The following is a 144,179-nucleotide window of genomic DNA, read 5'->3' as shown; positions in this document are numbered from 1 at the left end:
GCTTAATTCAAGTTGGCAATCAAATAAATTTTATATGTAATTTTTAAAGCGAATTTTCTATTTCATTTTTAAGTTTTGAGAAATGAAGCGGCTCACCACTATAAATTCACGTATACAGTAGAAAGTTAAAAAAAAAAAAGTTGAGTGAGAGAGGTTTGGGTGTTGATAGACCTGGGCCACCTGGCAATTGGGTTGGGTGGGTCAGGTTAAGGTACTTCGGGTTGAATTTTGGGTTGGTTTGTTAAATGTTAGACCCTGACCTTAAATATTCAGGTAAAGGTTGACCCATGGATCAATTTGGGTCATCCCAAAAAATAATTGAAATTTAAAATAATAAAGAAAAATTATATAAAAATGTCAAAATTAAAAAAATTAACCTTAAAATTTTAAATATAAAATAAAAAACTTGAACATTTAAAAATTTAAAGAAAACAATAAAAAGTAGAGACTAAATAGAAAAAAATTAAAGAATAAAAACTTCTAACAATACATAAATAATCCCAATTAAACTTGACAATTGAATCATCAAATTGACCCATGACCCAACCCAACCCAACACAATTTCTTTCTGGTTGGGTTGGGTGAGGTCATTTTCACATTTAGGTAACTAAATATGAAACCCTAACTATGTTTTTTTTCAGATTGAGTTAGATCAAATCCGTGAATTCAATCAACTTTTTGCCAGATCTACGTATAGACCAGGGGCCGGTTTAGGATCCACCGCCTCAAAGGTGATTGGAGTCAGTGACTGAACACTGAAAAATGATTGATGAAAAAATGCCCAGCAAACTTACAAAACCGTATCGACATTGGAACATGGGGGAAACTAGACGCGTTGTCAGTGGTACTTCTATATAAAAATAAAGGTTGAAAAACTTGGAACCATGTCGATTGTCGGCACATTGGAATTTGGAACTCCAGAAGCCGAAATTCCTCCATCATTGAGCAAGGTATCCCATCGCTTGCATTTAAATGAAGAATGCAGCCCCGCCCCGCCCCGCCCCGCTAACGAGAATATGAGTAAATGACAAATCAAATTAGGAAAGCAAGGTCGTCGCGACTCGTTTGGGTTTGGATTTGGATTGTGTACTATTCCGGGTTGAAAAGACTTAAACCTCCCTAAAGATTTTGTCTAAATCCTAACTAGTGATGTTATTGGACCTTCTTCCTTTACTTTAAAAAGTCCACCACCAAAAATTTGTTTACACGTGACATCAATTGTGGATAAGTTGTTTGAAAAACCAATTTTACCCTTTTTACTATCCTTAAAAAATTTTCCCTCTGCGTCTGTGTTTTCCTCATTAAAAATAATACAGCCACTGTTATTCATGTCATCTTCAACACAGAAAGCAGAAATTGTCGGACAAATATGGAATAGCAAAGAGAACATATAAATTTGGAGAGATGCACGAGTCAAGAGGCCCAAATCCGTAATCAGACGATTCAGACCCTTGTTGGCCAATCAAAGTTAAGCGTTTTCCTGATGAAGAATTTCGACTTCATTGGCTGGCAGTTTGTTGGTGACAATTAGGACAACGGAATCAACTGGAGAGAGATTGAGTGAAACTCAATCATGAGAGAGATTTTCAGAGAGAAGTTGGAGTGGAGTGAGGTAAGACCAGTACCGTAATATTGGTCTCATTTTATAAATGGTTGCAAAGTGTGAAACAAACTCCCATTTGGAGTCTTGACTCTTGAGTACAGAAATGAGAAGTCACGATGTGGTATCTTTCTCTTGGTATGGTTTGTTTCAAAAAATGCAATTTGCAGAGTCAACTAGTAAAAGGAGAGAGATAATACGATTTCTCATCCATAGCCACTTTTAAACTTAAAAATTTTTATGGGTTGACATTAACAACATCCCCTGCTTCATCTCTGGGCTCGTTTGTGGTTCCCGCCATTTGACCTCTGCCCCTTTGGTAGCATGAAGTTGCACAAGGACTATGGTCTATGCTTTCTTGTTAACAAATAAATTAGATCATTAATGCAAAATGGAATGACAGAGTTATTTTCAGTTGCTTAGCCTTACTTGAAGGCAAATTGAATTTTCCTTTTATTGATCTATAGGCGAAACCGACGAAGAAAAGATGGTTTCTCTGCTTTGAAATTTTGAAAGATTAACAGAGGCGAAAAAGACTTTTTATTTTATTTTTTTATTGATTCCCTTCAACATACTCTTCACAAGGCGAAAAAGACTTTTTTAGTATTTAGAAGAAAACTCAGAGGAGATTTAAGTCTTTTACCCTGCTATTTTTCATTTTTAAGGCTGGACCCCCTACGATGGCAGTATTGAGGAACGGGGGAATCCTCTTCTCTGACTTCATACCATACCATGATAGTAGAAAACAACTGGACCAAGTTGGATGGAACCGGAGTTACTCCAAGTGGGTGAAAGCCACGGACATAACGTCTTGTATGATGATTGGTTTAAAAATTCTCACCATCAATTGAGCATGTTTCACGGCTTCACCCACTTCCTGATAAGGGTGGATTTGATTTGGTATATGTTTGTCATGATGCTGTAGTTGTATTATCGTTTTCTTATTTGTTTAAAATATATTTTCTGGAACAACGTCAATTTTGTCTGTTTGGTATTAATACTCCAAGAAATATTTTTTACATTAAATTTAACGTTACTCTAAGTTATATCTTCTCGAATTTAAAGATAACGCTTGAAGCACCAATTTCTATAAAAACATAGTTTCAAATAAATAATTACTTCCTAGAGCATTGTTTTTTGCTACATGACCCTGATTTGACACAATTTCTCCAGAAAACGGCAACGATGCCAAACAGCTGCTAAGATTTGAAGGCGGATTCGGTGGTTCATTGCTTTTGGATTGAGTGCTGATTGGGTCCCGCTTTCCTTTTATTGTAATTTTAACTTTGACTTTAGCCCTCCCAGACTCCCAGTCGTGAAATATTCTTACTTTAGCAGCGTCCAATATCCTAATTGATCGGATGGTAAATTGTAGCTGGGGGTCGAGTTGGATCAAGGCCCATTTGTTTTTTTGGAAGGCATTTATCTATGTTCTTGTGTTTCCTATTTAAGTGTTATTTTGATAATTTTATTCATAAAATGTAATTATTACAAGGGGGTAATCTTACCTCGTTATGTTTATGCAATTTTTCTCCTCAAATAACAAAAGTTAATTTATCGCAGGGTCCATACTTTATAAAAAAATAAATATAAGAAAATTGGTCAATAGATACTTTCCCTTTTATTTATTGAACAAAAAACAAATGGGATCATAGGTTGAAAACCATAAAGCATGAGCAAAATCCAAAGATAATTAAGATACAAGAAAATCAGGAACTATAGTACAGTCCACGTCTTTTGGCCAAGAAAAACCGCATGCATACTTTGCTATAGAACTAGGGCATTACCCCTCTTAAGTAGGGGCAACTACACCTATTTTGTTTTTTATTTGTTTTTTCTAATAATATTATTTTATTTGTGATTTAGTATTTATCCAGTAATTATAATTAATTTAAATAATTAAATTACGAAAAATAATATTGTCACGATAGAGGAGGAAATTGCCTATAGGGATGTAAACGGATTGGATCGGATTTGAATTAAGCTATATTTAAATCCAATCCAACATTGTTCATGATGGTGCGCAATCCGGCTGGTCCTATCTGTCAATGACCTTGCCTCTGAACGGAGCTACAGGGAGCCTGAAATAGAGAAGATGAGGAAGCTCCGGGGGAAACCTGGTATGAATGCTCCGAATCTCAAGTTAGAATTCTTTCAAAGACAAGATAAAATCAGATGGCGCAAAGTTCACATACCTTGTTCTTGGGGGGTAGGGAGCCTTTTATAACCACCTCGTGCACTCATTCCTAAGCTTCAGTTAGGTCGGGTATGATTACCTCTGGGCTCCTGCCAGTTCGGGTGTCATCCCCTTTGCTGGACAGAACCGCCACTGCTCCCTTTGTCGGAGCCGTCTCTACGACTGGTGATGACGGTGGCAGGAGGCAGTGGCAGGTGGCCGTTGAAGTGCAGCTGTCAAGCGTCAGATCCCAAGTCAGTGAGGTGCGCCACCCTTGGATACGGACCTCCTCGGTGTCAGGTATGGTACGTTTGTTCAGTTCGGCGTCCCGGAGGCGAAGTGCTGGAGTGGTGAGCGAGGTGAAGTCTTGAGTTCGGATAGGGGAGTGTCCCGAACTACCATGAGGCGGGCCGGTTCGGGTCATTGCCTTGTGTGGCTCGGGGCCTAAGGGAGAGTTCGGGCTCCTCGTAGGGAGTTCGGGCTCCTTGTAGGGAGTTCGGACTGCTGGTGGGGAGTTCGGGCTCCTTGTAGGGAGTTCGGACTGTAGGTTTCCTCCCTTTGGTGCTCGCGCACTGGGCGCGCTGTTGTGCCGAGCTGTTTTCCTTTGCCACGTGTTGAGTGATTACGAGGTCGGTCCAAATCTTCCTTCATCAATTGCCCCCCACTCCTCGTGCTAAGGGTCTTGCCTTGGCACGGGGAGTTCGCAAGGTGGTAGGTGGATTTGTCCCGTACTTCGAATCTCGGTTGACTGATAGCGCGAGGTGCGTTGTCAGGGTTCTTAGTTTCTTCGAGCGCTCAAAAGACGGAAAACGCGCCGACCTGCCTACAAATGCTGCCAGACGTGACAGCGTGCGCTTTATTTCAAAAATAAAAAAAGCGCGTCGTTGGGAGACGTGACAACAGGCGTCTTTTCAAATTTTGAAAACGTGCCGCTGACGCCTTTAATGTGAGGAGACATGCGCTGGCGTTCTGTCAGTTTTAGAAAGACGTGTGCCGACGCTCTATCAGTTTCAGAAAGACGTGCGTCGGCGCTCTGTTAGTTTCAGAAAGACGTGCGCCAATCATGTCTCGGTCTCGGGGGACGTGCGGTCAGCGCGACTGCGGGCCGTCGGATTGGCTTTGATCTGTGCTGTTGCTTCTCGGTCACTGTGGGTATAAATAGTGGGGGACCCCAGTTGCTTTGTCACTTCTGTGCTTTGCCTCTTGAGCTCGCGTCCAAGTTTCAGCTCGCGTCCAGGCTTTCAGTTCGCGTTCAAGGTTTTTGCTCGTTCAAGTTCCCGTAGTCTTGTTCAAGTTTTTTCCCGGGTGAGTACCTTCCTGGAATCCACCTTCTCTCCTCGATGTCTAGCTCGGATAGCTCAGACGGTTCTTCAAGTGGGTCAGATGCAGGTTCTACGAACCGAGTTGCATCCCCTGATAGTCCTAGCGAGCCTGAGGTAGAGCTTGTGGAAGAGTTCGAACCCGTAAGTCGAGTCGCCTCGGATAGTTTGGTGTCCACCTCTCGTCGGGGTCGGACGTTAGACAAGTTTGGCCCCTCGACCATGATGCCTGAGGGGCTCCAATCCCTTATTACCTATTACAATTTGCCTGGGGAGTACACTTATTTCATACCTTCGGGTAGCTTTCCTTGGGAACACGGTCCTAATGAGATCGTGATATTCCGAGAGCAGCTCGTTGCGGGGCTGCGATTGCCTTTTCATCCCCTCCTTGTCGAGGTCTTGAATCACTTCGGCGTTACGGTCGGCCAGCTTCACCTGAACTCCATTCATAATTTGGTGGGGACAATCTCCCTATTTTGCGAACAGGGCTTTCCTTTAGACTTGGAGATCTTCTCTTCCATCTTAATGCTTAAGAAGCAAGCGGGTCTCCTCCCCGGGTGTAGGCGGGCGTATTACCTGTCTCCTCACCCGGGTTTTAAGCTTTTACATGAACTTCCTAACAAGGTCCCGACGTGGAAGTGAGACTACTTCGGGGTGCGAAGTGTGCTGGGGTGGCCGTTTTAGACCGGGTGGGGGGTGGCCGCCCCTGACTCCGGTGTTACGCTTAACAAAGAGACGGTGAAGGGCCTCCGGCAATGGGCGCAGCTTGGGCTAAAGTGCCAACAGTATCTGACGGAGGCCAAGCTCATTGCAGTCAGCCTAAGTTCGGGTAGGTTCCTTACTTGGAGGTTCTATTTTGCTCTGTCTGGCTTTTTTCTGATGCCGAACTCTTTTTTGCAGGTGTGATGGACTCAGGAAGGACTCGTGGTGGGCACTTGTTTCAAGGCATGAAGAGGAGGAAGCGAGTTGCCAAGCGAACTCGCACCGAGCTGCCCTAAGATGCGGAGCCCGAGGTACCAAACTACCCGTCAGGGGATCCGCCCAGGGAGCCCGAGATGGCTCCTCCAATGCAAGAAGCAGCAGGGGGCCCGTATGCTGAGACTACTTACACGGGGGCTCCCACCTACTTTGGTGCTCCTGCTTACTCTGGGTCTGCTTATACGCGAGCTGGGCCCTCGGGCTCGGGGGCCCCAAGGGAATTCAGGAGTGTGCTATCGCCGACCTACGCTCTTCAGAAGAGTAAGGAGGCCATTTTCCCTGAGGAGGTCGCGGTGTGGACTGATCTCCCTCTGCACCAGGTGGCCTGCCGTGCTATTACTCATGCTATGGTGGTAAGTCAGACTTTTTATCGAGCTCTTTTGCTTTTATCCTTCTCGCTGTTGTTCTTTTGACCACTCGTTCTTTCTTTTTGGTAGGTGAACTCTTCTATCCACGCCTTGGCGGCCCAGGTGGAAAGGAGCTCGAGGCAGGCGCAAGCTGCTGAAGAGGCTCTTCATGCTGCCGAGACGACTTCCCGAGCTGCTGAGGCGGCTGCTCGTGCTACAGAGGCCAGGCAGGCGAGGTCTCAGAGAGATGCCGAGGCCATGGGAGTCGTAGTGAAGCACATGGCGGACTTGAGGCTGGATTTGCAGCATCAGGTCGAATACCTTCAGGAGGTCATTAGGGAGAGGACGCAGATCTTTTCTCAAGGTATTGAAGATGCCAAGAAAAAGGCTGTCGATGAGTACATCGCCTCGCCGAGCTTTGACGACCTAATGGTGGATTCGTACCGAAGGGGTTTCAAGCTAAGCCGGTGGATGATCCGGAATACGTACCCCGAGCTCGATATTAGTGTCATATCCACTTCGCGCATAACTCAGGAGATGGCCAATGCTGTTGATGGTGAGCCAGATTCCGAGGGCGAGGCAGGGCCTTCGGGTATCGTTGAAGTGCCTTCCGATAATGAAGAAGTAGCTCCGGGCCTGTAAATTTTTTTTTTCGAAATGTACTCCTTTATTTTGAAATGGGATGACTTTTCTTTTGGTTAAGTGTTGGTTGTTCTTTCTCCCGAATTGAACGTATTTGCCGAACTGACCATACGTCCAGTCTGTTTTCTGCCCGGGTTACCGCACTCGCGCGGCCTGTTTTGGTGTTAACTGTCTCTGAGATGCCGATGTCCCTATTAGTTCGTTGTCTCCGTTTCGCCTTTGGCTGACTTTTCTTTGCTTGCCTGTGCCGAGGTTCCTTCGTTAGGTCGGCATCCTAGCCCGTAGGCTTTGGTGGCGATTTTATCCACTTCGCTTGGTGGTATATAGGTAGTATCGCCTTAAGTTGACGATGTTCCATGCTCGGGGTACTTGCTTACCCTCTAAGGTTTCGAGCTCGTATGCCCCCCCGAGTGCTTTCTTTACTCTGTAGGGTCCTTCCCAATTTGGTCCGAGTTTGCCCACGCCGGGTTCGGGTACCATGATCTTACGGAGAACCAGGTCGCCGACGCGGAAGCTTCTCTTCTTTACTCTGGCGTTGTAGTACCGAGCTACTTTTTGCTGGTAGGCCGCTGTTCGGATGTGTGCGAGGTCACTTACCTCATCCAGTAGGTCGAGGTTGGTGCGTAACTCGTCTCCGTTTGTCTGATCGTCATATGCTTCTAGTCGCAGTGTAGGTATTTCGATTTCCGCCGGGATTACCGCTTCGGTGTCGTAGGTGAGGTTAAAGGGGGTCTCTCCCGTGGCGGTTTTTTCCGTAGTTCGGTGAGCCCATAGAACACTTGGTAGCTCGTCTGCCCACAACCCTTTAGCTCGGTCTAGTCGTGTTTTCAATCCGCAGATGATGGCTCTGTTCATTACTTCTGTCTGACCGTTTGCCTGCGGGTGTGCGACCGATGTGAAGTTCTGACGAATTCAAATTATCTTGGCACCATTTTTGGAACTTGATATCCTCGAACTGTTTGCCGTTGTCAGAGATCAATACCCGAGGTAGCCCAAGGCGACATATTGTTCTTCCAAAAGAAGTTCTGTATGTTTCGAGCTGTGACTGTTGCCAGAGGTTCAGCTTCTATCCACTTTGTGAAGTAATCTAATGCCACCACTAGAAACTTTCTCCCACCTGTTGTTGGCGGGAATGGCCCCAGGAGGTCGATGCCCCACTAGAAACTTTCTCCCACCTCTAGTGCTACCCGGCTATCAGTGCCTCGTACTCCGCCTCGTTGTTGGATGCCGCGAACTCAAAGCGTAGTGCGTATTCCAATTTCGTTCCACTCGGGCCGCGTAGCACTATTCCAGCCCTACTGCCCTGCTGGTTCGAGGAGCCATCTACGTGAAGGATCCAGGGCTCCTCATCCCAGTTCGCGTTTGGCCTAACTAGGAGAGATGCCACACTGGCTGCTACTTCACGGGGTTTAGACTCTATTGGCTTGAGAGCTCTGGGCTCGCCCGAACTGGGAATCTCGGGCTCGATCGGCCCATGGGCTTCGAGGCTAAACGTGCACTCGGCGATAAAATCTGCTAAGGCTTGGGCCTTAATAGCAGTTCGTGGCTTGTACTGGAGGTCGTACTCGCTAAGTTCGATGGCCCATTTCGTTAGTAGACCGGAAACCTCGGGCTTGAGTAAAACTTGCCTCAAAGGTTTGTCAGTCAAGACGATGACAGTGTGAGCTTGGAAGTATGGGCGGAGTTTCCGAGCTGCTATCACCAGTGTGTATGCTAGCTTTTCTATCTGCGGGTACCTTGTCTCTGCTCCCTGCAAAATTTTACTAACATAATAGATGGGTCGTTGGACCCGATCTACTTCTTTTATTAGTATCGAACTAACCACCTCGTCACTTGCCGAGAGGTACAATTCTAAGACCTCGCCCTCCTCGGGCCGGGCTAAGGTTGGCACACTAGCAAGGTAGCTTTTTAGCTCGTCGAACGCAAACTGGCAGTCTCGGGTCCACTCAAACTCTTTGCCTTTGATTGCTTTAAAGAAAGGCAGGCAGCGGTCTGCTGATTTGGACATGAAGCGGCTCAGAGCGGCTATGCGGCCGTTTAGCCTCTGAACTTCTTTTACTTTCCGGGGTGGTCTCATATCTAGGATGGCCTTTATCTTGTCCGGGTTGGCCTCAATACCGCGCCGGTTGACAGTGTTCCCTAGGAACTTGCCCGAAGTGACACCGAAGACACATTTGTTAGGGTTCAGTTTTATGCTAAATTGACGCAGGATTTGGAAGACAGAATCTAAGTGTTGTATTAATTCCTGTGAAAACTGTGTCTTGACGACCATGTCGTCTACATAACATTCTATTTTCGTGCCAATCAAGGGTTGAAACAGCCTATTTACAAGTCTTTGGAAGGTTACCCCGGCATTTTTTAATCCGAATGGCATGACCTTGTAGCAGTACAGGCCGAACTCGGTTATGAAGCTGGTTTTTTCCTCATCGGATTGGCCCTTCCTGATTTGGTTGTAGCCCGAGTAGGCGTCTAGGAAGCTTAGCAACTCATGTCCCAAGGTCGCGTCCACTAGGCGGTCAATTCTGGGGAGGGGGAAGCAATCTTTCGAGCAAACTCGGTTCAGGTCGGTGTAGTCGACGCACATGCGCCACTTGCCGTTTGCCTTTTTCACCAGCACTGGGTTGGCTACCCATCTCGGGTAATGAATTTCTCTTATGAAATCTGTTGCGAGGAGCTTTTCGACCTTGCCTTTGAACGACCTTGCCTTTGGACGGAGCAACAGGGAGCCAAGAATAGAGAAGATGAGGAAGCTCCGGGGGGAACCCGGTATGAATGCTCTGAAGCTCAAGTTAGAATTCTTTCAAAGGCAAGATAAAATCAGATGGCACAAAGTTCACATACCTTGTTCTTGGGGGGTAGGGAGCCTTTTATAACCACCTCGCGCACTCGCTCCTAAGCTTCTGTCAGGTTGGGTATGATTACCTCTAGGCTCCTGCCAGTTCGGGTGTCATCCCCTCTGCTGGACAGAACCGCCACTGCTCCCTTTGTCGGAGCCGTCTCTACGACTGGCGATGACGGTGGCAGGTGGCGGTGGCAGGTGGCCGTTGAAGTGCGACTGTCAAGCGTCAGATTCCAAGTCAGTCAGGTGCGCCACCCTTGGATACGGACCTCCTCGGTGTCAGGTATGGTACGTTTGTTCAGTTCGGCGTCCCGGAGGCGAAGTGCTGGAGTGGTGAGCGAGGTAAAGTCTTGAGTTCGAATAGGGGAGTGTCCCGAACTGCCATGAGGCGGGCCAGTTCGAGTCATTGCCTTGTGTGGCTCGGGGCCTAAGGGAGAGTTCGGGCTCCTCGTAGGGAGTTCGGGCTCCTCGTAGGGAGTTCGGGCTCCTTGTAGGGAGTTCGGACTGCTGGTGGGGAGTTCGGGCTCCTTGTAGGGAGTTCGGACTACTGGTTTCCTCCCTTTGGTGCTCGCACCCTGGGCGCGCTGTTGTGCCGAGCTGTTTGTCTTTGCCACGTGTTGATTGATTACGAGGTCAGGCCAAATCTTCCTTCATCAGTTCATGTTGGATCTGATCTGATCCGAAGATCCAATTGGATTTCATAGGACTCTGTTTGAATTCGAATCCTATTTGTAAGTCAGATCTTCGGATTTGATCCAATCCAACTTGTTTTCTTTAAAAATTAATAAATTATTAAAAGAAAAATAAAACATACTAATTTAAATAAAGTAAAAACAAAAAATATAAGTATTTTTTAATTATTTTCATCATATATATATACATATTTTTATAAAAAATAAATAATATAACAAATTTATAAATATATATATATCGGTTTAGATCTTCTCAGATCGGATAGAGGTGATCCGAATCCGATCGGATCTTATTATCCAATCCGATTTAAAGATCCTGATAGGGGTGATCTGAATTTGACCAAATAGGATCAGATCATGAATTTGACTAAATTTGATAGCCTGCCTTGCCCCATAAGCCCAACTTACAAAACTCTCTCTTACACACTCCCTACCCAAAAATCAAAATAGAAAAATGGACAAAGGCACAAAACAAACACAACTCAAAGTCATTGGATTTTGCATCACTAACCCATTTGGACTTTAAGTTGGGCTTATGATAATTTTTTATTCATGTATTCTAATAATTAACCTCATATTTGTTTAAATAAGTTGTTTTTTTTTCATTTTAGTAGAGGTAACTACGGGTGTCACGGTTTGGTTAGTTTTTTTTTAATCGAACCGATCTGATCGATGTTTTAAATATTGCAACTGATGCAACTGGTTAACCGGTTAGTTTTTCGGTTTTTCATGCACTTAAAATAAAAAAAAGGGGAAGAAACCATCTTGTTTCACTGGTTGATCTAACCCAATTAGGGTTTGGTCAAGCTAGACTCAAATAAAAACTAAAAAACATTATTGTTCTATTAAACCAATATTATTCTAAAAACATTATTTGAAATTTGAAGAAAGAGCGTACCTTTGTAAGAATTGTCGGATCCTATTGTACAAAAAGCTAATTTTGGATGAATGACCAATCACTTCAATTATTTTCATCACTCTTTGAAGAAATCCAACTGGATGCACCGTGCACGAAGTGAGAACCTGACTGCTTGAGATGTGGCGCTGGCGCCTGGCAGAGCCGCGGAGGCACAGAGATGAGAGATGAGAGGCCGTATTTTCATCACTTCAATACTTGATGATCCTGTACCCGAAGCGGAAGACCTCATCCAAAGAACTCTTAGAGGTCGTATGTTCCCCATAATCCAAGTAACGAAGGAAAATGTTAAATCCTTTGTTAAGAATGTATGGGCTCCAAAAAACCTTGTTTGGATGGGGCACGATCATAGCGGTGGATGGGAGTTCGTATTCAAAGACAAAGATGACAAGCAAAAAGTCATAGATGGTGGAAAGATGGTTCATACGTTCCAGTTGAATGCTGATAAATGAATAGAAAGATGCCAAACCAGGAGAGAAGATGAAGATATGGCACCAAAAACTCTGGGTGCAAATGCATGATATCCCACATAGGTTCATCTCGAATCAGCATTGTAAGCATTTTGCTTCAGCAGCAAGAAGAGTGCAACTCGAAAATGAGAGATTTCTACAAGCACTCCCACTAGAGGTAAAATAGTAAGACTGCGACTAGAAGTTGACCTTCGAATTTATCTTTTCAAGGGATTTGTTCTAAATAACAAAAATGAGCCTATTTGGGTTTGGTTCTCATATGAGGGGCTTACAAAGCTCTGCATCTATTGCGGTCTGGTTGGTCACTCGTGGAAGAAATGTAGACAGATACCTCCGAATACCTCACTCGACCAAGTCGTAAAGGAGATGGAAGATCGAAAGGTGGATGCCTCGGGTGAATGGTTGAAGGTCATGTTCAAACTAGAAAAACCTTTGAGCTACCTAGATCTCCGACGAGATTATTCTCCTTGCAAACAACTTCAGTTGATATATCGTGATTGGAGTTCGGATGAAGATTTGAAAGAAGAGAGCAATGTAGACAAGAAGCAAAGGTTATTGAGAAGCTCCAGCCAGCACATCACGCTTCCGTCCAAAGACAAGATGAAGAACCAGAACCAACAAAGTGAAGGTGGCGAGTTGGGTGAGTCTTCCTCTTCAAAACGCAAGCACATTGAGTCCAGTTATAGTGCAACTCATAAAAAAGTAAGAGTCGCCGCCCTATCTGAAAAACTGGACTCAAATGTGTCAGATAAGTCAGAGCCAAATAAGTCAGATAAGTCAAACTCACAAAATATGCATATCCACTCGACAATCTTAAGAGGTTTAAGTTTGATAGATTCAACAACATGAGTCAAAAGAAGAGGGTGTCCGTTTAAGTGTGAGACCTCCCTACAGGACCATCTTAAAGGAAAATAAAAAAAAAACAAATAAAAAAAATCTCTTCTTTGAAACCAATCAATCCAAATCATGTCATTCAATTTAAGATAGGGCCCATCACCTGCGAGGCAACTAGACCTACTTGTGAACTTCTAGAGCTGCCCCCGGATCCGATTCCTCTTCTCATTGGAATAGAAGCCACTCTGAAGCACCTAGATCCTCTTATAAACTGGATGACTCGGACTAGTGGAAATACTAAGAAGCTCTACCAAATTCTGATCAACAGCTTCCGGCGGTAGCTTCAATTCTCCTTCAAGTATTTGACATCCTATATACAATGTATTTCTCTCTTTTGGTTTCAATATATTGCACCTACTTTTACTTTTACTTTGACTTATTGTTCATACTATCAGTTGCTCTGCAAATGAGAAATGAGAATTTTATCGTGGAATATTAGAGGGTGTGGAGGGAAAAGAGACCCAACACTCTATTAAAAATCTTTCACTCTTACAACCTGGACTTCCTCTTTCTCTATGAAACAACTCTCTCTCATTAGGAGGCCTCAAAACTTTGCAAAAGACAAATTTTTTTCAACTTTGAAATAGTAGAAGCCTAAGGCTTACGAGGAGGTCTTATTTGTTGCTGGAAAGATGGACTAAAAGTTGAAATTACTAACCCATATAACCGATTCATTGAACTGAAAATTCTACAAGGCCCTCAAGGCAAAAACTGGCATCTTATTTTTCTTTATGGTCATCCTAGCAAAAGTGACAAAGCTCTATTCTGGTAGAACTTCTCTCAAAGTAAGCTTTATCTTTGAAATCATCCATGGATGATGATGGGTGATCTGAATGGCATTATTCATATTGAAGATTATGAAGGTCCAAGTCATTTTCACCATATCTCAAGTTCTCTATTGATGGTGCGCAATTCGGCCGGTCTTAGCTGTCAACGACCTTGCTTCTGAACTGAGCAGTAGGGAACCTGAAACGGGGAAGATGAGGAAGCTCCAGGGGGAACCCGGTGTAAAGGCTTCGAAGCTCAAGTTAGAATCCTTCAAAGGCGAGATAAACCCAGATAGCGCAAAGTTTGCATACCATGTTCTTGGGGGGTAGAGAGCCTTTTATAACCACCTCGCGCACTCACTCCTAGGCTTCTGCCAGGTCGGGTATGATTACTTCCGTGCTTCTGCCAGTTCGGGTGTCATCACCTCTGCTGGGGCAGAACCGCCACTGCTCTTTTTGTCGGAGCCGTCTCTGTAACTGGAGATGGCGGTGGCAGGTGACGGTGGCAGGTGGCCGTTGAAGTGCGGCTGTCAAGCGTCAGATCCCAAGTTAGTCAGGTGCGCCGCCCCTGGATACGGACTCCTTCGGTGTCAGGTACGGTGTTCTGGAGGCGAAGTGCTGGAGCGGTGTGCGAGGCGAAGTCTTGAGTTCGGATAAGGGAGTGTCACGAACTGTCATGAGGAGGGCCAATTCGGGTCACTGCTTTGTGTGGCTCGGGGTTAAAGGGAGAGTTCGGGCTCCTCGTAGGGAGTTCGAGCTCTTAGTAGGGAGGTCGGGCTCCTCGTAGAGAATTTGGGCTCCTCGAAGGGAGTTCGGTCTCCTCGAGGGGAGTTCGAACTGCTGGTTTCTTCCCTTTGGTGTTTGCACCCTGGGTACGTTGCTTTAAGTGCCGAGCTACTTGTTTTTTGCCACGTGGCATGATTGCGAGGTCGGGCCAAATCTTCCTTCATCAATTGCCCCCCACTCCTCGCGCTAAGGGTCTTGCCCTGGCGCGGGGAGTTCGCGAGGTGTCAGGTAGATTTGCCCTGACCTTTGGATCTTGGTTCTGATGGCGTAAGGTATGTTGTCAGGGTTCCTTGGGTTTCTTCGAGCGTCCAAAAGGCGGGAAGCGTGCCGGCCTGCCTAGGTGCCGATAGATGTGACGGCGTGCGCTTTATTTCAAAATTTCAAAAAAGAGCGCCACTTGGGAGGCGCGATAGCAGGCGTCTTTTCAAATTTGAAAAAACGTGCCACTGCCGCTTTTATTGAGGAGACGTGCGCTAGCGTTCCGTCAGTTTCGAAAAGACGTGCGTCGGCGCCCTGTCAGTTTCAGAAAGACGTGCGCCAATCACGTCTCGGTCTCAGGGGATGCGCGGTCGGTGCGGCTGTGGGCCGTCGGATTGGCTTTGATCTAAGCCGTTGCTTTTTCGATCACTGTGAGTATAAATAGGGGGGGAGACCCCAGTCGCTGTCACTTCTGTGTTTCTCTTGAGGTCGCGTCCGAGTTTCAGCTCGCATCCAGTTCCCATCCAGGTTTTTTCAGCTCGCGTTCAAGGTCTTCTGCTCGTCCGAGCTCATGTGGTCTACAGCCTTTTTCCGGGTGAGTACTTTCCTGGATCCCATCTCACTCCCCGATGTCTAGCTTGGATAGCTCAGATAGTCCTTCCAGCGGGTCTGATGCAGGTTCTACGAACCGAGTTGCATCCCCTGACAGCCCTAGCGAGCCGGAGGTAGAGCTCGAGGAAGAGTTCGAACTCGTAGGCCGAGGCGCTTCGGGCAGTTTGGCGTCCACCTCTCGTCGGGGTCGGATGTTTGACAAGTTTGGTCCTTCGACCATGATGCCCGAGGGGCTTCAATCCCTTATTACCTACTATAACTTGCCTGAGGAGTACGCCTATTTCATACCTTCGGGTAGCTTTCCTTGGGAACACGGTCCTGATGAGATCGTGATATTCCGGGAGCAGCTCGCCGCGGGGCTGCGGTTGCCTTTTCATCCCCTCCTTGTCGAAGTCTTGAACCACTTCGGCGTGACGGTCAGCTAGCTTCATCCGAACTCCATCGAAATTTGGTGGGGACAATCTCCTTATTTTGCGAAGAGAGCTTTCCTTTGGACTTGGAGATTTTTTCTTCAATCTTGATGCTTAAGAAGCAAGCGGGTCCCCTCCCCGGGCGTAGGCGGGCATACTACCTGTCTCCTCGCTCGGGCTTTAAGCTTTTACATGAACTCCCCAACAAGGTCCCAGCATGGAAGCGGGACTATTTCAGGGTGCGAAGTGTGCTGGGGTGGCCATTTCAAACCGGGTGGGGGATGGTCGCTTCTGACTCCGGGGTCACGCTTGACAAAGAAACGACGAAGGGCCTCCGGCAATGGGCGCGGCTTGGGCTGAAGTGTCAACAGTATCTGACGGAGGCCAAGCTCATTGCAGCTGGCCTGAGCTCGGGTAGGTTCTTTACTTAGAGATTCTGTCTTGCTGTTTTTCTTGCTTTTTACTGATGGTGAACTTCTTTTTGCAGGTGTGATGGATTCTCAAGGGACCCGGGGTGGGCACTTGTTTCAAGGCATGAAGAGGAGAAAGCGGGTTGCCAAGTGAACTCGTGCCAAGATGCCCCGGGATGCGGAGCCCGAGGTGCCGGACTATCCGCCAGAAGATCTGCCCAGGGAGCCCGAGATGGTTCCTCCAATGCAGGAGCCGGTAGAGGATCCTTATGCTGAGACTATTTACACAGGGGCTCCTACATACTCCGGGTCTGCTCATACGCGAGCTGGGCCTTCGGGCTCAGGGGCCCCAAGGGATTTCAGGAGTGTGATGTCGCCGACCCATGCTCTTCAAAAGAGTAAGGAGGCTATTTTCCCCGAGGAGGTCGCGGCGTGGACTGATCTCCCTTTGCATCAAGTGGCCTGTCGTGCTGTTACCCATGCCATGGTAGTAAGTGTTCTCCTTGTTTTAGAGCTGTTTGGCTTTCGTTTTGTTGGTTCTTTTGATCACTCGGTTTCTTTTGGTAGGTGAATTCTTCTATTCACGCCTTGGCGGCTCAGGTGGAGAGGAGCTCGAGGCAGGCGCGAGCTGCCGAAGAGGCTCGTCGTGCTGCCGAGGAGGCTGCTCGTGTTTCCCAGATCAGGCAGGCGAGGTCTCAGAGAGATGCCGAGGCCATGGGAGTGGTGGTGAAACACATGGCGGACTTGAGGTTGGATCTGTAGCATCAGGTCGAGTACCTTCAGAAGGACATCAGGGAGAGGACGCAGATATTTTCTCAAGGTATCAAAGATGCCAAGAAGAAGGCTGTCGATGAGTACATTGCTTCGCCGGGCTTTGATGATCTGATGGTGGATTCATACAGGAGGGGTTTTAAACTAAGCCGGTGGATGATCCGGAATACGTACCCCGAGCTCGATATTAGCGTCATATCCACTTTGTGCATAACTCAGGAGATGGCCAATGCTGTTGACGGTGAGCCAGACTCCAAGGGCGAGGCGGGGCCTACGGGTATTGTTGAAGTGCCTTTTGATAATGAAGAAATAGCTCCGGGCTTGTAAATTTTTTTTTTTAAATGTACTACCTTACTTTTGAAATGGAATGACTTTTGGTTAAGTGTTGGTTGTTCTTTCTCCCGAAGTGGACATATTTTGCCGAACTAATCATGCGTCCGATCTGTTTTCTGTCCGGGCTACCGCACTCGCGCAGCCTATTTTGGTGGTGATTTTATCCACTTTGCTTGGCGGTCTATAGGTAGTATCGCTTTAGGTTGACGATGTTCCATGCTCAGGGTACTTGCTTACCCTCTAAGGTTTCGAGCTCGTATGCCCCCCAGAGTGCTTTCTTTACTCTGTAGGGTCCTTCCCAATTTGGTACGAGTTTTCCCACGCCGGGTTCGGGTACCATGATCTTACGGAGAACCAGGTCGCCGATGCAGAAGCTCCTCTTCTTTACTCTGGCGTTATAGTACCGAGCTACCTTTTGCTGGTAGGCCGCAGTTCGGATGTGCGCGAGGTCTCTTACCTCATCTAGTAGGTCAAGGTTGGTGCGTAACTCGTCTTCGTTTGTCTGCTCATCGTATGCTTCTAGTCACAGTGTAGGTACTTTGATTTCCGCCGGAATTACCGCTTCGGTGCCATAGGTGAGGTTAAAGGGGGTCTCTCTCGTAGCGGTTTTTTCCGTGGTTCGATGAGCCCACAAGACACTTGGTAGCTCGTCCGCCCACAACCCTTTAGCTCGGTCTAGTCATGCTTTCAGTCCGCGGAGGATGGCTCTATTCATTACTTCTGTTTGACCGTTTGCCTACGGGTGTGCGACCGACGTGAAGTTCTGACGAATTCCCATACTTTGGCACCATTCTTGGAACTTGATATCCTCGAACTGTGTGCCGTTGTCGGAGATCAGTACCCGAGGTAGCCCGAAGCGACATACTATGTTCTTCCAAAAGAAGTTCTGTATGTTTCGGGCTGTAACTGTTGCTAGGGGTCCAACTTCTATCCACTTTGTGAAGTAATCTACTGCCACCACTAGGAACTTTCTCCCACCTGTTGCTGGCGGGAATGGCCCTAGAAGGTCGATGCCCCATTGTGCAAAAGGTCATGGACTGGTGAGGTACTTGAGGTCGGCAGAAGGCTGATGGTGGATATTGGCATGCTTTTAACACTTGTCGCATTTTCTGACGCGCTCGACGGCCTTTGCCTTCATCGTTGGCCAGTAGTATCCTTGTCGAAGTGCCTTTTGAGCGAGGGCTCTACCCCCCAGGTGTCCGCCGCACAAGCCTTCATGAGTGTCGCGGAGTACGAGCTCGGCTTCGGCAGGTCGCAAGCAACGCAGGTAGGATCGTCGGTACAACCGTTCGTCTATTATGACGTATTTGGCTGCCTGGCGCTGCACCCTCTTGGCTGCATTGCGGTCCGCGGGGAGGGTTCCATCTAGCAGGAACCTCGTGAATGGGTCGATCCAACTCGACTCTGCTTCAAGGACGGGAGCGACCTCTTCTGCCCCATCGAGAATGCTGGGCCGAGGTAAGTCCTCTATGTACACAATTCTCATGGCGTTGTGACTAGTGCTGGCTAGGCGGGACAGGGCATCGGCCTCAGTGTTCTCTGACCTCGGGATTTGCCTGATGAAGTGTGACTGGAAGTTGAGCAGAGCCTCCTTTACTTTTGCCAAGTGCAATCATAGTGAGCTCGCGTGCTTCGTACTCGCCTGTAACTTGGTTAACCACGAGCTGGGAATCACAGCAGATAACTACGTGCTTTGCTCCGACCTTGTGTGCTAGGTTCAGCCCGGCTATCAGTGCCTCGTACTCCGCCTCGTTGTTGGATGCCGCGAACTCAAAGCGTAGTGCGTGTTCCAATTTTGTTCCAGTCGGGCCGCGTAGCACTATTCCAGCCCCGCTACCCTGCTGGTTCGAGGAGCCATCTACGTGAAGGATATAGGGCTCCTCATCCCAGTTCGCGTTTGGCCTAACCAGGAGAGATGCTACACTGGCTGCTACTTCACGGGGTTCAGACTCTATTGGCTTGGGAGCTCCGAGCTCGCCCGAACTGGGGATCTCGGGCTCGACTAGCTCAGGGGCTTCGAGGCTAAACGTGCACTCGACGATAAAATCTGCCAAGGCTTGGGCCTTAATAGTAGTTCTTGGCTTGTATTGGAGGTCATACTCGTTGAGTTCGATGGCCCATTTCGTCAGTCGTCCGGAAACCTCGGGTTTGAGTAAAATTTGCCTCAGAGGTTTGTCAATCAGGACGATGACGGTGTGAGCCTGGAAGTACGGGCGGAGTTTCCGAGCTGCTATCACCAGTGCGTATGCTAGCTTTTCTATCTGTGGGTACCTTGTCTCTGCTCCCTGCAAAATTTTCCTAACATAATAGATGGGTCGTTGAACTCGGTCTGCTTCTTTTATTAGTACCGAACTGACCACCTCGTCGCTTGCTGAGAGGTACAGTTCTAAGACTTCGCCCTCCTTGGGCCGGGCTAAGGTTGGCACACAAGCGAGGTAACTTTTTAGCTCATCAAACGCGAGCTGGCAGTCTTGGGTCGATTCGAACCCTTTGCCTTTGATTGCTTTGAAGAAGGGTAGGCAGCGGTTTGCTGATTTGGACATGAAGCGGCTTAGAGCGGCTATGCGGCCGTTTAGCCTCTAAACTTCTTTTACTTTCCGGGGTGGTCTCATATCTAGGATGGCTTTTATCTTGTCCGGGTTGGCCTCAACACCGCGCCGATTGACAATGTACCCTAGGAATTTGCCCGAGGTGACACCGAAGACACATTTGTTAGGGTTCAGTTTCATGCTAAATTGACGCAGGATTTGGAAGACAGAATCTAAGTCTTGTATTAATTCTTGTGAAAACTGTGTCTTGACGACCATGTCGTCTACATAACATTCTATCTTCGTGCCAATTAAGGGCTGAAACAGCCTATTTACAAGTCTTTGGAAGGTTGCCCCGGCATTTTTTAATCCGAAGGGCATGACCTTGTAGCAGTACAGGCCGAACTCGGTTATGAAGTTGGTTTTTTCCTCATCGGACTGGTCCATCCTAATTTGGTTGTAGCCTAAGTAGGCGTCTTGGAAGTTTAGCAACTCATGTCCTGAGGTCGCGTCCATTAGGCGGTCAATCCTGGGGAGGGGGAAGCAATTTTTCGGGCAAGCTCGGTTCAAGTCGGTGTAGTCGACGCACATGCGCCATTGCCGTTTGCCTTTTTCACCAGCACTGGGTTGGCTACCCAGCTCGGGTAATGGACTTCCCTTATGAAGTCTACTGCGAGGAGCTTCTCGACCTCCTCATCGACCGCCCTCCAGCGCTCTGGGGCTAAGTTGCGTTTCTACTGTCTAACAGGTTTGACTACAGGGTCAGTATTAAGTTTGTGAGTTATCAGGCCGAGGCTAATACCGAGCATGTTGGCCGCGGAATAGACAAAAATATCTAAATTTTAAAATAAAAAACTCACCAATTTGATTCGTAGGAATTCCTCTACAATCATTAGAGGCTTAAGGGAAGTAGCTCTTTTGGGGATTTGTAAAGCAACTCTAATTTCTGATGCTAAAGACATTTTGATGTAGTTAAAAGGATCCACAAGAAACATTAGACGGAATGGCCATGCACTCCCGGATCATATCGACCATCTCCTCACTCTTTTTGACGATATAAATCTACTATATGTCCGTAGGGATGATATTACTAAGGCACATAATATAGCTAAGAAAGCGAATGCAAATAGAAATTACCTTTTTTTGTTCGAAACCACCCCCTTAAGATCATTCTCTCAATTCTGTAAAAGAGACTCTTTTGTATCCTTGCTATTTCTAGTGGATTCTTTTATTAAAAAAAAAATACAATTAGAACCCAAAGCTACCACCTACTAGCCTCTACGGATGTACATACAGCTACAATATATATCAGTAGGATTTCATCTATTTCTCTTTCCCACAATAAAAACCATTTATGACTGTCTACAACATGAATATATATATATATATATATATATATATATATATATATATATATATATTTGTGGAGAAACCATGGGATAGCTGGGTGAAGAATAAATGATGATGAGTAGTAAGAGTCGTAAAAGAACAAACACGTGAAGATTAATAATAATTTATTAACTGTATGTGCTTTTATATAATTACATGCACTGTATCCATGGCACATGCACTGCTTCAAATACGAATGACCGAATCTACTGCATCTCTACAGATTCACCTCTTCATTCGGATCTTGAATTGCGTACATCAAAGTTCAGAAACATGGGTTACAATTTCAGAAACATTATTGATCATAAGTTCATAACCATCTGGTTGATAGAATTTCCATTTGATCATAGCGTCCCATCATCATCTGATTTACACTTTGACAAGGTATGAAATTGAAACACGTCAGTCACCTAATCACAAAAAAAGGGCAATTTACAGATTTGAATGTCAAACCATCTCTGTCACAATATCGTCGTATCCATTTATTTTACGAGGAGAAATGTTACAGCTAGCTAACCTAGCACAAGTGCAGTGTATAAGTTGTAATACACAATAACACCGACATAGCTGGGACCGGGTCTCTCGCTACTCTATGGACTATTCTCCTTTGACTATAAAATAATCAGGTATGAACGGATTCTTCTTATCATGATAATGGTTTTTTTCTTTTTTAACTTGAAACCTGTGATTTGGCTGAATAACGAAAAAAAAAAACGCACCGGCGCACCGTCATTTATAACTTTGGTGCCCGTTTGGGAGGGCTGAAAGCGTAATGGTTTCTGGTTTTCAGATGTGGGTTTCACACGAACACTTTATGATTTGAGTTCATATCTGCCTTTCACAGAATGCTTCTCAGAAACGCCTCACATGCGCATTTTAGCGTGATAATTGTTATTGGGAGATATTTCCAAAACAAGATTGAGATGTACTGTGAAACACTGTAACGTTTTTTGGTGTATTCAGTGAGGGGCAGATTTGAACTCCTGTAATTTATGTTAGAATATTTGATTAAATTAAAAATCCTGAAATAAAGCTCAAATCGGCTGTCAATTGGTCAACTTGAAGGGCTGTCCGTTTCAGAATAGCATATCTAGAGCAGTTGAATCAGCATAACTGAAGCTTCAGCTCAACCACCCCAAACGGCCCTTGGTTTTGATTCCTTCAACTTCAAGGGTTCCATCTAATGACATAAGCCGCAAGCGTCGGTTTGTATGTAACATTGCATATTGATATAGGCGTGCAAGCTAGGTTTTAAGTATCATACGTCATACCGTATACACTGCGGAGCATGGATCAAATCTAGAAACTTAGAAAGTCGTTTTTGTGAATAAATTTCCCTGCTTTCCTTCTTCCAACAAATCTAAAATTTCGTATGATATGAATATTTTTATAAGTATATTATCATCCGGTTTAGGAGTGTTAATGGATAGGATTTGGGTTGGATCCATCTGAATCGAAACCAATTTGAATCGGTTGGACGGCTTAATAAGTCGTATTGAATTGGACTAGTCCATGGTGCTTATTGAATTGGATCGAACCTGATTTATCTAAATGGATTTATATTGAATTGGATTAGGTTGAATCAATATCCAATTCATTAATAGAAGATAAGAGTAGGAATGTCAAATGGACCATATTTAGACTGGATGCAGTCGGACTTGAAACCAATTTGTACAAGTTAGATGGTCCAATAAGACATTGAATTGGACCGATCCAATCCAAAATATTTATCAGATTAGCTTGAATCTGATCCATCCATGATGAACTCATATTAAACTGGTTCAGATTGGACATATAATAAATAATGTATAAATATGTTTTAGATATGTTATATATATTATTTTATATTTAATTTATATTTTTATATTTTTTATTTATAAAAATATTAAAAAGTGAATTGAGGCCAATAAAGGTTTTTTTTACAAAAATAGTGGGGCAAGGCACCTATGGCACCTTGGGATGCATAGATCTTGAAAAGTTACCCAAAATAAAAAAAAAATCCCAATTAGACATCAAAGTGCAAAGTTATGGCTTCTAAAAATTTTGCATGCATTGAATTTGTAACTTGCGACCCGATCACTGGATCGAACGAATCAATAGGAAAACTAAATAGGTTGAACAGTTTTTGACCAAATCAACAGTTTTTGGTCGTCTGATAGGTCTTACTGAATCATACATGAAATCCTGACCAGGTGATGATTCGAACAGCTGAATTAAGGACAGATTGAAAATATTGTGTTAGAGGGACCTCTCATGTGTATATGAACTTCAGTGGTTTGGGAGAATGCTATTTCCCCGATTTTATTAGGGCATATTCCTTTTAAAGGCATGGTGTGAAGCACACTATATTTTATGCTTAAGCTGTGGGTATACCGGTATAGGGGATGTTTGGAACCGTGACTGTTTTTCAAAAAAAAAAAAAAAAACGATGCCACATCGGATCCACATAGGCGTTTCAACAAATGCCCATGTATTGCATTGTTTGGTTCAGCTGATTATTAAAAAATCGAGCATGCCTTGAAAATCGGGACTCCACCAATGCATGTCAGTGAACCATTTTCCCCAACGGTTGACTGATATATATCCCATGGTACTTGTTAGTACATACATGAAAAACGGTGATGAAAATCACCTCATCAAACAGCATTATATTGTTCTTTACCTACGTGATAAAAGCGTTTTTTATGTGTTAAACGAGTCTTAAAAACATAAATGTTTTTTCTTAAAAATCGGTCCCAAAAAACACCCACACTTCCAAACACCATGATAGTCATTCAGATCGTGCTTAACACAAAATCGTCGATTCGTCTCCTTTTATATATCAAATGACAAAAATACTCTCCAACGAGGGTACGTATGTCTTCTAAATAAAATTTACAGTCCGTACATAGCATTTCTACTGATCTATCTTTGCATTATTTATTTTCTCATTCTCCCCTTCCATTTGAGTGACATACATCATCACCGCTTGGGAATTTGGGATGCACGCTGAATTTACATATGCACCCCACATAGGGCGCTCCACAAATGTCTACAACATATTCGAAAATGTTTTCAATACACGCTGAAATGTATATAAGGCGCAGATGTGATCTCCAGCATGTTTTGTGTATAATGGGCTATGCAATCAATCATCAGTGAATACACCCAACTGTTTCATACACACAAAATCCACACCTGACAAGTGACACCTACCTGTATAAAACACTTTTGTGCTGATTCAGACTCATGGTTGATTATGTAGTCCATTATACACAGCATAGAGAGCAGGAGCAGCAGATCTAATGCCCATTAGCACCACAGAATAGTCATTAGAATTTTTTTACAAGGCTTTATTGTGAATACCTTCAAAATTCAAGGAATGGAGGAAGAAATGGGTTTTAGGGTTAAAAAGCAGATTTGCTTGTGTCAGTATTACTATGATTTGCGCCGAATATTAAAAAAAAAAAGGTTATGTTTGGATATTTTTGCTTTGAGAATAGTTTTGGTAAAAAATTTTGGAAAATATGCTATATTTATTTGTGTTTCCGATGATGGTTTTCAGTGGTTTTGCAGTTTGAGACTAGCAACAGTGGTCCAGTTCTAATAGTGACTCAAGAATTTTATTGAAGGGTGGTGACCACCCATTTGCACCAAAACGAAACTACTATTTCACCAAAAGTACGAAGTATGAAAAATCGACCCCATGCTTTTAGAGTTTTTCATACATTTTAAATGTATGAAAAGAGAAGTATAAAACATATAATATAAATATTATATCATACTTTATAAAATCTATCCAAAGAAGGCCTAAAACTTTTAATTGCACTGAAAGTCTTTTTTTTTTTTTTCGCTTTATTCCTTCACGGTTTTTATATGGATAAGAGCATCAAGAGTTTTGCCATTCTGTAGTTCAGCAGCGGTCAATCATAAGGCTGCAATTTGGGCTGGGTTGGCCCGAACCCAAACCAAAAAAGTTGGGTTGGGTTAGGGTTAACCCCTTGGGCAATCCGACCCAATTCGACTCTATAATACATATCATATTATATATATGATATATGATATATTGATTTGTTTATATGCATGAAAATTGTATAACCCTCGTTACATACTATCATTTATTTCTTTTAAGATAATTATTTCACTTAATCATAATTAAAAAATATTAAAACGTTAATAATATATTTATTCTTTATCTCCTCTATGTTATTTTACCACCCATAGCTTGTTTGCCTATAAAAGATCTATTATAAGTCATAACTCATAATAAACTATAGTCATTTCAAATACTTTTTTTTTCTGAATTTTGTACTTAAAGACTCAGTTTGGAAGGAGTGTAAATGCAAATATGTACTGTACAAATACATATAAAATAATACAAAATACAAGGTTTTGCACTCTACAAATTTGTATTTGTACTCCTTCCAAACCGAGCCTAAATAACCAATAAAAACATCAACAAACAAATATTAATAAAGCATAGGATTAATATATATAGTGAAAGTTGAATTAAGATATAAGATTAAGAATTATACAAGATTATAAGAAATGGAAAGAAGGTTGTATTGGCTTTGTGTTGGGTTGGATTGAATTAGGGTTGAAAGAATTTAGTTGAGTTAGAATTAGAATTTGATGGATTGGGTTGAGTTAGAATTAGAATTGAGAGTTTAAAACTTAGGATTGAACTAGAATTGACCACAACCTGACTTAACCCGGCCCGACTTGCAGCCATGGCCAAAACCATCATAGGTCTTGCGAGAACAAATACAACCCCAACCAACAGGGGTGTCCTAATTTGTCTTTCTAACTTGGTGAGGGGTATCTTTTGTCACCTTGTAATTAACCGGCAACTCACAATCTCACATCCGTGGGCTGGTCCCATGGGAGGAAAATGTAATGAAATAGGCGGAACAGTGTGCACTATGACCTCAATTTCATTTCTTATTACGTGGAAAATAAAAAAAAAGAGAGAAAAAAAAACTTAAAAACCCAAGATTTTCCATGTTGTACAGGACTTATGAGTGAGTCCTGGGAAGTGAGAAGAGAACGGAGAACGGAGAACGCGTCTCGTTAACTCATAAATTTCTTCATCGTCGACTAACACAGTAACACTTCATTTTGATGCTTCTCTTCTTTTCCAAAGCTAGGCTTCTTCAGAGATTCAGAAACTCCTCTCATTCATCCAAGCGAGGTCGGTTTCTCTATTTGCTTCTTTGCATTCTTTCGAGCTTTTCTTCGCACGGAGTGAAGAGGCTCTCAATATTGAAATGAGGAGACTTAATTAATAGGCTGTCTTGAGATCTGCATATTGTTCTCCTTTCTCGTTCCGAGATTGGTAAGAGATCTGGATATTCGTAGCAGATATAACTTCTTCTCGATTGGTGATTGTTTGCTTGATCATTTCTTACTTGCGTTTCATTTTTTTCTCCTTTTCCACCCTCTCCCGATCTCTTTTGTGGGATTCGATTCAAATATGACATTTTTATTAAGGTTTAGGTGTCAATGACTTTGTTTCTGTTTTCCGACGTAAACCTGTTGTGAGTACACGGTGTTTTAGCTTAATTTTGACGGTCCCCTTAATTTTTGATTGCGTTCGTTGATCTTTGTCTTAATTGTTTTCACTTATGCTAGATTTTCTTTGCTGTGACGTGATCTTACAGGATAGATATATGTATAATGCCACCTTTTTTACCACTTACATGGCCATTTTTCAACTGTACTGATTGATATTACAAAAAAGAAACGAAAACTAATTTATACCGGGAGAAGTGTGAAACTTGATCTTGGGTTCTGTTGAATCAAGTAAGGTGTCTTTACTCTAGAAATCTATGATGTAAAAATTAGATCTGGAAGATATATGTAACGGGGCTCCAGCACAATTACCTTTGAGGTTCACTTATACGTTATTTGATCTGGACGTTAGCTTAACTGTATAAATCTGACTTCGGTGATCCCTTTTTTCATGACTATGGATGCCTAGACGTCCTACCTTCTAAAGCATCTTGAACTATCAGTTAGGGCGAAAATTTCAGAACGGTAGGATCAGGGGACTGGTCTGAGCTCAAATTTTGAAAGAAAATGTATTGGAGGGATAACATTTTTTCGCCTTTGTTTACATGGACTAATTTGACTAGGCCTATAGTGATTTGTTCGTGGTACTTCCGAGTTTTAATGATAATTTGTCTTCCTTTGCCATGTGCGTTAAGTCCTTTGAATTTTTACTTTATTTCTATTCAAATTCTACATAGCTATACTAAAATAGTCTGCAATTATTTCAGGTACATCATGGCTATGAAAATGAACTCTGCTGATAATAGGACACGGAGCTCTGTATCTATATTTATAGTAGTTGGTTTGTGCTGTTTCTTTTATATTTTGGGAGCATGGCAAAAAAGTGGTTTCGGGAAGGGTGACAGTATAGCTGTGGAGATAACCAAGCAAACAGATTGCAGTGTCCTTTCCAATTTGAATTTTGAGACCCACCACAGTGGTGAAGCTGGGGTGATTGATGATCCTGGCTCAAAAGTTGAAGTGTTCAAGCCATGTGATGCTCGTTACACTGATTATACTCCCTGCCAAGATCAAATGCGGGCTATGACCTTCCCTAGGGAAAATATGAACTACAGAGAAAGACATTGTCCCCCAGAGGAAGAGAAGCTGCATTGTCTTATTCCGGCACCAAAAGGATATGTTACTCCTTTCCCCTGGCCAAAGAGCCGTGATTATGTACCTTATGCCAATGCGCCATATAAGAGCTTGACAATTGAGAAGGCTGTTCAGAACTGGATTCAGTATGAGGGCAATGTTTTCAGATTTCCAGGTGGAGGAACACAGTTTCCTCAAGGAGCAGATGCATATATTGACCAACTTGCTTCTGTAATCCCAATTGAAAATGGGACAGTGAGAACTGCACTTGACACTGGTTGTGGGGTATGTTGAATTCTATTGAGTGCCTACTGAATTTGTTCTGAATCCATGTGCTTTGCATTTCTTAATATGAATGCCACTTCCTTTTTTCCTTTCCTTTAGGGCTGATATGTTCAGTGCTTCTATGTGATTGTTTCATTTTTTAGATATGTCACAAACCATATAATTTGTTTTTCAATACTTTTTATTTGTTTATTGATCATGCTATTTGGATGTTTTAGTTGATCCACTAACAATGGCATTATGCTCAGGTTGCAAGTTGGGGAGCATACCTTTTGAAAAGGAATGTAATAGCCATGTCATTTGCACCAAGGGATTCACATGAAGCACAAGTTCAATTTGCTCTGGAAAGAGGTGTGCCTGCTGTTATTGGTGTGCTTGGAACCATTAAACTGCCGTACCCATCTAGAGCCTTTGATATGGCTCATTGTTCTCGTTGCTTAATTCCATGGGGAGCAAATGGTAAGGATAATATTGTGGTTAACCCAACATAAATTAATAGTAGAAAAGCTCTAGTCACTTTATCACAGCAATCATTTCTTTTAGTTATATTTGGTGCGTGATTGTATCAGTTTTGTTGGCAAGTGACTATTTTGATAAAATCATATGGGCTTCTAACTTTGCAGATGGAATGTACATGATGGAAGTAGATCGAGTTCTTAGACCTGGAGGCTATTGGGTCCTTTCTGGTCCTCCCATTAATTGGAAAACTAACTATAAGTCATGGCAACGCACTAAGGAAGACCTTGAGGGGGAACAAAGCCACATTGAAGAGATTGCCAAACTTCTTTGTTGGGAAAAGAAGTATGAGAAGGGTGAAATTGCCATCTGGAGAAAGAGCTTAAATGCTGAATCATGTCGTGGGAGGCAAGATGATTCCCGTGCTAATATATGTGCATCCAAAAATCCAGATGATGTCTGGTAAGTACTATTTTTATACTCTCAACTCTATAAAAAATTAAAAATTGTTGGATGGTAGCTGCCCAAGAAAATTAGGTTCTTTAAAGAAAAATTTTATGATGTGGTCAACTTTATTTATTATTGAATCTAAGCATGAAGATATGATTAGTTGGAAATTTTATTTTTATTAGTTGCTTGAAGTATTAATAGTGTTTCTGTAGACTTTGCATGACAAGGACATAAAAATGGTAGACACCCAAATCCACCCACAAGATACAGAAAACACAAAGTGTCTTAAATATGTTTTATTTTGTAATTTTTTGTAAGTGATGTGCAGTGTTTTAAAAGGCGTGGGAGACGTACGCCTCACACTTCCAGGCGAGGCGCTCCCAAAACGCCCTGAGGCATATGCCAGAGGCGCTGACACCTCTGAGGCATACGCCTCAGGTGCAAGAGGCGTACGCCTCATGCACACCTCATATAAAAAGACTGAAAAAAAAAGGAACGAGGAAAAAAAAAGAGAAAAGGAGGCTTACGCCTCTTACGTTCTGAACTACGCCTCACACCTCTAGGTAGTGGAATGCCTCCGCATTTTAAAACATTGGTGATGTGTCAACCTGCATTGGCTGGGTTCCTGGTTGGGTTGCCAATTGCCATCTGCCTTGACCTTTGGCTTGTCTTTTAGTATGGTTCTGGGCCAAGTTCTGTAAGAAACATGGCCGATTTGGCTCTCCAGAGACTGTTGTTCATAATTCTATTTGTCTCTAAATTTTATTGAGAGCCCAAGAACATTTCTTATTCTACTTCACATTGTTCTTCTGAAGTTCTTTTACTAATTTGGTAATATCTTGTAAAGTAACTTTCCCCTCTTGCTAGGTTATTAACTTGGAGTAGTCTGAGTGAGTTGAATTTGAGGTCTAAGACCCTCCTAGAGCAGAACATATCAATGCAGGATCCACTTCTTATATAATTACCCTTTCTTGTTTCATATGGGTTATATGCCATCAGATTTGGTACCCCTACTTATGAAACAGAAACTGAATTTCTGGCAAATTTGACAAGAGTGTACACAGACTTGGAAAACTATGTAGACCTAGAAGTCCATGGCTCAATAAAAGTAATAAACTTGTTCCATTTGATTTAATTTGATATTTCATGCAGTTCGTTATCATAATGCCTTTGACCTGAGATCTTAGTACATGTTGTTTTTGTCTGATGCAAGCATATTAAAAGTGGAATACCCACTGTCACAACATAAGTAGTAACTTGCACCTGGAAATGCCAAGATTCAATGGGTGATTTATTCAGATAAAGGTTGTGGTTTTATTTCGTCTGGACAGTAAAGCTTGTTTCTTCAAATATTGAATAGTCAAAATAAGACAAACCATAAAAAAAAATACAAGGAAATGACTTTCTTTCTTTTTTTTTTTTTGATATTTAACACAACACACTAACTTTTCAACGTAGGTGGAAATATCAGGACTCGAATCCGCATCTCTTCTGGGACTACCCAGTTAACATGCCAACACAACACACTAACTTTCTGAGGTTATATTGACTGATGGCTAAAATTTTGTTGCCAATCTGGCTCCATCCAAATGCATGGGTACCCAGATTTTGCAGTTGGAAAAACTAAATATATAGAAAGCATAATTAATTGTGTTTGGAGGTGCATATAAATGCTCGTATTACTTCTTTTATTGTGATACTTTTACTTAAGGTCATTTTCATTAGTTTTTTTTATACCCCAGTGCCTAATTCTTGCATCTTGAGTTGTTATGCTGTACCTTAAAGTTTAAGCTTGTATTATAATAATCTATGGGCCAACACTGAAATGTTTTGAGCAGCTTTTATTTTGCTATTGAATAATGAATACTTTTTGTTAATTATTATTTGAACCTTCTTTCTATTAGGGTTTTTGACCTTTCCTGAAACTTATATCTTTTTGGGTCATTAATAGGTACAAGAAGATGGAGGCATGCTTAACTCCTTATCCTGACGTAAACAGTCCAGATGAAGTTGCTGGAGAGGAGTTGAAGCCATTTCCTCAGAGGCTTAATGCCGTCCCTCCCAGAGTAGCTAGTGGATCTGTTCCTGGGGTGTCTGTTGAAACATACTTGGATGACAACAAATTATGGAAGAAGCATGTGAAAGCTTATAAGAAAATCAATAAGATCCTTGATTCGGGGAGGTATCGCAACATGATGGATATGAATGCTGGATTGGGAAGTTTTGCAGCTGCAATTGAATCTCCCAAATTGTGGGTTATGAATGTTGTTCCCACTATTGCAGAAAAAAAGACTCTTGGTGTTATATATGAAAGAGGGTTGATTGGCATATATCATGACTGGTACAACTTTCTGAACTCTTGGCTCTTCATCCCAGTCACTAAACATGTTATACCTGGTGTATGAATGCAACTTTGATTTTGTCAGGAATGACTAAAACACTTGGTTTTATACATGAAAGATTTTTTTTTTCTTTTTTAAGAAAAGAAGGTTGATCGGAATATATCTTGTTTTTTTCCTCCTTTGATATAGTTCTTCCTTTTGGAGACAATAGTTTATCCATCTGTAGTTGTATTGATACAGGTTTGCTTCTGCATAAATTAAAAAAATGTCATGTTACTAGGGATAGCATTTTATTATTTATACCCATCTTCTCTGTTGGCTCTTGTGTGCTTGATGTAATAATATTTGTGCTTTACCATATTAAAATATTCTTGCCCTTTTAAATAAAGCTACTGATTTTCTAATCTTCTTAACCCTTAAGACCCTGCAATTCCACTTTTGATAACTGAAGAACAAAATGCTCCTTCTGTCTGTGATTTGAGCTTGTTGAGAGTACAAATTTTCTTTTTGACTTGAAAAGAAAAAAAGGTCATAGTTTTTCCTGTTGTGCCATGAAGTCAAGGTTTGGGCATTTTCTTTATTCTTCTTTCCTGATATTATTTTGTTTCTTTTATTCCCTTCTGCGGATATGGGGTGGGGATGTGTTGTTTTTGCTTACTACTGGTAGATGTGGTCCAAAAAATTTGTGCTTTTAAACCAACTTGGTTTTGGTTGCTTTTGTTTTACATGCTTGTTTTCTAACACCTTTTTCCCATGCTTCTGGTTCAGGTGTGAAGCCTTCTCTACATATCCAAGGACATATGACCTCATTCATGCAAATGGTGTTTTCAGCTTATACAAGGACAAGTAAGTTTTTAGATTAGTGAACTTAGGGCTCTCCCAGATATGGTTTTGGAGTTAGCTACTTGTCTATTTATTGCACTTCTGTGCCTTTTGGAAGACCTAATGGTTTTGCTTACCTGATTAAAAGATCCAACAGTTTTCTGCTTGTAATTCAAAGACCTCTCTATAATTCTATCATGATATGCCTCTTAACATGTGACACAAATAACCAGATGTAACGCTGAGGACATTCTTCTGGAGATGGATCGGATTCTGAGACCAGAAGGGGCGGTCATCTTTCGTGACGATGTTGATGTGCTGATCAAGGTAAAGAGGATCATTGCAGGGATGAAGTGGAATACAAAAATGGTAGATCATGAGGATGGCCCCCTTGTGCCTGAGAAAATATTGGTTGCTGTCAAACAGTACTGGACTGTCGGCGAAAACAACTCCACGTCCTCAGTGTAAAGGATGGAAAATGGAGGAATTTCAGCAGTCAATGCTCCCTAGATCCAGGTGGAAATGGTGCTTAAATTTATTATCCTGTGACTGCTTGGCAAGTGGCAGCAAGTCAGAGGGAGGATGGCTCTTACAATCACATTGGCCGTGATCTTTTATTGTAGTTATTATAGAAAAATTACATTAGTCTCCAGGCTTTATTTATGATTTGAGTGCTTTCCAATTTTTTCAGTATCTGATAGTCGATGCTCTTGCAAATATGAGCAATCGGTTAAAGGGCTTCCACTAGTTCAATCCACGTTTTGTAAACAGGATTTTAGGTCCTTCCAGAACTTTTGTTGTCATTTATGTTCATCTTTAATTTATAATATTAATAAAAGGTAGTAGTGTCCATGGATTTTGTTGCTTTTTGGTTAGTTCTATCTTTGACTGGTTATTCAGCTTAATTGCCCCCAAAACTCGGTCTACACCAACTTTGATCTTTTTTTAAGGCAAAACAGTTGAAGTATTATTCATCTATACTTTCAATATTTACAAAGCTGTGGCGTTAATATGCTATATCTTTGTCATTTTTACAAGCCGAATAAGCTAAGTTGTGGACCAAAACATTCAGATCCCTTTGAACATATTGAATATTTACAGGAAAGAATCAACTCCATAACTCCCATAATTGATCTATTCCTAACTGAAAGTGCCCAGGTTTGTCCAAGCTAAGGCTGTCAATGAACCAATTTTGGGTTGAACCCGTTTAAATCAAAATCAATTTGGATGGATCGGGTGGATCAGTAAGACATTGAATTGAACCAATCCAGATTGAATGGTCCAAAATATTTATTGGATTGGATTAGACCTGGTCCATCTGTAATGGATTTATATTAGATTAGATTTGATTGAACCAATATCTGATCCATTGATAAGATAAATGTACAAGTGTTAAAATCAATTTGAACAAATTGGATGGTCCAGACATTGAATTGAACTGGTCCAAATGGTCTAGAATATTCATTGGATTGGACCTGATCCATCTGTAATTGACTCACATCGGACCCGATTGAATTGGACCAAATCTGGTCCAATTGACACCCTTAGTCCAAGCGACGATCCTTAATTCTTTTGATTAAAACTTATGCCTCTAAAAATGTATACACCTTGAATACACCTAACCTTTTTAGCATGTTGAAGAGCTTGAATTAGAGCCCAAAGCTCTGCTGCTTCGGATCCAACTTCACTGCATTTTCTACCCATTGCTGCAATTGCCTGATGATCACGAGTTAAAATTACATACCAATGACTGCTCTACCACATATTGGCATGAACGAACCATCAATCACAAAGATATAGAGTGGTTAGTTAACCATGCCCCATTTGTATTTGGCTTTTGTGTTACTTGTTAATATGTGCCTAAACTATTATTTATATAATATAGAGAAATTTGGGACGAGATTTTCTGTGGATCAGGTTTGGCTCCACGATATATAATACTATTCCTTGTGTCCCAAATTAATCTCATCTTTTCTTAAAGGTGGCCCCATAGTGATTTTGCATTTCTTTCGAAATGCAAAAGAAATGCAGTTTCCATAATAAATAAGCCAAAAAAGAAAAACCGTCGACAGCAGGATTCGAACCTGCGCAGGCAAAGCCCAACAGATTTCGAGTCTGTCTCCTTAACCACTCGGACATATCGACATTGCGTGCTGGTCAGGCTTCTCAGTCAAGAAATATGACTTTATCCATGTCAGCGCCTGAGTTCCCCCCACCCCAACCAAAATCGCTCAGATCTGCATGATCATGATCTTGTTAAATTAAACTTGGAGCCCTGCAATTCCGAAATGGGTATGAAGAGAAGCAAAAGATATACAATTATGAAGTTGGGGTAAAATTTTCTGTGGTCCTTTGTGAAATCGGATTGAGCTAGCATCGAACCAGGTCTGTTTTGACCTTTGCGAGATGTAATATATCATTTTTCCACACAAAAAAGCTGTTGTTGGGGACTTCAGCTCGGTAAATTCATTAATTACCTTCTAAGTCATTTATATGTGATTATGATCAGAAACCGCATGTCCTTCCCCAAAATAATGACCATCAAGATTAACTGTAAGCTCGTAACCATGTGATGTTGTTCAGCAATTACACCAGTAGAATTATTTTCATCTTATTCCATGTGTATGACAGTAGCAAATGTGCTGCTAATAAATAAATATATATTGAAAGTGAGCTTGCAGAAAATTATGACCGCTCTAAAATTTTGCAAATTAATTTCTTATAATCACATGAGCAAAAGAGGGCTTATTTGTCTCATTGGACAACGGTTTGTTTTTTTTTTGTTTTTTTTTATGTTTTTGAAATGCCAACGGGGTTACATAAATAGTTAAGGCATCGTTTCGAGATAAAAATGAAGGCCATGTTTGGCGTGTCTTTCATTATGGTCTTTTGGCTGTTTACAAGTTGAGTAGACCACACTGTAGTCTTTTTCCATTTGATTCGTAATAGATTTAGCCGCCAATAGTCGGTGCGCTGAAAAGATGCAAGAAGCCCATTTTGGGCTGATTTCGAAAAGTTTCAAATGGAGTTTTTCGTATCTTTCTCACTTTATTCTCTCACGGAAAGACACGGAAAAATGTGCAATAGCCAAACTAGCTTCAGGTTGCTTAGTTCTTCATGCAAAAGTTCAATGCATGTTTTAACTGTCAGAACTACCTGAAGATCTTCCCAAAAAGATTTGCTAAACAGCCCTGAAATCTCATTGTGGACTGCCATAACTTATAAGGATCTATTTGATTTGTAGTCAGAATCAATTTTTTTTTTAAATCATAATCAGAATGATTTATTTCCATAGTCTATTTGGTTCAGACAAATGGGAGTGAAAATTAGAATAAACAGGGACGGGATTTCATTCCCAAAGAAGGGGGAGGGAATGACCATTCCCTCAAATGGGAGAATGCCATTTCACCGAGAATGAAAATCCAATTCCATCCAACCAAACTGCTCACTGTCTAGAAAAAAAAACAGCTTTATTTGGTAATATTGTGGTTTTTAATTCTTCTGTTCAGACTCACAACCATTCACTCTCTCACTTACCATTCCTTAGCCGGCTAACACAGCCATCAAATTCAGCTAATCTGAATCTATAAAATAAACCAGAAACAGCAATTGTTGTAGAACTGCATTCCATTGATCTAGAACCCGGGCCATTTTATAATGGCTGGATTGCCCGAAGGCCCTGAACTGAATTACCTTATTCAGTGGATAAAAAAACAGTCCCTCTTCCATCATTGAGCCATGTGTTCCATTGATTTAGAATCAAAGATTTAAATACATTTTTTTATCTATACTGATACTTAAAACACAGTTTCCACATCAATTTAATCCCATATTCACATTGCTTCCCAACCCTTTGAAATTTTGTGATTTTTTTTTTAATTTAAAGAATAAAAAAGCAAAACATGGGACTATTTAAATTCACGCTTAATGTGTTATTCCCTATAGAACATGTATGTATTGTTTTAACACTAATCCGTGCATGGAACTTGTCTCTTCTAGTTTTACCCTAAACTAATTAACTAATTAAGAGCAAATGAGCAATATCACAATAATGAAGTTAGTTAGTTACTTAAATATATCCTGCATTTTCTAAAATTATTTAATATACATTATTAAAGCATTTAATAACAGATTATACGAGATCAGTGTCTAACTTTGAGCTCCACTAGAGATCTGAGCATTACACGTGGCAACCTAGAACTCATTATCCTTCCGCATTCTCAGAGACATCAATACATCATAGCTGAAAGCGGATTTGATACTGACAAGACCGTGTTCACATCCGTCATCACAACCTCTTGTAGCCTTGCATCCGAAATATTTTCCAATGAAAAAATGCATACAAACATGGAGATATTCCTAGTGGCTGTAAAACACTGTGAGGACGGTGTAAGCATGTTCTTGTGAAGACTGAATTCGATCTCACCATAGCTATCCAAACATTCCTGTGAAGAAGAAATCAACTACTCCACTTGGAGTAGCACTGGACTGGACTTAGGGGTGTCAATGGCCCGGTTCTGGATTGAATCCCGTCAAGTCCAAAATCAATTTGGACGGATTGGATGGACTAACAAGACATATTGGATTGGATCAATCGGTCCAAAATATTTATTAGATTGGATTGAACCTGATTCGTCCATAATAAATTTATATTGGATTGGGTTGGATTAAGTCAATATCTGGTCCATTATTGATATAAGATAAGAATATAGGTGTCAATAGACTATGATTGGGTTGAAGCCAATCTAAATCAAAATGAATGTGAATAGATTGGATGGTCCAAAATATTCATTGGACTGGCCCATTTATAATGGATTCACATTGGACTGAATCGGATTAGACCAAATCCAGTCCAATTGACACCCCTAATTGGACTAAAACCATGTGAAATCGCTACCTTTTGCTTCTTTAGGTTTTTTGGACATATGGGGTACGACCTGTTTCATTAGGTTTTTTTGCGTGTATAAAAAAATAAAAATTTTCACTATAGTACCTTGAACTTTGGGGTAGTGTCAAGTTAGTATCCAGAATTTTAAACGTGTCACTACAGTGCCTAAACTTTTAAAAAGTGTCAAGTTGGTCTCTGCCGTTAACTGTCAATTATCTATTGAAAATGTCAAAACTACTCTTCAAAAGAAGACACTGTTCATTATCTTCTATGTTGAGATTGAACCGGTTGAGGTGTTTGAGATTTTAGACTAATGAAGTCATTGTCTTCTACCTTTAGATCCGAATCACATTCTTGTCTAGTTATTTCTTTGCTTTCAATTATTGTTTCTCTCTATCATATTGCATGTTTTTTTCTCTCTTTTTCTTTGAAAATAACCAGTTCAGTCTCAGGGTAGACGACAATGAACAATGTCTTCTTTTGAAGGATAGTTTTGACATTTTCAACAAATAACTGACGGTCGGTTAACGACAGAGACCAAGTTGATATTTTTTAAATTGTCAATACCCCAAAGTTTAGGATAGTAAGATAGACTTTTTCCAAAAAAAAGAGAGAAAAAGAAATCACAGCTTTTGCTGCATTGTTGTGGCTCCACGTACATTACTTCATCCAATTGCCACGTCAATACATCAAGGGTAGTGATTCACGGTTTTAACCACTGATTTTTGGGCATTCCCATGGGCCCTCACTCATAATTACCAATCATACCTTGAGCCACTACCACCACTACTGCTAGAACAGCACTAGTGTCTGAGTTTTCCATTCCTCCGCTTCACTTAGTTCTCACTTAAGAGTTAAGACAAGACAACCATACCCTTGTCAACCTTTCTCATACCAGGAAAGGCCCAACAGCTGGGAAGATCATGGGCATGACCACCAGTACCATGGTGCGCTTGGGAAGGTGATCACACCATTAGGTTCACAAGGTTTGCTCCACGGAAGCTTCACATGGTAATATGCTGAATCTGATAGCCTAGATGATGTCTGTGGGTACCCTCAAACTTAACGCCATCAACAGATGGATGAAACAATGGGCAATCAAGTCAGGGAAGTAGCCATTGAGAAACCCCTGATCTATGCCATCTGGGTTTTCATGGTCGATTGCCAACTCATGAAGCATGTTCTCGAACATCTTTATTGATGATTGAAGACAAAGAGATCAGTATGGAAAATGCGGGGTTGATGAAAACAGCAGACTCAGAGATAGGGGTGGATTCGAGCCAAGCCGAGTCGAATAGTATCAGGTTCGAGCTTGGCTTGAGACTATTTTACAAGGCTCGAGCTCGAACTCGAGTTCGGTTCGAGTCAAAACCTTGAGCTCGAGTCAAGAGTTCATAAGCTTGAGTTCGGTTCGTTTTATATTTTATAAAAATATTTTATTATAAAAAAATTTAGAAAAAATATTTTATAAAAATAAAAATTCTATATAAATTTTTTATTTTATATTTAAAAATTTAAGAATTATAATAATTAATAATATTATACTTTATGATATATATTCAAGCCGGCTTGTAAGCCTCACAAGCCGAGCTCGGTTCGTTTAATAATCGAGCCATTGAATTGGGCTCAAGCTCGAATGAAACCGAGCCGAACTAAGTTCGAGCAAATTGTGAAAAGATCAGCTCGTTGCCACCCCTATTCAGAGCACATTCGAACAGCTCCGGATTGTCAAAAGACAAAAAGCAATGAAAGAACCCTGAAAGGCACTTGTGTCACAGGTGAAGGTGGAGCTATTCTGTGCTTGCCTTTTTGGCCTGTTTTGATTGGTCATGTCATTTTTAAAATATCTATATTACCCCTATTTGAAATAATTGCCTTCTCACAAACTCTTCATTGACACTTATTAAAATAAGCACGATCAAATACCGTCAAAGTTTGAGTATTGTGGCCAACTTAGTGGTGGCTTGGTTGGCACATAAATTGGGTAGTCCCAAGGTGAGATGTGGTTTTGAGCGCACTATCTGCTCTTACTACCTTTGAGAAGAATTATTAATGTTACTAGAAAAAGTACTATACTATGCCATGGAAATACGGCCCCGATGAGGCAAAGGCAATTGATTCAATACCAAATAAAAGTTTGGGTATTGTATAGATATTTAGATTTTCTTGAATAGAGGTGCTAACTCAAATTTGGATTTCATATTTAAAGTCTTTTTTTTTTTTAATTCATGGGATTACACAAGAGTAGCCGCCGGCAGGCTAAGGGTGTCAATTGGACCAGATTTGGTCCAATATGAGTCTATTATAGATGGACCAGGTCCAATCCAATCCAATAAATACTTTGTACTACTCCAATTCAATGTTTGGATCGTTCAATCTGTTGAATTGGTTTTAATTTAGATTGCTCGTACTTGGTCCATTGACGCCTATATTCTTATCTTCTATCAATGGGCCAGACATCAGTTCAATATAACCCAATCTAATATAAATCCGTTACGCTCAACCAAAAAAAATATATAAATCCATTACGGATGGACCAAATCCATTCAATCCAATAAATACTATGAACCATTAAGTCTGGACCTATTCAATTCAATATCTCTAGAGGTGTAAAGTGGGTCGTGTCGTGCTGGCCCGCGGGCCGCCATAGGCCATGCCATCCTCCCCTGTGGAAATTTTGTGGGTCAACTCGGCATGGCCCACGGCCCAGGCCCAAACGGGCCCATGTTGTGTCGTGCTAGCACGCGGGCTTGGGCCGGGTCGGGCTGCAGGCCGTGCCGTGGGCTTGGACCGTGCCGGGCTAGGCCACAGGGCGGGCCTTGGGCCTAGAATGAACTGGGCTGCACTGTTTTTTTTTTTTTTGAAAATTTTGATTTTTTTTCTAAGTAAAATTGTAAAACTAAAATATTTAACTTTCCTATGAACTTTGGGAATTAGGAACTATTTAAAAAATTAAGAAATGAGAAATCTAAGTTATTTAATACATAAATGAAAAAAAATACTTAACCAAATTGAAATAAGAATGATGGAATAACAAATTAGAAGAAAAATAGGAATTTTATTTCATTTAAATTTGAATGGTACAAATTAGTGAATTATAAATACAATGATTGGATCATTGCATACTTGGATGAATGAAATATAAAAATGGACTAAATTAATAAAATATAAAAAATACAATATGGTTTCAAATTGAAAATACAAAATTACATTGTTAAAAAATTAAAAAATATATCAAATAAATTAAAAAAAATATATCAAATAATTTGAAAAAAATGAAAAATTCTACAAGTAGTCAAATTCATGACTTTCATCATCTGTTTCAGGTGAAATGTCCGGTGTTGTGTCATGCCCTCCCTTGTCTTGTAATCTATCTTCTGCATCTAGCCAATCCTTGAAGTAGATGCACATCTCTATACTCTCATCGTTCATGCAGCTTCTTTTGTCATCCAGCACCCTGGTACCCGTACTAAAATAAGACTTCGATGGAATTGTAGACACCGGAGGGGTTAATAGATCACGTACCATGGCGGCGAGAACCGGATAATTTTTTGAATGTTCACTCCACCAGGCTAAAATATTAAAATTATTTGATACTTCACCTAAATTAGAAAAATTTGCTTACAAATATAAATTAAGTTCAGTAAATGAACTTTTTGTAGAACTAGCAGATTTCTGACTTCTACTTATTAAATAAAAAAGCTTTTCTCTTCTACAACTGGGCTCAAAGTCAGAAGGAGAAGAAGAAAAAGATGAACAAGTTGTAGGAACTAGCAGATTTCCTACAATTTTAGATTCATACAAACTGTACTTTTCAAATAATAAATTATTAATTTCTTCTTTTTTATTTCCTAGCAGATTTCCTACAACTTCAGATTCATACAAACTGTACATTTCAAATAATAAATTATTAATTTTTTCTTTTTTATTTCCTATATCAATATTCATATTTTCATAATATGTTTCAAGTAAAATATCTAAACCATCTTTCCTAATCCTAGGGTCTAATATTGTAGCTAAACAATAAAGGGGAGAAATGTTCTTCCAATATTTTTAAAATTTATTTTCCATAATTTCAACAATACATTGAAATTGTGGATTATTTCTATGTTTGGCAAAACAATCACTAATTACCATTAATTGATACGATAAATTACAACAATTTGGATAATAAATTCCAAATAATTCATTTGTTGCATTATAAAAATGTTTAAAAAAAATCTCTTATACAGACTACCATTTCCCAGTCTTCCTAAAAAATCATATCATTAGGCATTTTTAAATTATAAAAATCAGAAAGAATTTGTTTATGAGATATACAACTTTCTAACATAGCATAGGTAGAATTCCACCTATGCTTTACATCTAATATAAAATGTTTATATTTTAAACCATAAATTTGATATAAATATTTAAATTATTGTTTTCTTGCCCCTGAACTTTTTATATATATAATACAATTTCTAATTTTTGAAAATATGATTTGAAATAATATTCAAGGCATCTTGAATGCATAAATTTAATATGTGACATGCACATCTAATATGAAATAATTTACCATTTAAGCATGACTTTAATTGAGATTTTAAAATATTTATTACAGAATTATTATTGCTAGCATTATCAAAACTACCATAAGCATGCAAAATATTTAAAATACTTGCAGCAATAGCTGGGCCACTATGTGGCCATTCAAGCCTAGTAAAACTTAAAATTCTTTTATTCAAAAACCAGTTTTCATCAATGAAATGGTCAGTAACACAAATATAACTAATATTAAATTTGAATGTCTAAACATCCGAAGTAATTGCAACTTTATAATTAAGATTTGCTAACAAAGAAATTAAATTTTGTTTATATGAATAATTTTTTTAAAGCATCAGTTCTTATAGTATTCCTAGAAACTTTTTTATATTGTGAGTTTATAGAACTACGCAACCATTTTTCTAGCTTTGGATCTTCAACTAACATAAATGGTTGTTTTGCATGTATTGTCTCGTTTTTTCTTGTGAATATCTAAAGGTACCAAAACTAGTCCCCCTCCCAATCTGTGTTTGGGTTGTTTCTCTCCGTTCATCTTCTTCTCGCTCATGTGTGAGTAGATGTCTGCTCAAATGACCAGTACCACCATTGCTACAATAACTAAAGTATTTCCTACATTTTTGGCAAACGACCCTTTTCCCCTTCCCTTCAATATCCTCTACTTTGAAAACTTTTCAAACCAGGCTACTCAGCTTAGAAGCCCTCATTTTTCCCCTAGTATCACTACTACCGGGGGTGAAAGTTCCACTTCCATCGACATCAAACACATTGGCATCAGTGCTAACACTAATACTATCGTGATGCGATTGAATGTCATCCATGGTGAACATGTTGGGGAATCAGTTTTGAGAAGAGCCAACAATTTTTTTTTAAATTCTAAAAAGATAAAAATTAATCTAATTTGACTTACTCAGATTGCCGGTTCAAAATCCCAACTTGATTTCAACGGTTGAAGCCTTTCAATGTCCAAGCCTCCCTAATTGAGATACTTGAGCTGGTTGAGCAAGCCTTCTTCTTGTTGAAAGTTGAAACTTCGATAAAGTTGAGACTTGAGAATTGGAGAATGCAGAATCAGACAATCAACTAATCAAAATTTCTCAGATTGTAGATAATTGAGAATGTATGAGTATGAGAGTGAGAGAGAGAGAGAGAGAGAATTGTTGAATTTGTGTGATGAGAATGGTGGAGGGTAGGGCTATTTATAGGAATTGAACATAATTCAATTGCCCAAAATACCCAAAAAAACTATTTGTTATTTAGTTGTTGGGAGGGGTATTTTGGTCATTGTAAAGTTACTTATAACTTTACCCAAAATGCCCCCCTAAACTAGTTGTGATATAGCTGTTGGGGGGGTATTTCTATAATCCCCCCCCAAAAGTTGAAACTAGCCGTTGGGCCCCTTTGGGAGGGGGGGCCCAACAGTTATATTCTTGGGCGGGCCGAGCGTAGCCCGTTATAGGACTGGTGGGCCGTGCTTCATGCCGTGCCACGGGCTGGGCCACGCCGACACACGAGCCGCAGGAGGCATGGCACGTGCTATCATGTCGTGCCGTGCCGGCCCATGGGCATCGAACCCCCAGTCCAGCACGACACAAACCTCCATGCTGTGCCTGGCACAACCCGTTAGCCATTGTGTCATGCCGGGCCATGGGCGGCCCGACCCGATTTACACCTCTAAATATCTCTTATTGGTTTGTCCAATCTATCCAAATTGATTTTGGTTTTGATGGATCCAACCCAAAATCGGTCCATTAACACTAATAGCCCATCCCTATTTAGGGTTGCAAATAGATTGGATACGGATTCAAATCAGGGTATATTTGAATCCGACCCGATATTGTTCATGTTGGACTCGATCCGACTAGATTTGTTAGGATTTGATTTGAATTTGATTTGAATTTGAATCCTATTGGTAAGTTGGATCTTGAGATTTGATCCGACACGACTTGTTTTCTTTAAAAATTAATAAATTATTAAAAGAAAATTAAAAATATGCTAATTTAAATAAAATAAAAAAATACAAGTACTTTTTAATTATTTTCATCATATATATACATGTTTTTTATAAAAAAATAAATAATATAACAAAGTTATAAAAATAAATAAATAACATATATATATATATTTATATATATATATATATACATCGGATTGGATCTTCTCGGATCGGATAGGGGGGTATTGATCCGAATCCGATCTGATTTCTGATAAACATCATATTATCCAATCAGATCCGAAGATTCAAACAGGGTGATCCAAATTCGATCAAATAGAATCCGATCGAATCCGATCCATTTGCACCACTACCCCAATCCCATTACCCCTCATCACAGGATATAATATTACTCTATCGAGTCCAGATCTGCTCCTCACGCAGCGCACCTCACTGACTTTACAACATATCATGATCATACATTGGGAGCATCTCCCCTATTTTTATTGATTATTCATCAGAGATATTCTTGTGTGAGATGTGACTGTGAAATCGGTGTGAGGCGCGCTATATGAGGAGAACATCCCATTAAATTCTAAATGCCCGTTTCAGAAGCACATCCACCGTGAATTGCGAATTTCTACCGTGAATAATAATTAATAAGTACGAGAGATGTTCGCAATGCATGGTGCGTGTAAAACGCCAGTGAGGCGCCAGGTGTGCGGAGCAGATCCGGTCTCATCTCAGACTCCCGGTATGTGACGAGTTTCGGAAACCCGTCCCGTATCAGGTTTTCATGGTCAAAGTTTTGAAATCCAAACGAGTGTTACGAGTCGCGGCCGAGTTGCAATTTTGGGATTTTGGGAGAATGGGAGCCAACAACCGACCGAAATCTAACTTCTAACCTTAGGGTTTTTTTTGGTGGGAAAACGTTGGCCTCTCTTTTTCCCTCTCTCTCTCTCTGAAGAAGGTAATAAGTTAGATTTTGTGATTTATCATCTGTTTGGATTTGCATTCCTTCGTTTTCTTTCAAGCGCTTCGATCTTTCAAGATATATTTATATTTTCATGGCTTGCATTTGAATTTAATGGCGAGAGGTCCTGCAACATCGCTTTTTCGAATTTATTCATCTAGAAGTAACGCCTTCAAGGTCCAAATTGTCCTATCGAATCGATTTTTCCATTCTCCAGGAGGATGTGGGTGTTTAAATTCCCAGAGAACTTCTTTTCTTTCATTTTTAGACTCACAAATTCGGGGAGTTTCGACAAGTTCGATGCAGCTGGATGCTGCACAACTTGGGTTTCAGATTAAACAACTTAGGGATTTTCATTTCGTTAGCTACAAACCCTTCTCGACGTCGACGACGACTGAAAAAAGAGACCCTGTCAATAAGGAGAGTTTTTACGATTCATCAGCAACTGAATGTGAAAGCACCGAGGATAATGGTTCTCGGAACGATGCCTGTTTTGTGCATGTGGCCTCTCGTGATCCCGTTGAATTATATCGGGAACTCTGCAACTCTGAGAAGGCTGCAAAGCAAACTAGGTCCGATTGGGAAATTTTAGTTGAAATTTTCAGGTCCTTTGCAAAATCGGGTTGGGCATCGAACCAGGCCCTTGCGATATACATTGGTGCCTCGTTTTTCCCTACTGCTGTCCACAAGTTTCGGTCTTTCTTCCTGAAGAAATGTCCAGATGATATTGCCAAGTACTTGGTATCACTTGGTCCGTGCGAAGAATCAGAGCGATTTCTTTTCCCCATTTTTGTCGAATTTTGTTTGGAAGAATTTCCTGATGAGATTAAACGTTTCCGGGATATAGTTGAATCTGCAGACCTTACAAAACCTCATACCTGGTTCCCTTTCGCTCGGGCGATGAAACGCAAGATTATCTACCATTGTGGCCCTACCAACAGTGGCAAAACATACAATGCACTCCAACGTTTTATGGAAGCCAAGAAAGGTATTTATTGTAGTCCTCTGAGGCTCTTAGCCATGGAAGTTTTTGACAAGGTGAATGCCCTTGGTGTATACTGTAGTCTCCACACGGGGCAAGAGAAGAAAAGTGTTCCATTCGCCAATCATATTGCTTGTACTGTGGAAATGGTTTCTACAGATGAATTGTATGATGTTGCTGTCATTGATGAAATACAGATGATGGCAGATCCTTGCAGAGGCTATGCATGGACTCGTGCTTTACTTGGATTGAAAGCTGATGAAATACATCTCTGTGGAGATCCAAGTGTTCTGAAAATTGTCCGAAAGATTTGTTTGGAAACTAGGGACGATTTGATTGAAAATCATTATGAAAGGTTCAAGCCACTTGTGGTAGAAGCAAAGACTCTGTTGGGAGATCTTCGAAATGTTCGGCCTGGAGACTGTATTGTTGCATTCTCAAGGAGAGAGATATTTGAGGTGAAATTGGCAATCGAGAAGTACACTAACCATCGTTGTTGTGTTATCTACGGTGCCTTGCCACCTGAGACTCGACGGCAGCAAGCAAGTTTATTTAATGATCAAGAGAATGAATTTGATGTCCTGGTTGCAAGTGATGCAGTAGGGATGGGTTTGAATCTAAATATTAGAAGGGTTGTATTTTATAGTCTTTCCAAGTATAACGGTGACAAGATTGTTCCAGTTCCTTCAACACAGGTGAAGCAGATTGCTGGAAGAGCTGGTCGCAGAGGAAGTCGCTATCCTGATGGCCTCACAACCACCTTGCATTTGGATGACTTAGACTACTTGATTGAGTGCTTGAAGCAACCTTTTGATGAGGTTAATAAGGTGGGTCTCTTCCCGTTCTTTGAGCAGGTCGAATTATTTGCTGGGCAGCTTCCAAATGTTACTTTTTGCCAGCTACTGGAGAAGTTTGGAGAGAACTGTCGTCTTGATGGCTCTTACTTCTTGTGTAAGCATGATCACATAAAGAAGGTTGCGCGGATGTTGGAGAAGGTACGGGGATTATCTCTGCAAGACCGTTTTAACTTTTGCTTTGCCCCAGTTAATATAAGAGACCCGAAAGCAATGTACCATCTTCTAAGGTTTGCTTCTTCATATAGCCAAAATCTTCCTGTTAGTATAGCAATGGGCATGCCGAAGGGTTCTGCTCGTAATGATTCAGAGCTTTTGGACCTTGAGACTAAACATCAAGTGTTGTCCATGTACCTATGGCTGTCACACCACTTTAAAGAAGAGACTTTCCCATATGCAGAGAAGGCTGCAACAATGGCCACAAATATTGCAGATCTACTGGGTGAATCTCTCACCAAAGCTTGCTGGAAACCTGAGCAAAGGCAGGCAGGCAAGCCAAAGTCTCAACAGAAGGAAGGTGGTTATAAGAGACCTCTGTCGCTCGTTAAAGTACAACAAAAGTAAGTTTTACTTGCTGTTTTTTTTTGATAAAAATAAGTTTTACTTACTGTATTCATTGTTTTCTTCTGGATTTATGCAAATTTTAGTGTTGCCAATTTTTATCTTTTACCATTTACTTTTGTGCTTTCATGGCTTCACGTTTTATTTCCTTATTGTATTCATATTTTTTATTATTTTCATTTAAATTGGAGATTTCAGCCCAAGAGGAAGGACTTCTTACATGGGTTCCTAGCTGATAGATCAATTAATTATCTATCTAGGGGGGGAGGACTGGAGGAGTAATGTTTTTCTTTTTTTCTTTATTTTTTGTGGGTGGGGCAGGATTATTTTTCTTTTTCTTTTTTTTTAATTTTAATTTATGATTTGCCTGCTCTGAGTTGTTTTTTGGGACTCTACTCTCCTATTTTGGTTAGGATAATTGCCATTATTTTTTAAGTCATTGATCCAGAAGAAAATTTGCTTGAACTTATTCACATACCACACCCAAATCTGAAACTGCAATTCCTTTGGCAGGAAAAGGCATGAAAAATCTTCTCAGTATTACTCCCCAGAGAAGGTCCTGGCATAATACCTTTTTCAGGTACATGTATTATTGTTGTACTCAATTTCATATTTCATCAAAGTTTTGTAGTGTTTTTCATCTCCCTCTCTCCCTCTCTCCCTCTCTCTTACACACACACAGAGCCACAGAGGCTGTATCTGTGTGTGAAGGTGCATGTCTGCACAAGTTGGAAAAGTGAATATTCTGTGTGTTCATCAAAGGAGTACCAGTTATGATGTCAAAAGAATAGAAAAATACCAGGGCTCCTACGTGAACATAAGACATGGCCCCTAGCTGGGTGGAATAGTGAACAGGATTTTTATACCCAACCTTAATATTGAGTTGGGTAAGACCTCCTTCCTACGTTATTCTGGTTGTGTTTTCTCCTGATTTCTGGACATTCCTAAGGTATGCATGGTCTCTTTGTTATCATCTAAGCCTTTTTCCAACTATATGGGGTTGGTTATATGAATCTTGTTTTACCTTTCTGTTCTGTTTAGTGTCATATCCATTGTTGAATTATGGGGTTTTTTTATTTGTTTTTGTTGTTAAATTATGGGGTTGGCTACATGAATCTTGTTCCGCCATTCCTTTCTGTTTAGTGTCATATCTATTGTTAAAAATCATGCATCTTCTCTTGTATTCCTAAATTATGTATTTCCTTTATTCTTTCATCCCATTTTTTAAGACACTTTTTATTAGTTTGCATACGTAACTCAAACTGTTTATCTTTTCTTTTTCCCTCCTTTGTGAGAAGGCCTGTGTTAGAATATCATTGCTCAGGGCATGGAGTTGGATTTCTCCTATATTTCAAGGGCTTCTTTCAACTAAATGCTCATCGAAATTCATTGACTTGGTCCTATGATCACTTTTTGGGTCCATTGTAATCCTTTCAACTAAATGCAAGCTCCATTCAGGAGGTAAAAGCAGTTGCAGAACCATCGGTGCTTTCCTCATGGGCTCATCATCAAGGATATCTTGGCTATGGTGGAAGGTTTCAGGGAAGTCGTCTTCAAGTTCACTCCTCGTCCTTACAACTTTAGCACACGGCTTAGTGTCCAAAGCTATTTATTTCCCTGGGAATTGGGTTTCATTTTTGTAAGGGTAGGGGAAGCCTGGTTCCAGGATTTGTTAATGAATGACTCAGCCGTGTAATGTTATCTCTTGGATGAATTACAGTTTTTAACCAAAAAAACAGAAAAGAAATTCGGGTAACCGGAGAATTATATTTATTAGCTGGATAAGAAACGAACGCGAAGGGCAATTTTTTGGTCATAAATCTTCCTATCTTGTTAATACCGGTGAGTTCTCTATGATTTGCAGGAGCGGACATGGCCAATCCAGACCGTCTATTTGATAGGGGATCTCTGGATTGGTAACATGGAATGTTCTCATTCGTGCCATTCTCATGCCTCGGTAACATATTAGATTGGATATTTTGGCAGATGAATACAGCCAACAAACTATTGGAACTAAAAAAAAAAAAGACTGAAAAAGAGGCTTCTGTTTGCCATGTGGAAAAGGTCCTTGCGCAGTAGCGCTGAAATTTTGCAAGTAATTGAAGGGTGAGACAGCATACGGTGTAGAAGCTCGTTTGGGAAGGTTTCAGCTTTGATTGAGCTCTTTTGAAGAAGTTAGGGGAGTTGAAATAATGTGAGCTTTGAGGCCTTGTGGGGTTTTTTTGCCAAACAAAGCATAGCGCCTAGGCTTCTAGTGTGGGGTCTACTTTGCAAAGCCAGAAACCAATGCTTGAAAGCCCTTCCAAACGGGCACTCCATTTGGTCTTTGAGTCCTTCCATCGTGTTTGTCTTGTGCATACTAATACGCTATAATACTATGGTTCAATGCATTAATGTGAAGACTATGTGTTTGGTTCCTTTACATTTTTTCGTTCAAGGTTTGTATTTTATTTGCTAAAGGTAATAATTATAATCGTTTGACAATTAGGTGCTACTAGGCACCACATTAGTGTAATGGTAAAAAATGTCCAACAGTTTATGGAAGCTTTAAAAAATACTTCTTCAAATGGTAGGTGTACACAAACCGAAGTCCACTTTTGTCATTCTCGATGCATATGGAAGAGCAAGAAAGAGGAACTGTAGAAGTGGCACCTATGTGGCAGTGTTTATTGAATAAACTCCTACAGAACCAAACACCCTTTAACTGTTAGGTTTCTTGTTTTCTACCAAGGAATTTGTGTAATTAATTGCCAATGCACAGGAACATGAGATAATAAGAAGCCTTTACCAACTGAGGGCTGGTTCATTGGTGTGTTAGCTGGTTTGTTCTAGTGTTGACGTGGAATCGAATCTCACAACCAGCACTTTGGGAGAAAAAAGGGGTCAAGGGGGAAGTTATAAATGGTGCATGGCACCAAATACCAAAAAAAAAAAAAAAGATAATAAGAACATTTTTGCTGCAAGGTCAATTCAAAAGCCAAATAATCAAACCATTTGAACTGTCATCCGACCATAATTTTGGATATGGATGATCTAAAACCTGGATTTTCACACACACACACACACACACACACAAATTGTCTTGGTAAAAAATTCTCCAACCCAAGTAGTTGAACCATTGATCCGTTCAACCTGATCATTAGGTCAAGGGTTACACACTAGAACTTCGGGAGGCTATAACTTTAACTCAATTGTCTGATTGGGTTAATTAATCATTATTTTGATTTGGGGTAACTTCTCGAATCTATGTCACAAGTGACTGAAGGTGCCTTACCCTGTTATTTTTGCCAAAAAAGCCCTTTTGTCACTTCAAATTGTAATTCTTAGCATATTTTCTAAAAATAAAACTTTAAAAATTATAATATAAAATATAAATTAAATATAAAATAATAGTTATATATATATTTATTGATAAAATACATATTTATACACACACATGCGCATTATAGGAAATATGCTGATGTATCATCTAACCCATTCAACCCAAATAGTCAAACAGGTGACTTGCGAACAAGAGGCAAAAACCGTTCAGCCCCCAAGTTGGTTTTTAAAACCTTGATAAGATATAGTGAGTCTTGTCCCAATTATATGGAGTTGTTTAAATGAATCTTGTTTTCCCATTCTATTCTTTAATTTTGAGTTCAAATTAAATATTCTTCATCCAATTTATCCAATTTAGATTAGACTTATATTGAATTTGGATATTTAATAGCATTGATAAATATACATAAATTAAAAATATCAGAATATTATGTCATTACTAAAATAAACTAAAAATTAGGAGTGCAATTTGGGCAGATTAGGGTTGAACATTTGTTAAAATTTGAAAATTCGATGCACTATAAATTCTTCAAATTCGGTACTTAATTTGCAACCCTACGTCCTCTATTAAAAATGATTTTGATATTGTATATCATAGATAAAGTGACTTGAAAATAATAATTTTATGAAGCAAACCCGACTAATTACTAATTTTTAAATATTACTAGATTGAATCATATCAGAAAAGATTAGGGTTTATCCATATTCCATCCAAATGGATGAAATTAGACCACATTAATTAGATTGAATATAGATTTGAATAAAGTACTATTTGCAGAATTAAACTTTTCAAATAGAGAATAATAGGTTATGCAAGTTAACGATTCCAAAACAAGAAACAGGGCCAACTTCTCCAACCCAGATTAAAGAAACATCAATGCTATGCATATTCATGTACAAGGGAAATATCTCAGACCGTGGTCTGTGGAGAACCCCCGGTTTTCACATGAGCATCGAATGTTTTGTTTCCTACCCACGCTCCCCTCCCTAGTCCAGAGTCCAGACCCAAAAAAACATAACAAAAGAAAAATGTAATTGCCTTATCCCATAGCATGCATCTCTGTTAAGAAATCCAGAGGGTATCAGGATCCAGCGGCCCCAAATGCAGAATCTGTGGAAGCTGAAGCTTTACTAATGGCCGAGATTGCCTCCACCCTTGAGGGCAGATGTTTTATTTCTGGGGATTGTCTGACAGTGATCGGCCTAATGAAAAACCCACTTGTTGAAGCTCCATGGTTAGATCATTCTGTCATTGAAAATGCTCGTGAATTAGTGCCAAACTTGCCTTAAGTATCATTTGGTTTCTTTCGTAGAAGTTTTAATGTCTTAGCGCATGCACTAGCATCATGTCGTTCAAACTCCTATAAACCTGGGGTGTGGGATATCTCTCTCTCCCCCGAGGTTCCTTTCTCAGTTTTTTTAATACAAATCCTAGTTTCCTTTGGCAGCAAAAAACATATATTCATGGTATAAAGCTCTGAATCAATAGGCTTATAAATTACACCGCACAACATTTTATACACTCGGCATGCCAGTTACCGGCAGTCATGCTACAAAATTGCCGGAGTTGTGATACCTTTATTTGTAGGCTGAAGCCCGATTTCCATGGTACCAAATCATCTCATCTCCACCTCAAAAGCGACCAAAATACATCTCTTCTTGAGATTAGCAAGAGAATGCAGAAGAAATAGTAAACAGGGGTTTCTACTTCTTCGCAGTTGAAACGTTAGATACTTTGGATATTTGATATTATCCAGGGGTATTACATGAAATCAGGTTGCCCAGTGGAAGTCAGACATCGATGCCACATCCGACTGTTGGGATCGACAGTCCTCGGAGACGCTATGACTTCGGGTATGGGGAGGTACACATAGTGGGTGTTACATATTCCAACCGTAATGCCACTGTACCCTGCAAATGCACCATGGACCTGCAAAGATTGTATGTGATTGTGGGTTATACATGCTTACAGGAGATATGGCAAATGTATGTCATAGAATGACAGAATGTTCACTGAGTAGCAAACAGTGTTCTGCCGTCACACAGAATTTCAAGTACTCAGAACATTTAAACATACAACTAAATATTAATCAAAATTTTTTATCAGCTGAAAAATAGAAAGAAACTTCAAAAAAAAAAGAGGTGTTTGGAAGTTGTCAGATTATCCCTACATAAATGTTCTTGTTACATTTGCAAAATAAAAGTTCAAAAAAGCTGGAGGTTAGGTCCACATCCAGTCCACCCACCTCAAGAACCCCAATGATAACGGGGAGTGGCATTGCGTAATGGCCATTTCTATTACATGTATATTTCCTAGACCAGTTTCAGTTGTGTAATCTGGATTCTAGATGGGCAACTATTAAAGCTAAGAATATTATTTTCTAGATATCATAGGACTGAACAAGGTGAACCGTGAAAAGCAAGGCAAATGTTGCTTAAGGTCGTAGGTGTAAAGTTCCAGATATGGCAAATATGGAATTCAAGGGGCCAATATACCAATGCATGGGCTTTCAAATGATTGCATTACACCCAAAACCATATAAAACGATGATATTATTAATGTAATAAAATCATAGATTAAACTATCACATGTACATAATTAACATGGTGTTACACCAATAAGTGTATATGTAATATCAAACTATGTCATTGCTATGCAAATACTCAAGAACTCAGAAATAGAAGGAAAAGCCATATCTTAGAGAGTTATAAGACCTAATGTCATGGAAGGAAATCCAAGGAATGATATAAATCTTACTGCATTTTGGCCAAGGACAGTGCAGAGTATAGCATCAGAAGCATTTGGACGACATGCTCGTATCATATAAGTAGGATCGATATATTTAACATCAGCTGGAACTCCTACCTCCTTGAAATGCCTTTTTATCTGTATAAAAATCGGTAAAGTTTCCCACATCAGCAAAGAATATGGATCGATAAGCTATCACCTACGAAAGAACCTTACCCGCTGTTGTATATGGACCCCAATATCTCCAAGTACCACATTTCCAGATGCATCTGTTGCATTTGACTTCTCTAGCATATCCTGCATGTTAGAAGTCAACATGCTATTAATGTAATTGATAAGTGACTCAGTTTAAGTTGCACTTCATATTTGAGCAATTTTTTAAGTGGGATCATGGTTTCAAAAGGCTTAGCCTTGAGACAAGATGCACAGATTTTGCCTCAAAGCTTAAGCCATATAACTTTGATACGAGGCTTAGGCATTTGTCAGAAAGAGGTGTAAGCCTTAAGCCTCGAGGCATGAGGCGTAGACAGGCATAAGCCTCAAGAAATAGTGACAATTAGAATATTTAACACAAAAAATGATTTCCTTTTTTTGTTTTAAAATTAGAATCATTTTTTATATGAGGCTTAGGCCTTTGTCAGAAAGAGGTGTAAGCCTTAAGCCTCAAGGCATGAGGTGTAGACAGGCGTAAGCCTCAAGAACTTGTGACAATTATATTATTTAACACAAAAAATGATTTTATTTTTTTAGTTTCAAAACATATGGGAGGGGCAATTTAGTAATTATGGGCCAAATAAAAGGAATAAAACCAATAGGGAAAATAGAGTTCTTAGTTTCTGTTAGCATTTTAGAAGAGTTCAACGGCTCAACGCAACAAGGGCAAAAGGAACCTTTATGATTCTCTCTTCATTCTTGGTCAAATCAAGTGGGATTTTTTCTTATTAATTTTAACTAGAAATCTAGCATCCTAGGTTTGCCATTTTTCTTTATTTTCTACACAGTAAAATAATATCTACCCTATTTGCCTCTCATTTCTCTTCCTAATGATTTCTTTAGTTTCTATTTTTGCACAGGTATAAACTAAGTTGTTTCCTTTCTTCTAAACTGTTGGGCAACTAGAAATCAAGTATTTATCATATGGATGATTCATCAGATGACAACCATTAGTAAAAGAAAATTTGATGATGGGGAAATTTTGATAATCTAAAACATTATGATTGATCATTTAAACAATTTTAGAATTTTGGATTTTGAAACTTGAAATATAAAAGGTTTATGGTTGTTAGTTGATTAGCTATTATTTTTTTGAATGTTAAAAAAAGTGATTGCATATATACTTCTATCTTATGGATGCTTGTAACTTCTATCATTTTATTTTGGTTTATTATTTGTTCTTTTCATCATTTTTAAACTTTAAGTAATCTTGTTTTCCTCTTTTTTAATTTTTTGAGGTTTATGCCTCACCCTTTTGGGCCATTAGGCCTCAACTACACCTTTACCATTTTAAAAACTTTGGTAGGATGTATCTCTAAAAGCAAACCCTTCACCTTAGATTTCTCATTTTTGTAAAATTAAGTTCTAACTAGAGTTGTTAGATTACCATTGTTAATCAAGAAAGGCACTAATTTATTTCAAACCAAAATATTATCTTAAACAACTAATACATGCAAAACCTATTCAAGTCCAGCAGGTGATGCATCTCCTAGGAAGAGTCATAAGAATCATAAGCATTAGGATCAGTCCTATAAAGGAGATCCATACAAAGCATATAAACTTTTACTGCAGTTTATTCAAAAGAATGGGTTGGAACTGGTAGGTAGAGAAAGTAGATATATGGCTGGGCTAAGCCTAGTCTTTGCAAATTCAATCTAACAACTAAAAAGCCAGCTATTGTGTCAAGCCCTTCACCAAATCTAACTTATCTACAAAAGTAACTCAACTGAGTCATAATCACTATGAGTTTACCCATAAAAGAGATCTATACAAATTGGTTATTGATCCCAAAAAATAATTGTTTCGAAGCAGAGTTGTAGAATCTGGAAGACAGAAGATAGATATATATGACTAGGTCCAGCCTAATCTTGGAAATTTTGAAGATTGAGCTATAATTTTCACTCCTAAAAATCCAGCCAAGAATGTTTCAATTTCTGAACCTTTCACCAAATCTAATTTATCTACTTGAAAATGTTAAAAATGCCATATGGAAATGTTATAAAAATTATAGATTGGCAAAAACATTGTGAAATATGCAAAAGTATACAATGCTATTTTATGTAATGACAAAAGACACATAGTTAGACCCATTGAAATGATTATCTTGTTCCAAATCACCAAACAAAGGTAACTGATAAAAAAACACTACAATGCTGTCCTGTAAACTTTAAGAGTCAAAACTACATAATAGATGAGAGAGAAGATTTTTTTTGGAAAAGTGGTAAAGATGATTGTAATTAAATTGCCATAAGAGGGCAAGGAACCCTAAACAAAATAATTTAGTATAAAATAAATACTAAATTTAAACTCAGAGAAGGTGCAAATGGTTCTAATAGATCAACCAAACAATTTAGTATACAATAACTACTAAGAATCCGCACCCCTGTCATCTAGCCTCACCTCGGATGCCTTGAAAAGTATGCTTCTAAGGTCCACTCCTTTACTTTGATAATCAAGAAATACAAAGATAGATTAACATGTGGAGCAATATATTCACATGGTCACAACACTTTCTTTTGACCCTCCAATAAAATACAACATGCTATCAACCAAATGAAAAACTGAATCACCCAGTGAATGCTTGCCCAGGTGATTTGGTTTCGATGTGTTCACATGGTCACAACATTTGCAACCCTTTAGTGAAACACAGATATGCTATTAATCAAACGAAAATCCCAATTATCCAATGAGTGAATCCTGCTATAGCTACTCCAAATGACACACTAACAACCTAACATATAAAAAAATAGGGATTGCCTCTAGGGTCTATGACTTACTATGACAATTTAGAAAATACTATGGTAGCCTAACATGTTGAACAGTGAGTTCACATGACCACATGCTTTCACGCAACCCTCCAATGAAAACACAAGCATGCTATCAATCAAATGAAAAACCAAATCACCCAATGAGTACATGCTTGGGTGATTTGGTTTCGATGAATTCACATGGTTATAACACTTTCTTGCAACCCTACAATAAAACAGAGGCATGATAACAATCAAATCACACAATGTGTGCATGCCTTTTTCCTACCTCAAATGATACAAAAAAAAAAACCCACTAACATATGAAAAAATAGAAAGTACCTCTAAGGTCTACTACCTTACTATGACAACCAAGAAATTCCAAGGTAGCTTAACATGTGTTGTGATGTGTTCACATGGTTGTAATACTTTCTTGTGACCTTCAATAAAATACTAACATTCTATCAATAAAAAGAAAAACCAAATCACCCAATGAACACATGCTTGTGTCATTTAATTTCATTCACATGATCACAACACTTTCTTGTGATCCTCCAATAAGTCACGAACATGCTAATGATCAAATTTAAAACCAAAACACCTTGCAAGTGCATGCCTAGGTGATTTGGTTTCAATTAGTCCATATGGTCAACAACATTCTATTAATCAAATGAAAGACAAAATTACCTAGTGAGTTCATGCTTGTTGTTGCTACCCCAAGTGGTAATATGAACACTAACTTACTAAGAATATCAAGAAATATGAAGGTGGCCAAACATGTGGAGCAATGAGTTCACATAATCATAACACTTTCTTTTGGCCTCTAAGAAAACCCAGGCATGCTACAAGTCAAAGGACAATCCAAATCACCTAGTGAGTGCATGCTTGGGTGATTTGGTTTTCAAGAGTTTACATGGTCACAACAATTTATTGCAAACATCCAATCAAACATGATGTTGTCAATCAAATGAAAAACCAAATAACCCATTGAAGGCATGCTTAATATTGGTACACCAAATGATACAAGAACAACACACTACAATATAAAATAGAGACTCAATCGCCAAGATATTTTTTACACAATGCTCTTCCATACTTTTAAATTCTTAACTTTGAGATTATAATAATAAAATAAACATTAACAAAATAAATATATTCAGTTTGAGTTAAAATACTAGTTTCTTTTTATTATTTTACCTATTTGTTAGGGTTCAATCAAGATGTATACTGAACACATTGACTTTCATCCTTTGTTTTCTTCTCTTCTTTTCTAGGACAAAAATAGAGCCTCAAACCCTCTATTTTCTAAAATTTCTTTTCTTTCTTCCATTTTTTTTTCATGCATATGTTGATTTTCTATGTTTTATGTGAATTTTATACATTTCTTTATGAATATTATAGACAATTAATAGTGAAAATTTCTGGTTGCTATGGAACCGAGGGAGTTACCCTAGGATTCGAGGTTTTTATTCAGAAAAAATCCTGTTATGATTTGGCCTGCCTTGGAGTTCTATTTGTCTGAGATCGGTTATGTAGAAAGAGGTAGAAAGGTGGAAGAAAGAGAGAAAGAGAAAAGGAGAAAGTCTAGTTCGAACAGGAAGTCTCAAGAACATAACTCCCATTCGGCCAGACAGTGCTTTTTATTATTAAAATAATTGAAAAGACATATGTGCCCTTATTTAAGGAAGGAGCACTGGTTCTAACACAACATTACTAATCAACAACCTTAATCTAGGTATAAGGACAGAAATACCCCTACGCTAACACTCCCCCTCAAGCTGGTGAGTCTATATCATATACTCCCAGCTTGTTACATATGTAGTCCACTCTTCCCCAACTCAAGCCTTTTGTAAATAAGTCAGCCCACTAGTTTCCTGTATTAACATATGTAGTGTCTAGCTCTCCATTCAGCACCTTCTCCCTCACAAAGTGATAGTCAACTTCAATGTGCTTGGTTCTTTCATGAAACACCGGATTAGAGGAAATATGAACTGCAGCCTGATTGTCACAATAGAGTTTCATTGGAGTATTGATGTTGTACCCTACTTCCTGTAGAAGGTTCCTTAGCCACACTAATTCACAAGCAGTGTGCACCATAGCCCTATATTCTGCTTCTGCACTACTTCTTGCCATGACCGTCTGTTTCTTATTTTTCCATGTCACCAGGTTACCTCTCAGGAAAGTGCAACAGCCTGTGGTAGACCGCCTATCAGACATAGAACCGGCCCAATCAGACCGCGACCCGGAGCCCCTTTTAAATATCAGCCTGTGGTAGACCTTCTATTTCAAGTTTTCCGCCACTCTTGTATATCAGACCGCGACCCGGAGCCCCTTTTAAATACCTCACAATTCTCAGAACTGCATTCCAATGAGGAATCAGAGGTTTCTGCATGAACTAGCTTACCACACTAACCGCAAATGAGATGTCTAGTCTAGTAATGGTTAGGTAGTTCAGTTTACCCACAAGTCGTCGGTATCTGCCAGGGTCTTCAAACACCTCACCCATATCACTACTTAGCCTGATATTTGTGTCCATAGGTGTTTCAGTTGGTTTAGCACCCAACAAGCCAGTTTCTTCCAACAAATCAAGCACATATTTCCTCTGGCACAGATTAATACCATACTTGGATCTTGCTACCTCTATCCCCAAGAAATATTTCAGTTTACCAAGATCCTTTGTCTGAAAATGATCCTGTAGATAAGTCTTCAGCCTGTCAATACCCATGTTATCATTCCCAGTAATAACAATATCATCTACATACACCACCAACAGTATTTTTCCTCCCGAAGAGTCATGACTAAATACAGAATGATCAACTTTGCACTGTTTCATACCAAACTTCTTTACTACCTCACTGAACCTATCAAACCATGCTCGAGGAGACTGTTTAAGCCCATATATAGCCTTCCTTAGTCTGTACACCTTACCATCCTCCCCTTTGCAACAAACCCTGGAGGTTGCTCCATGTAGACCTCATTGAGTAAGTCACCATGCAAAAAGACATTCTTGATATCAAGTTGATATAGCGACCAATCATACATGGCTGCAAGAGAGATCACAACACGAATTGACCCTATCTTAGCAACCGGTGAGAAGGTCTCTATGTAGTCAATACCATAGGTTTGGGAATACCCTTTTGCAACAAATCGCACTTTCAGGCGTTCAACACTACCATCAGGCAAATACTTAACCGTATAAACCCATTTACAACCAACAACTTGCTTCCCAGGAGGAAGAGCGGTGAGGTCCCAAGTATGATTATGATGAAGGGCAGAGAGTTCTTCTTCCATCGCTCGGCACCACCCTGGAGAGGCAAGGGCTTCCTGGACATCCTTAGGGACAACAACTGATGATAACAAGGTGACAAATTGGCGATGGGAGGCAGAAATGTGAGTAAGTGAAACATAATTAGAAATAGGATGAAGGGTGCAAGTACGTTTACCTTTCCGCAAGGCAATGGGGAGATCAAGCTCAGATGCTGAGTGTGGGTCTGGTGCCGGATCTGTCGACGGAGATGTAGCCGGAGTAGTAGCTGGTACGCGTGGGTGATGTGTATACACATGACGGATAGGTGGGCGTTCAACAGGTGGTGGCACCGGAGGCAAGGGTTTGGTCACGGCCGGAACAAGGGGAAGAGGGTCGGCAACGGGAAGTGGAAGAGGAGAAAGAAGCATCACCGGACCCCAAAAAGAATGGAGTAGACTCAAAAAAGGTGACATCAGCACACACAAAGAACCGTCGAGAACTAGGATGGTAATATCTATACCCTTTCTGGGTCCGAGAATAGACAAGGAAGATGCACTTGAGAGAACGGGCATCGAGCTTGTCATTCCCGGGACCCAGATTATGGACGAAGCAGACACACCCAAATACCCTAGGAGTAAGAGGAAACAAAGACAGCGGGAAACAAGGCCATAAACGGAGAATGACCATCAAGGATGAACGTGGGCATCCGATTAATTAGAAAGCAAGAGGTAAGCACTGCATCACTCCAAAAGGGTTTGGGAACATTCATGTGATGCATTAGGGATCGTGCTGTTTCCAAGAGATGGCGATTCTTTCTCTCAGCCACCCCGTTTTGTTGTGGGGTGTAGGTACATGAGATCTGATGTATAATGCCGTGTTGGTCCAAGTATTCTTGAAATGATGAGGATAAATATTCACGGCCATTATCAGAACGGAAAACTTTAATGTGGGTACCAAATTGATTATGAATCTCAGCATAAAATTTCTGAAAAATGGTAAACAATTCACTTCTTTCTTTCATTAGATAGAGCCACGTCATCCTTGAAAAACCATCTACAAAAATGACAAAATATCTATATCCATTATATGATATCACTTTATAAGGACCCCAAAAATCGGAATGAATTAAAGAAAAAGGACTTGACACACGGTTATCACCCTAGAAGTAAAGGGAACACAATGGTGTTTCCCAAACTGACACGACTCACAATCCAAAACAGAAAGTTGACTCAAAGACGGAACCAAAGACTTCAAAACTTTTAGCGACGGATGACCAAATCGGCAATGCCACTAGAGAGGAGAAAGGGATGACTAGAGAGCTGTTGAAGTTCTGCCACCACCGTCAAGATAATATAGTCCACCAGCTTCATGCCCTCCACCAATCTTCATCCCCGTCTTGAGGTCTTGAAAAACACACATAGAAGGATAAAAAGTAATGGAGCAGTTAAGTGATTTGGTTAGCTTACTAACAGACATAAGATTAAAAGGCAATTTAGGAACATACAAAACTGAGGAGAGGGATACAGGGTCTAGGTCAACATTACCAACACCACAAATTGAGGATGTGGAACCATTAGCAAGGGTGACAGATTGTGATGTTGAGCAATGAGATAAGGAAGAAAACACACCTGGAGTTCCAGTCATGTGATCGGAGGCTCCAGAGTCAATGATCCAGGGATTGGGTGTGGATGCCAGACAAGCCATACCTGAGTGAGCGAAAGTCGCCATGTTCTGCTGTGATTGGATAAACCTCTCGTATTCATCACAGGGAACACTCACCATCTCCTTCACGGGACCATCTGTGGATGTAGGAGGTATCTGATCAGATGAATGATTCTCCTGTCTAAAGCTGCAACTGGAGTCACTAGTCGCAGCATGATTGGCCCAGGTTGAGGGTGGACCATGTAGATCATAACAATAGTTAATGGTATGTCCATCCATACCACAATGAGTGCACTTCCTCGGGCCTGAGCCACGTCCTCTACCATGGGCTCCCCTTGAATCTCTGCCCCCAGTACGACCATCACCATGATTATAAGTAGGCCCACCATTGCCACTTCGGCCATACATAGGACCACTACTACCACCACGGCCAGACTGAGCTCCCTGAGCTCCACCTCTAGCACCACGGCCTCCCGATACAGCAAAGGCAAATCTATCGGAGATATTAGAGTTCTCAGTAGATCCGATAGAAATCCTCCAGAGTCGAGCAAATACCTCTTCTAAAGAGGGGAGAGTTGATCCTCCTAATATCTGAGCCCGTACTGGTTCATATTCAGACTTCAGTCCCACCAAAAATCTAGTCACATCAAGTTGTTCTCTCTGTTGTTGTTGAATCTTGACATTAGAAGTGAGAGGGTGATAGACATTCGACTCATTACGTATGTTTCTCATGCTGGCACAGTACTCCTCAAGACTCTGATTGCCCTGTTGCAGATTAAAGTACTCTTGATACAACTGATACACTCTGGTTGTATTGTCCTGTCCCGAATACAATTTCTTCGCATGGTCCCACACATCTTTGGCAGTGTCAAGAAACATGAAGTTTACACTAATCCTGGGTTCCATACTATTCCACAACCATGTGATGATCTGAGCATCCTCTTGCTCCCAGTCTTCATACTCGTGAGAGTCAGTGGAGGGTTTCTCTTCTCTTATGTGTTTTACCTTCTTCTTTGCCTTCAGAAAGACTTTGACAGATTTAGCCCAAGGCACATAATTCTCTCCATTTAGTTTAATGGAGATCATCTGAACATTCAGGTAGTCTGTAGGCACCATCACATTAGGTTTACAATCACTGTTATCTCCCATTCTGTTATCACCGATTCTGCACACTTGCTGAATTCTATTACCACTGAATTCTGCACACTGCACACGACTAGATCACACTCGTCACACTGATTTCAGCACTTGTTGTTGCTGAAAAGTGTGCTCTTTACACCACAAACCCTACTCCTACAGCTATCTGAAATCTCACCACTATATGATCACAACTCTTCCTTCGAAATACACAAAAACAGCATAAACCCTAGCACGCTACTGTCTGAAACCCCAACATATGATCTGAAACACACTTCCTATTTGATCCATAACAGATATCATGCACATAAATCTCTTACCTTATCACTGAAGGAACAACCACACGAGCAGGAAGTTAGTCCACACAAGACAGCCACTGCACCACACAGATCGTCTATCTATTCTTCATCGATTAGGGGAGGGCGGTCTTAGAAACCACAGCAATCGACCACACAAGACCCGACTGGAGGCATAGAAACCTCCAAGGGAAGAGGGCGATCACTCCTTTTCAGCCCTTTCCCTTATCTCCAGTTGAGTGCAGAAAAATCAAGAGAAACCCTAGATAGGGTGCGCAGAGAATAGAAATCTAGGCAGATTCAAATGGCTCTAATACCATGTTATGATTCGACCTACCTTGGAATTCTATTTGTCTGAGATCGGTTATGTAGAAAGAGGTAGAAAGGTGGAAGAAAGAGAGAAAGAGAAAAGGAGAAAGTCTAGTTCGAACTGGAAGTCTCTAGAACATTACTCCCATTCGGCCAGACAATGCTTTTTATTATTAAAATAATTGAAAAGACATATGTGCCCTTATTTAAGGAAGGAACACTGGTTCTAACACAACATTACAGATCAGTAACCTTAATCTGGGTATAAGGACAAAAATACCCCTACGCTAACAAATCCCATTGCCTAGGTTGTGTCTAGGTGCCCACCTAGGTAACTAGGCAAAAAGGTGCCCCCTATCAGCTAGCCTTGGCTTGGCATCTTGAGAACTATGTTATTGTTGCCAGTCAAAATGGGCCAAGGGCAACGCTATCAATTCAGTCCTAAGCCGAGGTGTGGACGAGTAGTCCAAGGCTTGAAGTGGCCGAGGGCTGGTAGGTATGTCCTGCGAGAAGTGAAGAAAGGAGAACGTCAGAGGCCCCAGGTTGGAAACCGAGGCGGAGACTTCAACAGTCAAGCTAATACGAGTGCGGTGCAAGGTGGACGAGGCCTGAGGTGTGAACACTTAGATGAGGCCACAAAGGAGACTAAGAGTTCTCAAGTTCTTGTTCTTGATTCTGTAGGGACCTTCCTAGTTGGGGCCGAGCTTGCCTACATCGGGCTCGGTCACCAGCAGAGGGTGCTCGCTACTATAACTCAAGGGTGAAAGAGAGAAGATGTGATTTAGACCAATAAAATTAGCAGAAATATTTAGATTAGAGAAGAAAGATGGAAGGAAGAAGAGGAAGACACCAAGAAGAAGAAAGAAAAATGGAGAAGAAAAGAGAAAGAAAGGAGGTGTTTGATTATCTCCTCTTTCCCCTACTCTAATCTTTTTATTAAACTTACTTAAGTTACATAGTTTACAAGGAGGCCCTTAAGTAGGTGTCCACATCAGCAAAAACACTTATAAAACAAAACAGAAGCTAAAGGCCCATAAAGAAAGAAGGCCCAATAAGAAAACATAACAAGAAGAAACTAATAAGAATGACACTAAAGGACTAGGGTCCATTCGGCCCAGCTTCTCTAAACTCCCCCTCAAGCTGAGCAGAGATATCAATCATACCCAGCTTGCTTATATAGTGAATCAGCTTTCCTTTAGGAACACCTTTTGTCAAAACACCACCCAACTATTCTTCAGAAGCAACAAATGGTAAGCAAGCTTCTCCTGAGGCAACTCTCTCTTGTATAAAATGCTTGTCAATTTCAATGTGCTTAGTTCTGTCATGTTGAACAGGATTATGTGCAATGTTGATAGCAGCCTGGTTGTCACAATATAACATCATTGGCTTCTCACAATCTATACCCAGTTCTTCTAAAAGTGATCTCAACCACAGAAGCTCAGAAACTCCAAGTGCCATTGCCTTGTACTCCTCTTCAGCTGAGGATCTTGCCACTACAGACTGTTTCTTACTCCTCCATGATACAATGTTCCCTGCTACCGTAGCACAATAACCTGAAGTGGACCTCCTATCATCAATACATCCGGCCCAGTTAGCATCAGTGTATGCTTCCAGCTTTATGTGTCTATGCTTAGCAAACGATATACCTTTTTCCTGGAGTCCCTTTTAGGTAGCACAGAACCCTCTTAGCAGCTGCTAAATGTGTATATCTAGGAGAATGCATAAACTGGCTAATTACACTAACTACATAGGAAATATCTGGCCAAGTCATACAAAGGTATAATAACTTCCCAGCCAGTCTCTGGAACACTCCCTTATCAGGCTAATAGTTCACCCTCAGTAACTAACAACCAATGATTTAGGTTTATAGGAGTAGAAGCAGGTCAAGCACCCAGTTTCTCAGTATCTGCAAGAAGATCAAGAACATACTTTCATTGAGAAATGAAGAGACCATCCTTAGACCTGGCAACTTCAATTCCCAAGAAATATCTGAGTTCCCCCAAGTCTTTAATTTCAAACTCAGTGTTAAGAAAACTTTTGAGATGAACAACTCCCTAGGTATCATTACTAGTAACCACAATATTATCAACATATACAATCAGAAGGGTCACTAAGGAATCTCTCCTCTTAACAAACAAGGTATGATCCGATTGAGTCTGTGTGTACCCAAAAGCAACAAGAGCAGCCCGAAATCTATCAAACCAAGCTCAAGGAGATTGTTTAAGGCCATAAAGGGACTTCTTCAGTTTACAGACATTTCCTTGCATCTCCTTCCCATACACTCCTGGAGGTAAAGACATATAGACCTCTTCATGTAGGTCCCCATTCAAGAAAGCATTCTTTACATCAAACTGATGAAGAGGCCAATCAAAAGCAATAGCTAAAGATAGCAAAACTCGAACTGAAGTCATCTTGGCTATTGGGGCAAAAGTTTCCAGGTTGTCAATACCATACATCTGAGTATGCCCTTTAGCAACCAAACAGACCCTTATATCCAAGGTTCAAAATATCGATACGCTCGATGCGCCGGTATGGGCGTATCAGGCGAATCGATACTATTTTTTTATTTTTTTTTCTGAAACCGATTCAAGGGGGCGGTTTAGGTCTCCTCCATCCCCTGAACCGGTCAGACCCCCGATACACCCACTATAGGGGCGTATCGGTGGGGTCCTGGAACGATACGTATCGGCCGATAAGGGCCAATACGTATCAATACTTTGAACCTTGCTTATATCTCTCAACAGTACCATCAGAATGATAATTAATAGTGAATACCCACTTACAGCCAACCGGTTCCTTTTCGTCAAGCAAATCCACAATTTCTCAGGTATTGTTCTTATGCAAAGCATCTAGTTCAGTCATCATAACATCCCTCCATTCTGGTTTGGACAAGGCTTCTAGGACAGATCTGGGAGTCACATGTGTGGAAATAGAGGCAAGGAAGGAATAGTAGGAAGGGGAAAGAAGGTTGTAGGACAGGTGTTTGGAAATGCAATAAGCTATACATTTCCGTTTGCCTTTGCAAAGGGCAATAGGGAGATCAAGGTTAGGAAAGGCATCCAAAGTGGTAGAAGAGGGCTGGCCTGTTACCTCAGTAGTGATGGGAGGAGCAAGAGGCACACTTGAAGGCGTGGAAACAACTTGCATGTCTCTGAGTCTGTCTCTGGTACCACCTTTGGATAATAGGATGGGAAGGAAATGTGAGAGGATGGGCAGGAGGAGGGGGAGCGGGAACATGAGAAGAAGAGCCAATAGGACTCGATTGGAGGAGAAGATTCAATGGGAAATAGAAGAGGAACATATGGTGACAATGCAAACAACTCCTTTGAATGCTCCCCCTCAGGAGAAGTGCCAAAGAAAGGAATAGACTGCAAATGTGACATCTCTGGAAACAAAGCGAGTGCCACGAACCGGATCAAAACAACAGTATCCCTTTTGTGTGGAGGCATATCCCAAAAAGACACACTTGTGTGCTTCAAGCTCAAACTTATGTCTTTGATGACTGTGAACATGAACATAGCAAGTGCACCCAAACACTCTAAAAGGAAAAGAGAAGAGATCCTCATTTGGAAAAAGCAAACTAAAGGGAGTTTTAAACCCCAGAACCCGGGAAGGCATTCGATTTATCAAGTATGTAGCTGTAAGGACAGCATCCCCCCAAAACTTTATAGGAACATGGAAAGCAAAAAGGAGGCTCCTTGCAACCTCAACCACATGTTTGTTCTTCATTTCCGCCACTCTATTTTGTTGAGGAGTGTAGGAATAGGAACTGATGAATAACTCCAAAGGTATCAAAGTAGGAGGAAAGGCTCTTCTCAAAATATTCCTTTGCATGATCAGAACGAAATATTTGGATCCGAGTGTTAAATTGGGTAAGTATAAGTTCATGAAATTTTTGTACAATATTTGGTACTTTATCTCGGGATTTCATGAGATAAATCCAAGTGTAACGAGAAAAATCATCAATGAAAAGATGAAATATTTGTAACCCCCCATAGCAGGTAAATGATATGGCCCCCACACATCAGAGTGCACAATAAGGAAATGAGAAATAGATCTTTTATTACTCACTGAAAAAGATTGTCTACAATGTTTTTCAAGTTCACATGACTCACAATGAAGACTCGATAGGGATATTCCCTTAAACATTTCTGGAAACAAATGACTCAAAGCTGAAAAAGACAAATAACCAAATCTGAAATGACATATCATGACTCTATCAACTGACTCTGATAAAACAGACTCCAAAGCTACCCCACTAGGTAATCCAAAACTTTGATCAGAGACATCCAGCAAGTATATACCATTCGCCTCATGGCTACTCCCAATCGTTCGTTGAGACTTCAGGTCCTGAAAAACACAATAAGTAGGAAAGAAGGTTATGCTGCAGTTCATTGATTTTGTTAAACTACTAACAAATAAAAGGTTAGTGCTAAGTTTGGAAACATAAAGGACAGAATAATACAACTGAGTTAGAGGCTCTAACATCCCCCTTGCCAGAGATGGGAGCAAGAGACCCATCAGCAAGAGAAATCTTCTCTCTACCTGAGAGGAGCTGGTATGAACAAAAAAGGTTGGGTAAGCTAGTCATATGGTCCGATGCACCGGAATCTATGATCCAAGGAATTCTACAATTACCTGAGGTTGTAGCATGATTTGCAGAAGTACGAATACCTGAATGGGCAAAGGTGGATGTAGAGGGGGTGCCTGAGGAGGAAGATGCAACAGTAGACTCCAAGTGATGTATCAACTTCCCATATCTCTCAAATTCTGTCTTCACAACTGCCAGCTATTCCACAGTAGATTTTTCTTCACTTTCAGATACTGTAGCAACATTTGCATTTTTGGGCTTTCCAGACTGACCACCCTTCTTAAAATTGTTGTTGTTCCGAAACCTTTCTGGAAGAAGATTTGGATGAAGTTTCCAACAAGAATCCTTCGTATGTTTCGGTTTCTTGCAACATTTGCATTCTGTAGTTGTACCTGTCTCCTGCTCTCTTCACTACTCACCATAGAGTATGCCTAAGCAAGTGACACATCATCCTTGGCCAGAATATTTTGCCTTGTAATATCAAATTCAGGATTGAGTCCTATAAGGAATTCAAACACTCTGTTTCTTTCCACAAATTTTCTAAAAGTTTATGCATCTTTGGTGCTTTCCCATACAAATGCTTCCATAACATCTATCTCCTGCCATAGTGACTTCAACATCAAATAGTAGACAGCCACACTCTTCTCCCCCTGTTTTAAAATTTTCACATCATTCTTTAGTTTGTAGGCCCTTGCAACATTTAATTTCTAAGAGTATGTTTCTCTAACACTATCCCAAATCTCCTTGGCTGAAGTCATCCATAGATAGTGTTGACTTATGTGGGGCTGCATAGAATTTACCAACCACCCAATAACTGTGTAGTTATCCTGCATCTATTTCTCATATGTAGGATCAGTCTCTTTCGGCATCACCTTACTACCCGTGAGAAACCCTAGTTTACTTCTATTATAGACATGGATCTTAATAGATTGTGCCCAAGCAAGGTAATTTGTTCCGTCAAGTTTAATTGTAGTCACTCCTGTCAGAATGGAATCTACGGGACCAACCCCCGACACCGGGATCTGCTTCATCTCACTTCCAGATTGCTCCATCAATCAAACAAAAATAAAAAAACAATGTTTTCAACCTTTATAGACCTAACTAAGGTCAGTCAAACACTCAAAAGTCCCAAAACTAGGGTTTCACCGTACCTGTTCTCCGGGGAGAAAGAGAGAAGAGGTAGTCGCTCAAGCCAGAGCAATCCAAACCACTTCCAACTTCAGCCACCCACTTTTGGAGATAAAAAGGAACCCCCCAAGCCTTGAGCGCCACACCCAAACAGCCTCTTCAACCCGTAAATGGAAACTCTCTAGTTGGCTAGGGTTTTGGGAAAAATTCTGCAGTCCCACTTTCTTGGCAATCTTCGGCCAGCTTCTAACTCTCCAAACCCTCTACCAACTAGGCAAACAAGATCTTTGATTGATCAGAAATTTATCTCTCCATACACCTTTCGATTAAAAAAAAAGTGTATGGGAAAAAAAGGAAAAAAAGGAGAAAACGAAGGAAGACCTGCTCTGATACCAAGATGTGATTTAGACCAATAAAATTAGGAGAAATATTTAAATTAGAGTAGACAGATGGAAGGAAGAAGAGGAAGACAGCAAGAAGAAGAAGGAAAAATGGAGAAGAAAGGAGTTCGATTATCTCCTCTTTCCCCTACTCTAATCTTTTTATTAAACTTACTTAAGTTACATAATTTACAAGGAGGCCCTTAAGTAGGCGTCCACATAAGCAAAAACAGTTAAAAAACAAAACAGAAGATAAAAGCCCATAAAGAAAGAAGGCCCAATAAGAAAACATAACAAGAAGAAACTAATAAGAATGACACTAAAGGACTAGGGCCCATTCAGCCTAGTCTCTCTACAAGAGACACTACAAAGAAGGAGACCTCATCCTCAAAAAAGTCACGGTGCCCGAGCCTGGTTTAGGCAAGCTCGGCCCCAACTAGGAAGGTCCATACAGAATTAAGAACAAGAACTTGAGAACTCTTAGTCTCCTTTGTGGCCTCGTCTGAGTGTTCACACCTCAGGCCTCTCCACCTTGCACCACACTCGTATAAACTTGACCGTCGGAGTCTTCGCCTCGGGTACCAACCCAGGGCCTCTGACATTCTCCTTTCTTCACTCCTCGAAGGACAGTACCAACCCTCAACCACTTCAGGCCTCGGACTACTCGACCACACCTCGGCTTAGGAGCGAATTGACAGTGTTGCCCTCAGCCCATTTTGATCGACGACAATTGGCGCCGTTTGTGGGAACATCACTAAGACTTCCCATAACTTAACATACTCTAAGAAACTTAAGTAGTACTCCTAAGCTTCAGCCGACATGGCAAGAAACACTAGGAACACTCAGAACTTGGTCACCATGGACCAACTCCAGGCGGTCCTTGACCAGCTGGACAACCTCGCCCAACGGATTGACAAGGTGCACCCCCTGGCAGGAGGCCGCCCCGCCAGAAGCTCGAGGCACCATGGCGAACGCGCGTCTGCGGAACCGTTAACCATTTTCCCGATCTACTCCCACCGAGCCGACCCCTCACAGGGGAAGAATCAGCACAGTCTTGTGACCACTGCCAAAACCAAGAGCATCACCACCACCTAAGAGAGAACTCCCGGGACGAAGGTGGGCGATCAGGCCATCACAGCCCCCTTTCAAGGGCCGAGGGCCGACGCCGTGCCTCTCCCTCTCACATCCTGGACCTCCAAGACCTCTTGAATGACAGACGAGCCAGAAGGAATGGACACGGGCCCGCATCAAAGTATTCGGGGAATCGGGCCGACCCCTACCAAGTCCGAGACGACCAGGACGGGACCCAAGCTCCCCTCGACCAAAGAATTATTGACCTGCAAGCGCAACTTGGAGCCATCAAGGACAAGCTCCGTCAAGTCATAGAAAGCCAAGTCGAAGCCTCGGCCAGCCAAAACCCTCTGTCCGGGAGAATGGATGCCTTCACCCCAGACATCATCTTTGAACCTCTCCTGCCACACTTTAAAACGCCCACGCTCGAGATGTACGACAGGACAACAAACCCAGACAACCTGGAAAGTTTCAAGGCGCTCATGCTCCTTTACGGATATTCCGACGCCCTAACGTACCGGACTTTCTAGGCGACCTTTAAGGGGGCAGCCCGCCGATGGTTCTCCGAGCTCCCCCCTCAGTCCATCAGCTCATGGGAAAAGTTCGCCAACCTCTTCCTCGCCCACTTCATCAGTAGCAAGCGGTGCCAGAAGAGTGTCGTCTCTCTCATGGCCGTCCAACAGAAGCGCAGTGAGAGTCTACGGTCCTATATTGACCGCTTCAAGAAGGAAGAGCTCGAGGTTCGAGATCTTGACCCCATGGTCTCCATGCGCGCAGCTATCAATGGTCTACTGTTGGGCTCGACCCTCAAGTGCTCAGTGGCCAAGACGCCGTCGAAGTCTAAGGCAGAATTCCTAAAGAAGGCCCAAAAGTGCATCACCGCCGAGGAAGCCTCGACTAATGATCGCCAAGAGGTAGAGGCCAACCGCCACCACGGAGGCCCGGAGATGGAGACAACCGCAACAACAACAGAGACAACAAGAAGCCACCGGCCCCAGCCATGGCTTACAGCAAGTATACGCCACTCACCACCCGGACGCAAATCCTCATGCAAGTGGGGAAGGAATACATGAAGTGGCCTGAGAATATGAAGAAAAACCCCAAGAGGGGAAATCCAAAGAAATACTACAAGTACCACCGTGGCACCGACCACGACACCGAGGACTTCTATGAGTTGAAAATCGAAATAGTCCCTCATCCGCCGCAGCCACCTGAAGTAGTACGTGGGAGGCGAGGCTGGGGCCTCGACCTCACAGCAGCAGATAGCCGGCGTCATAGACATCATTGCCAGGGGGCACGGCCTTGGGTGGAGCCTCGGCCTCAGCCTACAAGGCCTACACCAGGCAAATGAACATCCAGGGATCGGCTCCCAAAAAGCTGGAGCAAGAAGAAGCCCTCACATTCACAAACGAGGACTTGAAGGGGATCTTAGTCCCCCATGACGACTCGCTCGTAGTATTCGCCGTCGTCGCAAATTTCAAGGTGAAGAGGATTTTGGTGGACAGTGACTCCTCGGCTGACATCCTCTTCTATGATGCATTCGAAAGAATGAAACTGGCGCCCGAGCGCCTTCAGCCCTCCAACGTACCACTCATCGGCTTCTCCGACAATGTGGTCAGGCCGGAGGGAAGAATCACCCTACCAGTCACGGTAAGGACAGAGCCTCAACAGGTGACGAGGATGAACGAGTTCTTGGTCGTGAGGATCGGCTCCCCCTACAATGCCATCATCGGGAGGCTGACCCTCTACGCACTCAAGGCAGCCATCTCCTCCTATCACCTCGCCCTCAAATTCCCCACCGAGCACAACGTCGGAGTCGTTCAGGGGGATCAGCAAGTTGCTTGCCAATTCTACGTGGCGGCACTGAAGGGTAAGAACAAGGAAGCCCTGCCACTTGAGGGCTTCGACCTCAGGGAGGAACCAGCAAGCCGAGGCCAACCGACCGAGGACCTCGACTCGGTTCCCCTAGACTAGGCCGAGCCCGAGAAAGCAGTCCGTGCCGGGTCCAACCTTCCCCCAGAAAGCCTATCCGAACTAGTAAGTTTCCTCAGAACTAATGCCAACGTCTTTGTTTGGTCTACCGCTGACATGCCCGGAATTGACCATTTGGTCATTACTCACAGGCTGAGCGTGGACCCAAGCTCTATACCAATTCAACAAAGAAAGAGGAACTTTGCTATTTAACAGACTACTGCAAAAGATGGAGAGAACTTGAAGCGCGGGAGGGTTCCAGAAGGTAAACCGGTGGAAAAAGGAGCTGAAAGTTGAGTCGAAGAGATTCTTGTTCGATCTTGGAAGGGCTGGAGGCAGGAACCTATTGAAAATCAGAGAAGAAAAGAGGGCGGCAGTTCTCCTAACAGACGAAGTGGTGTTGTGGTTGAAAGGCTTTATTGATGGAGTGACTTACTCTATCAGAAAAGAAGGATAGAGGAACTCCATAGGAGTGCACAGGAAAAGATTTGTAGTTGAGCTGAGCAGAAATGAGAGAGGATGGTTCATTGCTGTCATAGAATTTTTTGACAATAGGAGACAGATGGTTTGTTTTCCGGAAGGGAAGGAGGCACAGGAGTGGCTGGCTGTTGCAGATAAATTACAAGATTATCTAGACGAGACACAAGACGTGAGTACAAAGGAGCCCAGAGGGCACAAACTTTCGATCCAAGAAGGTGACAGAGATGATGAGGAGCAAGGAAACACATAGAAGAGTCCTTCCAATTGCGGAGAAGCTTTTGCTAGTTCGATAGGGGTGAAAAGGCTTTTGATGGAGGCAGAGAAGAATACCTGGGTGAGGAGAATGGTGGCAACAGCTAATAAGGAAGTGAAGGATTGGAGAAAAGTGTTGGATACAGTGGTGTGCAACGTAGGGACTCAATCCAATGTTGCGTTGAAGCCCTTTTCTGAAAGGAAGGCAATCCTTGACGTAGGTGATGAGCAGTGGGATCTCACTACGTTGGATTCTGAAGAGGGTCTGCTCCAGCTCTAGAATTGGAAGCCACTCTGTAATGAAATGGAACTCAACCCTGGAAGTTTCATACTCAAGTTGTGAGGTCTTCCGTTCCATCTATGGAACGTGTCGAACCTGGAGAAAATAGTGAAGTTGTTGGGAGGAGCCATGGAGGAGTTTAACTTTCAGGTAATTGCAGGGGTGAAACCGGAGTTGCTGCCCAGATCAGTTGATGTGTTAGCTGATGGATACTGGTATCGTGTTTGGCTGATTTCGGAAGTAGAAGCGACTCTTTGGGGAAGAAGAACAAAGGTTGAAGATGCTGAGGTGGCAGGTTGGTATACACGTGGCATGCAACCGGTGGTGAGAGTTATTGGCGAGCAAGGAGATTTATTTGGGGAAGCTGTAAAGTCAGCCAAGGAAAACCAAGGCACAAGTAAGCTAATTAAAGGAAAAAATTCAAAAAATTTTGAATTAGGAGCAAAAGAGGGCCGGGTTTCCTATGCTGATGTGGCCAAGAGGGGGAGTGGGTCGAGTAATTACAATATGAGAACCGCCTGCTCTGAACCAACCGGGGGTAGATGCGGTTTAACCAGTGGTGTGAAGACCGACCCACGTGATGTTTAAGTGATCACGTGGGTCAGGGGAAGCAACTCGCGACTATAGACAGCAACTTCTGTCTATCTTCTTCTCCAACGAAGATAGTTCGGGTTGGACAGTCACGAAGGACTGAACAGGGTTCAAGGGGTTTCCTACAATGGGTACCTCGCACAGACGTGGCTTCGGACTTTGATGGTCACTCTTATTCAGACCGCCCAAACCCTAGGTATGCACAAGCAAATGTGGCGGAGAGGGACTCAGTGGATGAAGGTTGGGTAGCTTGCAATTTGGAGGAGGTTGAAGGGGAAGATTGTTGGATTTTAACCTCATAAGAGATTAAATCCAATGGGTTTGATTGGTCAATTACATGAGAAATTGCACCTACACACTTGATTGAAAAATCAGTTTTTCTCTTACAAAACCCAGTTTTGAATTTGTCCCACATTGGAAAATTATAAGTTTTGTTTTCAGTATTTCATTAAGAGCTAATTTACTCCTTGGAATTAGTAGAGGAGAGTATGGGGATTTGATACCGCGCAACGTGTGCGCGCGTGTGTGTGGCGCAATGAGGCGCTTTAGATGCACACTTTGCTGATCGTTGGGTGGCTTTGGTTTTGGTGCGTTGCTGACCGTTGATGAGATCAATGGTCATGATTCGATCGGGTGTGATAAAGAGGCACAATTCAAAGTTAACCGTTAACTACTTTTTAAACAGTCACAATGTTTGAAATTGTGACTGTTCAAGGTGCCTTCTCTAAACCAACACCTACCTTTTCTTCATACCTCTTCACAAATTATTTAAGGAGCATGAATCAGACTCCAAAACACACAATTTCGAAATTCACTATCTCTCTCTCTCTCTCAGTCCGGTCTGCTACAGTCTCACAGAAGGTTTTTGGAGACTCTTCAACTTTGCTGGTTGCAGATTCTCGCCCAAGGCTCTGTTGTATCCTGGGAACGAATTTGCCTGTAACCCAACAGCAAACTTAGTAAAACTGAGTGGGGGCAAATAACGTTCTAAAGACAGTGTCTTCAGATGCACCTCAAAGCTTCTCCTCCAAAGTTACAGTGACCCCGTTTTCACCAACAAAGATGACTCTGAAGTTTCCTCCAGTCTTGGTAGTGTAGCGGAAAGGGAGTTGCAGATGGAAGAGATTGTAGCCAATCTAGACCTGGAACAATTTTTTACAGAAGTAGAAAACGACATTATTGATGGTGTAACAACTCGACCTGATAGAGAAGAGGAGGCTGACGCAACTGAGCACAGAAAAATCTTTGGGGGTGGAAACCTTTGCTCTCAACCAGAAGAACCATTGCCAAACCAGATTCCAAGGCAGGCTATATGTAAGGAAGTTTCTGATGCTTCCCAGCAATATGTCAGTAAGGGGTAAACAACAGGGTGTGGGAAGTATTACTTGTGTTATACAAGAGAAAGGAAAGCTGTCCATTCAGAATCAAGCCGAGGAAATAGATAACATTCACACTCCAAAACAGGGAATAACAGACATTATTACCAGTCACTGCAGTTCCCCCTATAACCAACAAAACTCAGGTATCTGTGTCAATTCGATTTTTGTTACTAATGACTGCTCTCTGTCTGTTGTGCCAGATTCCCTTCCCATTCCAGAGGACAGAGCCCGTGTTGGAGAAGAAGGAAGAAAAGAGAGTGGTAGAAGTGGAGATGACATTGAAAAAGGTGAAAGGGAGGAGGAGGCAATAGAGAGAAATATAAGAATTTGGGAAATGTTAAAGAGGCTAGTGGATGAATTTGAGGAAAATAACTTACAGAAGGAGATGGCAGATGGGCTAGGTGTAGAAAATGAGAACAAGGGTGTAGGAAGTGGTGAGGGAATAAGTAGGAAAGGAAATCCCAATAAGTTAAGTGTGAGGGAGGGGAATAGTGAAGATTCAATGGCAGCTTTTGTGAGGAACCTGGGGTGTAGCTTGAAAAACCCAAATAATCTGAAGATTTTCTTTCAAAAGGAGGAAGGTAAGGTGAGGAAGAGGAAACTGAGTGAGGCCGAAAGACTAATAAGGGATGCTGGAGGGGACAAGCTTTTGGGTGTCAAAGGGAAAGAAGGGTTAAGTGATGACCTATTGGGTTTGGGGGAGGAAAACAAGAGAGCAGAATGAAAATTGTCAGTTGGAATGTTAGAGGGTTGGGAAGTGCTAGGAAAAGAGCAGTAATTAAAGAGGTGATTAAAAAGATAAACCCAGATATAGTTATGTTACAGGAGTCTAAGAGAGCAGAATTTGATGCTAGATGGGCCAGGAGTATTTGGAGAGCTAGGGGTATCAATTGGGTTACTGCTCCTTCTTGGGGGTCTGCAGGGGGTATAATTACATTTTGGAAGAATGAGGTCTGCATAGGATTGGAAGAATTGATAGGCCAATTTTCAGTATCTTTGAAGTTTAGGCAATATGTTACAGGAGTCTAAGAGAGCAGAATTTGATGCTAGATGGGCCAGGAGTATTTGGAGAGCTAGGGGTATCAATTGGGTTACTGCTCCTTCTTGGGGGTCTGCAGGGGGTATAATTACATTTTGGAAGAATGAGGTCTGCATAGGATTGGAAGAATTGATAGGCCAATTTTCAGTATCTTTGAAGTTTAGGCAAGTGGAGGATGGATTTGAATGGGTTTTAACAAATGTTTATGGGCCTAATGATTATAGAGAGAGGGTTCTGTGGGAAGAATTGGGGGATATAAGGGGTTTGTGAGAAGGACCTTGGTGTACAGGAGGTGATTTTAATGTAGTCAGGTTTTCAGAAGAAACAAATAATCCTAGGCAGAGGGTGACTACAAGCATGAGGAAGTTTAACCAGTTTGTGGAGGTGTTTGAACTTAAAGAGATTCCTATGGTGCATAGTAACTTCACATGGTCCAATCTACAAGTTAATCCCATTTGTTCTAGGCTGGATAGATTTCTCTTCTCAGTAGATTGGGAGAAACCTTGGGGTAATTTGACCTCGAGGATACTTCCAAGGGTAACCTCAGATCATTGGCCTATTATGATTGGAGAGGAAGAACTGGGAAATACAGGGCCTGCCCCGTTCAGATTTGAAAATATGTGGTTACACTACCCAGGTTTCATTAATAAAATCAAGGAATGGTGGTTAGAAAGTGACCCCTCAGTAGAATGGTATGGGATGAGGTTCCATAGGAAGTTACAATTTTTGAAGGGAAAAATTAAGGAATGGAATAAGCTTGAATTTGGGAGGCTAGAAGAAAGGAAGCAAGCTGTGATTGCACAACTAGAAGATCTAGATGTGAAGGAAGGGAGGGGTTGTATTACACAGGAGGACAAAGAACAAAGGTGGAAATTGCCAAAACAATTGGAGGATGAATTGCTCAAGGAGGAAATTAGTTGGAAGCAAAAGTCAAGGTGTAAATGGTTAAAGGAAAGGGATAGGAATACCAAATTTTTTCATGCTATGGCAAGTGGGAGAAGAAGAAAAAATCTCATCTCAAGCTTGGAAGTGGAAGGGACAATCATTTCTAATCATGGTGAGATTGTTGGGGCCTTTGCAAACCATTTTAAATCTATCTATAGGAAGCCTTTAAGTAATAGGGTGTGGATTGAGGGGATGGAGTGGCCAAATCTAAGTAGAAGGGATAGGGAGTGGTTGGAGAGAAAGTTTGAAATGGAGGAAGTCAAAGAGGCAATATTCTCTATGGATAGATCAAAAGCACCAGGCCCAGATGGTTTTACGATGGCATTCTATCAAGACTGTTGGGAGATTTTGAAAGAGGAGCTAATGATGGTCTTTGATGAGTTTCACAGAAGAGGAGAGATCAATCCGGGGTTGAATTCTACTTTCATTGCTTTGGTTCTCAAGAAGAGAGAAGCAACCACCCAAGGGACTACAAACCAATCAGTTTAGTTAATAGCTTGTATAAGATCATTGCGAAGGTCTTGTCTATTAGAATTAGACAGGTACTCACTACCATTGTGTCAAATAACCAAGAAGCTTTTGTGAGAGGTAGGCAGATAACTGATCAAATACTTATAGCAAATGAGAGTGTGGAGGACTTCAAGAAATCAAGGAAAAATGGTGTGGTTTGTAAGTTAGATTTGGAAAAAGCCTATGACTTGGTAGATTGGTCCTTTTTACTAGAGGTGATGATCAATTTTGGGTTTAGGGATAGATGGTGCAAGTGGGTGTTAGGGTGTATTAGGACTTGCCATTACTCTATTTTGGTGAATGGAACGGTGGTGGACTTCTTCCCGACATTGAGGGGAATAAGACAAGGAGACCCCCTTTCTCCTTTCTTGTTCACCTTGGTTGCTAAAGTCTTGGGGAGATTGATCTCTAGGGCAGACTCTAGGAGCTTAATCAAAGGGTGGAGGGTAGGCAGAGAGAACATACCACTCACACACTTGCAGTTCGCAGATGATACAATTCTTTTCTGTGAGGAAGGGGACATGACTTGGATTAGGAATTTGAAACACACTTACAACATATTGAGCAAATGTCAAATCTAAAAGTTAACTTTGATAAAAGTTGTGTGGTGGGTGTGAGTATGGGGGAAAGTGAGATCTTTGCACGTGCAAACATTTTGGAATGTGAAGTGTCAGATTGACCTCTAACTTACCTCGGTCTTCCTCTTGGAGATAATCCTCAGAAAGGAAGTTTTTGGACTTCAGTTGTGGAGAGGTTTGAAAAGAGACTTGCATCTTGGAAGAAGAATTATTTATCTCTAGGAGGAAGAATCACCCCAATTAGGGCTACCTTAGCTAACCTGCCTGTTTATTACCTTTCTGTTTTTAAGGTGCTTGCAGGGGTGGCTAACAAGTTGGAAAAGTTGATGAGAGATTTCTTGTGGGAGCCTGGGGAGGAGAAAAAGGATCATAGGGTTAGGTGGGAGGTGGTGTGTAGAAGTAAGCAGGAGGGAGGCTTAGGGGTTGAGAATATTAGGAAGAGGAACTTGGCACTACTAGGGAAATGGCTGTGGAGATTCTCATTGGAAAAGGAAAATTTGTGGGCTAAGATAATTGGCAGTATTCACGGGCTTGCAGTGAATGGATGGGACTCTGGGATTATGGCTATGGCAACAAGAGCATCACCATGGAAATCAATCCATGTTATTTTGCCTCTATTCTCTCCTTGGATCAGGTATGATTTGCACTTAGGTAACTCAATTAAGTTTGGGGAACATGTGTGGATTGGGGATCTTTCGTTGAAAGACCAATTTTCGGCCCTTTTTGCAAACTCCACCTTCAAAAATGAACCAATTGCCACTTTCCTTGTTCCCTCAAATTCAAATTCTGGGTTTGGGTGGAACTTGGGTTTGAGAAGAGCCCTTAGGGACACAACTGAATTGTACCTCTAACCTCCTGTCCATTCTTGATGGGGTCTTCTCGGAGCCGACAAAAACAGATAGTAGGATCTGGACCTTGTCTCTTTCTGGATCCTTTACTTGTGCCTCCTTCTTTAAAGCCCTATTGCATCTAGAAAGTCCTATTGGCTTGTCATTCCCTGTCAAGGATGTGTGGTGTTGACCTATACCTCCGAGGGTTGGGAGTTTCTGTTGGGAAGCTTTTCTGGAAAAAATTAACACAGGTGACTTACTTCAAAGAAAAAGGCCCAATAGTTGTTTCTCTCCACACTGGTGTATTCTCTGTAGAGCTGTTAGGAATGGTTTGCTTCTTTGTTTGGGTGCAGGTGGACTCCCCCAACGAATGTGCAAAGCTTGTTTACCTCTTCCTCTATTAACTGCCCAACAAAAAGATCAAGGATCATGTGGAGGTGTGTGAGAGCTACTGCTTGCTGGACAATATGGGAAGAAATGAATTCAAGGATTTTCTCAGAAAAGGAGAAAGGGTTGGAAAATATGTTGGAAGTGATCCATATAAGGGTAATACACTGGTTGAAGACAATGGATGAGTTCACATATTTTTCAACAGATGATATGTTAAGGAAATTGAAAGAAATTGCAAATTCAGTCTCGGCTAAGAATACCCTGAATATTACATGGAATCCTCCTCTTCCTGGATTTATCAAATTAATTTTGATGGTAGTAGCATGGGGAATCCAAGGCCTTCGGGTATTGGGGGGGTTTTACGAGATGAGAATGGTAATATAACAACTATGTTCTCTAGCTCAATTGGAGTGGGGGATTCATTGAGGGTTGAGGTGTTAGCAGCCTTGGAAGGGGTACAAAGGGCTAAAGAACTAAAGGTCAAGAAGCTGATTGTAGAGGGAGATTCTGTGGTGGTAGTGAACTGGTTGAAAGAAGACAATTCTAAGCTCTGGAGTTTCAGTAATGAGAAAGGAAATTCAAATGGTTGTCTAAGAATATGGAAGTTTAGTGTAATTGGGTTAAGAGAAGTGCAAACTTGTTTACTGATGGTCTGGCTAGGCAAGGAGTGAATAGGATTTCTGGGTTCTAGGCTCAGTTGTAATTGTTTTATTCAATTTCAGCTTGGGATTTATCCTTTCCTTGGGGAGTTAAGATTCTTTAGCTCCCCTTTTTTTGTAACCTTATTTTATTTAATGAAATATGTTGTTATTGATAAAAAAAAAAGAAAGAGGAACTTTGCACCGGAGCAATGGAAGGCTATAGGAGAGGAAGTTGACAAGCTACTCGATGTCACTTCATTCAAAAGGTACATTACCCTAATTGGTTGTCAAATGTGGTTATGGTAAAGAAAGCTAATGGGAAATAGCGGATCTGTATTGACTTCACAGACCTCAACTGAGCTTACCCCAAAGACAGTTTTCCTTTGTCGAGGATAGACCACCTCGTCGACGCCACCGTAGGGTACGGGCTACTTAGCTTCATGGATGCCTTCTCCGGATACAACCAGATCAAGATGCACCCCGAGGACGAAGAGAAGACCTCATTCATCACCGAGCACGACACATATTGTTACAAGGTCATGACCTTCGGCCTCAAGAACGCTAGGGCCACTTACCAGCACCTCGTAAACAAAGTTTTCAAACACCAGATGGGGAGAAACATCGAAGCCTACGTGGATGACATGGTGGTGAAAAGCCTGAAAGCCGACCAACACACCTCTGACCTGGCCGAGATCTTTGACACCTTGCGGAGATACAACATGAAGCTCAACCCCAGCAAGTGTGCCTTCGGCATCACATCAAGCAAGTTCCTAGGCTTCGTCGTCATGCAGCGAGGTATAGAGGCCAACCTAGAGAAGATCCGAGCTATCTTGGATATGGCACCACCTCGGTCGGTCAAGGAAACCCAAAGACTTACCAGCCGAGTGGCTGCCCTCAACCGCTTCATGTCGAAGTCGGCCGACTGTTGTCTGCCCTTCTTCCGAGCCATCAAGAAACTGAAGAACTTTTAATGGACGGAAGAGTGCCAGCACACTTTTGAAGAGCTAAAGTCCTACCTCGCCTTGCCTCCCCTCCTCACTCGGCCACTCCCAGGGAACGTGTTGTACCTATACCTCTCGGCCGGGGACGAGGCCATCAGTTCGATGTTGATTAGAGAAGATGGAGTACAGATGCCAATCTACTATGTTAGTAAGGTTCTCTACGATGCCGAGACCCGATATCCCAAAGTGGAGAAACTGGCCTTCGCCTTAGTGGTCTCGGCTAGGAAGCTCAGGCCATATTTTCAAGCTCACAGTCTCACACCATCACGGTCCTGACCAATCAACCCCTCAAAGCCGTCCTCACCAAGCTTGAGGCCTCGGGATGACTAATCAAGTGGGTTGTCGAGCTGTCTGAGTTCGATCTGCAATACCAACCGAGGCCCGCAATCAAAGCACAAGCCCTAGCTGACTTCATGGCAGAGTGCACCTTCAGTCGAGCCCTTTGCCAAGCCCCAGAAGAAGAAGAGGAAGAAAGGGCCGGCTGAAGGAGCTCGACCTACCTGGAAGTTGTTTGTCGATGGATCATCCAACTCCAAGGGAAGTGGAGCCAGCCTCATACTCTTCACCCCATACAACGCCGAAGTAGAGTACGCGTTGATGTTCAACTTCTTGGCATCCAACAATGAGGTCGAGTATGAAGCCCTCCTCGCAGGATTACAACTCGCGAAAGACCTCGGCTCACAAGACATTAAGGTCTTCAGCAACTCCCAATTGGTAGTGAATCAAGTCAATGGTGAGTACGAGGCCATGGAGAAGAGCATGACCAAGTACCTAGCCAAAGTGCAAGAGCTCGCTCGCCACTTCCAACACTTCTCCCTGCAGCAAGTCCCGCGATCCGAGAACATGAGAGCTGACGCCCTATCAAAATTAGCAAGCACCTCAGGCGTAGCCCTCGGTCGCACCGTCCACGTGGAGAAGTTAGCTCAGCCCTCCATTGAAGAAGTTCAAATCCTCCCAGTACAAGCTAAGCTGTCCTAGATGGATCCCATCATGGCCTTCCTCCTAACCGAACAACTGCCAGATGACAGAAACCAAGCTAGACAAATCCGACGACAGGCTGCCCATTACAAATCCGACGACAGGCCGCCCATTACACTTTGCTCGAAAATGCGACCGATATCAGAGACACTCCAACATCTCCCACCGACCAGCCACAACCTTGTCGGCCCTCAACAGCCCTTGGCCCTTTGCCAAGTGGGGCATGGATCTCCTCGGCCCCTTCCCTCAAGCCACAGGAAACGGAAAATACCTCGCCGTCGCCATCGACTACTTCACCAAATGGGTCGAAGTCGAGCCCCTAGCTACCATCACGGCCAAAATGATACAAAACTTCTTCTGGAAGAACATCATCTGCCACTTCGGTCTCCCCCACATGCTAGTCACCGACAATAGGAAGTAGTTCGACGATGCAAGGTTCCAAGAATGGTGTGCCTCTCTCGGCATCAAGCAGCAATACACCTCGGTAGGCTACCCTCAGACTAACGGCCTAGCCAAGGTCACCAACCGGACTATCCTAGAAGGATTGAACCAGACTCGATAGAGCCAAAGGCCTCTGGGCCGATGAACTGAACAGCATCCTATGGGCCTATTGGACGACACCTCGGATAGCCACGGGAGAGAGCCCATTCAACCTAACTTATGGCACCGAGGCCATCATCCCAGCAGAGATCGACCAGCCAACGCTTCGAATCGAACCGTACAGTGAAGCCAAGAACAACGAAGAGCTCAGAACCAACATAAACCTTCTTGAAGAAGTTTGAGAACAGGCACATGTCAGAGTGGCAGCCTACCAGTAGAGGGTGGCTCACTACTATAACTTAAGGGTGAAAGAGAGACACTACAGAGAAGGAGACCTCATCCTTAGAAAAGTCATGGTGCCCGAGCCCGGTGTAGGCAAGCTCGGCTCTAACTGAGAAGGTCCCTACAGAATCAAGAACATAAACTTTATAACTCTTAGTCTCCTTTGTGGCCTCATCTGAGTGTTCACACCTCAGGCCTCGTCCACTTTGCATCGCACTCGTATTAACTTGACCGTCGGAGTCTCCGCCTCGGGTACAAACCCGGGGCCTCTGACGTTCTCCTTTCTTCACTCCTCGCAGGACAGGCCTACCAACCCTCGGCCACTTCAGGCCTTGGACTGCTCGACCACACCTCGACTTAGGAGCAAATTGACAGTGTTGCCCTCAGCCCATTTTGACCGGCAACAGTTATCTACCAATCTAAACCAAGTTGTGGGTACTTTATGTGTTTCAAACAGAAAATGAACCAAGGAGATAAGTGGTATATGTTGTAGAACAGGTATCTAGGCACAAGGAGCATCCATAACAATTATCAAAGTAGTTCAGACTTTGAGGACTATAGTATTAGGTATCATACTACTCACCTTGATTATTTTTCCTGAGACATGGGCCCAATACAGAATACATACAATTTTTAGTAACCAATGTGCCAAGGATTCTAGTAGGAATCCATATGATAATATGTTAGAAGTAACAAAGATAGTACACAATTTTTAGTCTACTCTGCTAGTGGACCTTGTTAGGAGATGCTTATATAATTCACTTACTTGTCCTGCTCCTTCAGCCACACAAACCACTGCTGACCCTTTTGTCTCTATGAGATGCTCTAAATGTTGCAAGACACCATAAGGTCCATCTAACTTAAATGGAACCTGCACTTGGATTACTAAGAAAGTTATCCCCATGAAAATAGTATGGCATGTGTATGTTGTGTGTATGTGTGTGTGTGAGAGAGAGAGAGAGAGAGAGAGAGAGTACAGATCATAAATGATACACACCTCAGGAATCAAACAGACGTCAATCTGTCCACTAGAAAGTGATGCATGCATGGCTATAAAACCACTGCTTCTTCCCATTAATTTTACCAGGCCAATGCCATGATATGCACTATGTGCCTGTAGGCATTGGAGAGAAATCAATTAAAAATTTCTCCAGCTAGTGCAAGATATAGAGAAGTAAACTCTCCTCTAGTCTACAATCTAGAAAGTTACAAAGAAGCTAGGTATTAGGCAAACATAACTATCCTTTTTACCTCGATATATGCAGAATTGATTGCTCGTTGAGCTTCTTCTACAGAAGTATCAAATCCAAATGTCTTATCCATTAGAAGTATATCATTATCAATTGTTTTTGGGACACAAACAACAGATACTTTCATCTTTCTCTTATGGCACTGTGTGCAAAGAAAGAAATAGAGGAGTCACACCATTATATTGCAAAATCAAGGTATACGTTTTTATGTTCTTATAAATATAATGATTTGGAAACCAAAAGGTTAAATGATAGCTAGACGGATGATGCAGGGGACACCCTTTATTGGACCATAATCCCTATTCTGTATATGTCAGAAGAGTTTGAACATATAAAAAATAAATATGCAGTACGACACTCAATATTGAGAAAGGCTGAGCGACCAATACAAATGAACCCTTAATATGACAAATTAGAGCCTAAAATTCCTTGCCATGTGTACAACATAACTCGTTATTTTTGAAAAATATATGCATGAATTAGTTGTAGTTTCAACTGTCAAGTCTCTTGAAGTCATTTTGGCTGATATTGTTGAGAAATTATTCAATATGAATCAAGTCTGTGTATTAATGGATTGAATTCATATCTAGATATACCCAACCTGATCCTACAGTCCTAATAGAGACATTTTTCCAACATATACCTAGTTGGAAAATAGTAGTATTTGATAGTCTTCGGAAGGAATTAGATACAAAAGAAACTCTTCTGTAAACAATGTTACTGAAGTAACATATTCTAGGCTTCAAAAAAGTAACATTATCCTCATAAAAGTAGTTCTGCTTTCTGAAATTACAAATGAAACAGATAATATTACCTCATTGTGTATTGCATTTGCTCCTGCATGAGTGCCATTTCCACCAAGTATGAAAAGCATGTCAATTCCCCTGGCCTAAATTCATCACTTAGTTTATAATGAATACTACCAATATGATGTAAGCATGACAAGGTTGACTGAACAAAACTTGCTAATTAGAAAATATGTTATATCATATTGTACCTGTATGCTATCTACAATCTCACTGACATTAGCACCCCCACGAGAAACCCCTAATAAGCTTCCACCAGCAAGATTAATGTTTTGAACTACATTGCGGGAAAGCTGGGAAAAAATAAAATACAACTTTAAGTTCATAAATGAAAAGGGTGGGACTAACAATATGATGTCAAGCAGTCAAGGAAGAACTTCTCACTGGTATTTCAGGTAATCCTTGATCAAAAAATCCACGATACCCAAATGGAATCCCAATTATCTTCTTAACCCCATATAGTTCAAGAGTAAAAACTATCTGCACTATCATGAAATGTAGTATTAGGTCTTTTGTCCAACAGTGTAGCATATCTCAAGAAAAAAAAAGTCCATGGATTAGAATGCTCTGCATGTATGAGTGATTAATTAAAGCTCATTTGTTGTACTTCCAAACTTTTCAGGAGATAATGTAGGCAATAAGGGTAGGTTGAGGATACTCTTGAATCTAGGAGTCAAAGCTCTAATTTCTATTCTTAAGACAATATCTCAACATGCATCTCATGTGAAGCATATAAAGATACATCAGTTAATGGGTCCTAGCAATGAATATTGTCCAATTCAAAGATCTTGTGATCAGTTAGTATTTAATAATTATTTGTGGCATTCTTTTTCCTGAAAATATATCATATTCTTTGCATCTGGTCAAGAAGAATATACTAAAAGCATGTGGTTGTCATCACATGATCATTGTCCCATAGCTTTTCTCAGTTGGACTCCTCAATGTTGGGTCTTGATCCCTAAAAGCTTCTGTCTATATAATCTGCTTAAGGATGACCATTTAAAGTCCAAGTGATACCATTTTCCAAACTCAGATTGGACGTAATTGTTTTAGCCACTGGGTCACAGGTTGAACAGCTAGATTGTCTGGTCAACTGTTCAATTCCCTCAAAACAATAAAAAGACCACAAATGTACAAAATTAGAAAAATAGTAAATGGTTCCAGATTATCTTTTAAAACTATTTTGCACCAAAATAAGCTTAAAGCAATATATGTATAACACCTACTGGCATGTATTTGGGAAATTTGACCAAGTCAAACATTTCTAAGAACCAGGCATCCCAAGAACCATTTTGGTTGCTGGTTCCCAGTCTGAACAATCTGACTGATCTGTCTATGACAATGGTGATCTGAGTACTACAAGATCAATTTCCCATGAAAAAACAACACATGATCACAATACCATATATTGTACTCCTACTAGAAATTAATTAAACGTGGTTTTCTATTGAAAAAGGCTTTTGATAAAACTGATGAGGCCCCAAAATTTTATATCTTAGGAAACCTCTCAAGAACAGATGAAGGTGATCTAAACCAAAGCCATTTTATGCAGGCATGGTTCAATCGACTAGCATTGTTTTTCACAGTGATAGATCTCTTGCAATAGACATCTACATCTCCTCCCTAGCCTGTCTCACACATGAAATTGAATGTACAAATATACAACTTTACTGAGAAAAAAAGTACAGGGTCAACAAAGTCATGCTTGCCAAACCTGTCTAATGACATCATTAAGACCAGGACAGAGCCCACCACAAGTGACAATTCCAGCATTTACTTTCTCAGGTTCAAAGTATATCTGTTTCCGTGGTCCTGCACGGTGTACCCTAAGTAATACGGAACAAAAAGTCAATAGTGTATCCATGTACAAAAGTTGAAGCACATTCTAATATTCAGTTCAAACCAAAAGAATATCCACTACATTGCCAATGTCTTGTTTTAGTAATTAAACCAACAAAAAATTTAATAAGTAAACTAGGCTAAAATATTCCTACCAATGCTCCAGAACCTTCCTATTATTCTGAAGTAGCTTTGGAAAGAAACAGATAAGTTTCCTGACTGGTGGTTAATATGAAGTGTGTGCATAAAGTCATAGTAAAGCTAGGGCTTTTATAATCAGTAACTGAATCAAAGAGAATTTTGTTTGTCCCACTTGTCTGAGCATGAAAAAGCCAAACGAAACTCCTAGAAAATGAGCCCTGGACCCAGATAAATAAAATACGTCAGAAAAGGAAAAATACATTAAAAACGACCACAAACAAAATCTTAGGCGGGGAGATACTAATGCTTCCATTTGGTTGGTTTAAAGTTATGTACCTAGACCAGATTCAGTCCAACTACATTTGCAAGATATCGGTATGGTATTTGATGCAGCCTGAGTTCTCTACCAAACAATAGGTGATGGGAAACACAGACCAAAGTTAGACAAGAGAGGGGGATAAGTGCAGAGCTCAAATGCAATTATACATAAATTGAAATTCGCTCTAGAAAGCCATGTAAGCAAGCCCTTTGATGTGGACGCCGGCAGCAGCAGCAGTAATTTAGTGCAGCAGCAGCAATTTAGTGTTCTCATCCTATCTTATCTATTCAGTATTCTTGCCTTATCTGCTTTCAGTAGTAGGGATTAGTAAGAGTCTTATCTATTCAGTGTTCTTATCTTATCAGTTCAGTAGTGTTAACAGGTGTATTATATGTACTGTACACAGGCTTAGTACCCGCAGGGGTATTTTCGTAATTCTGTATACATATTGTTATGTACGGCCAGAACAGTATAAATAGAAAGCTTCACTCGACTGAAGCTAAGTTTGGTTGAGGCCTTAACTCAGTTGCCTCTTATTCTTCTTCCTCTTCTCCTTCTTCTTTCTTCTTCTTTTCTCCTTCTTCTTTTCTTCTTCTTCTTGGTCTCCTACTCAACATGGTATCAGAGCCTGTTCGTCCAGGCCTAGAAAACAACTAGCTGAGGTCTCTCTCCTCTGCTGCGAAGGAGCTATAGTACTGATGCTCGAAGACAAGGAAGAGGAAGCTTTTCTAGTGCTGCGGTTAGTCTCCACTGCCGAGTAGGGCTCTGCTACAAGTATGCTGACTGTTCAACTTCCTAGCACAGAAAAAGGGTTCGGCTACATGTATTTTTGTTGGTAACTGGGTTGCTTCGGCTAAGAGGACTGTAGAAATCCATCCCAGATGTTCGAAGGAAGACTCTGACCTGAAGGGGAGTTCGAGTTCATGACTGAACTGCCTATTGCAATCTGACCTGAAGGGAAGTTCGAGTTCATGACTGAACTGCCTATTGCAATCTGACCTGAAGGGGAGTTCGAGTTCATGACTGAACTGCCTATTGCAATCTGACCTGAAGGGAAGTTCGAGTTCATGACTGATGACTGTGCTGCCTATTGCTGGTACTGAGATTTTTTTTCTCTCTTCCTGTTTATGGCTTCTTGCACGACTGTTAATGTTCCAGAATCTGAGTAGGGACTGTTCCCCTTCCTCTGATTGTATGTTGCCCTAGTCTGCACTCTAAGGAGCTGTTGATGAACCCTAGAACTTGAGTGACTGTTCGGCTGCCCTGGAAAGTGGATATCAGCCGATTTGGTGTGGTGAATCACCACTCGTATTGCTACTCCTACTGTGTCCTTTTTTTTGGGATGAGAAGCTGTATCAAAGTTGTGAACTGTAGGTCTTTCAGACCTGGTTACACTGCATGTGCAGTTCGTATAGTGTTTTGTGGACTCCTACACAGTGTAGGTGATAACCCCTAGTACTGCAGTTGCAGTGTTTGTGCTTGGTTCTCTGTGGGGCCGAAAATCAGCAAGTGTCTTGTTGTGGACTGTTGCAGCTCTGTAAGACTGTGCTTTGGTTTTGTGTATTTCTGAACTGAGAATCATGAGTAGTGAAGATTCAGCTACATCTGGAATCTCCACAATGCTGAATGGAATGAGTGGGAACAGTGATCTATCCTTCCCTATGGCTGTTGTTCCTCTTGACGGGTTAAACTACCTAGAGTGGTCAAGGGGGATCAAACTATATATAACTGCAAGGGAAAAAGTAGGCTACATAAATGGAAGAATCAAAGAACCACCTTCTGGAAATGCAGAACATGATAAATGGGATCAGGAGAACAGTATGGTTATGTCATGGCTTTTGATCTCCATGCAACCTCAAATAAGGAAGAACTTCATGTGGGCTGAAACTACAAATGAGATATGGGATCAGGCAAAGTCCACATATTCTGAACTTCGACACTATGCCAAAATTTATCAACTGCAAGCAGTTTATTACTCTGACCTGACAACTGTTTGGAAGGAGCTGGACCATTACCAGAACATTGAGTGGAAGTGTGAGGAAGATGCAAAATTGTATAAGAAACTTGTCTCACAGCAAAGGGTGTTTGCCTTTTTACATGGTCTCAATCGTATCTATGAACCCATCAGAGTACAAATTCTAAGTTCTAAGGATCTTCCTTCAATTCAGGAGGTCTATGCTCTTGTCCAGTCTGAAGAGAGTACAAGGAACTTGATGAATAGCACCGGAGGGGATGCAATTGTGTTGGCGGCAAAGGGGGGTCCCTTTACTAGTGGTGGACCTTCTTTCAAGAGAGGGGATCTCCAGAAGAAAGCAGGAGATAAGGAAAATTTGTGGTGCACTAATTGTCAAAAGCCCCGGCACACCAAAGATACTTGTTGGGATTTCCATGGGAAACCGAAGTGGGCTCAGGATTTACCTAAGAAGCAAGGATCAGATAGTATTAGAAGACCCGGGCAGCAAGGTACCAAGAAACACCACATGGCCAATATGGTTACTCGGGAGAATCAGCCCTCCACCTCCACTGTGACTCAACCACCACATGGCCAACATAACTACTCTGGATCCGACCCAAGAGAGGATATTGTCAACTCCTTCCGTGACCATTTGGAACTTTATGGTAGAACAATTCGCCAGATGGATGCTCCTCCCACCACCTCTTTTGCATCCACATCAGGTAATCCTACCACAGCTTTCCATGTTGCTTCTCACGACCTTGACTCTCCATGGATCATTGATTCTGGAGCGTCAAAACACATGACTGGTATGTCCTCTTTCTTCCAAACTTATCACCCCCTTTCCGGAAGAGATAAAGTGAGAATAGCTGATGGATCATACTCTCCCATAGCTGGTCAAGGAACTCTCTCTCTTCCCCTTGGCCTTACTCTTTCTAATGTTCTTCATGTTCCAAAATTTCCTATGAATTTGTTTTCAGTCAGTAGTGTTACAAATTCCTTAAATTGTTTCGTGACTTTTTTCCCTTCCTATTGTGTGATTCAGGATCTGGCCTCGGGGAGGGCGATTGGTAGGGGTCGTATGGTTGGACTCTATATGCTGGAGAATACGGCTGGCCTTCTTGTTACAGAGTCTATGAGTCAGTTCAAAAAGAGTAAAATGTATTTATGGCATTGTCGTTTGGGTCACTTGTCTTTTGAGTCGTTGAAAGTTGTTTTCCCATAACTGTGTAAGTCCGTGTCTGTTTCCAATTTTTCTTGTCAAACGTGTCAATTAAGCAAGCATTGTAGAACTCAATTTCCTCAAAGAAATAGTAAATCTGAGTTTCCTTTTCACATTGTGCATTCGGATGTATGGAGCCCTGTTACTTTACCTTCTGAGAGTGGCTACAAGTACTTTATTACCTTCATTGACGATTATTCCAGATACACTTGGGTATATCCAATGCGAACCCGTGAGGAAGTACCAAAAATTATCCAAGATTTTCAGCGGATGGTCTTCACCCAATTTCAGACCGAAATTCAAATATTTCAATCAGACAATGCAAAAGAGTTTTTTCATAGTGACCTCACGGAGTTCTTTGCTTCACATGGCTCACTTCATCGGAGCTCTTGTGCCCGCACGCCACAACAAAATGGTGTGGCTGAACGGAAGAACCGACACCTCCTTGAAGTGGCATGGGGTTTACTACTTCATATGAATGTTCCAAAACGATTTTGGCTTGAGGTTGTTCTTTGTTCTACATACCTCATTAACCGAATGCCCTCTCGTTGGTTAGAGTACAAAGCCCCACATCAGCTTCTCTTCCCTAGGGCCCCTCTTCTTTCTATCCCTCCTCGTGTTTTTGGTTGTCGGTGCTTTGTCCAAAACCTATCTCCCACCCGAGGAAAATTGGACTCTCGTGCTATCCCGTGCATATTTCTTGGCTACTCATTCTCTCAGAAAGGGTATCGTTGCTTTGATCCTATTTTTCGGAGATTCTATGTCTCCATGGATGTTACCTTCTTTGAGGATGAGCCCTTCTTTCCTGTTTCTCCTCAGGGGGAGTGTAGGTATGAGGAGAAACTGGTTCAACTTCCCCCTCTTCCTACTCCTTCTCCTTCTCCCCTTCCTCCTTCTGATCCTCCACCTTTCCGTGTTTTTTCTCGTCGTCGTAAAGGCCAATCAGGTTCAAGAGCTGAGGAGAATCCAAAATCCGTACCTCAAATGCCATTAGATTCCTTGGGTGAAGATCATACTCACTCAGGTAACTTGACTCCCAACCTCCCTGTTGCTAATGATCTTGACCTTCCCATTGCCCACAGGAAAGGTGTTAGGTCGTGCACCACCAAACACCCCATTTCCAACTTTGTTTCCTATGAGAACATCTCACCTTCATTTCGTGCTTTTCTTACCTCCATTGACAGTATCCCTATTCCCAAAAATGTGGCAGAAGCTCTCTCAGTTCCAGAATGGATGAAGGCCATGAAGGAAGAGATTGATGCTCTTCATAAGAATGGCATGAAAGAATGGTAGGATCCATCCAATGGACGCCATGAAGGTTGCGGAATGGGTGGGCGAATTTCAAAAATTTTCCTACCTTCTCCCAACTGGGAATCATATTCCCTAAATTTAGAATATAATATTCAAGGATCCTACTTGAACCATAATCAAACCAGATCTTTACCAAAAGACAAATGGGAGGAATGTACCTGATCCGGAGAAGCACTATCTCCCAAAGTTGGTGTTCACGCCCAAAGAATGCTCCAAGATCTGTTCCTGCTGAAGATGACACAGCTGTGGATGGAACAGAACCAGCGGGGTGCGTCCTACACACTAGATCCTTCACAAGAATCCTCTGGAAGTACTAAACACTGAATCTTTTTCAGTCTTTCTTGCAAGACTGATGTCAAGAACAGATTTCTTGACTTTATTTTCTGCAAAGATCTAATCTTGCAATGGCAGATGGCGGCGGCAGGAGGAGATCTCCAAAAACGAAAAGGGCTGAACTGCTTTTCTCTTTTTCTGGAGAGTATGAGATCTGATCTCAATTCGCAGGAACCTTTCTTGCGATTTTTCTTGGTTCGAAATCTGTTGTATTTCTCTCTCAATTGGTTAGTTGAGTTTCTCCTCCTTTCTTCTTGATTAAGAAACCTCCTAAATCAGGAGTCATCCCAATCCAATCAGTATTTGGATAGGGGATTATCTTAATCCTATCTGCAGATAGAGTTAGGTTACTCCTGATCTTATCAGGAGGTTACCAGATTCAAATCTAATTTGAATTTGGTCTCTAAGAGTGGATAAGGCTAAAGGCCCAATCCTTTTACTAACTTCAATCTCAAATTCGCCCCATGGATGGGTGATCATATCAGCCCACCTGGAAATGGGCTTTTGGCCCATTAAGTGATCAGTGTCTAATTACTTTCCAATCTGCTACCTAGTTGGGCTTCTTTGTATGGCGTGGGACCCAAGCATTGATCTACACACCAGCCACATGGGTTCGGCTCAGCCTTTAATACAAGGCTCAGCCGAATTCACTGAAAAACTCAATGAACCCCTTGAGTCCATCATATGGACCCTATGGGCCCAACACTTACATTAAGTGGTCCCTGGGCCAAGCCATCTTATAAAAACCCAGGAACTGTGGGCAGGTGCAAGATTAGCCCATCAGGTATTATCCTAAATGGTCTTACACTTAACCTCTCAGCCCTTAATGATCAAGCACTGCCCGACAAGAGAGGACCTCTCCCTCGGCTGCAAGGAACAGTGCCGCACTCCCCTCTCACATGGATCCCGGGAATTAAAACCATTTGCAAACATTTTGAAACCGTACATATAAATATAAGTATGTTAATTTTGCAAAACAAAATTCCAACGATTGAAATCAACTGCCGGTAGTTTGGTTTCCATCAGAGAGAGTGCATTCCCGATCATTACCCTTTGCCCGACAAAGTGGCTGATTCTGTCACTATGATCACCCACTCAGATGAATTCTCAAACTGCCCCAACATACCCAGGTTTTGATCCCCGCTAAGGATCTCACTGATTGGCATATCAAAGGCAGCCTGATCCAGCACCTAGTGAAGTGTCATAATCGAGTCTAGGGGTCAGGTGTAACTTTCCAGTTTTGCCCATCTATCTCCAAGGTCCAGGGCAAGACTGGAAATCTGGTCCGGTTCAAGGATTCAAGTAATCCCATACTGCATGTGCCTCGGGTCTTACCCTGGTGGCTGAGACAGGCCATCCCAACACTTGGTGGCACACCAGCATCAGCCTTGGCAGGATAAATCTCCCCAGACTTATCCAACGGCTGTGAACATTTAAAACTAACATGAATCTCTATAAATGTCCAATTTTAGGGTTTTACACAGAATTAAACCAAACAACATGAATCAAACATGCACTTTATTTATTTCCACTAAATAACAAAAGTACATCAAATCAGATTGAAGCTAAGGGCATACATAAACTGTCTAACATGACACATGGGAACTTGTTGGTCTCCCTAAGGGAAAGGATCCAGTTGGATGTAAATGGGTGTTCACTGTTAAGCATGGGGCTGATGGAACCGTGGAGAGGTATAAAGCTCGTTTAGTGGCAAAGGGTTTCACTCAAGTATATGAGGTTGATTATGCAGAAACCTTTGCTCCTGTTGCCAAAATGAACTCTATTAGAGTCCTTTTCTCTCTTGCTGCCAATCTGAATTGGGATCTACATCAGCTCGACATCAAGAATGCCTTCTTGAATAGTGACCTTGAAGATGAAGTTTATATGGTTCAACCCCCCGGTTTTTTGGCTCAAGGAAGTGAACAAAAGGTGTGCAAGTTGAAGAAGTCTTTATATGGGCTGAAGCAATCACCAAGGGCTTGGTTCAGCAGATTTCATACTGCAGTCCAGAAGAGGGGATACAAGTAATGTCAGTCAGATCACACACTGTTTGTAAAAAGAGTAGAAGGTAAAATGGCTGCCCTAATAGTATACGTGGATGACATAATTGTTACTGGTGATTGGAAGGATGAAATTCAAAGTTTGAAGGGCTTCCTTGCCACTCAGTTTGAGGTGAAAGATCTAGGTCCCGCCAAATACTTCCTTGGGATTGAGGTTGCCCGATCAAAAAGGGGTATCTTCATCTCTCAAAGGAAATATGTCCTAGATTTGCTTAAGGACACTGGAAAGATTGGGGTTAAACTAGCTGACTCTCCCATTGATCCCAACCATAAGTTAAGTGACAGTCAAGGTGAACCACTTAAGGATGTGAAGCAATTTCAGAGGCTTGTAGGGAGATTGTTGTACCTCTCTATGACTCGTCCAGACATAGCATATGCTGTTGGTGTCCTCAGTCAGTTCATTCATGCACCTAGGTCCACCCACCTTGAAGCAGTAGAGAGAGTACTACGATATCTTAAGAAGTTCCCGGGTGCTGGTTTATTATTCCAGAAACATGGACACTTGAGGGTTGAAATTTACACAGATGCGGATTGGGCTGGATCTCAAAGTGACAGAAGGTCTACTAGTGGTTACTGCACCTTTGTAAGAGGGAACCTTGTTACTTGGAGGAGTAAGAAGCAAACCGTGGTAGCTAGATCCAGTGCTGAAGCTGAGTACCGTGCAATGGCACACGAAGTAGCCGAAGGTATGTGGATAAAGAATCTATTGGGAGAGTTGGGTTTTCCAGTTGGTAAACCCATGACTCTACTCTGTGACAACAAGGCAGCTATCAGTATTGCTACCAACCCGGTACTACATGATAGAACAAAGCACATTGAAGTTGACAAGCATTTTATCAGAGAGAAAATCATCACAAGCGAAGTATGCACTCCATACATCAGCTCTGAAGACCAACTTGCAGACTTATTTACAAAAGGGCTAAACTATTCCAAACATCAAGGGCTCTGTGACAAGTTGGGCATGATTGATATCTATGCCCCAACTTGAGGGGGAATGTTAACAGGTGTATTATATGTACTGTACACAGGCTTAGTACCCGCAGGGGTATTTTCGTAATTCTGTATACATATTGTTATGTACGGCCATAACAGTATAAATAGAAAGCTTCACTCGACTGAAGCTAAGTTTGGTTGAGGCCTTAGCTCAGTTGCCTCTTATTCTTCTTCCTCTTCTCCTTCTTCTTTCTTCTTCTTTTCTCCTTCTTTTCTTCTTCTTCTTGGTCTCCTGCTCAACAAGTAGTATGGATTAGTAGGGAGTCTTATCTTATCTTATCAGTTCAGTAGGATAGATTAGTAGGGAGTCTTCCTAATTAGCAAGGAGTTTTCCTAAAAGTAGGACTCTTATCTCTTGTAATCTCCTATTTAAGGAGCTGAGAATATTGAATAAGATCATTGAAAATTTCAGTCAAGAAAGAGAGCAGAGGAGAGTTTGGTGATCTCTTGAACAAATCACCAATAAGGCGCCAAGATAGGTTCCTCAAGAAAAGGGAGGAACAAGGGAAAACAAGAGGTTTTCCCCATGGACCGACCCGTGACGAGATCCTATTCCATGGGCCCATAACATTTGGTATCAGAGCAAGGCGTCATGGGTGACTTTGAGCAATTGACGTCTAGGGTTCATGATCTGGAGCACAAACTCATGGAAAACAGCAAGGGGGTGCGCGAGATCAAGGATGACATCCGAGAATTAAGGCGCTTGATGGAGTTGTACTTTTCCAACAAGGAAAGGAACCCGGAAGAGGCTGAAACCACAACCGGCCGCCGGCCAGACATGGCAGAATCGTCTGGCGAGCAGCAGGTCGTTGCCCTAGCGCAGGTTAGCAACACCCAGAATGTTCTGATTAAGCAGGAATCCGGTGTCGTCGAGGATTCCATCGACGAGAGTTCAAAGAAGAATAAGAGAAACTACTCCAAGGTCGTCATCGCTGGTGAAGGAGCTTGTATGCCTCATGTTGCGGCTGCAAATGTTGCAAAAGAGTGTTTGTTAGCTGCAGTCAGATCAGATCCTAGGGCTGCACATATCTGGGAATCTTGCTAATGCATACTATTTGGCTGGTGATCATAGAAGTGCTGGAAAGTGCCTGGAGAAGGCAGCAAAGCTGGAGCCTAATTGCATGTCAACTCGATGTGTTGTTGTGCTTCATCGTATCAAGGATGCAGAAAGGTCTCAAGATCCCACTGAACAACTTTCATGGGCTGCAAATGAAATGGCTTCAATACTCGGATAGCATGGGCAGGACTTGCCATGGTTCACAAGACTCAGCATGAAATTGCAGCAACGTTTGAAACTGGGCATAATGATTTGACGAAGGTGGAAGAGCGAGCTCTGTACACACTAAAACAGGTAATAGAAGAGGATCCAGATGATGCAGTTCAATGGAACCAGCCTGGCGTTCACAATCTTTGTACTCTACAGTTCAAGACATCTCAGAAGTACCTTAAGGCTGCAGTTGCCCGCGGCAAAGAATGCAGCTATGCATGGTCAAATCTCGGTATCTCACTGCACCTGTCTGAGGATGAACCCTCTTCATTGGAACTCGATCCAGGAGGGAAAAATCATTCCACCTATCCGGGATTCCTTTGACTATGTTTCAAGACACCCATCCTGAATTCGAGCTTGAGGACAAGCTCGTAGTCCAGGAGGGGAGTAATGATGTGGACGCCGGCAGCAGCAACAGTAATTTAGTGCAGCAACAGCAGTAATTTAGTGTTCTCAGCAGCAGCAATTTAGTGTTCTCATCCTATCTTATCTATTCAGTATTCTTGCCTTATTTGCTTTCAGTAGTAGGGATTAATAAGAGTTTTATCTATTCAGTGTTCTTATCTTATCAGTTCAGTAGTATGGATTAGTAGGGAGTCTTATCTTATCTTATCAGTTCAGTAGGATAGATTAAGGGAGCCTTATCTTATCTTATCTTATCAGTTCAGTAGGATAGATTAGTAGGGAGTCTTCCTAAAAGTAGGACTCTTATCTCTTGTAATCTCCTATTTAAGGAGCTGAGAATATTGAATAAGATCATCGAAAATTTCAGTCAAGAAAGAGAGCAGAGGAGAGTTTGGTGATCTCTTGAACAAATCACCATTAAGGCGCCAAGATAGGTTCCTCAAGAAAAGGGAGGAACAAGGGAAAACAGGAGGTTTTCCCCGTGGACCGACCCGTGACGAGATCCTATTCCGTGGGCCCATAACACCCTTTGGGTAAATTGAAATTCACTCAAACAAGTCATGCTTTACAAGCCCTTCCCCTTGGGTACAGAGAGCCAAAATCCCCTCTCCTTCTCCCAAGGACCCTAGAAGTTTTCCATGGAAACCTTCATAATTAATGATCTTAACTATTTCTTGCTAGCTAAGGAACCTAGAAGATTCTTAAGGAAACTTTTTGCATTTTCCCGTGACCACCATAATTATGATTTGGTGTAACACCAGTGTAGCATTCCTTGGATATTTATGTAATATGATTCAATATAGAACAGTTATAGCTTCTTTTGGTTGCTCCTGCATCAATATTTGATTTGAATTTAAATAATCAGATTTTAAATAGGATTTGAACATTGTAATTCTTAATAAAATCAACTAAAATGGCTTCCAAACAAATCCTAACCTACTCTTTAGTTAAAAACACAACACTTGAACCAATTGTACTAATAATTATGTATTGACAAGTCCTTATTGAAGTATTGTAAGTTCTGAACTTTATCATTTCAATCAGAGTGGATCCAGCTTTGATCCAATTCATAAAACAGATGAAAAGACCCATATCTTGCTAAGCAGATAAGATCCTAATTGATATCCAATCCATTGACAGCCCTTGGTAAAGCCACTGGAATTTATGTCACATCATGGTTCCTAAATTAATTCTCACCATATTAACAGTCAACAAACCAATAGTTTATTTGGTAAACTCGCTTTCTGTTGATACCAGAGCCTGGAATCCAAAAGTCTTCAAGAAATAATTGTTACAAAGACATTACTTGTATATCCTACCTCACCCCCACCCCTCCCCGCCCCTTAAAAAAACTCAAATATAAAGAAAGAAAGAAAGAAGGTGAAAAGAAGGGCAAAAAAGAACAACAATAATTGAAGATACGGTGATAAAATTACCATTGCTCCACCCAACTGCAATCAGCATCAATGCACTCTGCTCCAGCAGAAGTTGGTGAAGAATATTTGATAACCTGATGAAACAAAATATTGATTATACAGAATCAAAATAAATAGAACAGAGGTATGATATTTGACTTGTTGTATTAAAAGAATTTTTTATAAGCTTATTTCCCGGTTACTTTCACAAATAATGCTACCTGCAATAGCAATGTCAAAGCAAGAAAACAAGTTACTGGAAACATTACATGGAATGATAGAATGAATGAAAGACACTAATACTGCTTATTCTAACTCTCTGTCATTATCATGGAAAATCACCTGCTAATCAAGATTTCTAGTCATAACCACATCATATTAAGGGACTTTTTATGATGTACAACAGTACAAGTGACTTATTTTAGAACAAAGTTATTAATGAAACAAAACCTTGGCAGATAATATTCATTGGTAATTGGAAAGATACTAACTTTTACTTTCAGGAAAGAGGGGGGGGGTGTTAACTGGGATTCAGAGATAACCTGTAAAGATATTTGAACCCTTTTTCTAAAAGATGGCATATAACATTCTGTATCCCAACTATAGATTGGAAAAACAAAGCCTATTTTTCCATTTCACTCTAGCAAATGTCATTTTCTATTGAACAATATGTCCTTGGATCATTTCTCACTGTCTCAATGCCATGTCCTTTCTGATTTCAGCTAGCTCTTCTAGACCCATCAACTTGCATCAGATTGTTCTTTATGGCATTTATTCATACACATAGGAAACATGTTACTCTTCATATCATGCAATTTCCTTGTTCAGATTATCTTGTCTAACAACTTAGTTATAATAATCATGCCTCTTCAATAGGTTCCGAAACTCTTAATGATACCATTAGGTTCTGAATTCTTTCCTTCATTTGTCTTGTCATAGCCTCTTTAACCTTAGAGGCTTAAATTCTAGAAAAATATATGTGATCTCTAGTTGCAAGGTCACAGAAAACCCCTAATGCTCATCACCATCATCATATGGGGCTGGCTACATGAATCTTGTTTCATCATTCTGTTCTGTTTAATGTCATATCCATTTTAAATTATACCTGCTTAAATCATTTCTTACAATTTCGATCCTTGTTCTTCATATAATAATTTTTTTAAATAACTCAACACCTTTTCCTTGATTTCCTTATACTTCACCCAACTTTTTAGCCTGTCTTTAATACATATGGCATGATCTAAGACTTAATCTGATTCAATAAAAAAAGGATGAGTATTAATACACACTATATACAGTTTGAAAACCAACTTCAGTTCGGACAGATTTTGAAAGCCCATTGAATTCTGTTCTTTAAAATGTTATTCTAGATTCCCATACCACATCATTTTTTTCTTTAAAAAGGAAGAGATGACAGTCCATGTTTTCTTTTCCATTTCTGAATGTGGATGAGTGCCTTGTCTTCCAAAATCACCCTTTGTAGAAAAAGACTTTTTGGCTCCAACAAATAGAAACTTATCCTTAGTTAGTTCATGCATAATCCTAAGACAACTCACTTTGAAGTTGCAGAAAGGATCCTTAGATACCTCAAGAAGTTCCCAAGAGCTGGTTTGCTATTCCAGAAACATGGGCATTTGAAGGTTTAAGTGTATACAGATGTTGATTACGCAGGGGCAGTTGATGATAGAAAGTCTACCAGTGGGTATTGTACCTTTGTGGGAGGAAACTTAGTCACCTGTAGAAGTAAGAAGAAAAGTGTGGTGGCTAGGTCCAGTGCTGAAGCGGAATACAAAGCTATGTCTCATGGAGTTGCTAAAATCAAGTGGACAAAAAACCTATTAGGTGAACTGGGTTTTGCAATTAACAAACCCATGTCACTCTATGTGACATAAAGCTGCTATCAACATGTTGCTAACCCAATCCCCCATGATAGAACAAAACATATTGAAGTGGACACACATCTTATTGGAGAAAAACTTGTGAGTGGAGAAGTGTGCATTCTGTATGTCAGCTCAGAAGAACAACTTGCAAACATCTTCACCAAGGGCCTTCATAATGTGTGGCATAATTATTTATGTGACAATCATAGGGGCATAAGGGTATTTTCCCTTTTAATTATGTTATGATCATTCTATATATATTAATATAAGTTGGTGCCGCCAAATATATTTGAACTCTCCAAACACTTCCTCTTTTCTTCTCCCTTCTCTCTTCTCTCTTCTCTCTCTCTTCTCTTCTTCTTCCCTATTTCTCCTCTTTTTCTCTACTAATAAGTGTCTCAGGACCATCCAATCATAGGTTGTTTAAAGGAAACTTGTAATTCTTCTTTTTTGATTGCCAAATTTTTGGAGGGTCCTTGGTTGGATTTTGTCTGTGTACAGAAACTCTTTGTACTGAGGACCTTTGTATACCTTTTGAATTTTAACACAATCATACTTTACCTTTATCAAAAGAAAAAAGCTTCAACATGTTAATTTAATAATTTTTAGAAACTCAATATTTCCTTGAGTTCCGTATTCTTCAACAAACTTCATTGGCCCTTGCATTGCCATATCTGACCTGACAAGTCTCTGCTTCCAGAAAATGACATACTTATTTTTATTATCAATTGGTGATGAATCTATTTCAGAAAATGGACCAGTGAATTCAAACAACCTAAGACTGGAATTTACAATTGCTATTTTAAATTAAGTTCTATAACATCCAAATAGTCTCCAATTAAATCGACTTTGGAGATGACTTGTTCTTGACGTGTGAATTTTTATACTATGATTTATGAATGGATTTAAACTAATTGGTACTGACAAAATTAAACAATGCTTTGTTAGAAACCAAACTTCCTTGACAAAATTAAACAAATTGGTACTGACAGGTAAAAGCACATACTATATGTAGCCTAGTTGCCACCATGTAGCACTGCTGCATTTTTTTGGCTAAGTAAATTTGTTTAGTAAGTTATGCATTTCAAGTAAAATGCTTCATCGCTAGTGTTATTGGTTTCTTTGTTATTTATGAAAAACTAAGAAATTTGATACACCTGAAGGCTTGATCTTTTATAGCCAATCAAGCCCAAAGTAACCTTATTAGTTGCTGAGTGTCAACCCTTGGCTGCCCCTTACACGAGGCAATGAATACCAAACTATATCTATCTTGATGAATTAAAACCAATTGCCAGTAAAACTGCTTTGACATTATAAGGTGTGACTTGGAAAAATGTGAAGCCAAATGTTTATGATCATCTAGACAAAAAGAACAGTTAATCAACCCAAAGGCCAAGGGCCTAAAGCAATAGAGTAACACCCTTAATATTTGGAGAAAATTTGATCTTGCAGATTTTTGAAGTCTAGAAAACACACAAGCACAGATCAATAACACACCTTCAATAATGCCCTATCGTCGTCGTTTACGTATCCATTTTTCCTATCCTCAGGCAAATCAGCACCACTCACTATTTGAGAGCCTCTGTCACAACCAAACACGGAAGCAATTATTATAATGGTAAATGCAGCAACAGGATGAGCGAAATACAGGTAGAACATAACTGAGAACAATTGGGAACTTGTTTATGATGCACATATATAACATGGCTAATGTCAAGAGTCAGATGAGGTAAGAAATAAAAACAACTAAATATTTGAAAAACTAGGCAGGAGATTATAAATGTACATGCTGGAGTGAGGAAGTTTTAATTCATTGAATGAAAGACAATGAATTGGAAAACTGGAAAAGGTTGTAGGAATATCATTCTGTGGTCTCTGCTCAACTGTATACTATTTATATAATACAGACATATATTGCCTAGAAAAGAAAGGTTACCTGTTATGGAGAGAGAACGTAGTTGGCATAGGCTTTATATCAAAGACATCCCTCAGGTGTGGTAGGTCGAACCGATTCTCAAAATCCTCCTTGAACTTATTTTTCCAATAAGGATCAGAAAAATCAATTTCCGGTTTCGCAATAGCAGCTCTAACAACAGTGGATGAGAATTTCTTTTCCGCGTGCCTTTCACATCTCCTGAATCTTAGAAAATTGAAGCCGAACAAAGAATAATTTCCCTTCGAATGGAAACTTTTCTGCTCTGGAAAACCAATGCCAACACCTTTTATTGAAGAAACAGAACACATTTTTGGAATAGCTGAGTAACTTAATGCTCTGCACGATGAGAGTAGCAGCAAAAGAAATTCCTGCAACAATAGCAGGCTTTAATAAGAATTGTTAGAACAGAAACAGATGAACACAAACACATAAAAGTTCAAGACAATATACTTCTCAATGACAATGTGTCATAAACAATTATCAGGGGCAGAGCCTCCATTCCTAAAGTACAAGGAAATTGAGCTTCTCCGACACACAAAAACGAATAAAACACAAGTAAAAACACCAATAACTCCAACCATGGATGCTCTAAAACATATCATGTTCTTCAGATCCGATTAACACCACCGCCACAGTATTAACAAAAAAAAGCCAAATAACCGAAACAGAGATGGAAAAAAAAGCGCCTAACTGCGCGTGCTTCCTTGGAGATAACGAAATTCAAATTCAAGACATTTAAAAAATAAACGAACAAAAACAGTTGAAACAGATAACGATGGGTTAAGCCACCTGATGAAGGTCGAGAATCCAGTTAAATCAGAGCACCTGAACCTTTGAAAGAACAATCTATATAGATCATATGTTCTTGGAACGAACAAATTTATGAGCGAGTTCCGTTTTTCTTCCAACTTTCTCGGTGTTTCGTTCTTTTGGTGCGTGAGTCTTTAAGAGGCGTTGAAGCAAGGAAATCAAATGGGACACGCGATTTGCTTTGGTTCGGTTCTGACTGGACTTTTGGTCTGACTTCAATGTAACTCTCGGTGAATCATTGACATTCCCTTTTTTCAGCGGATCGGATCTTTTTGGATTCTTTTCTTTTTAACTGAAATTGTTTTCATCACCCCATTTTTTTGGGCAAATGGTGAAACCTCCCTTAAACTTTGATAGTTGCAATTTCCTTCCCTGAATTTCTTGTCGCAGTTGGAATTAGACCCCTCTGTTAGAATCCTCTTAAAAGCATGAAAATCTCCAAAATGCCCACATTTACTTTTGACCAAAAATGTGTATTTTTCAATTTTTTTCTTCATGTCAATACTATCTCAAACCTCTCCAATCTCTTTTCTAATATTGATTTTTTTTCAAATTTATTCACCATGTCAATTGCTCAAAAGTAAAACTACAACTTTAAACTCTCTTCTTTTGTTATTTTAAGAGAGAAGGTTCATTTACAATTATGAAAGGAGACCAAATTTTAGAAGAAGTTTCAGCTATGTTCAGACACTTTAAGGGAGGTAAGGTAGGTGAACACGTGAATGAATTTATCAAAAAAATACACGTGAAAAGATGTAATAACTGTTTAGCCGGTTCTGGAAACTCTAATTCTCTGTAGTCTCAAGCACTTTATCACTGACGTGTGGCGTTATTATTGGTTCAAGAACCCGCTGAACAGCCATTGAGTCGTTTTCTATTTTCGCTTGCCTGATGCAAACAAAAATGGACGATTCGAAGTCAGGGTCGGGTTTGGACTTTTGGGTGAAACCTAAAATGTCAATAATCAAAACTAAAGTTTAAGCCGTCTTACACAGATATGAGAATAAGACCCAAATCAAATCCATGGATTTGGATGGCATGGGTTTGTATTTTAAATGCGATTAATAAAATTAATCTAAGATAAATTTGATGTTGTAAAATGACTTGATATTAACTCTTGTAAGAACATAGGGTCCGTTTCAGGCGCTGTTTGGCGTTGATGCCATTGCCCCAAAAAATAGTAATACATCAGCATTACATTGGAAAAATCGGTGCTCCAAAAAATGGTAACATGTTTGGAACCGTTTTTTCATAAAAAATGGTACTCCAAACTATGTCTTAGAAATCAATAAGGCATGGTCTGGGGAAATGTCGAATTCGACATTTTCTTAATTTGGAGCTCATTGCTGCCAATGAGGACATGATGTGGCAGTGACGTGGACTTTTATAATAGGTACCAGTGCTAAAAATAGATATGGAGCACTGGTACCAAACAAAAGGTCTTGTTGTTGCCCCAAGAAACGTCCTACCTGACAGCAATGTTTCCAAACAAAAAAAAAAAAAAGACATTGTTTTATCAAAAAAACGGTGCTGTATATGCAGCATTGATGCCAAACATATACTTAGTTTGCAGTTGGAATCAGAATTAGAATCCGAACTGGAACAGTATATTCCCATAGTCTGTTTGGTTCAAACAATAATGGGAATGGGAATTAGAACCAACAGGAATGGGATTTCATTCCCAAGGAAGAGGCAGAGAATAGCCATTCCTTCAAATTGGAGAATGTCATTCCAGCAGAAATGAGAATAAGATTCTAATTCCATCCAACCAAACAGTTGCATTCTGATTCCGATTCCAAACCCCTATTCCCACGAACCAAATAGAGCCTAACTTTATGTGAAGCCAGGTAAATCTCGAAGGCAGGAAGGTACGATACCAAAAAGATTTGACCAATCAAACTCCTCTTTGATTAATGCATACCATCTGATTGGTTATCACTTTTGTGATATTCTCCTTATTGGTTATAATTTTTTTTCTAGTATCATAGTGTTCACATATTTTCAGTATTAATTTGACGGTGATGACAATTTTTAAGTGGATATAAATATAAATGTAAACATTTAAATATTATACAATTGGATCAGAACATATTGAGGTAGATCTATCAGTTCAATTATAAACGATGGAATTTGGATTCATCTTGATTGAATTGGATTTAAATTCAAATTCAAATTCAGATAAATGGATATATAAGATTGATTTTAAATATTTACTAATGTGTATGAGATACTATCTTTGGCCCTCCACCATGCTCACTCTGATGGTTTTTTTCGATATGATTTTTATACCTTTTGAAGAGCCAACATTGAGGGAGGAATGATTAAGGAAGTCTAAGAATTATGGGGAGTGATCGGGTCAGAAAGTGAATTTATCTAAATCTGAAATTTTCTTTAACCCTAAGGTTGAGTTTGGAAGGAGTATAAATGCAAATATGTAGAGTGCAAAACCTTATATTTTGCATGTACATATTTGCAATTGTACTGCTTCCAAACTGAGCCTAAGATGCACCCAAGGCTGCAAAGGATAATGTCAAGAGTTATAAATATCAAATTTGTTAAAAATCCCTCAAATAATGGGCCTTCCTTCCTCTATGGGCAGATAAAAAATAAATATGTTTAATTACTTGTGAAAGAATGAACGGCAAGGTCAATTAGGAATGGCAACGGGGCAGGGCCCCGTTCTTGTGAAAATCCCCGAAAATTTTCATCCCCGCTAATAGGGACAAGGTTATCCCTATCCCCGTGGGGATCCCCATTCCCCTATGATTTTTTATAATGTTATCAATTTTATTTTAGTGGGGATCACACTGGTCGGGGATTGGGGTCCCTGTAGGGGGAGGGGGAATCAGTGCTGCCAGCTAATTGCCGTCCCTAAGGTCAGTTTTCCATCTTCTGTTTGGGAAGGAGTTACTGATTAAAGCAGTGCTGTCAGCTATCCTTTCTTATGCTATGTCTTGCTTCTTGATTCCAAAAGATATCAGCAATCAGCTAAGGAAAGCCCAGAGAAAATTCATGTGGGGAAAAACAAAAAATTCAAAAGAAGGTAAATTGGATTAGCTGGTCCAAGATGTGTAAGAGCAAATTCATATGTGGATTAGGATTCAAAGACCCCATTTGTTCAATTTGGTTTTACTGGCCAAACAAGCCTGGAGATTCTGTACAAATAGGGGCAGCATGTGGGTGGATATCATGGAAGGAAGGTATTTAAAAAACAAAATATTTTTGGAGTTTAAGGTTTCCTCTAACTGCTCTTGGGGCTTTAATTTAAAAGTTTGACAAGGATTTAATGAAAGAAGGGGCTTGCTGGAGTATTGCAACCGGGGAAATGGTTGACATTTGGGATGACCCTTGGATTGCGGACCTCTCAAATTTTAATCCTATAGGCCCAAGACCTAGTCTGGGTCTCATAAGAAAAGTGATCAGTGATCTAATTGATCCCTAACAAAGAGATGAAATGTAAATAAAATCCAAAGTCTCTTTGATCATTGTATTACTAGATTCATTTGTAAAATGGATATTTCTAGACTAGGAGGGTGTTAGGATCCATTTGTCTCATGTTGGTAGTATGAGATGCTAATGTGAAGTATCCAACATAGTATGGGATGCTGTTGGGGGTATATATGTGTTTGGATTCCCTCCCTCTAACAACTTGTTTTTAGGGGTGAGTTCTCCTAAGACATAACAGAGGGGTATATATGTGCTTGGGTTCCCACCTCTTCTCTGAAAAAAAAACATTTTTACAATGGGAGGTGGTTGATTTAAAATTGGTGACGGTTGCAGTATCAAGTTTGACGTCCCAATCGTTGGGATTAAAAGAGTCGGAGAGGATCAACTGTGTGACGAGGAGGGCAACTGTGGTTGGACCTTCCACCATCCGAGAAGCATGTAGCAATGCTCCTCGGTCGTCTGCACCACCCAGCCACACGAAGTGAGAGTTGTTCCAATGACATGGTGGTGGTGGAGGCAGCAAAGAGACCACGATTAATAATAAGCCCGATGAGCAAGGTGCATTACGAGAACATTGAGATTGAGGTTCCACACGGAGCCTCCTTGTCTGTATTTGCATCTTGGGTGGAGCCAGAGGACGGTGGGACCTCACGGAGAAAGAGGATGGCGGTGAAGGAGACTAGGGCGGGGAATATCGAGAGAGAGACGTTCCCGAGTTCATATTTTCCAAAGAGAAAATTATGTGCAAATGACACACTAGTCTCTCGGCATTGCATTGCCGAGATAGGGAGAGTTTCAGAGCAAAAACAGAGTGGAAGCCCTTCACTTTAGACTGTGACAACCAAATATCATTAGCGTAAAAATTTAAATTCACCTGGTTCTATTTTCCATCGATCATCGAACCAACATGAACTTTTTCATGGGTGTAAAACTGAATTTACACCCAAAATTTAAACGCAGTCTAAGGTTGCGTTTGTTTGAAGTGTTAATATACCTCGTCATAGGTGTTAATATACCTCGTCAATTGTGTAAAAATTCATTCTTGTCAATATACTCATAGAAAATCAGTGAAAAGTTTACATCGATAAAATCTATATAAAACTTTATCTTCCTTTGTCCAACGGTCACCTCGTTTCTCCTCTCTGTCTTGCAACGGTCTCCCCTGTTCTTTCTCTTGGATTTGACATTAGTAATGAGCAGCGAGACCCAACTCCGACCATGCCGAGCACGGAGTACTGAAACCGAACTCTGTTACATTAGCAACGAACGGTGAGACTCAACTCCGTCCATGCCTAGTATTGAGCAATGAGACCCAACTCCGTTACAGTAGCAGCAAGCAAACACTTCCTTTAAGCAGTCACTCGGTTTGGGAATCAGCGGTAGGGCTGTTCATAACAAGATCCAAATTGACCAAACCGAATAATCCGGTCCGATTTAATCCGAGTTGGCCGATTTTTCTTCAGTATCGATCGGTTTTGGGTTACAAAAAAACATAAACCGGTGGTTCGATTCAGTTTCAGTTTTCATGTGTGAAAATCAAAACCGAACCGACCCGAACCGATTTAGATATATATTATATATAATATATTTCAGATATTATATATATATATACAAATATATATATATATATGATATGTTTCAGTTTTACTATATATATTTCAGATATATATTTGTGGAAATATATATATATAGCTTTGTTTTAGAAATATACATATTATATATAAAATTTCTGGTATATAAAATATCAGTTTAAATCCATCAAATCATTTTTAATTTTCAGGCATTCGGCCTTTGCTTTTCTTAGACTTGAATCCTTTACCGTTCACACCGAGAGAATCATTCACAAAACCGACCCAAACCGATTCAACCCGATTCAAACCGACCAAGTCGGTTTTACTTAGTACTGGGTCGGTTTCAGTTTCATTTTTAGGTAAATCAATCAGGTCGGGTCGGTTGAAAAAACGCCAATAAACCAAGCTAACCCAACCCGTGAACAGCCCTATTGAGCGGTGAGACCCAATTGCTTGGTTCAAGAATCTCCTTGAGCAGTGAGACCCAACTCTCTTCTCTTACAAGCGAACACTTCCCTGAAGGGATCGCTTTCAGCAACGGCTGTTGCTCCGTCGAGACCTAGTTTTTATGCGAATTCCCTTATTTTTATGTCCATGGTGCGTTTGTTCACCTTTAATCAAATAGCTTTTTAATTTTGTACTTTCCTTTAATCAAATAGCTTTTTAATTTTGTAAATCTTTCATTTTCTCTCAAGTAAAGGAGAGCTATTTACACCGTGACAACCAAACATTATCAGCATAAAAATTCAAATCCACCGAATTCCATTTTCCATCGATCACTAAACTGATACAAATTTTTTTCGTCGGTGTTAAAGTGAATTTACCACCCCCTAATCCAGTCGCCCAATAATATTCTATACATTGTATTTTGCAATTGATTTTTCTAATGTATCGGTTGTTTTTATTTTGTTTTTATTTTAAAAAATTAAAAGAACCATGTTGTCAAACACTCCCTAAACCAGTCAAATTCAGACTAGCTGCCCACACATAACTGTTAAAAAAGCTGTGAAGCTAATGGTAATGTCTTAGGCTAGTAGTGAAATACACAGGGCTCACAGTGAGAATTGAGAAATTAAATAGTTGTGGATCCCATGTATTTTTATTACCGGCACGGAAGTTAATCATTGGTTCTACAAACAGCTTTACCGATGATATTATTATTTACAATTAGTATTGTGTTTGTAACCAAAACTGAATGAATCCCTGTCATCTATATCATACATTTGTGAGTTGGAATCTCCTACCAACAAAATACGTTCTAACACCCTTCTAAGATGATCTAATACTACATATCTCATATATGATGGGTACCAATTTTATGATAGGTCTCAATCTCATGATCATATATGGAGTGTAATATCATGTTAAAACTTGATTGGAAGAGTAATAAAACGTGTTTTGTTGGTAGGAAATCCCTTTTATTTTTATAGAAGGAATTATTAGAATATATGGGTAGGCTTCACTACAGATATAAAATGGAGATCAGAGGCATCTAGTTTGGCCACAACTAAAGCTTAAATTTACAGATTTTACAAAATGTATCTTCTAAATTAATTCGTTCAAATTATCGTACCTTGTGGATAGGGGTGGCAATTTCTCACTCAATAGGCTGAATCCACCCAACCCATGCATTTACTTGGTGGGTTGGAAATAGGTTGATCATCTATTGGGTCAATTTAATTGGATTGGGTCAGGTTGGGTTGTGGCTAACCATTGGGTTAATCACTAAATATATGAATATTAATTCTTTAACTTTTTTTTAAATTTTCTTCATTTGAGTGAAACAATTTATTATTAATGCATTCATTTTTTTATTATTTATTGACTAAAATTAGTTTTACCTCGAATCAATACACTTCACCCAAATCGACATAAATCCAAATCAACCCGACCCAAGTGCGGACCAGTTCAACTCGGTCTAAATATTAACAGACCCGATCACCTCAGTTTGGTTCATTTGGGTCAGTCAATCCAGTCCAAACCCAGCCCAATTGGGACTGACCTGAATCCAAAGTGGGCCTGGATGAACTGGTTCAACCCAGGCCCGATACGATCTGGCCCGCTTGCTTTGGCTAATTCGAGTCACCGGCCCGACCTGTATTTGTACAATATGGCCCAAATTTGGACCGGTTCAATTTACTTCCCTTGACCTGATTTGGTCCCAAACTGGTGCACAACACAATATGGGCCAGTCCAATTCAATCCGTTATTGACTGAACCGGTTTAATCTGATCTGACCGGATTGATCCGAATCCAAATGATTTAACTGGTCTTAATGTTATTAGCTCGAAGATAAGGAGTGGGGTTTTCTTCGAAGAACCAATTCAATCCGTTATTGACTGAACCGGTTTAATCTGATCTGACCGGATTGATCCGAATCCAAATGATTTAACTGGTCTTAATGTTATTAGCTCGAAGATAAGGAATGGGGTTTTCTTCGAAGAACCCTGTATTATTTTCTCAATCGTGAGTTTCTTGGCATATGTTTAACACAGATTGGCCCGAGATTTGCAAAAGCTTGAAGTAGAGCTTCTCGATTTCGGAGATTTTTGAGCTTACACGGGCTCTTTGAACATCCAATCTTTTGGGCTACTCGTCTTCTGTTACCAAACGGAAAAAGCCCAAAAGTTGAGCTTTTGGGCTTCGAGAAGCCTAGAAGACCTCACCGAAAGATTTTCCATACGCCGCCCTAATTAATCTTCCGTTGAATAGGATTAACATTATTAAATTTTAGATGAATCAGACAGCAGTCACCAATGGGCCAAATCCATGGGTCCTTCATGTCTAGTTGTGGACCAGAAATTCCGGCATGGACACGAACCTTTGTCCTTGAATACGAAAATCCCTGACCTCTAATGTAACAACTTCATTTTTTTTTTTAACTTTTATCTTTATTAGTTTTTTTAGTGAATAGTCATTTGCAGGTGGGACATACGTAAAGGATTGTGATCCACCACCAAATAGTGACCAAGATGGTCCGATTAGGCATGGGCTGGGCCCATAAAAAACAGACTCCGAACATGGGTCCATAAAACATGGAGGTCGAACATTATCTGGTTGCCAACGGGGTAGGGGATGGGAGCCACTCCCCATCCCCGTCCCTGCGAAGATCTCCATCCTTGTCTCCATTCCGGTCCCCACCAATGGGACAGGGTTTTTCCTATCTCTGTTTGCTGTTCTATGGGGTTCAATCTCCGCCAATTCTTTTTTTATGCCAAATTCATTTTATTTTTAATTTTTAAATAAAATGGTTATGTTACATTAATTTTTAAATAAAATGGTTATGTTACATTTTACAATCATATCAAAATAGATTCAAATATATTCAAACATATACATTATTAAGCAAACATCCCCACGAGATCGGGGACACGAGAAAATCATCATCTCCACCCTCCAACAGTGATTGAAGAAATGAGAAAAATTGTATCTTTGGTCTTGGTGGAGGTACCCTCTACTTAAACTGGTTATTGTATACATTGATGGAGCTAAGAATATTCTTTTGAGGGGGCCTAAAGACGAGGGAAAATGAAGAATAGAGATTAGATGAAATTTTCTATAGTGCACCTATGGGATGTATTCTCCATCTAAAATCCAACCCATAAGTTTGATTTGAAATTTCTCTTAGGTTATGGTTAAAAATATAACTTTATTTAACTTCAAGCTGGGCTAAGATTGAGGCATCCTCCAATCTGACCTTACAATATAAAATAAATAATTCATTTCAATTTAAGCCCAATGTAAAAATCTAATTCAAATAAATTGGACATCCCCACATCCCACAGCACATCTCGGCCCTGTATTGGGAACATCTCCCAATGATAATATCATCATTTTTGGTACCATTATGAGAAGATGTTTTCAATAAATGGTGGGAATGTGTTGTGGGACATGGGAAGATGTTTTCTCACAAGACTGTGCTCACTCTATTTGTACAGAGATATTGCAGCCTTACATTGGAATATCTCTCCATACAAGTACGGAGATATTCTAGATGCAACGCTTAATTGTGCGAGCACAAAAGCCGATCTCTTTCTTGCCCGTCTACTCATCGGACTCCTGGATTCGCTTCCTCTGTGTATATATATACTTGTACACCCTTAGAATGATGGTTAGGCAGATCAATCAATTAGCACTGCCCACCCAATAATAACATAGACACTGATCTCCATTAAAGCTTCGATATTACTTGCAACTGCCTCAGTTTAAGTTTTGTTGACTAAAGAAAAAGGGGAAAACTGGAAAAAGAACCTTGTCCTGGATGCTTCACCCCTTTCTTTAATATGAAAGGAAGACGATTCGATCCAATATTCCATCACAAAAGCGATGCTCTTAAACTATTGATTTCAAATCCAGGACAGCTGCACCGTCCTTGTATCCCCATTAAGGCAGTAAGCCCCTCTCTATCTTTCTCAACCCCAACCATTCCAAAAATCAAATTCCATTTGAGTCCAGCCTTTGAGAATTTTCGAGTATGAAAGAGAAAGCGGGAGATGTCAGTTTCTTCCCTCACAGAACTGTGTGATCTCCACAGAAGAAAGCTGGCCTTAAAAGACATTCAAGAATCACTAGCTTACATGGGCCACCATGCGGTTCCAATCGAGTGGCTCTCCTTTTGGCAAAGTGGGGATCGAATTCCTTAACTAAGGTAGTACCTGCATCGCTAGCTGTATGCCTAATTGGCTGATGACCCATGACCCGTGACCCGTATGGTTGCCCAGTTCTCTGTACTCGAAAAAAAAGATCGTTTGAAGGGTCCAAAATTCCAAATAGTCTGTGGGCAGTTAGAATCCACATAAAGCAATCAACAAAGTATTGTCGTACGTTCACTGGCAAAAAGCCCTTGAATATATCATATTTGACCAATCAAGATGGGTTTTGCTGTGATTAAGTAGATCCCAATCTGACGTCAGAAAAAATGTCATTAATGTGAGGGCGGGACCCCCTTATCTAGCAACTAGCATATATCTTACTAAAGAAAGGTAATGGTATGGTCTTCAATTTTTATCTTTTTGTAGGTAGGTTTGGAAATTACGTGGATTTGCTCATTTTACCAGCCTACCAGCATGAGGGTCCATCCTCGACGTACTGTCTTGTATCTCTCCTCAAGTGAAGTCTACTTATAGCAGACGACCGACTCTCCAGGAGCCAAGTAGTCTCAGTCAGGCTCAGCCCTTCCAATTTCCAAACCAGAACTTTTCTTCTCTCCGCCAGTTAATTGATCTTCTCCTCACCCACTAAAACATTTCCAGTTTCCCGCTTTTTTAGATACCATCAGAACACCTCGATCCGCTTTCTAAGTTTTGCTCTCCATTGAAGCCATGCGCCTGATCGTATCAAGCTTCTTATAACAGATGTGATGTGGCTCTTCTAGAGCCGAGATTTTCTCCTAGGTCCAGTCCTTCTCTCCTATTTCGATCTGGCAAATTAAGGTTTTTCCAAGTTAAAACGTACGTACGCCATGGCTATGGTCACAATAACCTCAGCCTGCAATACCATCCTCCCCAACGAAAATAACAGTAGCAATCAACGAGGCGCATCTTTCTCCTCTTATCTTAGTACTTCCGAACAGACATTCATACTAGAATTGTCTGAGTCTGCCCGGAAACCATCTTCGACCTTCATTGACCCCCAAGAACCTCTCCACCAGATAAGCATAGGAAGAAAGAAAACCGAAGACGGTGAAATCGATGTCTTTGGTGCAGAAAAATACTTCAACGGTGGGATGGATGAGGAGGAGGAGGAGGAGAAGCCAAGAATTGCTGAGATAAGTTCGAGGCAGCACCACCAACCTAGGCAAGAGGAGGAGCCAGTCGATCTACAGCGCAGGAGATCAAAAGTTAAACTGGGAACTCCGAGTACTTGTTCAGAAGCAAGTTATAACAGCCGGAGTGCGCTACTTTCGAGTCGTTTCATATACCCGTCCCCAAGTAAGCAAAGCAAGACACGTAGCAGAAGATTTTTCCCGGGCTTCGCTTGCAATTGCGTGTGTTCTGATAAGAAATCCGTGGATATTGACTACGAAATTGGGGAGATCAAGAACTCAAGAAATTCCAAGGTCAGTCAGGACATTCATGGGGTTCAAAAAAAACAAGCCGTCAAAATCGATCGTGTTGCATTTGATTTGGTCGGAAATAAGCAAATCCAGTTCAAAGAGGAAATGGGTTGCCAGAAACCTGATAAAGTGAGCGTTGGATTAGGCAGAGAAGAGTGCTTTTCATTCCCCGTGTTTAATGCTGGGGTGGAAAATCTGGCCATTAGAAGGCAGTTTGAAGAGATGAGGCGGGAGGAAGCAAATCCCCGAAAGTCACTGGAGGTGTTCGGATCCCCTATCCTGCAGAATGGAGGTGTCAACTTGAATCTAGAAAGGAAGTTAAGTATGTTGACTTGGGACGCCATTCCTAGAGCCCAGAACACGACAGCAACTTCCGGCAGCGGCCGAGCGTGCGACGATATGGAGAGCGATGCTAGTTCAGACTTGTTTGAGATCGAGAATCTGTCGAGCAATGACAACCCGTTCCTGATGAGGCAGACGTCCGACGCCATGTGGCCCCTATCAAGCTGTGCTACACCCACATCATGCTATGAGCCAAGCGAGGCAAGCATCGAGTGGAGCGTCGTCACCGCCAGCGCTGCCAATTTTTCAGTAGCGTCGGAGGCGCCATCAACTATTACTTCGGATTCTGATGGGATGATTCTCAAATCAACCACCACCACCAGAAATGAAACCAAGACCATGGCCACACCCAAGAACTTAGCGTCCAAAGAGGTCCAAAGACGGGGGCCTGGAATTCTACTGGGATGCAGGAGTCAGAAAGCACTGAATGTAGCAGGGAATGCACATAGAGTGCCAGCGGACAAAGCAACGTTTGAGATACGAAGATGTCACAGGTCAGAGTCCTTCGCACCACCAATGTCGAGGTTTCAGGCCGAAACCAAGGTGACGGACTATGAGTCTGCACATGCTCAACGGGCTTTCGGTACATTCATTCGCTCAGGCTACGGACGTGACTCAGATTCTCTATATATGTAATAGATACATTCTCATGACTAAGGCTCATATATGTTTTAATTGTCATAAATATTAATGGTCGTTAGTCCCTGTATTTGGATATGTAGGGAGATATGAGTGTTGTAGGCGATCCTATCCTATCCTAGCGTCGGCAGGAAAAGATCTGGGTCGTAATTGATCAAATCTATTCTTACTTACAAGCTATAGTTCAATCTGCAATATTTCTTCATTTCTGTTAAGCAGTTGATCATGCCCAGCTTGAACTTTGGATTACCCATGATTTAATTTCAGTGAAAGAAAGCAAGCAAATATCTTCTGATAAGAAATAGAGTAGTTCTAAATACACCCATTATCCATGCATCTACCATGTAATATGTGAAGCAGTTAGTCTCATTTGTGGTGAACAATGCAAAATTTACAGTCTCATTTGTGGTGAACAATGCAAAATTCACGGCCATCTTTGCTTCATGTCCATATACATTTTTTCCTCCTATGATGGGCGGAGCCAAGTATCTTAGTGGGTCCTTGGCTCCCCAAACCTTTTATTAAATTAAACCATTATTTATATGCGATTATCAAGTGAAGGGTGGATCTAAACCTAATAAAGTGGGTTTTTGGCCTCCAAAACATCAACCAAAATATAAAGGATTACTCTTTAACATTCCTCCGACCCTCAAAATTAAAAATATTATATATATATATATATATTATAGATTCAAACCTTATTAGGCCATTTTTCCCTCAAAGTCTACTTCTTCTATTATCTATCTCATTTTATTGGTTACAAGTGGGGGAGTTTGGAGGCTTTGGATTATCGATTTGGTTTGATATCAAAAACTAAAATGGGTAGAACCATCCCTGTCTGTCCTTGCTGAAGAAGGTAGCGTTGGCCTTAAGCCTTTTCTCTCCCATAGGCCATAGCACGCTCAAAAGATTACAAATCCAGGCTTTGGTTGACATGTATGTTTTTGGATCTTCGACCAATGCCGTACTACGCAATTAAAACTTAACAGTCAATAATCATCTCCAAACCTATCCCCGTGGCCTTGTCGGCTTTGTCTATAAAATCCGCCATCAACACATTAATTAAGCCCGTATTATGTCAAAGTTTAACAAAACAAAAACAAATGGACAGGGGTTTTGTCTTAACACTTATGGAGGAGAAAGGTCATGTGCCAGATAAGTTAAAAAATAAATAAATAAGTTCTAAGCCAAGATGTGAAGGATAAGGTGACAGTGAGTGCAAGATTACGTTATCTAGAGCGATTAGACCAGACAAAACATGAAAGAAGATCAGTGAATTTCTCTTTCTCGCCCAAAATACAAGGGACAGAACTTTATTTAATGCGTTGAACAAATGGCACCAGGAAATGACAGATGAAGAGGGTAGTTGTAGAAGGTTGTATTCTCGAATGCAGCTACAATAATAGTAAGGAAGGTAGCCAAGCAAATCAGATACTGTTCAAGGATTGAAAAGACTCTGTTTGATCATGCATGTAATACGTTTCAGTCTTTTCGTATTAAAATTGTAAAAAGCTCTAGTAACAGCATGGCACATGATCTAAGGTAACCCATATTACCTCTGTCTTTTGTACTTCTTGAATATCGTAAATGAAATAGTTTCAACTTACATGGGTGAGGGGAAAGGAATATGCCAAGTATTCCAGGTTCAGTACTCTGTAGTCCAGCTCCATCCAATTAGATCTTTCTACTGGGTTTCAACTTTCAATTAGAGTGGAGCTTTCAGTCTCAACTTTCGTTGTTATGATAGAGAACTGTTCAGCAAGGAATGTTGCTTGGAATGACACGCTCTGCTCGTAATAATCACACGCCACGCCCTCAGACGCATGTCAGTACGGGTAGGGTAGCTGCATTCCTTTCTACAAAACTCAGCCTCTTGGGTGGATCCCACGGTTGCGTCTCTCTTTCATGCTATAATGATGTATTGATGCAGGCTCGAATTCTGGAAAGAAGGCTTGCAGCAGATTTGAACCGATTCTAACCATGCACTAGTCGCTAGTCGGTATAATAAGTTGACAACAAATTAAATACTAAGGTCTAAGGTGCATCACAAAGCAGAAGAGAATACTAACTCGTTTGTGTAACATACGCCAATTAATGCGGGAGCTCTTGTTATTGCTCCTACTGGTTTTTGGTTCATGGCTTCTTCTCATCTAAGGTCCAGAGAATATGAACATCTTCTGTCACCTACTCCAAGAGAGAGGACTTTAAAATCAAATATCTTTGACATAAGATGTGGTGGGCATCTATCAGCTTTGGGTTTTACCAATTTTCTAATTAACTTTGATATGGGATGTAAGAGTTGAGAATTGTGTGGGTGGTGGTGGAGTACTGTTACTGTAATTGAGAATTTAAGATGATGAAGCAGCAACTGGTCCACAGCTAAAGAAGCCTTAAGAGACATTCGCATTCTCCTGCTATCATCATTGTAATTGACCAACTCCTAACAAGTAACTACACTATAAATCATTTGATATGGTAAGGCAGTGCCCTCAAGGAACCCCCCACAAGGCACAGGATAATAATAGAGATGGGGTTAGCCATGTGCATGACGGGGTCGAGGGGTAATACTTGAAAGTGAAGGTAGATAGGCAATAAGTGCAATGAAATATTAAAAAAGAACCTGTCACATCATCTTACCCAAGGCCAAAGGATCAAATGCATGTAAATTTCATTACATTCAGCGCTGAATGTAAAATGGGGTTTACTTTTGTTTCAGATTTTATTTTGTTTTATTTGTTTGTAAGAAGTGAAATAATGTGATTTCCACCTAATATTGTTAGGATCAGAGTCTTGGGCCTACGTGCCATTTGGCCCATTTGCAGTCTGGTCGATTAGCTGCGTTGTTACACTGCAACCGATCGACTATCCTTGTAATTATAAATAGTAATTGAAACTCAATAAGAAACATATAAGTTTTCCATTCTCGGTACCGCCTTACAAATATAAAAGAGAATGTAGGTAGGAGGGTTATTTGTTTTGTGGTGAATACGATCACGCAAGGTGAAGTGATCTCTACTTCATATAAGAGAGAATTGAGAGGTAGGAGGAAGGTGGGATGCAAAATTTGCACGACTGATGAGTGTAAATCAGTCGAACGAAAACAAAATTTATATCACGTAAGAGTGAAAATTATAGTAATAAAACAAATTCATGCAAAACTAAAATCAGGTGCAAAATGTATATTTGCATTGCAAACAAACAGAGCCTAACTGACTGAAACTCAAAGAGATAAAAACAGAAGAAGAAAGATGAGACATGTATAAGGGAAGATCTCTTATATCAAAAACTAGCAAATTATGAATAAAGTGAGTTGAAGAGGCGCTTGTTGATGCTCAATCATGAATTCCTGGCAAGCAAATTGATATCATAAGTGGACAGTAATCAGCGTTAGATTCAAGCCAAAGAAAAGATTCCAGGGACGAGAAACAGCAAGCTGGAAATTCTTGAGAGAGAGAGAGTCTTCGTCTATTTATTGGCCTGACATATCAATGAGTCAAACAAGCAAAGAAGTTACATTTTATCAAGTACCAAAAATTGGGACATATACACCCTTAGTAATTCTATCAATTCTTTTCTTCTTACCGACATTCGAGCCTAAAATATTCTTAATTGGTAGCAGTTAGGCATAAAACAAGTTGGATTTCAAAAAGTTAGCACCACCTAAATAATGTATATCTCAGCTTTGAAGCGTATGAAATGAAGAGTATAGCTGCAGTCCCTATTGAAAAGTCTAAGAGGGACATGTAACATGTACATATTGGAAAATGAATACTTAATTTAACCATGCTTAAGAACTGAGTCCTGACTAGTAGTTATGGTTAAAGGGATAAAAGAAGCAATAAAAATTCAACTGTTATAATGTTTCATTAATGTTTCTCTGGATAAATAGTTTTTGCAAATTCAGAATTTCAGAGTTCCTCTATATTCCTTTTTTTTTTCCAATTTTACGATGCATTTCTCTTGTGTTTATTCATTTCATTTAAACTTCTCATACGGGCATCCTATCTTCTTGACATACTAATCACAGAAAAATGGTAGGGAGTCGGTGAAAACGTGACAAAGAAATAGTGAAATAGCTAATCTGCTACAATAAGACCCGAATATATGTAAAAAATAATATTTTGGTTTAAGTGAAGCTTAAGCAGAGGGCCTATTAGCATATAGGTTAGATCTACAGCACAGCATTCCCATTCCCGCTTATGTTGATCGGTTGATCCTCTGGAACTGGAAGACCGAATGAGCTGGAGACAATCATGCAAATCAAACTGGGCTACTTATCACTAAGGGTGTCGATGGACCGGATTTGGATTGGACTCCATCCAGTCCAAAATCAATTTGGACGGATTGGATGGACCAACAAGATATATTGGATTATACCAATCCAGTCCAAAATATTTATTAGATTGGATTAGACCTGGTCCGTCCATAACAAATTTATATTAGATTGGATTGGATTAAGTCAATATCTGGTTCATTGATATAAAATAATAATATATGTGTCAATGGACCGGGTTTGGGTTGAAATCAATCTAAATCAAAATTAATTTGAACAGATTGGACAGTCCAGACATTGAATTGGACCAGTTTAAATTGGTCCAAAACATTCATTGGATTGGATTAGACCTGGTCCATTTATAATGGACTCACATTGAACTAGAACGAATTTGACCAAATCCAGTCCAATTGACACCCCTCCTTATCACGAGCCCTTCCGTAGAATCCATACACATGGTGCCACCTTATGCATACAGAACACTGGTGTATTCACTTGTGACAAGTAGCTCAGTCTGATGTGCAGGATTTTGTCTCCTGCCAATCCAGATAACACATAAGGAAAGGACTCAGTAAACAACATGTATGCATGTGCACACACAGTCACAGACACATGGGAGAGAAGAGAAAGAAGAATTTCTGCAAAGATGCATCTCCTGAAAGTGCTAAAATGCTATGCTGCATGCCGCATAGAGACCATCAGTCTAGTCTAAACCCAGTTGTTAAGGGCACTTCTTCAACGGGCCATCATCTAAACAACCTGATAAAGCTGCACTTCCCTTGCTGGTCGCCTACCTTTTTTACTTCTCTGTGTCATCACAGTCTTACTTGTAGCACATAGACTATAAAGAATTGTCTCATTAGCAGAACCTCAGGAACTATGACCCAGTCTGGGTTTGTTCCTCACAGAACGCTCTTCACACCAAGCTCACAGCACGTCTCAGCCGCACATTGAAAACATCTCCCATACTTGTGTTGTTATTCATGGGGAGATGTTCCCAAGGTGCTGCGCTGTGAATAGCAAATCCAGATTCGCTACGGCCTACCCAAGTAGAGTGCAACCCCTGAATCATAGGTGTGCATAACGACAAGGTTTAGTGGAAAGGCAAGAAATTTTCTTGGAAAGTGCATCAGCTTTCTTTCAAGGAATCTATGGAACTCCTTTTGATCAAGCAGTACAGGTGTTCTAACAACAGGGACTTGTGTCATCAGCTCTAGGTTCCATGTAATCATGGCTTTTCTTTCATAAATTCATCACAAAAAAAATACAATGTTTAGGTAATCGATTGGGTTGGAGCCTATGGAAGGCTTCCAGGGAAACCATTCTGTTTGGTTTTTCTCAGGCCATGGGATTTAAAGAATTTGGCTGGCGCACACACAATCATAATTGTAACAACAGCAATAACAACAACAATAATATAAGGGGAACCATCAGATGGATAAAACATTAAATGGGGCCATTGGTACAGGCATATTATGATGGTGGAGTGGCCATAGGCCCTCGTTTAATCCTCAACATATTGGAATATCCAATGGCCATGTGACAAACCACATGTTGATGATTGATAGTTGATGGTCATCTCCATGCAACACTCTCACACACAATTATTTATTTTAAAATAATTACCTATTTATTTATTTTCTATAAAAACAAATTTATTTGATTGCTTATTTAAAAACATTTTCATGCATGGAGATACCAATGTTGTTGGATAATTTAGATCCATATTCCAGTTCTTATTGGGTCAATGGATGTCCATTTGACCCAGTCTAGACTGGGTGACCAAGTGGTTAGATCCTTGGTCAAGTTGAGACACTTGTCTCAAATCTGGTGGAGCATAAATACTAATGTTTATCTCAATTGGTTATTCTGATAAAGGAACTCAACGTTGGAGGAGCAACTATTCAAGGAATCTCTCCCAAGTGCTTCTACACAATGAGAAAAAGCCATTTACTGAGAAAGGAAAATCATCCTCTCAGTCTTGGCTCTAATCAGATTAAGCTACTCTCTCTCACATATTGTTTGAGAGGTTGGTGTCTCGGGTCCAATACTGTGAAGCTCTTCTTATTCTCTTTTGCATGCAGGTAAAGGTGCTAGAGACTTCAGCCGTTCGATTCTACACACACTTGGTACATCATATTAAAACCAACATTAAAGATAAAAGTGCAAAGATAAACAAAATATAGGATACATCACTCCATTGTTAATTTTCAAAACTAAGTAATAAAGTACAAACTACAAATTACATATATACAAACAACATAAACATTATGGCTTATTAACAGAACAGATCTTCAAAAAGATTCAAGGTACACCGTGGTTACACAAAAAGGATCTAAAAAGGTAATCAATCAGCCTTGATTCCATTTGTTGGGCATGCTTCAAATCCCCCACCTTCTCGCTTTACAAGTGAATAAGGCATGTAAGTTCCAAGAATTCTATCCCACATGACAAAGAATGGCTGTGAAAAGTTGTACTTGCTTCCACGAAGTTGGTGATGAACATCGTGATATGCAGTGTTGTTTTTAAAGAACACATGGAAGAGATTCCCAGGAAGCCATAACCCAGAGTGGTCATCCACTGTTTTGATAATAGCGAAGGAGAAGAAGAAGATAGAAGTTCGGGCTGACATACCAGATAGGAGGAAAGATAGGGCCCCACCTATAGTGCCTAGAAGTCCTTCTAAAGGGTGGTTGTATAGAGCTCCAAAGGCATATGGTACAACAAGCCGATGATGCTGAGAATGAACATGCCGGTACAAAAACTTATTATGGTGCATGTATCTATGCGTAAAATATTGCCATGTATCTAGAACCAGCATTGCAATCAAGAATTGTCTTGCCAGGACAACAAAGGAAGGTGTCAAATATGTAGCTGTTCCATTATCATTTGCTTTTACCTACAACGGAAGACAGGAGTTTATTATATTCCAGGTCCAAGAATAAAAGTAGCCATGCTAAAATCAGCATATAACGAGTTACTGTGCATTTAGGTGGTTGGACTGGTGGGTTTGTGATCACAGCTTCAGCTTAACTATTACAAACAATATTTTATAAACATAATGTTGGACAGGTGGTGGCAGCTATGCAAGGTCAACACCCACCAATAAACCACCCGAAAAATAAGAATCAGATTAAAATTCAGGCCAATAAATATGAAACAACCATCATATTTAAAGCCTGGAGTTATCACATTTAAAGCCCGGAGTAATTAAAAAGGAAGCTGGAGAGTATCATAGCATTAGGCAATGCTCTGGAGCTATCACATTTAAAGCACTATTTGGATTTATTACTACTTTCACATTTTTTTCTTGTTTACATTTATTTACAACTTGTTCTAAGCGTACTATGGAGTCAAAAGAGCATTTCAATCATCTCCCATCGATTTCCTCCATAAAAAATATATCCCTGCAAATCCCATACTACACTTCATCCATTACCTCTTCTAGTTAATCAATTAACATAAATGTGTGAACTAAATTTGTTGATCATGTATTAAAAATAATCTATAGTAAGCTTAAAAAATTGGTAAGGTGAAAAAATGAAAGCCTAGATCTTCAGATTGATGGCTGCAGATATGCTCCATTGCAGACCAGAAATCCTTAAACAAATAGTAACAATCTCTCATTACTGACTGCTCAGCTATTAGTGTTTCATTTTACAGTACATGGAAAACCCTCCGCTACATGTTCTGTATTCATCTGATCCCTTCATATTACAGTTCTTGATCATAATCCCTTCAGTTAGAATTTATTTTTCACCTGCAATACTCCACCCCACTCCGGTGGTATGCAGTATGTAGGTTCATATTAAGTGTGATACTTTTGAGAACACAGGACCCCAGACTTCTTTTTTGGAAAAAAAAATAAAAGAGAAAGCCTTTATTGGAAAATGGTAACATTCAGGACTCCAAATTTGCACAATTATTAATTCCACATCAGCAAATTATGAGACAAACCCATGGTTGTGTTTCTAGAAGCTACCTTTTCTAGTTTTCAAAAATAAGGGTATTTTTTCAAAAGAGGTCATCTCTATTTATGGACCAAAAAACATAGGTTAGTAAACAATTATTGCTTTCTTCCTTTACTAAAACAGCATGAAAACAAAGTGAATTAAGAAAGAAAAAGAACACCTAAGTCACAGCTGTTCAAGGATCCTATTTCTTTTACATTTTTAACATCTTATTAATTCCTTTCTTTTGTTCATTGCAGAGAAGTCAGTTGTTGCCTGCTGCCTTAAAAAAATCCGATGCTCAACAATGCTTGGGGAGTGAATTTATATTTGATTCAAGACTTTTGAAAGGGTCACCTGATTTGAGGTCCCTGTAGATGCAAATTTCTTCTCTAAATTTAGCCTGTGAAGCTTGAGAACCATATCCAATCTATAAGTCATTTGGATAATCTATAGGTAAAGAATTATAAACAAATACTTTAGAAACAATAAACGCGGGATAAAAATAAGAAAAGGATAATGATCAGTTCTGAATCTACTGATATGGAGTATGGTAAGTTTTAGCATATAAGATGGGAGTTGCCAGAGTTGAGGATGAAGCCCCCAACAGTTTTTCTAAAAATATAGAATAAGTGGCACCCACTGAAGTTGGTAGCCAATTATCTTGTCCATCACATAGTACAATAGCATTGCATGGGACCTTAGATATGTCCCTCACAAGGAAGTACTTTACCGATCTGTATAATAGAAAATAAGATGGCTACAAGATCCGCAATGTCATAAAAAGAAAAAAATGTTAGGCATTAAGGAAAAGATAAAAAAAAAAAGAAAAAGAAAAAGCAGAACCAGAGTAAGAATATCAGATGGATGGGTGGGAAGAGTGGGGGAAAATAGTACTAAAAAAATGAATGTATTGAAGCGAACAATAGTAAGTAATTGTTGCTGAATTCAAAAACAATACCTGCTAAACCATTAACTAAGACAGGTTTAATTTCATAGACATATCCTTTAAAATGTCGTCTCCAATCCCAGAAAAATATATAGATATGCAAATCCTGGAGCATTTCTAGACGTCCATCTTATCAATCAAGTAATCTAAATCTCCTGATAAGCAAGATAAATTATTGAAACACCCCTAAAATTTCATGTACTGTACAAGAAATTATCAAGGACAAATGAAAGAGGTGGGAAAAGGAAATAAAAAGTTTTACTGGACTCCAAAGACCAAGCTTCCCCTCCCTCAATCCCCATCTCCTAATTAGGAGATTCCAAGTTTGATTTAGGAGCATCCCATCCACAGGATAGGTAATAGCCAGAAAACACAAGCAGAAGCAGAACAGTTATTGAGTATCATGAGGAACTGAGTGAACAAAACGAGCCAAATTCTCAAAACGAACTCCCTCTATCCCCATCCACGCAAAAGTTAGTTAAGGCACCAAAAGAATTCTAGTTATTAAGCATCATGAGTCATTGCGTATCATATTTGTAGAGACGTCTAGTCCAATTTTCAAAACGAACCAAATAGAAAAAATAAAGGAAAATAGTAAAGTCATAACAATTTATTTTGCTACTTACATTGAACAAGAGGATTGCAACAATAGCCTGGATTATCTGTTGAAGAAGAACGGCTTTGACAACAGTCCCTTTCGAGACCAGGTTCTTAAGATCTTCATCTTTCCTTGAGTGCAGCCGGTAATTGTCGAAGGATCCCAACAAGAAACAAATGCCGGAATAAAGCCAATAGACGAAAATTTGTGCAAAAGTTCCTAATAACTCCTCAGGCACAGAGAATTCCATGGTTGAGAAGATAACAACAACTCACTACAGATGCAGAAATTGGGGTTCCGACCCTCTAAAATCCGCAGCAACGCCACGAACTCGTCTGATAGATCATCAATAGACTCTTCCAAATCCGAAGTCTCGATCCAACCAACTCGGCAGGAGTTCCAACCAAAAACTAATAATGGGAAAAGATTTAAAAAAAAAAAGCGAAATTTAATTCAGCGAAAGGCCTTCGCTTGTGTACCCAAAATGAGTTCATAGCTGTGGCCTGTGTGATGCGAGTAAATGAATATGAAGCTCTCAAAATACGACGCAAAGTGCCTTAAAAAAAATAAATAAATAAATGCGACCCAAAGTGAGTTAAGAGCACGAGTTCCAATCACTGTCCACGAAATACGCCCCAAGAAGTTGAATTCCAGGTTATCCTCGTAGTCGCATTCGCACGTTACCCACTTGAAAGGGCAAATTTCTTAAAGTATGTTCATGGTTTAGTTAATCGATTAAAACTTCTCCATTTGTACTAATTGTCTAAAACTTCTCGTATTATGTTTCAAAGATTCCAAAAATATCCTTTATAATATTTTTCTCTTTTTCATACATTCTCTTTTCTCATCTCCGACTGTCAATGAAGCCATTGACGTCGTTGCAACATTAAGCGGTGAATGAAATCATTAGCTCCGCGGTCCTCTAGATACCGCTGCTACCATTGAAGCACAACAGAGCACTCTCTTTCTCTCTGCTGATTGGTTTTTCACTTTTTTTGGTTTGGGGAATCGACTGATTACAGGCTGAATGTTGGTGCCGGTTACAAATCCCGCAATCGCAACTAGGGTTTGACATCGGACCGGGGCTAGAGCCAGTGAGAAAGCGGAGGAAAGGAGACTGATCAGACCGAGGTTATATACAAGTGGGGTTTGGCACAACTGGGGTTTCATAGCTAGGGGAGAAAGAACAGGGTCGAGAGATTCAGCTTTTGGACGTGGCCTGATTCAGCCCCCCCCGTTGCAGATGAGATGACCCGCACTTGGACCTACATCTAACGAGGGTGAACCCAATGGGTTAAAAGTCTGTCAATCGATTCATAATGGTAGGGCTGTAAAACAAGGCTCCATAAAGAATCAAAGGTGAGATTGGGTTCCATTATAAATGCCCTGCCCATGATGGTAGGGCTGTAATTGGATTCGGATTAGATCCAATAAGGGATGTACAATCGGTCGGTTCGGTTCGGTTAAGTTAGAATCAAGGACCTAACCGATTATCCGGTTTGACTATTTTCTCCAATCGAATCGAACCAAATCGGAATTTAAAATCAAACCGACCTAAATGAATTCAGTTTGGTTTGGTTTGGTTGGGCTTTAATTCCACATAAATGATAAACATTGATCAACCACAAATGAATAATTTATAATTAATAAGTATTAATAATTAAAAGTTAAAATGGCCCCAAAACCCAATGGTTTTAATTAATTGACTATTAGTATTAATTAAACGTTAGAATGTCCCAAAGTCCAATGGTTTTAATTAATTAACTATTATTAATTAACAATTAATGATTAATCCAGTTTTTAATTAACAATTATTAATTAAAAGTCATTCACAAACAATTAAAGCCCAATGAGAAATTGCCAAATTCGTTATTGGAAAATATAATAATTAATTAGCATAAAGTATTAAATAGATCACATTAAATATTTAATATACTTCGTTAAATAAGCAATAGTTCGGTTTTCGGTTTAATTCGATTGAAAATCTATCAAATCGAGTGAGTCAAAACCAAAAACCGATTTTTTAAAAAACAAAAACCAAACCGAACTGATATCCAAATTAACTGAACTGAGTTTATTCGGTTTGATTCAGTTCGATTTCTAATTTATCAACCGAATTTGAATACCCCTAGATCTAGCTACACCATCAAACCTTTGGATCTGAATCCAATCCAAAATTATTAGATCTATAAATGTATTGTACTTGGATCGGATCCGTATTTAACCCACATTAGGGGTGCAAATTAATAATTCCAACCCCAAGTTTGCTTTATTGTAATCTCCATAGACTTAGCTATTTAATAAATAAAAACAAAGATAGCTCCTCAATCCAGGAGTTCCAAGGCTTCCAATGACTGGTTGTCTTGGATTTTTGTAGTCCAATAATCACTCGCCTAAAATCAATAAGGTAGTGGTATAATAATTCATTTAAATTAGTATTAGGATAATAATTAGAATTATACTGTAATCTAGTTTCCAAAACAAAGATAGCTAATCTCATAGGACCGCTTACTCCTATTAGATTTTCTAGAACAATATGCATATGCATTTTACTCCTAAAAGTAATAGATAAGACGGATTTCAATTGAAAAGTGGTTTACAGTTGGGTTGAGTTTGGAGTTCATGGTGTGAGCTATGATAAATGAAAAAACCATAAACATACAAGGAAGTGCAAGCATTTGTCCTCATAAACATACAACCGAAAAAAATGACAACCAAATTCATCAATGGTTTGGAGATTAAAAGATGAAGTTTGTCCTCACAAATTAAAGATCAATGTTTCAATCACCACCATGTATCCCAACATATAAACCCTATGAACAATTGATAAATGGAGACGAAGATAAAGAAACATGTGTTTGATAAACATAAAGAGTCGTTTGAAGAAGAAGAACTGTAAACAAATCAAAATAAACATAAACAGATCAAATCAAAATATCTAAACCCTATGAATAGCCATTTAAAGAAGAAGAAGAAGAAGAGGATAATACCTTTGACGAGACGAGCAGTGTTCTTCAGTCGAGACGAGTGGAGGTCTTGAGGATGCTTTTCTAGAGAGAAAACACAAATGGAGAAAAATGTTAAGTTTTGGGGTTAATAGGGGCAAAATCGTGTCATTTCCATTTTTGGGGAAGTATTTTCGACTTTGGGCCCGCTCTGAAATGCATATGAGCGCATTAAGAGCCAGCCCATGAACTATCAGATTTAGATTTGACAATAAGATTCAGACCCATTTTCAGAAGTAACACCAAACGGGTCTAGTGTCTGAAAAGAAAGTTTTTCAGACATCGAACCTCTGAAAAGATTCATCAAACACCCCTTAAGTATTTATTTCAAAAATAAGTACTTTAAAAAATTAGCAGGTCCAAGGTTGTTTATTTTAAGTACTTAAAAAATAAGTGCTTATTCAAATTTAGTGGGACAAAACAATCCATACAGACTTTTTCAAATTTTCACAGAATGCCCCTACTTAGGGATGAAAACAGATTGGATCATATTCAAATTAGGGTATATTCAAATCCCTAATTCTAGGCAGAAGCAACAACAACAGAAACGACAAACTGATCGAATAAAAATCAATAAGAAGAAATTAGGCAAGGAGACAGTATATGACCTATAGGTAAGTAGAGAAGAGACAGTGAGATCTAGGGAGGTAGACTAGTCAAAGTAGCATGTAGTGGCACGCTCACGACTTCTATCGCCATTGGCACTTTATGCGGGATCCCATCATCGATCATTGTACACTTCTTTCTTCTTTAGGATCAATGATCAAAATATCGCAATGTATTGGGGTGTATCAGTCGATACGTATCATATCGGAGGCTTCTCGATACGCCCCTACAGGGGGCCTTTTGAGGTTTGGTCTAGTTTAGGGAGTGAACCGACCCCTCAACCAATTTCAAACAAAAAGTAAAAATATAAAAAAATAAAAAACAAGCAAAGATACAGGCCCATACCCCCCCCCCCTTCCTTCCCCCCCTGTTTAGGATTTTAAAATTTTATTTATAACGGAAGAAGAAATCCTTCAATCAACAATCAACGATTGGCCTGCAAGGCCTACAACAAGAGGATTAACGGGTCCCATGATCGATTCCTACGATTGGCCTGGAAAGCCTACAAGCTTCAACAAAAGGAATAATGGATCCCATGATCGATTCCAATCCAATGATCAACAGATTTGAATCCTCAAATGATCGTCAACTCCAGAGTATGCCTCAACTGCTTTGAAGACTATATTACAATTCTTAAAAATTTTTCTTCAATTGGATTTTATTTCAAAAAATTGAGAAATAGTAGAAAGAAATTTTGACATTTTTTTCTATTAATGTTTAACAACAATGTCAATTGTCAAAAACGGGATACTTTAAAACAATATATAAACAGTGAGAGTAGAGTTGGTCAATTTACTAATCCACAAGGATCCTTTAAAAAATTTGCCCATAATTAAAATAGTTTTTATACAATCAAATTGGCTCTCTTCTGACTACACTAGCATAAAGCTCCAATTCAATATGAAAAACATACCGGTGTAGATTTGTGAGAAGAGGAAGTGAAGATGTACCACCAGCAACTCTCTGGTAGTTACTAGCACATATTTCAAAGGTTGGGTTAGTCAATTTCCAAAACCATAAAGACCCTTTAATAAATTTACCCATAATTAAAATGGTTTCTATCGAATCATAAGTGGCTCCCCTCTAGCATAAAGCTCCAGCTCAATATAAAACACATAATCCGGTGCAGATTCGTGAGAAGAGGAAGTGAAGATGCGCACCACCAGCAACCCTCTGGTAGTTAATAGTAATTAGAAAAAGAAAATACAGTTGGCAACATCAAAAGAAAAGATTCAAAAAGAGTAAACCCCGTATTGGGACCTGAAGCACAAGGGCAGGAGATCTCATATCTGGAAATAGCGTAAAAACCTAAAAGCATTAGATCACAAAGGCTAGAAGGGCCTGACAAGGACAATTACGAAGGCACATGCTTTCGACAAAGGTGCTCTCTACAAGAAAACTAATAAAACCCAATATTATATATCCTCATAACTTAAAAACTCCCTGCATTTAGCAAGAAAGCCCGCATATCCCAATGAAACAGGGGAGATGAAGGCCAAGAGAACCCCCCCCCCCCAAAAAAAAAAAACAAAACAAAGGTAAACCATGGTAGCAGTCAGCTAGCAACAAAAAAGATCATAGCTACCACCACAGACATTACAAGAGTTGTCAGCTCCCTATCACCTGGCCTTTCTGCAGGCATCAGAGACTTTGCTTCCACGAGGTATGACTAAAACATGATGGTCATAATGTAAACCCTGTTAAACCCTGAGAAAGAATTAACTGTCATCCTCCTCATCACCGTCTTCGTCATCATCATCTTGTTCGTCATCATCTTCCTCTTCAAAGCCATCAATGTCCTTACCCTGACAATAAGACCCAAAAAATAGAGAGAAAAATCAAGCAAGGTAAATCCATAGCAACAATCACTTGATTCATCCTATCTCACAACGAGCTAATTGGATATAAACAACCATACTATCTGACGCATGGTCCATACATGAGCCAGATTCAATAACCAGTTTAAGAAGCGGGATCTGCTCCTCACAAATGGGCGCCTCACAGGCACATCCACCGTGCATTGGGAACATCTCCCGTGAATAATAACTAATAAATACAGGAGATGTTCCCAATGCATGATAGGATGTGCGTGAGGCACCTCAGGTGTGAGGAGCACATCCGGTCTCCCAGTTTAGAGGCAAGACGCAGAAAATACTGCAATTGAACCTAATGAATTATCGGACCCAAGTCAGACTTGCACATTTAAAATTTGAGGCACGTAGTAATTGAGCATGACTTTAAGGCTATGTTTGGTTTGAAGGAAAAGGAAGGGTAGGGAAACCTAATACAAGGTTTGTAAAGATTTCTCTGCCTTCCCCTTCCATTCCCTACTTTTTCCTTCAAACCAAACACAGCCTAAGCAGGAAATAAATCAATTATAGAATAACAAAAACTCCTGGATTTGACAAGAAAGAGGAGCAGCAACAAAACCAGAGACGAGTTATCAAAGAGTGGAGACCTATTCATCCTGTTCAAAAGGAGGATTACACCAATATCCTTCCCTTTTTCACACATGCTTTTTCTTATTTTGGTTTTAGTAATTTTAATGGGGCTCTGCAGATTGAATATTGTTTAGATAAGATCTACATAGTATCAAGTCAGTTCTTATCTGTGTCATGTACTACATCTTCAACTACCAAATGAGTGAGCAACACCAACAAAAACCAGAGAGACATCCATGCTTGTTGAGACTCGAGAGGAGTGAAAAGGGGAGAAAATATAACATTCGTTATCTTCAAAAGTGGATTATAGCATGATTGATTTCCTATTTTTTTACAAGTCTTATTCATTGATTTGCTTTTTTTGACAAGTCATATACATAGATTTCCTTTTCTATACTCATTTTCCTTTTCTTATATTCTGTTTTTATTTCAGAACCAACAAAGCTGTCCTTTAATTACTCATCTGCTTCATGAAACTTGAGGTTAAGAGTAATGCCTTCACAAAAAAACAAGAGTGCACCATTAAGTTTGCATAGATTACATCTAATGCATATTCATTCATTAATCATGCTAGATCAGATTGTACTGAATTGGATTTTTTATTGACAATCCTAATTCCAGGATGCAGTAGTAGTCCAGTTCAAGAATACCAAACATATGATTGATAACAAAAAAATTTTGTTAAAGAAAAATACAAGTACAATCCAGTATAAAAGATATCACCAAAACCCAACTCCTTCCCCCTTGTTTTTCTCCCATAAAACTGCCTTTCAATTCAATCCATCCAACCTTACTAGGAACTAGCTAGGACAACAGTATCTCTACCTTCTGTCATACCTTTGAACCACCCTGAGGCCACTCCTTCCACCATCACCCTCTTACTTTACTAACTTTAAACCAGGTCCTCAAGTTCTTACCCTACCTTTCTACTCAGATGTTGCATCCAGTAACTCCGTCTAACACCCTATTTTCTTCCTTTCTGTCATCGTAGAGTCCGACTCTATTGTAGTATTGTCTCATTGGGTACAGGCATAAATGAAGATTACATTGACAGTTAGACCAAACATTAACAGAAGAAATGAGTAAAAAAAGGGGGAAATTCTAGATCAGTACCCTGTACTTTGGCTCGAGTGACAATTTGGTCCCCAAACCTTAAAATGCGACAATTCAGTACCCAAACTTTCAAAATGTGACAATCCAGTACCTGCCGTTAATCAGTCCATTAATCAGCCATTAAGTGACATTTCAAAAGTCAAAAATGCCCTAATAATGCAATCTAAGTCTCTTTATTAAGCATATAAACATTGACAATAAAACGAAGAGTCCCAAATTCTAGATTCTTCTAAACAGTCACTAACTTTGTTGAATAGAAGAGGCTAAGATTTGGGACTGTATAATTTTTTGTCAATGTTTGGATGGTTCATAAAGAGAATTAGATGCCATTCAAAGGGCATTTTTGACTTTTCACATGTCACTTAATGGCTGATTAACGGTAGGTACTGGATTGTCACATTTTAAAAGTTTGGGTACTAGATTGTCACATTTTCAAAGTTTGGGTACTGATCAGGAATTTTTTTTTATCAATAACACTTTCATTAAATCATCAGTAGAAAATTTACAGGAGGAAGACAAACACACTTATCTTCCAAGAGCCACTGATCGGGAATTTTCCCTAAAAAAAAGTAAGATGCATTGTCAAAAAAATTAAAGACAACCAAAATCCTAAACAAAATGAAGATATGATCTTTGATTGGGAAAACAGGTTTCAGCATTTTAAGTTATACTCTGATATTTGATCCCCAAAAGCTCACCAAGTTAAACATTTATATCCAATTACTCAAGGTGTTGATAAAAAAATCTCACTTGCACCATTTCATTCACTCATGAGGACATACCTCTCTAGAAATTACCTCAATTTTCTTCAATGAAGCAAAATGACAGTACCCAACGAGGTTAAGTAACCTTGCTAGAAAATTTCCTCTTAGAAACAAGTGCCAGTTATGATTAGAGAGAAGGCCCAACAGATCAATAAATTGGTTAATAGGCTTGCTACTCATACTACATCCAACCAATTTAAAGAGATTAGTAGATTGACTGAGAAATGGTCACAGTTAATTTTTAAATATGGATCAACAGAAGTGTTCATTTTCCTTGTTGAAACAAAGGCCTACTTTCATGTAGCTTAGCTTCTTTATAAAATGTAATCAGAAATTAATGGAGATGTTTCTAGATTTTAGCAAACTAAGGCCCACAAACAAACTTTAGGTTTTATGTCATAAGAAGGTCCAACCTAGAAAATAAGTAAAATAATGTAATTGCATGCATCATCCAAAAAGTAAACAGAGAAAAATGAAACATTAGGTAAATCTCCTTAAAATGTTCAAGTTCAACAAGCAAGAAATTACAATTGGTTTTTGCCATAAGAAGTATGAAACCTAGATACCATCTCAATGCTAGTATATTATGTTGGTATGTCGATTTTTAGTGTATGCATCTTTACATTTCCAACACCCTGTCTGGCTATTCTCTGTCATTTTCCGGTAACATAACAAAAGAAACTTCATAGGCAGAAAGAACTCCCTTCCGCGGAGAAACTACGGAGGTATTGAACTTTGGAGGAGAAAATTTCTGCCCTTGTCATTCTACAGGGGAAAAATAAATTTAGTGGGTTTACCATTAAACTGAGTTCAAGTGAACAAACCTTTATTCCAAGCATATGGAGTGAAAGTACAATGTATCAACAGGTGATTCACAGATTCCTCCACCCCATTTCATATAACACAATACAATGAAACTCTCTCCAAACCTCTGTTTAACAGTTTGTCCCTAGTAAGGATCTCGTTTGAGTAGGGAGACCAAACAAAAAAGCTACCTCTGAGAGAATGTATTTGCACCAAAGTCTGCCCATAGCAAGCTCCTAGACTTCATACTGAGTCAACTTGTTATGAAAAGATTTGACGGTAAACTGCCTTAGACTTCTCTTCTAACCACCGTCTTCTGTCCTCTCAGTTAGGGACAAATTGCATACTGTATGTAGAGTGTCTGAGGCAGGTATAAGAAAGTCTCTACTTCCCAGTTTCAAAGTACTTCTGAGAACAGGGTTCCATACACAATTCCCATTAGTCAGCAACCTCCTTCAGTCAATAATCTCCACACCAGCAATGCTACCAAAACTTGACCCTAGGTCCACTTCCCCCTTCAAACTTAATTTCACATTTAAATTGCTAAAATAGCTGTGGCTTTTTGCAATACCTTTCCAGGCCAAGCAGCCTTAAGACTGTATGATTCACCTGGCTCCCACCCCATGTTTCTTGAGCTGTACTTCGCTTGAACTATTCTCTTCCAAAAGATATTCCCTTACTGCCCTAATCTTAAACTCCATTTGCCTAATAAGGCAATGTTCAGTTCTTTTAGCCTTTCCAATTATCCACCTCTTTTATGTTTGCAGGTTGCACCCTTTCCCCAATTTACCCAGTGGGTTTTTTTTATCTTCCTTCCAACCATTCCATAAGAACTCACTCATCTTTAGTCCAATTGAGGATGCCATCCCTGCTGGAATTGGTACAAGGACAGTAAGCAGGGAGAGATGAAAGTACACTCTTGATTAGAGTAAGTTCACCCTCTTTGACAGATATTTTGCTTTCCAACCTGCCAGTCTCTTCTCCACCTTCTCCACTATTGGTTCCCAAATGGAATTAGAGTAATCGGACAGACTGATTACCGAAGTGTACTGAAACAATTAGAAATCATAATGACCTGATTAAAACAACTGATTTCAGATGGTTTATGATTGGATCAAATATGGATCTACCCAACCCAATCCTATACACTTATATTTGCATAAAACTAATATGCATTTGTTGGTAAAGGTAGTTTGAATGTTGTCTGATTATTAAAGTTCAAGTCTCGTAAACTTACAGTAACTTATAAAAGCTTCCCTAGACTTTAGGTGTGTGAAACTTAGTATCCTATGCTATTTTTTGTGACACGTAACCACCCTGTATTTATATACAATGATTTAGACCATTTAACTCATGACTCAAAATCTATTAACTAATTTTTGAAAACCAAATGGTTTCAAGTAATCTCAGCCATCAAAATGGCCTCCTGAGATCAAGCAGATCATCCCATCCATTCAAATGCTACACCAAAGTTTAACCACCAACTGTTTTGTCGCTCCCCCTTTTTCACATCTGTTACCACAATTTTCATTTCTACCTTCTACCACAATGGCACAACCAATGCATTCACCTACACCACACTTCTACCTTAAACTTTCACTTTCACCATCACCACAGCACCAACTCTTTATTTTCATTTGTCACTTCTACCCATCCCACCCTAATACAGTGTTTTAAAAGCACAAGGCGCAAAAAGGCACAGGGCCAATTTGCACCCGAGGCGCAAGGGGCAAAAGGCGAGGCACACGCCTTTTGGATGCAAGGCGCAAAAATACAAAAAAAAAAGTCAGAACATTCAAAAAATGCAAAAAATAAAAAAATATTAAACATAATGTTAATAAAAAATATAAACATAAATTTTAAAATAAGTGTTTTAAAAAACCTATTATCTAAAATTAGAATACATAAACATAACATGTAAAGCATATCCAAATTAAATTTAAAAATAAAATCAAAACATATAAAACATTTTCAAGCATGTAAAATCCACAATCTCTTTTTTTCCTCAATTGCATTACTTCAAGTAGCTAATGTGATGTAAAACATATTAAATTCCTGATTCTATGAGCCGCCTTTGTGCCATGCCCCTCGAGGCAAGCTCAAACAAGTCCATGTTAGGGGTCTTGAATTCATAGTTCTCACACAAAAAATAATGACTTTATAATTTTAATTGCTATTTAAAAAGATATTTTAGTAGGATGAATTGGCGAGACGCCTAGGACATGGGCGAGGCGCCTACCCTAAAATGTACCTCGCTTGTGCGCCTTTTAAATCACTGCCCTAATATTCTTTTATACCATTGCTATCACCCTCCTCTCTTGATTTTTGCTTCAAAAAGCATAAAAGTGACCTGTGAGCAATTTGGCAAATTCTTTTTCAATATTTAAACTGTTAGAAAGTTCCACCACTTTTGTAAGTGGATGTAAAATAGTACATGGAGCTAAAGTCGCATCCCCCAAAGTATGGGAAGACTTTGTAATCTACCTAAATGTTATCAAGTCATTTTATTTTTAGTGTGCAACATGAAATTCATCCCTAGTTTCTTTTATAAATGGTACATTTTAACCATCTTTAGCCTAAGTTAACAATGGTATTTAATATCTAAACCCAATCTAAGTCAAAACTAAATCAGATGGATAAGATTCACGTTAAATTCAAATTGTGAATCAAATATGGACTGGAATATAACATGAATTATTTGTAGCCTTACATACACTGTAATAGGGAAAACATTATTAGTAAAGAGTTCGGGGTTACTGATGAAATAGGCCAAAAAAGTATAATTACCATTCATCTCATCCCATTATCTGTTTCTATAAAAGCAAAAACATACACCATTTTTGGTTACTTGAACCATTGATTTAAGTGACCTAGATATATCAATGTGACTCTTCCTTAACATTGGTTTGATAATGCATAACAATGGAGAGATTGAGGAGGTTGACCATGGATTTAAGCAAGATGGTCAAACAGAAATGTGCATCTAGCCTTATATGATAGGAGAATACCACCTAGGCTGGGAAGATTTTCATAAAATGTTACAAGGCCAACAGTGTGAGTGTTGGGCATTTAAGAAATAACATGACTAAAAACTGTGTGTGGTACAAATATGAATATTGAGATGGATGGGGGAAAGGAAGTAGAAAAGATGGTAGGATCAGAAATGAACTCATTGTAAGGAACCTAGAAGTAGCCCCAACAGGGGATAAAAGAAGGGGAGGTGGACTAGGTTTCAGCACGTGCAGAGAAGACCATCCACAACTCCAATATGCCCACAGTTTAACAATAGATATGGCACTGAATATAACAGAATAGAAGAACAGGATACATGTAGCCAATCCCATATAGTTGGGACAAGGCTTAAATGATGATGATAATAGAGAAATTGTGTTTTTGCTTGATACCAATATATCGCATAGAACGTCTGAATAATGAATAGATGTCAAATATCTACCCCCACTTACCTCTTCATCATCCTCATCTCCATCAAAGTCCTCTTCATCAGCCTCCTACACCAAAAGATGCATCAATCAACTCAAAGAAAAGGAACAAGAACAGAAGAAGAAAATGAATAAATTCATGTAGTAACAATTTCCATGGAGATTGGAGAAGTCCATCCTTAAAAGCAGATTAATTAGGGGAAGAAAATTACATTGTTGAAATATTTAAGAGGGTTAGGCCATAAATCTTCCTTGATTATCTCTGCCACCTGCAATTTCAAATCAAGAGCTAAATAACACAACATTTCAATGATAAAAAGAAGATTGATAAAAGTTCAGAATCTCGTGTCAGCTTGAACTTCACATTAACATTTGATCCACCAGTGCCAAAGAAAAATATCCTCCATACATATTGAAGTTATCATTAAATATAACACTCATGACACTGAATACTTTCTATCAGATCAATGGAAATGTCAAATAAAGAAAGGCGGAAGTACTGCAATCGAAGATGAAAACAAAGAAATTACCTCATCATGAATCCCTTCTGTAATATCTTTCTGTTGTGTCTCACTGAACCAGTTAAAGAAGCTGCACTCAAAAGGATCAACTTGGGAGTGAAGGACGAAGCATATGCATCATATGCATTCAAGTATGAGAATCCATAATAACATTGAACCGAATGGTAGCATGGTGCATCCATGTATAAGTTGGAGCCAACAAATATACTTATCTATAGTTGCATAATAACATAATAACATGGAGCATGGTGCATCCATGCTCTGAGAACCCCCCATTTGCTAATGTTGTTCATTCATTCATTGCAATAAAATAACTTCTTAAAAGGCAATGAAAGCTATAAAACCATTATTTTTTATGTGAGAAATAAGAATTTCGGACCCTAACATAGACTTGTTAGGGCTTGCCTTGAGGGGCGTAGTACAAAGGCGACTCATAGAATCAAGAATGCAATATGTTTTACATCACATTAGCTACTTGAAGCAATGCAATTAAGGAAAAAAAAGAGATTGTGGGTTTTACATGCTTGAAAATGCTTTATATGTTATTCATCAAAAAGAAATGCTTTATATGTTTGCTTTTAAATTTTCATTTGAATACGCTTTACATGTTATGTTTATGTATTTTAATTTTGGATAACAGGTTTTTTAAAACATTTATTTTAAAATTTAAGTCTATATTTTTTATTAACATTATGTTCAATATTTTTTAATTTTTTGCATTTCTTTAAATTTTTTGGCTTTTTTATGAATTTTCTGACTTTTTTATTTTTTAGCTTTTTTTGTATTTTTGCACCTTGCTTAAAAAGGTGTGTGCCTCGCCTTGCACCTTGTGTCTTAGGTGCAAATTGGCCCTTTGCGCTTTTAAAACACTGGGGCTATTGAGGCTATTCTTTGCCCCATGCTGTTTATTTTCTGTAATAGCATTTGAATAAATTTTCTAGCACCTTGGTGAGGCTTCCATTTCAGGCTCTGAGAAATAAGGATGATATAGTCCTCTGAGATTTCACCACTATTCAAGGCTTTGTTACCTTATATTTGTTGAAGAGTCCATCTATTCAGTTCTTGCCTAGTTATGTTTTTGCATTGGAAGTGCCCAACTGGACCAGCACTTGATGACAACTTGACAAGTTAGTCAAACCTTATTATAGCCTCCCAATAGTAAAATTGTATAGTATAGTCTTTAAATCATCTACTTCTGAATTACACGCATTTTATTTAGTTTATGGGGAGAAGGCTTCTAAGATTTACCTGTATGTCATGGTAATGCCATAATTACACACCTAGGTGTGCACCTCAGCCCAGCCGTTAGACTCAAAAAAAAATAGCAAAAAACTCAAAATTTTAAAAAGGTGCACGCCTGGGCTGAGGCGCAAGGCACATCAGGTGCATGCCTAGGCGCACCAGGCGTGCACCTTTTGAAAGGGGTGCACCTAGGACCTGTGTGCCTAGACACGCCTTTTAAAACACTGAATAGCCCCCAACAAAGACAGACTACACTGCTTTCCAAAATAAAGCAAGAAGGATTATTATCCTGCATATACAATAAATTACAATCTTATGCTCATAAAATGTGAGGCATCAATTGATAAGGGAGGGACCTTTCTAATTTTATATTTATATTTATAACGTAAAAGTAGAATAAAGTTAGTTTTGTACAGGTGCAAAGCAATGAGGCTACCTACCCAGGATAGTTTTGAAGACACTTTATTTATCCAAAAAAACTGAAGACACCCTTTATATACATTGGAATTGAAGCAAAAGAGAAAGAGGCAAGAAACCAACCTTTCTTCAGCAAGTGGACGCTTGTTTCCTTTTTTCTCATGATTAACACCATTTGCAATGTCCTTCACGTTTTCAAATGAAAAAAAAAGAGTAAAATTATCAAACTTGAGACATAAAAGTAAAAGGTTCCTAAAAGTAATAGGAAGGAATCATCCTTACCATGCCCTCCTTCCATTTGATCGTTGTACCAGTTATCTTAGTCGTTCCTTCGTCAAAGAAGGTAAAAGTCTTTGTGAGCTTTGTATCTTCAAAATAAGGATTGGGGTTGAAATTCTGAGCATTACAAAGAACAGATTTAATTAGTATGCAATAAAATCACCGATCAATAGTCATAAATCATATTTCCATCCTACTAACAACATCCCAAAAGTTAAGATGGAGAAAATATTAGAAGGAAAAACAATGTAAAAGATGATCATTTAGTAAATGATCAAACACAGGGCAAATGCAGGATGAGAAAGAAACTCACAAAGGTAATAGAGTATCCCGATTTTACATCCTTGAAGTCGTCCACATCCAGAGAATTTAGGAACTTGAAAATCTACAGACAGCAAATATGAAGTGGCAACACAAAGTTAAGCATGCTTCAAAAATATTCTAGCTATATGTGACATTGCAGAACACAAATAAATACTAGCATTCAATAATGGCATTCAATATTTGGAAAGAAATTCTTGCCACTTTGACAAACCAATCTGTGTGCATAAGGAGAACAGACAAACCTTCTGGTCTTCCTCACTCAAAAGATCACCAAGTGCAGGATGACTCAAAAACTGCACAGAAACCTTCACAAATCAATTGGGTGAAAGAATATTCTGATGCCACTAATCATACAAAATAATGGCCAGTATAACATGCGGGTAATAAAATAGAAACCAAAAGTCTGCAGAAAGATGGATAACTAACAGCAGTTAACCAGAAGTCGGGAATAGTTTTGATGATATCATTCCTCTTATTGTAGACGGGCCTCCGTATCTCGTTGTATTTCTGTTCAACTTCCAAAACTTTGTCACTTGCCTCTTCATTAACCTAACCACCAACAAGTAGATGATTTAATCATCTAAATATTAGAATATCTTGTGGAATAATGATACAGCCCCATTGCCAGCGGAAAAGCAATATCTTAAGTATTGTATATAAAATCTGGACAGAAGGATAATAAAATCTAATGGAACTTTCAATTCTATATTGATTAAATAATAAAGAAAAGCCTTGATTCTCCTACTAAATCCATAATAACGGCGCTAATTTGAATACCAGTCTCTTCATTCAAAATTAAAATGGCTCGCGAAAAAGAAATTAAAAGTAGAAATTCACCTAGAGAATAATATGGCAGTGCTAGAAGTCAAATATGCAAAAGTTTGAGGTACGAAGACACCCACCAAACAAACTGGTAATTGGTAAAGTAGTTTGTCATTTACATTAGCACACACGAACTGAGTTTCGAAATGCAATCGAAGAAAACAATAGTCGTGGAATATTAGCGTCAATCCGAAGCCGTTAGTTTAATAATGATAAGAGGAGTTGCAGACTTGAAGTAGAAAATAGCAACAACCAAAAACGACAGCAAAGCACTCTTGGAACCGGTCTAAACATCGACGCTAAAAGGACATAAGCGCAATGTTCCCTTGGAATTACAGAAATTATCGAGTAGCCTCTGGCATAAGCAACCAAAAACAGATGGCGAAGCTCAAACTCCAACCATACAGAAATGTTACACGGAGAAAAAAGAAGACACCAGGAGAAAATAAGATAAAACACTGAAGAAGTTCACCTTCTCGAGCTCGTCTTGAATCTCCTGCAACTTCTCGATAGAAAGAACTAACTCTCCATCAATGTGATCGGAATCTTCTTCCTCTCCTCTCTCTGCAACCTTGGATTTCTTCCCTTTGTCCGCACCCATCTCCGCGACCTACAAAATATACTAGATTCTGGTGATCTCCTAAACCCTAATATCTATCCTCGGAGAAAGACGGAAAGCAAACGAATGTCGGAGAGAAAGAGAGAGGAAAGAGCAGAAAGGGTTTACGAAGCCACACCCCTGAGAGACAACCCGGCGAAGGACCGACTTTTTTTGGTATTTAAACAATATCCTTGATTCTCTATCATGGGTGGGCCCTCGGAGTGGGGCCAAATGGATGATCGAGCGCTTGAGATCTTCATTTGCCACTTGAAAAAAAGGTTGAGAGAGAGATATTTAAGAAACCCTAACCCTAGGAGGAAAGAGAGAGAGAGAGTAACATTTATGGCCTCATACCATTGTCACCATGTATTGTAGGCTTTATACTGTCACGGTGTTCTGTTACTGTTAGAGAAGGTATGAAATTAGGATCCCCTCCCAACAAAATACGTTCCAACAGTACTTGCAATATGGATGCCTCTCCCGTGGGATCTCAATCATGTGTAGAGTCCCATACGTGATGTACGGACAGATCATATTTGAACATATTGGGAGGGGTTTTCCTGGCTCCTGGGTCTTGTGGTAGGTCCCGATATGCGGACACGGATCATGTAGGAAGCGTGTTGGGGCAATTTCTGTTGGGAGTAGATCCCAACTCTGAAATTCTAGCGCACTGTACACCGGCGCTTGTGGAGGAAGAGATTTTTTCTCGGATGGATTGTATATCTCACCGCACTGGGAACGAGTTCAAATCAGCCCCCACAACGTCCCACGGCACATATCCACGTGTGTTGAGAGCATTTTCTGATGATGACATCACCATTTCTCACATTATTATCAGAAGATGTACACGGCAGAGATGTGCCGTGTGATGTAATCTTGTGGATGACTGTTTTGGTCTTGGTAGGAATATTTTCCTAAATAATAACACATAATTATGAGAGATGTTCCTGATACATGGTGTGATGTGCTTATGAGGTCGGTGTGAAGAGCATTGTGTGCGTAGCAGATCTGGAGTATCAAGTGAATTAAGATCTGCTTCTCACAGACCGTGCCTCCCACCGATCTCACAACCACATCCCACCTTGTGATGTGCGGCCAGAACATGCTGTAAGATCCGTGTGAGGCGTGCTGTGTGAGAAGCAGATTCAGACTCTATCTAAATATGAGTGTTACTGTGTTATGTAACATGTGATGCCAAAATAGTCCCTCTACACGGAAAATCCTGATTAAATCAGTTTCTCCCTTTTTATGCTAAACATTTTCTTCCCCTACATTCCATGTATATCTGTACAAAACCTCTTAATTTTATTAGTCCTTTGAATGCAACTTGTGGTTGAGTGGCACTATCATTCTTCACCTCCTCTTTCTGTTTTCTTCAATCTAGATTGTTTTAATGGTTTTGTCGCCTTGAATTATTTTTTAGTTTTTGCACTGCATCATGCTCGGGGCCACTTGGGCCCTGGGCCAAGACCCATCAAATTTGAAGAGATTCTCAACCCAGGCCCATATGGCCATATCAAGTTGCTGACTCTATTTGGGCTGCCATTACATGAAACCTGGGCCTACAGGCACTGCGTTTCCTTCAATCATTGAACCAATTCTCCTCTTTCCCAAACAGATCTTACATGTTCCAATGGTAGGGGCAAACAAATCATAGGACCCATAGAGATGGAAATTAAAGAATTTCAGCTTGCCTTGCCTTTTAATGGATAAAATAATTAAATAAATAAAATATTAAAGGGCATAATAATCAATTCTATTTCAGCTTCAGTCATTGAGGAATTTGCAACTTCTTGGATGACTTATTCGCTGAAGACAAAGCAATGAATCATTCAGCTCAGCCACAACAGCTTTTATCAAACGGCTTATTCTAGATTCAGGAATCAGGAAAGCTTCAATTTTCCACTCCACTCTGGTTTATTTCCAGTTCTGAAAATGGCAGAAAGTTGAAGTTAATCTTGTTTGTCAAACACGTCCCCAAAGAGCTCCTTTTTTTCTTATTGAAAGCACCATTCACTGATGAGAGAAAACACGAAAACAGATACAGTGACCAAAGCAGAAAAAAAAACAAGAACAACACCCAACAAACAACGGAACGAAGAAAACTAACACAGTTACAGTATGAAAAAAAAATTCTATAGTCTTCCCCCACAACCCTCAGAATCCAAGCTATAAAAATCCTCAAAAGGAACTCAATCTCTAGAGCTTGTCTGGCAATGCAAAGTTCCAAGTTTATGACGCAACTTGGGTTGGTTCCATTGGGCTTGACCCAACCATTATCCAACTCTGAGAATTAAGTCCCGTCCTGAATGACACTCAACTCAATGTGAAGCCCAAGCCCAATTGATTAACAAGGCTGGCGGGGATGTTGGTTGAGGCTTACAATGAAGAAAGAATAAATGGATGATAAAACCCTATTAATAGATGATTTTTTATATAATAGAAGGGTAGTTTAATATGTATATTTCACCAAAAAGAACTATTTAGTATGTTATATTTAAGCCAGGATCAGTTTCGCGCCCTCAATTAAGGCTCAGTTTCGGAAGAGTTCAAAATGCAAATACAATTATTCAAATATGTATATAAGGTTCTGTACGGAACATTTGTATTTGCACTCTTTCCAAACTATGCCAAAACGCCAACCCAACCTAACTCAGTCCAAGCTTTTGAGTGCAGGACCTAACCATATCCCAAAATACTAGCCCAACTCGTTCAAAAGCTAAGGTCGGGTAGTAACTCAGCGTGGAGCAACAATTGTACGCTTATACCCCTATAATATAAGAACATCCATCCAATAGGGACATTCTTAAACTTGGATCAGTCAACTGTGAAACAGTAGAAAATAGAAATATTCAAATTCGTGTTCTTATTGTTTCATGTCTCTGCCTTTCATCTTTTTAGGAATATCTCTGTATTTATATATTTTTATTTATGAAAAGATATTTCCGATGCATAACTGCAAGTGGCTGTGAGGAATCTGAGTTTCTAAATATTATAGTCATGACCAAGTACATATCAGTAATGGTCTAGGTTCTTTTCCGGTAAAGAAGTAACGGTTCAAGTTTGATGATCAAGCATGCTTGACCATCTGCTTTCTCTCACAATTTGAGTATTCTCCTCTTCATTTTTCTACTATTCTACTTTGCAAATTATACAAGTATTTGGGATGTAAGAATAATGAATGATACATGCTGATTTCCTCATTCATTCTCCACAAGAGCAGGGGGGTGAACATGGGAAGAAAATAAGTTGAGTGGTAGCCTTCATTGCCCAATTTTAATTATTAAAGATTATTAGGGATGTAGCATATAGGAGTTTATTCACTGTTTTGGTGATGTGGTGCCTAATGGCATTTAGTGGCGCCTAAGTGTCAATAAACGGATGAATAAATGTCTACCGTTTCAAACACATATCATGAAGTGTTAATAGCAAGTTGAGCGTCAGCCTAAAAAATTCAAGCCTTAATAAATGCAATATGAGTCCAAAATCTGATTGGATGTGGACACAAATTTTAAGATTTGAATTTAATATTGGTCAATTTTAATCTAAGACCCATAAATTTTATAGATTTGGATTTAAGATTTAGGGGGCATTCTACAACATGAATGCTTTTATTTTCATTTGTTTTTGAAATCACCACATCAGAAAAAAACAAACAAACAAAACATTGGTATTTAAAACAAAAACAAAATTTTTAGTATAGAAATT

General features: G+C 40.2%; 6 protein-coding genes and 1 non-coding gene across 18 annotated transcripts; 3 read left to right on the top strand and 4 right to left on the bottom strand.

Annotated features, from left to right (window-relative positions):
• The first annotated feature begins 26,062 nt into the window (after positions 1–26,062).
• Positions 26,063–32,912, top strand: LOC104598145 (putative methyltransferase PMT2). Of its 2 annotated transcripts, none has more exons than XM_010260074.3 (7): positions 26,063–26,247; positions 27,335–27,986; positions 28,235–28,445; positions 28,610–28,904; positions 30,844–31,233; positions 32,003–32,080; positions 32,290–32,912. In XM_010260074.3, the coding sequence occupies exons 2-7, from the start codon at positions 27,342–27,344 to the stop codon at positions 32,522–32,524; spliced, it is 1,854 nt and encodes a 617-aa protein (XP_010258376.1). In that variant the 5' UTR covers positions 26,063–26,247; positions 27,335–27,341; the 3' UTR covers positions 32,525–32,912. The 2 variants fall into 2 exon arrangements, with proteins under 2 accessions (XP_010258376.1, XP_010258374.1); XM_010260072.3 differs by having other exon boundaries at positions 26,063–26,391.
• A 1,207-nt stretch (positions 32,913–34,119) lies between these two features.
• TRNAS-CGA (transfer RNA serine (anticodon CGA)) lies at positions 34,120–34,201 on the bottom strand. Its single transcript has one exon. It is a non-coding gene; the product is annotated as a tRNA-Ser (tRNA).
• A 10,037-nt stretch (positions 34,202–44,238) lies between these two features.
• LOC104598146 (ATP-dependent RNA helicase) lies at positions 44,239–48,609 on the top strand. 4 transcript variants are annotated; one of them, XM_088903102.1, is made up of 4 exons: positions 44,239–46,369; positions 46,629–46,788; positions 47,303–47,369; positions 48,248–48,609. In XM_088903102.1, exons 1-4 carry the CDS (start codon positions 44,507–44,509, stop codon positions 48,252–48,254), a joined length of 2,097 nt encoding a protein of 698 aa, XP_088759228.1. In that variant the 5' UTR covers positions 44,239–44,506; the 3' UTR covers positions 48,255–48,609. The 4 variants fall into 4 exon arrangements, with proteins under 4 accessions (XP_088759228.1, XP_010258378.1, XP_088759227.1 ...); XM_010260076.3 differs by having other exon boundaries at positions 44,240–46,369; positions 48,088–48,609; XM_088903101.1 differs by having other exon boundaries at positions 44,240–46,788.
• A 2,281-nt stretch (positions 48,610–50,890) lies between these two features.
• LOC104598147 (ATP-dependent 6-phosphofructokinase 5, chloroplastic-like) lies at positions 50,891–102,456 on the bottom strand. 8 transcript variants are annotated; one of them, XR_016085483.1, is made up of 15 exons: positions 102,248–102,448; positions 101,459–101,826; positions 101,020–101,104; positions 97,664–97,737; positions 86,098–86,209; positions 84,768–84,863; positions 84,575–84,676; positions 84,392–84,466; positions 83,579–83,719; positions 83,325–83,441; positions 83,094–83,198; positions 53,076–53,156; positions 52,869–52,997; positions 51,687–52,040; positions 50,891–51,356 (listed from the first exon to the last, which is right to left on the bottom strand). XR_016085483.1 is itself a non-coding variant. In XM_088903103.1 (14 exons), exons 2-14 carry the CDS (start codon positions 101,764–101,766, stop codon positions 51,873–51,875), a joined length of 1,593 nt encoding a protein of 530 aa, XP_088759229.1. In that variant the 5' UTR covers positions 101,767–101,842; positions 102,248–102,449; the 3' UTR covers positions 51,576–51,872. The 8 variants fall into 8 exon arrangements, 4 of the variants coding, with proteins under 4 accessions (XP_088759229.1, XP_010258379.1, XP_088759230.1 ...); XR_016085486.1 differs by lacking the exon at positions 50,891–51,356 and adding an exon at positions 66,775–66,820 and having other exon boundaries at positions 51,901–52,040; positions 102,248–102,456; XM_088903103.1 differs by lacking the exon at positions 50,891–51,356 and having other exon boundaries at positions 51,576–52,040; positions 101,459–101,842; positions 102,248–102,449.
• A 9,779-nt stretch (positions 102,457–112,235) lies between these two features.
• On the top strand, positions 112,236–114,517 carry LOC104598148 (protein PHYTOCHROME KINASE SUBSTRATE 1-like). The gene has a single exon (XM_010260080.3). It carries the CDS (start codon positions 112,748–112,750, stop codon positions 114,317–114,319), a length of 1,572 nt encoding a protein of 523 aa, XP_010258382.1. The 5' UTR covers positions 112,236–112,747; the 3' UTR covers positions 114,320–114,517.
• A 6,261-nt stretch (positions 114,518–120,778) lies between these two features.
• On the bottom strand, positions 120,779–125,439 carry LOC104598149 (sphinganine C4-monooxygenase 1). The gene is made up of 2 exons (XM_010260081.3): positions 124,121–125,439; positions 120,779–121,494 (listed from the first exon to the last, which is right to left on the bottom strand). The coding sequence occupies exons 1-2, from the start codon at positions 124,340–124,342 to the stop codon at positions 120,943–120,945; spliced, it is 774 nt and encodes a 257-aa protein (XP_010258383.1). The 5' UTR covers positions 124,343–125,439; the 3' UTR covers positions 120,779–120,942.
• A 3,554-nt stretch (positions 125,440–128,993) lies between these two features.
• LOC104598151 (NAP1-related protein 2-like) lies at positions 128,994–140,650 on the bottom strand. Its single transcript, XM_010260082.3, has 10 exons — positions 140,343–140,650; positions 139,475–139,597; positions 139,291–139,341; positions 139,038–139,109; positions 138,728–138,841; positions 138,569–138,630; positions 136,796–136,856; positions 136,478–136,534; positions 136,290–136,334; positions 128,994–129,508 (listed from the first exon to the last, which is right to left on the bottom strand). The coding sequence occupies exons 1-10, from the start codon at positions 140,469–140,471 to the stop codon at positions 129,422–129,424; spliced, it is 801 nt and encodes a 266-aa protein (XP_010258384.1). The 5' UTR covers positions 140,472–140,650; the 3' UTR covers positions 128,994–129,421.
• Positions 140,651–144,179: the final 3,529 nt, after the last annotated feature.

Source organism: Nelumbo nucifera, chromosome 4 (genome assembly GCF_055504915.1).
Source record: "Nelumbo nucifera cultivar China Antique chromosome 4, China Antique-T2T, whole genome shotgun sequence".
In the NCBI taxonomy this organism is placed as follows: Eukaryota; Viridiplantae; Streptophyta; class Magnoliopsida; order Proteales; family Nelumbonaceae; genus Nelumbo; species Nelumbo nucifera.
Note: the sequence above shows the minus strand (reverse complement) of the source record. Positions and strands in the feature narration are given on the sequence as shown.

Bases quoted from the DNA above. Each gene is read 5' to 3' on its own strand.
- LOC104598145 (XM_010260074.3), top strand. From the start codon at position 27,342: ATGGCTATGAAAATGAACTCTGCTGATAATAGGACACGGAGCTCTGTA. The intron at 27,987-28,234 runs GTATGTTGAATT...CATTATGCTCAG, and splicing joins CACTTGACACTGGTTGTGGG to GTTGCAAGTTGGGGAGCATA. The intron at 28,446-28,609 runs GTAAGGATAATA...CTAACTTTGCAG, and splicing joins AATTCCATGGGGAGCAAATG to ATGGAATGTACATGATGGAA.
- LOC104598146 (XM_088903101.1), top strand. From the start codon at position 44,507: ATGGCGAGAGGTCCTGCAACATCGCTTTTTCGAATTTATTCATCTAGA. The intron at 46,789-47,302 runs GTAAGTTTTACT...TTCCTTTGGCAG, and splicing joins CTCGTTAAAGTACAACAAAA to GAAAAGGCATGAAAAATCTT.
- LOC104598147 (XM_088903103.1), bottom strand. From the start codon at position 101,766: ATGTGTTCTGTTTCTTCAATAAAAGGTGTTGGCATTGGTTTTCCAGAG. The intron at 101,105-101,458 runs GTAACCTTTCTT...TGGTTGTGACAG, and splicing joins ACGTTCTCTCTCCATAACAG to AGGCTCTCAAATAGTGAGTG. The intron at 83,199-83,324 runs GTGTGTATCATT...ATCCAAGTGCAG, and splicing joins ACGTCTGTTTGATTCCTGAG to GTTCCATTTAAGTTAGATGG.
- LOC104598148 (XM_010260080.3), top strand. From the start codon at position 112,748: ATGGCTATGGTCACAATAACCTCAGCCTGCAATACCATCCTCCCCAAC.
- LOC104598149 (XM_010260081.3), bottom strand. From the start codon at position 124,342: ATGGAATTCTCTGTGCCTGAGGAGTTATTAGGAACTTTTGCACAAATT. The intron at 121,495-124,120 runs GTAAGTAGCAAA...CTTCCGTTGTAG, and splicing joins TTGCAATCCTCTTGTTCAAT to GTAAAAGCAAATGATAATGG.
- LOC104598151 (XM_010260082.3), bottom strand. From the start codon at position 140,471: ATGGGTGCGGACAAAGGGAAGAAATCCAAGGTTGCAGAGAGAGGAGAG. The intron at 139,342-139,474 runs GTTAGTTATCCA...GTTTCTGTGCAG, and splicing joins CCGACTTCTGGTTAACTGCT to TTTTTGAGTCATCCTGCACT. The intron at 136,857-138,568 runs GTTGGTTTCTTG...TTTTGAGTGCAG, and splicing joins CGTCCACTTGCTGAAGAAAG to CTTCTTTAACTGGTTCAGTG.